The sequence below is a fragment of the Acartia tonsa genome, chromosome 13, assembly GCF_053477335.1.
Source record: "Acartia tonsa isolate MP-2025a chromosome 13, ASM5347733v1, whole genome shotgun sequence".
NCBI lineage: Eukaryota > Metazoa > Arthropoda > Copepoda > Calanoida > Acartiidae > Acartia > Acartia tonsa.
This window is the reverse complement of record NC_137272.1, coordinates 42780794-42902689: the sequence shown is the minus strand read 5'-3', so window position 1 is coordinate 42902689 and position 121896 is coordinate 42780794. Positions and strand designations below refer to the sequence as shown.

Below are 121896 nucleotides of genomic sequence, written 5' to 3'. Positions count from 1 at the left end.
ATCGGGTTCTCCTTAAAAGAGTAGCTTCTCATAGGTCCCAGGAAGGTTTATAACTATTTTGGGGGAGAGTACCACCACCCTTCCAAGAGAAATCACAATTTTTTTTTTTTGTATAGAGACTACAAAGCAACAGAGATAGGTATCGTATAATTTTTGGTTTAAAAAAGCAAACATTTAAAGTACCACTAGAGGCTTCTAGGGGCGTAGCCGCTAGTATTAAAAAAAAAGTTATTTAATTAAAACAAAAAAAAACATTAGCTTCAACTGACCTTCTCTCCTGTCCAAAACTCTCCAGAAAAGATATCCTTAGACCCTCCAAGCCTATCCCCACGGGAGTTCTTCACATGATCCACAAAGCACTTGTATGTGCTGTTGAGCAGGCCCCTCATGATGGTCATGTCCGTATCCTTGATGGGCTTGAATGGGTCCATTACTGACTTGTTCACACCTGCAACATCATAAACTATTGGGAGATAAAACGATATCTTGTTGTTACATCAATGGTAAGGTTTGTCCAGGGAAACAGTGATAGGACGATAAGAGTAAAACACTAGAGGGGGAAGGGGAGTAACTGTATCTCCCCATCGCAGTGTCCTTGAGCCGACTCTCAATTGGGACATTAAAATCAACCAATGGTGTCGGTTATAAGTAACAGAAAACAGTTTGGTATCAGACGAAAAAAGTCATTGAAAAAGGGAGGGAGGAAGTTATCTAAATATACATCTATACTATAGATCTGTTATAGGACGATCGAGAATTTTTGTAAAAGTATTCTTTATATTAACTGCTTTGACAGTCACATGTTATGTTAAAGTCAAGGTGTTTTTATTTCAGTAAAAAAATTTCACCTACTAACAAGGATGACAACATCCATAAGTAGCAAAGCACTGAAAATTCATGGAAAAGGACAAACAGACAAGATGAATTATAGAGAAAATGTTCAGTTGATAAATATGCAATAATTCATAGAAAAAATCTCAAAACCTTTATTAAATAATAATAACAAAAAATAGTTTTAAGTGTCCCAAATTGTTAGTTTAGGTTAGGTATTCGATAAAAAAAAGTTGTTTTAATTTATTTTAATAAACAACCTACCTGCCGTTATAACACGTCTTTCAATGCCATACTTCATGATAATCTCATGAAAGCCAAAGCCGCTGCTGATGACTCCAATAGTGCTGACCATACTGGAGGGAGTGGCAAATATCTTGGATCCCGTGCAGGCTAGCCAGTAACCTCCAGAAGCGGCAACATCCTAAGAGGGGGGGGGGGGGGAGTTTTGACACATTTGTGTATACCTGGTATATATCATATGCCTTATCTTTGGACTGAGAGGAAGATTTTTTGGATAAGCCTCCAGGTTCCGGAGCTCCAGGCCTCCAGGTTGCCTCTGTAGAGGTAAAAATAAAAAATAATTTTTTTTTGAAGTTCAACAAAATATGCATCTTTTTGAATGTTATTCAAATATTTGAGGAAAAAACATGCATAGGTATTTTGTTTCACAAGCTGACCTCTAACTCTTAAAGAAAAACCCTTTTTTTTCATTTTTACCTGTCCAGAGACCACCTGGAAGCCTGGAGCTCCGGAACCTGGAGGCATATCCAAAAAAAACATAAATCTGGGGGAAATTCATCATATAAGAATGATTTTATCATTAATAACCTATCCTCTCAGTCCAAAGATAAAGCATGTACACCAGATTTACGCAAATGTGTCAACCCCCCCCCCCCCCCTTAATACAATTCAAGCCAAAATCTTAGAAATTATCTTAAATTAGAAAAATAATACTTTTTCTAAAATCTGTAATTCAATTACATTTTTGAATGAAAAAAGTTCTAGCCCGTTAAAACATAAGTAAAAACCATTACAGTCACAAATAGTTATGTAAAACTCCGGAAGGGAGGGGATATTGAACTGTAAATTATTATTTGGATACTGGTACCCAAAGTTTTGTCTCCTTCGTTAGCTTAAAACTTTGGGTATCTTCAATGTATCTTGATTGGTTGGTTTATTAACTAGCAGTGTCCAAACTTTTCAACCATTATTCTATAGAATGGAAAACTTTGACATCATCATTAGGGCTGTACAAATATTATCGTCCATTCAAGGACGTCCAACAGGGGGGGGGGGGTAAAGTGGTGATTACCCCCCCCCCCCAAGCAAATTTTACCCCCGGGGTAAAAATTTTGAAGGGGGGGGGGGAATTTGCGTCGCCCTTCACGCGCCATTTTACCCCCCCCCCCCCAATTAAAAAGCTTGGACGCCCCTGCGTCCATTGCCCTTAGTACCCATTCAAAACTTATATCAGAATAAATAAATTGGATAAAACTACCTCAACAAATGCAATGACTTCAACCTGCTTCTTTTCTGCTGCTCGCTTTATGTATCTACAACAAAGCAATAAGGGGGGGGGAAGTTTGTACAGTTATAGGAAATGAAATTCAGTACCAAATTTTGCTCTGGCCGTTTGGGCTTGTTTTTATAGTTATCAACCTAATTCTTTTTGTAAGCGCTCTTATATGATTGGATCTACCTGTAAAACTTTAAAACTTGAATTTTGGGACTTTCAATTAAAGGGGCTAGTGGAGCAAAAGACCCCCTAACACTAAAATTTTAAGTTCTGAGCCTATTTTTAGAGATATTGTGACGATTTTTTTTAATGAAAACACTTTTTAACAAAACCGAACTAAGTAGCCAATACAAATTTCATTTTGGGACTTTCCTTCTAGGGGCTAGTGGAGCAAAAGGCCCCCCAAACAATAAAATTTTAAGTTCTGAGCCTATTTTCAGAGATATTGAGATGATTTTTTTATGAAAACTTTTTTCACAAAACCAAACTAAGTAGCCATTACAAATTTCATTTTGTGACTTTCCCTTAAAGGGGCTAGTGGAGCAAAAGACCCCCAAACACTAAAATTTTAAATTCTGAGCCTATTTTCAGAGATATTGAGACGATTTTTTTAATGAAAACACTTTTTAACAAAACCGAACTAAGTAGCCAATACAAATTTCATTTTGGGACTTTCCTTCTAGGGGCTAGTGGAGCAAAACACTAAAATTTTAAGTTCTGAGCCTATTTTTAGAGATATTGAGATGATTTTTTAAAATGAAAATATTTTTAACCAAACCGAACTAAGTAGCCAATACAAATTTCATTTTGGGACTTTCCTTCTAGGGGCTAGTGGAGCAAAAGACCCCCAAACACTAAAATTTTAAGTTCTGAGCCTATTTTTTGAGATATGAGATGATTTCTTTAATGAAAACATTTTTAACAAAACCGAATTAAGGAACCATTACAGATTTTATTTTGGGACTTTCCTTCTAGGGACTAGTGGAGCAAAAGGCCCCCCAAACACTGAAATTTTAAGTTCTGAGCCTATTTTTTGAGATATGAGATGATTTTTTTAATGAAAACATTTTTAACAGAACCGAATTAAGGAACCATTACAGATTTTATTTTGGGACTTTCCTTCTAGGGACTAGTGGAGCAAAAGGCCCCCCAAACACTGAAATTTTAAGGTGTGAGCCTATTTTTAGAGATATTGAGACGATTTTTTTTAATAAAAATATCTTTAAAGAAGCCAAACTAAGTAGCCATTACAAATTTCATTTTGGGACTTTCCTTCTAGGGACTAGTGGAGCAAAAGGCCCCCAAACACTAAAATTTTAAGTTCTGAGCCTATTTTTAGAGATATTGAGATTATTTTTTTAAATAAAAATATTTTTAACAAAACCGAACTAAGTAGCCATTGCAAATTTTATTTTGGGACTTTCCTTCTAGGGACTAGTGGAGCAAAAGACCCCCAAACACTAAAATTTTAAGTTCTGAGCTTATTTTTAAAGATATTATGGCTGATTTTTTTAATGAAATTTTTTTTCAAATAACTGAAATACATAATCAGAAGATAAAATTTTAGTGTTTGGGGGTCTTTTGCTCCACTAGCCCCTGGAAGGAAAGTTCCAAAATGAAATTTGTATTGGCTACTTAGTTCGGTTTTGTTAAAAATGTTTTCATTAAAAGAATCATCTCAATATCTCTGAAAGTAGGCTAAGAACTTAAAATTTTAGTGTTTAGGGGTCTTTTGCTCCCCTATTCCCTAGAAGGAAAGTCCCAAAATGAAATTTGTAATGGCGACTTAGTTCGGTTTTGTTAAAAATGCTTTTATTAATTAAAATCGTCTCAATATCTCTAAAAATAGGCTCAGAACTTAAAATTTTAGTGTTTGGGGGGCCTTTTGCTCCACTAGCCCCTAGAAGGAAAGTCCCAAAATGAAATTTGTATTGGCTACTTAGTTCGGTTTTGTTAAAAAGTGTTTTCATTAAAAAAATCGTCTCAATATCTCTGAAAATAGGCTCAGAATTTAAAATTTTAGTGTTTGGGGGTCTTTTGCTCCACTAGCCCCTTTAAGGGAAAGTCACAAAATAAAATTTGTAATGGCTACTTAGTTTGGTTTTGTGAAAAAAGTTTTCATAAAAAAATCATCTCAATATCTCTGAAAATAGGCTCAGAACTTAAAATTTTATTGTTTGGGGGGCCTTTTGCTCCACTAGCCCCTAGAAGGAAAGTCCCAAAATGAAATTTGTATTGGCTACTTAGTTCGGTTTTGTTAAAAAGTGTTTTCATTTTAAAAAATCGTCACAATATCTCTAAAAATAGGCTCAGAACTTAAAATTTTAGTGTTTGGGGGGCCTTTTGCTCCGCTAGCCCCTAGAAGGAAAGTCCCAAAATGAAATTTGTATTGGCTACTTAGTTCGGTTTTGTTAAAAAGTGTTTTCATTAAAAAAATCGTCTCAATATCTCTGAAAATAGGCTCAGAACTTAAAATTTTAGTGTTAGGGGGTCTTTTGCTCCACTAGCCCCTTTAAGGGAAAGTCCCAAAATGAAATTTGTAATGGCTACTTAGTTCGGTTTTGTGAAAAAAGTTTTCATAAAAAAAATCATCTCAATATCTCTGAAAATAGGCTCAGAACTTAAAATTTTAGTGTTTGGGGGGCCTTTTGCTCCACTAGCCCCTAGAAGGAAAGTCCCAAAATGAAATTTGTATTGGCTATTTAGTTCGGTTTTGTTAAAAAGTGTTTTCATTAAAAAAATCGTCTCAATATCTCAGAAAATAGACTCAGAACTTAAAATTTTAGAGTTTGGGGGTCTTTTGCTCCACTAGCCCCTTTAGGGGAAAGTCCCAAAATTCAATTTTTAAAGTTTTACAGGTAGATCCAATCATATGAGAGCGCTTACAAAAAGAATTAGGTTGATAACTATAAAAACAAGCCCAAACGGCCAGGGCAAAATTTGGTACTGAATTTCATTTCCTATAACTGTACAAACTTCCCCCCCCCTTACTTACTTACCTACGACTTTAACCCTTTTCTAGTGAGGAGAGGGCTGGAATGGGGGGGGGGGGAAACGGCAACATGTGTTCCCCTTAATGTGAATTGCGTAAAAGGTTCAGTTCCAAATTTCCTGGTCTTCAATGGCACAAATTAAATTAAAGCTGGCCAATTGATGTAAATTAAACTTATGATAAGCTTCTGTGGTATCTCTGTCCTTATAATTCCTGTTCCATGTTCCTGTCTACCCCCAGTGAAGTGCCAGCTTTCTCTCTATGAGTGCCAGTCCTATCTTCATGGCAGAAGCCAGTTATTGATTGGGCTTTGTGTTGACAAGTTAATCTTGTAACGAGGCCTTTTCTAAGCTGTGGATCCAGTATCCTGCGCGGCTTCTTCAATCCTTTATTGTATAGTTATACGTCGCCATCCGGCAGGACGTCCAGCTGTCCATCATCCTCCACGTTTCATTTCTATATTATCTAAATCCTATTATTAATATATGCTTGTCCTAATAAAGTAATTGTTTAACTATCTGTGTAATTATTAAAAAGAAGCAGCGGCCGCTCTATAATAATAAACAGTCCGTCTGTAAGTCTGACTATACGTCACTTTATTGTAATTGTAATTATATAATGGAAAAAAAGGCTATGTAAAGTTTATTATTTTTTGTCTTAAAGCCATGCCGTTTTGTGAAGTCTAAAGGAAATTACTTTATACTAAGTAAAATTTTTCGTTATTTCAACACATAGATTCCTGTTACTATAATCTTTGTTCCAGAATGCGTTTGCAGATTAAAAAAATATTAAGTACTTGCAATTTCGCCCCTAGTCTCTAGGGGCTTCGCCCCAAGAGGTAATTTTAAAAAAAAATTAAGTATTTTCATTTTTTTGAGGGGGTTGGGTTGAGGGTGTCCCACCCCCAAGAAAATAGCTTAAAACCACCACAGGACCAATTGAATAGGTATATACCCTGAAGAGTAGAATCCGATCGGTTCAGTGGTTACAGAGATCTTAAGGGACGGAAAGACAGACAGACAGACAGATCACTTTGTATTATAGATTACTAACGACTTCGCCCCTAGCCTCTAGGGTGTATGCCCCAAAAGGTTTGATCAAACAAATTTTTCGCAGTTTAGAGTTAAAAAAAAATTATCCAAAAAAATTTTTTTGGGAGGGGGGAGGGGAATTTTGTTTAAATTTTAGTCTTAAAAGGGAAAAAAATCTTTTTTCTGGGGGGTATTTTTCATTTTTTGGAGAGGTTGTAGGTACCCTTATCCCCACGAAAATACTTATAATCTTTCCAGGACCTATGAGAAGCTACCCTGTAAAGGAGAACCCGATCGGTTCAGCGGTTAGCAAGATCCTTTGCCACAAACAAACAGACAGACATCGTACTACTTTGTATTATATATTAATTTAAACTTATATTTGGAATTATTGACTTAAAATTATAAGCCCAACAAATTTGATAATTTACACCAAATGTTTGTGATATGCAGAGTGGATACAAAATGAGAAATATTCGAATATGAACAAGGTTTTCACTCAATTTATTTCCTTCGCTTTTATCATTTTATGGATATAGTCAACCTTGCTTTTTAAAATCAAACCTTTTTATGATAGACCGTTGGGCAATCTAAATTTTCATTTCATTAAAATAACAAAAAAATACAATTTTTTACCTGTACACGAGATCCGACTGTACAGGACTGCCTCCAGGAGAATTAATAACCAGACAGACCAGCTTCAAATTCTGCTGGCTGAACGCACTGTCCACTACCCCCCTGATCCCATCCAAATTAATGTTGCTCCCACCACCACCCGCCGCGATAACACCTTCCAGCTTGATAATGGATACGACAGGAACTTTGTCAGGCACCGAGTTAACCAACTCCCGGAGCCATTGAGAATCCAGAGCCATCGAGAAGCCGGCCAACATTACCATCACTGGTGTCCTGTTTCCTATCCAGGACAACAATGCCATATTCATAGATTTCAAGTTTCTAAATTAAAAATTTTATAATTACTACCTAAATTCAAACATTTTTTACATTTTAATTCAAAGTTTTTTTAAAAATATTTTTTATGTAAAATTCGAGGATTTTTTTATTCCAAATAGATTAGATATTTATTTTATGACACACATACCAAATAATAATAATAATAACAGTATTAAAATACAGGTATTAAATATTCATTTAAAAACAATAAAATTGAATATGAATAAAAATTAAGAACATATCAATCAGATAATAATTATGTACAGTGTCAAAGGACTAAACAATCTCGTGAGAGGTAATATATATTATAAATATTGATTATTAAATAAAAAGACTTTATACTAGTTAAAATTTATTTTGACTCTTCGAGAAATTACGATTCATATAATTAATTAAAATTTGTTAATGTAAGGATATTATTTCAAGAAGCGAAGCTTTTCTCTATTTAGGGTTTATACGTGCGTTAAAGATATGATCGATTTAAATCCATCATCAATTACGTAGAAATAAACTTTTTAAACCATATTTTTGGTTTAATTCATGTTAAATGATAGCAATAACCCTTTTTAAAACTTCTTGTACCAACAGCTACAGTCTAAAACCGTTTGATAGCGTTTTGGAGTGAAAAAGAGTATTATGTGGAGAGGTTTCGTGACTAATTTGCAGTATAGATATCTAAAAAATGGCTGACCCGCCAGCCATAATTTTTCCAACTTTTTGTTCGATTTAGGGGAAATAGACCTACCAAGGATTACTAATGCAAAAGTTCAGATCGAAATTCGAATTCTAAAATCCATTTGCTCACTGATTACAAGATGGTTGCATTAACCCCCCCCCCCCCCCCCCTCCTTATCAAATTATTTAGATTTTTTGAGCTACGCTTTTATGTATTTTGTCATCCTTGTTGATACTTTAATATTTTTAGAATAAAATATCGATAACACAAAATCAATCACATTATAGGTTATCAAAAAAAAATAGGTATTTTTGGAATGTTAATATATAATTTTTAAGCAAATCATAAAAAAAAAATTTTCATAACAAAAGCTAAATCGTCATCTATAACTTCAGACGGAAAAACATTAAAAGGTGTAATAATAGTTATTTCTCGCATCGTATTATAAACAGCTTTCCACGGTTATAGAATCTTTAATCTTATGATTGTACATTTTATATTCGTAGAAAGCTGAATATAATACGATGCTAGACATAGTTTTTTTTTCCGTATGGATGAGAACCGGTTCCTATCCACCGGATTTGAATGAATACGAGAAATACCTTTATTTGACAGCAAAGCGTTAGATTGATATTTATGTGAATTTGAATTTTCAGTAATACGTGATTTTTACAATAATGACCCCTCCCTTAATGACAACAAACTAAGATAACTGAAACAATAATATTTTTAAAAGGGGACTATCCATGAACGAGAGCAAGTGATTCTAAGCACTTTCCAGCATTGATCCATAGTATTTTTCAGTGAATATAATAGGTTTATGTTTAATACTTGGTTTATCGACTAAAAAGTTAGGTTTACCATTAATTTATATGAAATAAACTTTGAAATGTAGAGCATTTTTTTTGATGCAATATTATCAAACGCTTTGTTGAGTTCAAAGGACAAAATTAATTTACATTGTTAATCAAAATAATAAACTTTTTCATTAAGCTTTTAAACAACACTTTGAACTCATCAAAACATTTGATGATATTGCACTTAAAAATGCTTAACATTTCAAAGTTTTTTTTCATATAAAACCATGATGAAACCTAACTTTTTAGTCGATAAACTAAATATTAAACATAAATCTAGTATATTCACTAAAAAAATACTATCAATGCTGGAAGGTGCTAAGAATCACTTGCTCTCGTTCGTGGATAGTTCCCTTTAATAGAGAGAAATAATAAAAACGGGAATATTGCTATTATGATAATCACTATAATAAAATAATAATGTTTAATTAAAATTTCTTATTTATCTACTTTATATTTATTTAATTCCTATATAATCTTTTTATCTTTAATTTTATTATTAACACAAATTATTTTAAATAAATAAGTAAACAGTAAAAAGTCTTTAGCTAACAAAAGAAGAAGATTAATAGTTATTTCTCGCATTGTATTATAAACAGCTTTCCGCGGATATAGAATGTACAATTATAAGATTAAAACCAGTTTTTTTAACCCCGTGTTAAAAAAAACTTGTTTTATTCTTATGATTGTACATTTTTATATTCGTAGAAAGCAGAATATAATACGATGCTAGACATAGTTTTTTTCGTATGGATGAGAACCGTTTCCTATCCAACGGATTTAAATGAATAGGAGAAAAATCTTTTATAATTATTTATAAAAATTTCAACCATGTATTTTGGGAAATGATAAATCAACATAATCTTTTAAAAACATATCTTTAAATATTTATATATCACTAGTCCATGTAACTTAACTTATTAAATTATCATTATGATACTATTTTCTTTGTTTATTAGAGGGATGGGACAATGGGATGATTCTTCCCATCAAACTGTATAAATGGTTGTTTGCCTTTGATTAATATTGTTGAAATTGGAAGAGGGCATCAAAACACCAAATAAAATTCTTGTTGATCAAACTTTGAGGGGAAGTTTTATCTATCATCCATTGTCGCATCCCTGATCACAGATAGTTGTTGTCCGCATATTTCGTCACGGGTCCAGTCCCTTCCTTCAGCCATGAGTAGTTGGTGTGCAGCTTAGACAACTTGGGACATTCGTTCCCTGTCGTTTTCTAAACATAATACAAAAGTACAGTTTCTTTTAAAATAAAAAAGGGGGAGGGGATTTTAATGCAACCATCTCGAAATCAATGAGAAAATGACACTCGCAATTCAAATTTCCATCTGAAATTTTGCATAAGTAATCCTTTGTAGGTCTATTTTCCCTAAATTGAACAAAAAGTTGTAAAAGTAACGGCTAACTGCAGGCGGCTCAGCCGTTTTGCTATTTTTTGGCTATATATAGGGCACATTAGTCACAAAACCTATCTCCACATAATACTCTTTACCGCTCCAAAACGTTATCAAACGGTTCTAGCCGGTAGTTGCTGGTACTAGAAATCTAAAAAATGGTTATTGCTTTTATTTAACATGAATTTAATCAAAAATATGTTTTAAAAAGTTGATTCCTACGTAATTTATGATGAATTTGCCCGGAAAATAGGCAAAAATAACCGGCTAAACTGCTGAGCTGCCAGCTGTTACTTTTCCAATTTTTTGTTCGATTTAGGGAAAATAGACCTACCAAGGATTATTCATGCAAAATTTCAGATTAAATTTCGAATTCTAAGTGCCATTTACTCATTGAGTACGAGATGATTGCATTAACCCCCCCCCCCCCCCCCCCTTAACAAGGATTACACATTCCATTAGTAGCGAAGTACAAACAAACTTGGATGAAAAAACGTTTTAAAAATCGGATGTTAAGTGGTCATAAACCAAAAATAATAAATCTACTAGACTTTTACATTTCACATTTTATGTTTTAATATTTATATTTTTACATCATGACTGATAGACCGACGAACCAAGTAAAATATATAGGTACCGGATGTGATCAGTGATACAGAGTATCTTAAAAAATAGCCGTCTATCTTAAATCAAATGGCAGCCGAAAAATCTAATTTTTCTTATAGCGTTTCGGACTGATGAGACATAAAGAGAATAGTTATTTCTCACATCGTATTATAAACGGCTTTCCGCAGATATAGAAAGTACAATTATGAGAATAAAACTAGTTATTTAGCCCCGAGGTGCCGTAGGCACCGGCTAAAAAAACTGGTTTTAATCTTATGATAGTACATTTCTATATTCGTAGAAAGCTGGATATAATACGATGCTAGACATAGTTTTTTCGTATGGATGAGAACCGGTTCCTATCCACCGGATTCGAATAAATACGAGAAAAATAATTATAGAGTAGTTTTACTAATAAATCAAATGGTAAGATAATTGGTCAAAATTTAGTACAAATAAGGGAAAAACTTACAGACCAATGATTTATTATTTGATCGATTAAAAGTTTAGGTATTAGAACTAGTTTATTTTTGACAGAAACTTAATTATTCGTATATTGTATGAAATAAAATAAAGAACAATTTTTGGGTCATGTGGAGGAAACAAAGTTGCGGGTTTCGTCATATTTTCACAGTAGCATTTCTCCTATTTCTAGCCCCTGCGGGGCAATCCCCTGACCTAACTTAACCTAAAATAACTTTTCAAATACTACTGTGAAAATACGAAGAAACCCGCAACTTTGTTTCCTTCACAGGACCCAAATTTTTTTCTTGATATTAACGAAATGTAAAAAGGTATCGTTTCTGTAAAAAATATGTATAAATATTTAAATAGAGTAAACACGCTGTAATTTACTTTGTCTGTTTGTCAAGGCTGATCTTGAGCATATCCAGGGGTAGCTATTCTAACAATCAATTCTACAAAAAATCACGAAACCTTTTAAAGTATGGTGGAAGTGTTTTTTTTTTATGTAATTGAAGAGGAGTGGGTAAGAAGGGGAGGAAAAGGGGAAGGGGGCTGAGGGGAAATTTTCCTTTAGAATTGTTTATCAGAATATCATTCCCTTTTCCTTGGATTCTACCTGGTAGCGATGTTCCACAAGAGTAAGAATTGTATCCAGAAGAAAAACAGAATTCTAAAAAAAAAAATATTATTTTTCCACATTCTATAGAAAGGGGTTACTTAAGGGGTTTATGTTTAATATTTGTTTTATCGACTAAAAAGTTAGGTTTCACCATGGTTTTATATAAAAAACTTTGAAATGTTAAGCATTGTTTGGTGCAATATCATCGAATGTTTTGATGAGTTCAAACTGTTGTTTAAAAGCTTTGACACAAAATAGATTATTGTGATTAAAAATGTATATTTAGAAAACAGGTTGGTAACTTGTAAACAATTTAATTAATGTACTTTTGCAATTTACAACATTTGATGCTTTTCTGTTGTGTTATTATATTTTGTCCTTTGAACTCAACAAAGCATTTGATGATATTGCTTTAAAAATTGCTTTACATTTCACAGTTTTTTTCATATAAAACCATGGTGAAACTTAACTTTTTAGTCGATAAATAAAATATTAAACATAAACCTAGTATATTAACTAAAAAAATACTATGGGTCAATGCTGGAATATGCTTAGAATCACTTGTTCTTGTTCGTGGATAGTCCTCTTTCATCAATCTAGGGCAGTCAATCTATCAAAAACCATTGTTTTCGAGATATTTAAGGCCACTTTAAGATAAAATTTGATTGTTCCATGGAGATCATTGTTTTAGAGGCCTCAATGACCATAAAAATAAAGAAAGCCTCTAAAAAGTTTTTTTTTCTTCAAAAGGTATAAAAATAAATGCAAACCTTTGTGATAAAATTGACATCTTCTATTTTATCTGATCTGACAGCTTGATCTAAGTGTCTTAGCTGCGCGTGTAATACGCTTACAAGACTCTCATTTACTAGATGCCTAGAAAATAGATATACAATAGATAGATACCTAGAAAATATGGATAGAAAATAGCTAGATATATATAAGATATCCAAAATATTGAAGCTATGCCTGTAATACACATACATGACTCTCATTTACTAGATGCCTAGAAAATAGATATACAATAGATAGATACCGAGAAAATATGGATAGAAAATAGCTAGATATATAAATATTGCAGCTATGCAAGACTCTCATTTACTAGATGCCTAGGAAATATAGATAGATAATAGCTAGATATATAATAGATATCAAAATATTGTAGCTACAAACTTACAAACTTAAAGGGGGGCGTCGGATCTGACACTTTTGCGTAAACAGGGTGCATAGGCTTTGTGTTATGAGTTAGAGGATAGGTTATTTGGGAAAAAAGTTTACATTTTGGGTATATTTTTCTTATATTTAAAAAAAATTTTGATAGGTATCCAGGTTCAGGTGCTGCAGGCTGGAAGGTCGTTTCTGGACAGGTATAAATGAAAAAGAAAATTTGTTTGAAGAGTTAGAGATCAACTTATTAATCCAAATATGCATCTTTAGGGATGTTATGAGCATATATGAAGAGAAAATAAAAATCAGCCTCCAGGTTCAGGTACTGCAGGCCTCCAGGTGAATTCTGGACAGGTAAAAACTGAAAATTCTTACTTTTGAAGTTAGAACAAACCTTATTTAACAAAGGTTGCTACTTTATGGATGGTATGAACTAATTCAAAGAAAAATTTGAAATCGGGCTCCAGGTTCAGGTACTGCAGGCATCCAGGTAGATCCTGGACAGGTAAAAACTAAAAATTTTCACTTTTAAAGTTAGAGCCAAACTTATTTAACAAAAGTTGCTACTTTATGGATAGTATTAACTTATTTGAAGAAAAATTTGAAATCTGGCTCCAGGTTCAGGTACTGCAGGCCTCCAAGTGGATTCTGGACAGGTAAAAACTAAAAAATTTCACTTTTAAAGTTAGAGCAAAACTTATTTAACAAAAGTTGCTACTTTATGGATAGTATTAACTCAATTGAAGAAAAATTTGAAATCGGGCTCCAGGTTCAGGTACTGCAGGCATCCAGGTAGATCCTGGACAGGTAAAACTAAAAATTTTCACTTTTAAAGTTAGAGCAAAACTTATTTAACAAAAGTTGCTACTTTATGGATAGTATTAACTTATTTGAAGAAAAATTTGAAATCAGGCTCCAGGTTCAGGTACTGCAGGCATCCAGGTAGATCCTGGACAGGTAAAAACTAAAAATTTTCACTTTTAAAGTTAGAGCATAACTTATTTAACAAAAGTTGCTACTTTATGGATAGTATTACCTTAATTGAAGAAAAATTTGAAATCGGGCTCCAGGTTCAGGTACTGCAGGACTCCAGGTGGATCCTGGACAGGTAAAAACTAAAAATTTTCACTTTTAAAGTTAGAGCATAACTTATTTAACAGAAGTTGCTACTTTATGGATAGTATTAACTCAATTGAAGAAAACTATGAAATCGGGCTCAAGGTTCAGGTACTGCAGGCCTCCAGGTGAATGATGGACAGGTAAAAACTAAAAAATTTTATTTTTGAAGTTAGAACAAAACTTATTTTACAAAGTTTGCTATTTTATGGATGGTATTAACTAATTTTAAGATAAATTTGAAATCGGGCTCCAGGTTCAGGTACTGCAGGCCTCCATTTGAATTCTGGACAGGTAAAAACTGAAAATTTTTACTTTTGAAGTTAGAACAAAACTTATTTAACAAAAGTTGCTACTTTATGGATAGTATTAACTCATTTGAAGAAAAATTTGAAATCGAGCTCAAATTTCATATACTGTATGCCTGCAGGTGGATTCTGGACATGTAAAAATTAAAATATTTAACTTAAGAGTTAAAACTATATCTATTTAACAGGTAAGAAAACAAGTTGTGGAAGGATGTTGCTGAAAAAGATTAAATAGAAATAATTAGAAATTTAATGTCCTTAAGTGAACAGAAGATTAACATATGGATTAAAGAAATATAAAGTATAATATTTACAAATAATTCAACTATTTTATTGTGATAGCAACTAAGTAATGGCCAGTTAGACACAGAAAATTAGCTACACGATTTATAAATATGATTTTTGTTTATCAGCCAAATTTTTATATACATTTAGAAATTATTACATTTCCTGACAATTTGCATTTGATGGAAAAAATTAACCCATTCTAAATTATCTGAAAGAAGAGAGATCAAAAAGTGTATTCCAAAGTAAAAACATTTATTAGATGCCATAGAAGCTTTAGAATCTTTACTATATAATTTTAAACAAGCTTGTTTGTTTTTTATTTAGTTAATACAAAACTGAAAAAGCAATTTTTAAAAATAAGTTTTGCTCTTATTATAAAGTAATTAAGTACGTTCATTATTAAACTAACCAGAATCCAATTGGAGGCCTAAGCACCTTAACCTTGAGCCCAAATTTAAATTATTTAATACTAGCCACAAAGTAGCAACTTTTGTTTTAACTTCAAAGGTATTATTTTTAGTTTTTACCTGTCTAGACTCCACCTGGGGACCCGCAGTACCAGAACCGGGAGCCTGATTTCAAATTTATCTTCAAATTGGTTAATACTATCCATAAAGTAGCAACTATTGTTAGATAAGTTAGGCTCTAAATTTAAAAGTGAAAATTTTTAGTTTTTACCTGTCCAGGATCAACCTGGAGGCCTGCAGTACCTGAACCTGGAGCCTAATTTCAAATTTATCTTCAAATAAATCAATACTATCCATAAAGTAGCAAACTTTGTAAAACAAGTTTTGTTCTAACTTCAAAAATAAAAATTTTCAGTTTTTACCTGTCCAGGATCCACCTGGAGGCCTGCAGTACCTGAGCCTGGAGCCTGATTTCAAATTTTTCTTCAATTGAGTTAATACTATCCATAAAGTAGCAACTTCTGTTAAATAAGTTATGCTCTAACTTTAAAAGTGAAAATTTTTAGTTTTTACCTGTCCAGGATTTACCTGGAGTCCTGCAGTACCCAAACCTGGAGCCCAATTTCAAATTTATCTTCAAATAAATTAATACTATCCATAAAGTAGCAAACTTTATAAAACAAGTTTTGTTCTAACTTCAAAAATAAAAATTTTCAGTTTTTACCTGTCCAGGATCCACCTGGAGGCCTGCAGTACCTGAACCTGGAGCCCGATTTCAAATTTTTCTTTAAATTAGTTCATACCATCCATAAAGTAGCAACTTTTGTTAAATAAGGTTTGTTCTAACTTCAAAAGTAAAAATTTTCAGTTTTTACCTGTCCAGAATTCACCTGGAGGCCTGCAGTACCTGAACCTGGAGGCTGATTATTATTATCTCTTGATATATGCTCATAAAATCCCTAAAGATGCATATTTGGATTAATAAGTTGATCTCTAACTCTTCAAACAAAATTTTTTTTTCATTTATACCTGTCCAGAAACGACCTTCCAGCCTGCAGCACCTGAACCTGGATACCTATCAAATTTTTTTTTAAATATAAGAAAAATATACCCCAAATGTAAACTTTTTTCCCAAATAACCTATCCTCTAACTCATAACACAAAGCCTATGCACCCTGTTTACGCAAAAGTGTCAGATCCGACGCCCCCCTTAACCACTCAAAATTCACGTAAGTCCCCATAGTTGTTAAGCCAACGAAAAAGAAAACGCTATTAGAAAACTTTGGAGACTAATGTAATCAACAGCCCATTGCCCCCTCCATCTGATCACAACTGCTTATAATTTGTGTTATTCAAAAACCGCTATTAATGCACGTTTTATTCGCCTGAAAAATATTAAGGTAACATATTTTTACCTAGTTCCTGGAGTATAGAGAAGTAGAAGATGGTTTGTCAGGGTTAGGTAAGACAGCCCAAAACTTACTGAAAATTTAAGAATCATTGAAAATAAAGTTTATTTAAGAATGTGAGAATAGTTAATTTCGCATCGTATTATAGACAGCTTTTCGTGAATATTTAAATGAAAAATTTCTGTAATTTGATGCTACACATGGTTTTACATTATGGCTTAAGACAAATTCTAATCCAGCGGATATTAATAGGTTTCGAAGCCATACTGGAATAGTTATTTCTCGTATCGTATTATAAACGGCTCTCCGCGGATATAGAAAGTACAATTATAAGATTAAAACTAGTTGTTTTAGCCCCGTGGTGCCGAAGGCACCGGCTAAAAAAACTAGTTTTAATCTTATGATTGTACATTTCTATATTCGTAGAAAACTGGATATAATACGATGCTAGACATAGTTTTTTCGTATTCATGAGAACCGGTTCCTATCCACCGGATTCAAATGAATACGAGAAAAGATTATAACATTTTTTTCCTTCAAGCAAAGAACTATACCTGAGTTACTGGTAAGATCCAGGCCTCCATCTTTGTTTAGAAAAGTGGATATTGATGCTATCCCTGCTTCGTTTAATTCCATCAGACATTTGTCAAAAGCAGCCCTAGAAATTGATAGAAATAATATTATAATTTAAAAAAATGAGTTTTTTGAATCAAAACAAGAATAACAACATTTATAAGTAGCGAGGTTCAAAAATAATCATGGATGGAAATACAGACAATGAGATGTAAAGGGCACTTGTTAAAATAACAGATCTATAGTATAGATGTATATACAGATAACTACCTCCCTTCATTTTTTAAAGACCTCTTTAGTCTGCTTCTAAATTATTTTCTGCTAATTGGCTGTGTTAATATAAGCGACACCATATTGGTTGATTTTCAATGACCCAATACGAAGGTAGCACAAGACGGTTGCGATGGGGAGATAAAATTATTTAGCAATTTCTACCTCTAGTGTTTTAATCTAATGTTAAAATCAAGAGTTACGAAACCGTTATCGCATAATTCAATATTTTTAAATATTCATTTTTCTGTAGCATGACTGATAGACCGACGGACAAAGTAAATGATGCTCATTGTATTAGGAAACTTCACAAACAAATCAAGTCCTCTACCTTGAATAGCAGCTCATAAAATTACATTTACCCCAATGCGTTACAGACTGACTGAGGGACAGACAGACATAGTTAACCCCTTACAGTCGGGCCCCTTGCCGCACCTTAATCAGTCGGGGGGGGGGGGGGAGTTCAACGCCCCCCCCCCCCCTATTATCTCAGTTCCTATTAGAGCTAGAGGGCTGAAAAGTGTAAGTTGTGCAAGTTCCCTGTGTTATGAAGAATTTCCGACCTTAAGTAAGTCAAGTTCAATTTTCGCTTCCTTCACCCTTTTATTTAACAACCTTTGTTTTTAGGTCCTTTTTTACTTATAAATTTCAAACGACTGTAATTTTTTTATTTTTGAAGCTAGAATAAAATTTTTTTTGCAGAAAATGTTTATCTTTATGTAAATTTTATATTTGAAATATCAAAATATAATTTCAGCGGCCGCAGCTGTACTTGGCAGCTGCCAGCCGCCGCAGTCGGCGGTCGGCGGGAAAACGGCGGCGGATCTTTATGAAATTTTATACATTATGTAGGCATGTAAGATAAGCTTAAGTTTGAAATTTGAAGTCTTTAAGTCAAAAATTGCGGCCACAGGAGCCTTTTAAAGATTTCTGGAGACCTGGAGGATCAGGACCTGCAGGATCATACCTGGAACCTAAAATTGACTTGAACACCTGTATTTAATATAAGGATGTACTACTAGAGGATATTTTAGTATTTTGGTAAGATAAAATGCTTTGTTTAAGTCAAAAAAAACTATTTTTGCTCTTTACCTGGATGACCCTGCCAGGTTTGATGGCATCCTGTGCCCGCCAGGATGGAGATATTCAAAAAATTTCAACTCTCAGTTATGTCTCATACCCACACTTAAAAAGTCAAGCAGTTTGGGCTCTTAATCTTTCACACACAGAAAATGAGATAGAAAAAACCGGATGGGGGGGCGTTCAACGCCCCCCCCCCCCCCGACCGTTAAGGGTTAATAATACGAGTAAATAATTCTATATAAAGATAAACTTATAAAGACAATTTTTTTTGAAAAAAAAGACAAAATAAGAATTTTTTGCTTCAACAACTTGCGGAATACCTACTCCCTTCTTATTAGATACACGATTATTTAATTCTTACTTTGATCCAGGTTCATGGGGTTTCCAAGTTTCCTCTCCCCACCTGAGTTTGACCGCCTCCACAGCTTTGTCACGTGCCTCGCATATGATACGTTCTAATGCAGTCTAAATAGAATAGATTTATTACCATAGACGTCCAAGGGGGGGGGGGGTAATGGGGCGATTACCCCCCCCCCCCTACGGCACCCCCAAAATTTTTTTCATTTTAACCCCCCCCCCCCCCATTTAAAATTTACCCCTACCCTGAGGGTGCCGTGGGCACCCCCAACCATTTAGGAGGGGGTATTTACCCCAAAAATCTCTAACATAAAATTTTTTTGCGCGCTTCCCGCGCATTTTTAAGACTAAATATTTCAGAAAATTTAAATTACCCCCCCCAATTTTGGGGGGGGGGGTAAACAAAATTTACCCCTGCCAACAGATTTTAGGGGGGGTTATTACCCCACCCAAGCAAATTTTACCCCTGGGGTAAAAATTTTTTTTGGGGGGGGGTAAAAAAAATTTGCGGTGCGCTTCGCGCGCCATTTTACCCCCCCCCCAAAAAAAAAAGCTTGGACGTCTATGTTTATTACACCTAGATTCTAGATGGTTAAACTTGCCCCATAATCCGTGAAACTTAAAAGGGAAATTCTAGCAGATAAACTTGTTTAATTTTGTTATACAGCATGACCCTCGAAAGTTTTTTTAAGCATCTGCAGCCTATATTTCTCAATAAAATATTAAAAGATTCATATGTACTTGTTCTCTATAATTTTCTACATCAAAGGATATCAAAATATTTTTTTACATCAATTAACAGCCGAGATTTTTAAAGCCAAAGTTTGGAAAAAGTGCTTGAGAAACTGGATATTGCTAAAAAAAAGAAAGAAGAGCAAGTTTAAATTGATACCTTTTTTATTGCATTAAAAAATGTTGGTTTTACATATCAAAAAAATACTTTTAAATTTCATGGAATGCATTTTTTCTAATAACCATTTACCCATAAACCTTATAATATCCCCTTTTTAACATGACCTTAAATGAACCCCTCCCCAATTTATCCTTATGACCGGAAAGGATTAGCGCAAATTTGACCTAATAAATTAACACCCACTTATACAAACTACTTAAAGACACATAAAAATCATTTAAATTGTTAAATGTTTAATAAAAGTTTGTAGCTGTAACTTTTTCGTTTTTTAACTTATTTTAATGAAATAAAAAGTGTTTGATTTCTGTTTATGTAAACTTTTATGTAAAGTGAAAAAAGTGCTTTCAGCATGAAATAAATTTCTTGGAAACATCTTTATATAAGTTTTATAAAAAGTATTGAAATTTTGAGGAAAACACGTCATTTCACTTTAAAAAAACATTTTTCTTGAAAAGTTACTTTTTCCTCAGCCACTTTTTCAAAACTTTGGCTTTAAAAATCTCGGCTGTTAATTGATGTAAAATTTTTTTTTTTATATCCTTTGATGTAGAAAATTATAGAGAACAAGTACATATGAATCTTTTAATATTCTATTGAGAAATATAGGCTGCAGATGCTTAAAAAAACTTTTTTGAGGGTCATGCTGTATATGATTTATATAGTTTCTCTACTGTTTTGCTATTTGCTAAGGAGGTTTTTTTTAATGCAATCATCTCGTATTCAATACGCAAATGGCACTTAGAATCCGAATTTTGCATGAGTAATCCTTTGTAGATCTATTTTCCCAAAATCGAACAAAAAGTTGGAAAAGTAACAGCTAACAGCTCAGCCTTTAAGACGTTTTTTGGGCTATTTTTAGGGCAAATCTATCATTAATTACCCCAAGGTTTGCTCCATTTATCTCAAGTCATTTCTTAGAAACACCATATAGTATAATCCACCCGCCCCCCCCCCCTAAATTAGGGGTTTGGGGGTGGGTGGGTGGTCAGCGATAATTATAAAATCAAATATAGGCCTACAAAAGTTTTATCCCAAGGTTTGCTCCATTTATCTCAAGTCGTTTCTTAGAAACACCCTATAGTATAATCCACCCGCCCCCCCCCTAAATTTGGGGTTTTGGGGTGGGTGGGTGGTCAGCGATAATTCTAAAATCAAATATAGGCCTACAAAAGTGTTGTCCCAAGGTTTGCTCCATTTATCTCAAGTCGTTTCTTAGAAACACCCTATAGTATAATCCACCCGCCCCCCCCCTAAATTAGGAGTTTGGGGGTGGGTGGGTGGTCAAAGATAATTCTAAAATCAAATATAGGCCTACAAAAGTGTTATCCCAAGGTTTGCTCCATTTATTTCAACTCGTTTCTTAGAAACACCATATAGTATAATCCACCCGCCCCCCCCCCCCTAAATTAGGGGTTTGGGGGTGGGTGGGTGGTCAGCGATAATTATAAAATCAAATATAGGCCTACAAAAGTGTTATCCCAAGGTTTGCTCCATTTATCTCAAGTAGTTTCTTAGAAACACCCTATAGTATAATCCACCCGCCCCCCCCCCCAAAAAAAAAAAAATTTTTTTGGGGGGGTGGGGGGTCGACGATAATTTTAAAAGTAACTTTGGCCCTATAGAAGCTTAAATCCAAAATTAGCTCCCTCTAGCTCTAAGGGTTCTCGAGTAAACACCCCCCCCCCCTGCCCAAATGGGACTTATGCACATCCTCCTTTATGAACATCCCCAATGTTAATACACAAAATGACCCCTTCTGTAGATTACATTTAGTGGTTGAAAAATTAGGACACTCAAATTAATAAAGTCCCCAAAAATGCTAAACCAACGAATATACCTAATATAAAACCCTGGAGACTAGTGTAATAAACAGCCTAATGTCCCCTCCCTCTCTCTCTCTCTGGTTACCTGGAGTCTATTATCCAATAAGAAGACGACATCCAACCCCAGCGCCAACAATTTCTTTGCCTGGGTTCTTAGCCTAAATAAGGATTTATTAATCATTATTGATTGAAAAGTATATAGGACATATCTAATCTATAGTATAGATGTATATGCAGATAACTACCTCCCCACCTTTTCCGATGACCTTTTTCGTCTGCTAGCAAACTGTTTTCTGCTACTTATCTGTGTTAATATTCCTGACACCATTGGTTGATTTTTAAAGACCCCATTAAGAGTCGGCACAATGCCATTAGGATAGTTGAATGCAGTTATTTAATTTCTTCCCCCTCTAGTGTTTTACTCTATTGTATAAAGAACAATATTATACACAAGAAGAAATCATAAGACAATAGACGATAAATAGATGTACCTCCCCAATGATGATAAAACAATAGTTCCCCTTAGTAAATTAAAGTTGTTGGTCGAAATGTTTGGACACGTCTAGTTTAAAAGGAAACAATCAAAATTCCTACCTTCCTGCTTAAATATCTTTACTTATGAAGAACTATTTTTAAATTTAAGCTTTATAATTGTATTGGTTATAGATTCGAAAGTTTGTAAGACTTATAAACAATTTTGGAGAAGAATAAGTAAATCCAAAAAACTAGGTACCTATTGACTGATTCAGCAACTGTAGGCAATGGAGAATGATTACTGAACATCTAAAAGTAGATTAACCGTTTTTAGTACAGTTGTTAAGCGCTAATTACTTAGTAAAATTGTCAATTATTTTGTTGGTACACAAATATTAAAGTGTTTTCTTTTCTTCCTAATTTAAAACTTACAAACAAGAGGAAGGATGTCTTTGTGTCTTATTGTATCAAAATATCTAGCAGACAGTTTTCCAAAGCTATAATACTTTGACTGTTAAATAAATAAATATTTGTATTATATACAATAGTGACTAAGCCCCTAAAATAGGGGCTCTGTATGCTAGAAAAAAAGGCTAAAACCTTAAATCTGTGAATTAAAAAGCCTAAAACCATCACAGGTCCGTTATCAAGCTTACCTACAATAAAGAACCCGATCGGTTCTGTACTTATTGAGATCTTAAACTCTAGACAAAGCTAAACATAAAAACCATTACTTTTATATGCACTTAAGGTGGGTGTGAAAGTTAACATCCCCACTCCATATTTACAATTTAAGTTTTAAAAAGGGAAATAATATTTTCGGGTGGAATAATTTTGTTCTAGGGGTGATTTTCCTTGGGGGGATTAACATACTCTCCCTTAAAATAGTTCTAAATATTTCTTGAACCTATAAGAAGCTCGCTGCAAAGGACAACCATATCGGTTCAGCGGTTAGCGAAATCCTTCGCTACAAATAAAAAAAAAGCTTACTGATTTATATAATAGAATAGGTTACCTGTTTATCTAGTATTTCAGTGAACCACTGGACCTCACCGTCTAACCAAACAAGCAGAGATGTACCACTCATATTCTCACCCCCAGAAAAACATTTATCGAATTCCCTGAAAAGAACAACAAGAATAAATAAGTTTCCATAGTAGGGAAGATAATTCAAAAAGCAAGATTATGATACAACAAAGAAAACTACACAAGCCTTTTATGAGGACAATGAATTTTAAGGGTCCAAAAAGCTTGAAAATGTCATTCTCTCTTTGGGAAGGTTAAAAATAGGGTTGGGCCGGATATCCGGCTGGATACCTGATATTGAAAGCATTCTGATCTGGGAAATTCGGCTTATTTCTAATGCCGGATATCCTTTTTATACGATATGGGTACTTTTTATACATTATAGTTTCTTAACTTTACTACAAATAGTTCTACCCACTTAAAGGGTAATTTTGGGATGTACAATAGTTTATCGCCCATTGTCTTATCTCTTACGATCCCTGCTCATGCTCATGACCAAATCATTTTGGAGTAAATTTATATTACAAATCTAAAGTCAAGTAGGTATGGTATTATTTTAATATTAACCAACAAAAATAAAATCATCCAGTGAAAAGAACAGAACTATCAAGAAATGTATTCAGTGTTAGAGCAGCTAAATTCTGGAGTGATCTTCCTGTTCACGTGAAAAAGGGCCGTGATTTTAACTACATACCTAAAGAAAAAACTTATATTCATATTCAGACTTTAGCCTAGTTATTCAGACCCCTTACTATGACCCTACTTGGGTTCTTAAGAGTATACAAAGAATAAACAATAAATAAAATCCTTTATTACTTAAAGCTTGAAATTCTTATTTAAAAGTAACAGGATCTGTGTTTGTCTGTACCCAAGGATCTCGCTAACCGCTGATAAGGTTCTCCTTTACAATAGCATCTCATAGGTACTAGGAAGCTTTATAGCTATTCTGGGAGAGTGTACCCTCCCAAGAAATCACCCCTAAAAATAATTCCCCTTCCAATTTTCTTTTTGATCCCTCCCACCCCCTCAGTCTCACCCTGCCTACTCAAATGCTGCTTGAGGGCTCTAGGGGGCAAATCCGCAAAGGAATCTAATCTAAGATGAAATGAATTTTGAATAAAAAGTTTCAAACCTTGCTGTTTCTGCAATTTGTTGGAAGAATGTGTTGCCAATCCGTTTGATATACTGGTTTGTGTTCCCTTCCACGCGACAACTTTTTACATTATGCCTTAATAAATGTAAATAAGTAAAAAATTAGAAACTTTTTTAGGCAGTACAGCTACTCTATAAGTACTAAAGTACGGTATGTCCTCGCTAACTAGCATAAAATGACTGTACCTAACTTTTTAAAAGCTAAGAATTGCTATAATTAGGGTCTATACGTCCGTCCATACATGACGGATAAATCTTATCCTTATTTTTGCATGTTAGAATTGTCCTTTCAATTTCAAATTTTGCATGATGATCCCTATAACGATGGGTACGATTAAGAAAATGTAGCAAAATCTATGATCGTAAAGGGCCGTACACGTCCATTTAAAAAACACTAATTTTTAACTAAAAAAATCTTTTTAATGATACCTATTTTTGGAATAATGATTTCTTTGGCAACAACGTAAAATATTTTTAAATTTTTATAATCAAGTCCTAAAAATGGAAGTATGCCACTAAACACTACAGTATCCTAGAAATACGCAATTGTTTTTACAATATGCTACATTCTAAGATCTGACAATATACAAGTGAAAATGTTCGTTTGTCCAACAGGCTGATTTAAGAGCTTCGCTTTTATGGATGTTGACATCCTTATTTAAATTAGCTTTGGTTGATTCAAAACATAATTAAGTAACTAAACAAAAATAAAATAATGTCATTACAAAGGGTGAAGAAATCTAAGCCACGTGCCCAGCCGATAAAAAAGAAAAAAGCTTTACTAATATAGTCACACGTCTGATCTAACATCTTATGTTACAATTTTAATGTCTAGGTTACAATGCCGTTTGGGCCGAGAATAGATCCATTACACTTCTTGACAACTGGCATACCTTAGAATAGCAGTTCTATGAGACAGAAATAAGTCTGTGGCTTCACCTCCTCGACCCAAACCTAAATATTTAGAGGATTCTCTACAAAAATTAACATGATGTTTGTCTGACTCATGTCTGAGTGTTTTTATACAAGGGCCTTGCTAACCGCTAGACAGATATGGTTCTCCTTTTCAGTAAAGCTTATCATAGGTTCTTGGAAAATTTTTCTTTGTAACTTTTTCTTTTTGAAACTAAAATTTAAAAGAGAGGCGCTGATGTATTTTTGTTTAGGTAAAAAAAGATACAACATTAGCCATCAATCAAAGTACAAACAAAGCTACAATAATAAATCTACAGAACAGTTACATAAATAGTGAAGATTAATCAGAATGGCCAGAATGTCGTCAAAGTATAATTTTTAAGAAATCATCAAATGCACCTGTTTCAGAACAAGCTTATTATAATGCGAGGTGAGTGAGTTTATGATTTTTTTTATGAGGGTAGACTCCCCCATCCCCCTGAAGATAGTTTACCTGTGAGAATGGCCACTGCCCGCCTCGCTGTCCTAGGACCGCCCTGCATTGATTTGTCAGGCGTCAATGTTAATTCTCCTCGCAGGACCTTAATAATTTAAATAAATATCAGTTCTTTTGACTGTCATCAATTAGTTCACCAATAAATCTGAAACTTTTCTTAGATACATTTCAGCTCTTCTCCATAGAGTGCTTTATCTACATCTTTCTTGGGTTAGTTTTGAGCTGTTTTGCAAACATTATAAAGGTCAATAAAAAAAGGGAAAATTACCCTAAAATTGTATGTCTAATGTGATTTAATTCATAGATATAAACTTTTAAGGGGAACAAGGATTCTTCTAAGAATTTATAAATAGGTATACAATAAAATATCAGTGGGTGTATTCGAAGGGGACAGAAAAATAGACTTAAGCCGTCCATAAATTAAAATTTAAAAAATTCATCCTGGTGTACCTGTGTGAAGTCTCCCTAAGATTAAAGGGCGTTTCGTCGTATTTTCATATTATAGCCACTGCGGGGCAATCATTTACCTAACCTTAACTAAAAGCCACCGTAAAAATCCGACGTAAGGCCCATTAAGAGGAGATGTCAAGAAACCAACAATACCCAAAATTAGTTTTCTTATTATTTTTAAGAAAACAAAAATTATTACGTTTGAATTGCATCAACATAAAAAAAATTAGAATACACACCTGAATCAAGGCCTCTTTTCTGGCTTGATTGGCCTCCTTCACCTCTTTAACATTCTGACAATCACCTCTCCTTTCCAATTCCACCTCAGCATCCTATAAATGTTAATAATACATCATTCTCAACCATCTATATATTAGCGTGAATAACATCGTTCATGTAACAGATCTATATTATATATAGATGTATAAAAAGACAACTACCTCTCTTACTTTTTCAAAGACCTTTTTCGTCTGCTTCTAAATTATTTTCTGCTACTTGGCTGTGTTAATATGAGCGACACCATTGGTTGATTTTCAATGATCCAATAGAAAGGTTGCACAAGGCGGTTGCGATGGGGAGATACAGTTATTTAACCCTTTCTCCCTCTAGTGTTTTACTCTAATGATCCTGTCAGGTTCGAGTCTCAATCCAGGAATAAGGTATAGCCAACAAGCGAAATAAATCTAAATTAATGCTTGGAGGACAGATAAATAGGTCATAAGTTTTTATCAATGTGTTGCCGCCCACCAACGACATCTGAATATCACGTAGGTATAGGTTTCATGATTTTCCCCCGAATAAAGGGGAGGGGGGGTTAATGCAACCATCTCGTAATCAGTGAGCAAATGGCACTTAGAATTCAAATTTTGATCTGGACTTTTGCATGAGTAATCCTTGGTAGGTCTATTTTCCCTAAATCGAACAAAAAGTAACGGCTGGCGGCTCAACCATTTAGCCGTTTTTTGCCTATTTTCAGGGTAAATCCATCATCAATTGCGTAGGAATCAACTTTTTAAAACTTATTTTTGGATTAATTCATGTTAAATGATTGCAATAACCATTTTTAAAACTTCTAGTACCAACAGCTACCGTCTAGAACAATTTGATAGCGTTTTGGAGTGGAAAAGAGTATTATGTGGAGATAGGTTTCGTGACTAATTTGCAATATAGTTATCCAAAAAATGGCAAAACGGCTGAGCCGCCAGCCGTTAGCCGCTACTTTTCCAACTTTTTGTTAGATCTAGGGAAAATAGACCTACCAAGGATTACTCATGCAAAATTTCAGATGGAAATTCGAATTCTAAGTGCCATTTGCTCACTGATTACGAGATGGTTGCATTAACCCCCCCCCCCCCCTTTCGTTGTTGGTATAAGCTGGACTCGATCACTCCATGTTATATTACAGACGTTCAAATGCTGCTATGTCATTCGCGTGATACTAATGACACAACTTAATACAGTGCAAAGTTAGGACTTCCACATAAAGTGTCCTGCAATCAATTGGTTGGTCGTCTATTGAATGTTATGTTAAGTTTAAATTAAAAAGAGGATTGTCTTTCCTTTTTTTAAAGCGAAGCAGGCTTTTCTATAATTAAGGTCGGTCTGAACGTCCGTCCGTCCGCTACACACGGATAGCTTTTTTCGTTAATTTAGGCATATTAGAAATGTCCTTTTGATTTCAAACTTTGCATGGTGATTCCTTTAGTAGTTAGGTACGATTTAGAAAGCGTAGCAACTTTATAATCATTACAAGAATGTCCGTACGTCCATTTTAAACATGTTGATTTTAAAATGATTTGATCATCCAATTGATCTGATTCTTGATATGTTGATTCCTGGGACAACAAAGTATAATGTTATAAGCAAAGAAGCTCTAAAATCAAGTCCTAAAAATGTAAGTATGTCCATAAAAAAATATCCTGTATCAAGCAGTTTTTCAACAAATTTACTCACAATTTTGCTTCGACTCTTAAACATTTTAGATTTATATTCTGATTATTCAGTTCTGACACTATATAAGTGTTAATGTACGTTTGTCCTACCGTTTCAGTGCTTCGTTTTTATGGATGTTGTCATCCTTGTTTTTTATAAACTTTGTTTCTGTACATTTTGAAAAAAAAAGAATTTGCTTAATTTAAAACTTTTTTCTCTGCTTTACAGATCAATGTGTAGTGTTACCTTAATAAGTTCCATAGCAGATTCAAATTCTCTTTGAGCAATGTGTACGTCCAGTACGTCTGGCAGTTCCTAAATCAAATATAAATTAGCCCTTGCACCCTTTCTTCAAGAATGTTCACAGTTATTGTTTCCATGATTCCACCCCCCCCCCATCCTTGAACGACTTCCAAAAATGCAAAAAAAAAACTTCAAGGCAAGTCATATTTTGATTATTCAATGTATTTCATCTTAGTCATTAAAGTTTCCATAAGAGGAAACGAATAAGAGGACGTTGTTATAAAACTTTGGATACCAGTATAATTTAAGGGCCAATGTCCCCCTCCCTTCACTGAAATGACATTCAAATTACCTCTAGCCATTCTGGAAGGTCTGGATCTTTTTTGAGGATTAGTTCATCTCTGCTAATTCTTTCTTCGGCTGTATCACTACAAATGCAATTATAAAATCCTTATAATAAAGTAATAGGATGTTTGTTTATTTGTCTTTTTGTACTTAAGGATCTCGCTAATCGCTGAACCGATATGGTTTTTCTTTACAGAGTAGCTTCTCATAGGTCCTGGGAAGGATTATAGCTATTTTGGGGGAGGGGACTACCACCCTTCCAAGAGAAAATACATAAAATATAAAAATAATATAAAAAAACGCCGACTAAAAACAATTTTACGTGTCCCTAGAGGCCTCTAGGGGCGTAGCCGCTAGTTGTGTATAAAATATTAACATGCCAGTGCTGAAATTACTATTTTCTGAAAATAGAGTCAAACAAGGAAAGGCTTTATCCATAATCTGTTTAAAATCTTTTTAAGTTTTAAATGATTTCTGATTTAATCCAATGCACAATTAGGCATTGGCGGGTCATAAGCAAGGAATAGATTTTTTCTGGAAGACTGAACTTTTGAAATTGGTTTCAAGAGTAGGAATGTTTTTGCTATTGACTTATCCCTAATTCTGTGAAAGGTACCTAATCAGATCTTGTATGCAAATAGTAAGTGCCTTAAGAGTAGTGTCATGTAAAAAAGTGCTCGCCCTGTAGGTGTCAAAGAGTCAATAGTGCTACCAAATTATGTGATTCCGAAATAGCCAAATATCCAAATATTTTTTGTCATGCTTTTTTTTGGCGCAGGCACGAATTTGGCTTGGAATACCTTTGAATTCTGTAACTTTTCAAACAGATAGCCGACACTAACCTAAAGGGATAGGGTCAAATGGACAATTTAGCTTAAACTTATAATTTCAAAATACGATGATAAAAAAAACTAGAAGTGTCTGACCGACTGTTACTCAAAATAAGTTATGAATATGATAAATCCTGTAATTTAAAGTAGTTAGGTTTATTGACTGGAGCTAAGTATCTCGAAAATTACCGGTCCGAATGGGTTGTACTTTTTAGGAAAGATTTGAAAAGAACTTGGGGAGGTTTTAGCCTATATTTCTGACCTCCCCTAGATAATAGGAGTTTCGTAACTAAGCTATATAATTGACTTAATTTAGGTAATCTAAGATCTTTAAAAAAAATTCATAGTTGAAATCTAAATTAAATTACAAGTAAATCTTTAGTCGACAATACCTGCTGAACAATAAAAAAAAATACTAATTAATCTACTTTGTAAACTTGATACTATTCATTATTAGTTACTCTTAAAAAAGGAATCTATCATTTCATTATATCGTCTCCCCTTTAAATAATATCATTGGCACACGCCCACATAACCCTTTCCTGTAGTGGCAGCTGAACCATCCTCCGATGTTATCTTTAAATAATTTTGTTTATTTTCTTATTACATTTGCTAGGTACGCGACTTATGAACATAAATGTTCTTGTACATTATTTTTAAGATTAAAAATAATTACCTTCCAAACGGATTACTTGGTTGTTTGACCTCTGATGTTTTGGCATTTCTTTGGCTGACCACTGACGGCTTTTGTGTTGGTCGTCCGCCAGTTTTCTGCCACTCTTTTGCTTCTTCATAAGCGGACAACCAGTCCTTGGAATAAAGGAAAAGGTCTAAACGGGTGAACAATAACATAGAGTTTTTCAAATTCATAATGAAGCATTGCACGTATAGTACAAATTAAAAATTAGATAGGTTAGGATTAGTTGGGTTATGCTAGGTTACATTGGATTTCCAAAAAACAGTATACATGTAGTAGGGTTGGGTCGGATACTTACTTTTTTGACCGGATATCCAGCACATTTTTAATGCCAGATATCTGGCTAACACTGAATATCCGGCAAATTACGGGATATCCGGCTGATTTCTAATAGTTTCAATATCCGGTATCCGGCCTGATATCCGGCCCAACCCTAATATGTAGTAGGTAAAAAAAGTTTATTTACCAAAAGTTCTACCTATGCATACATCAAGGGCTCTATAGAGGGGGGGGGAGGGTGTAGAGTTGTAGACGCTCCTTTAGTTTCCTTTATCAAACAAATTTTTTCTAGAGGCGGTCAGACTGGCCACGTACTTTTTTTCTTCAAAATAAATAGTAGAAATAGTATGCAGTAATTAAAAGCCATACTATATAGTATAATTTTTGGAATAGTATGAAAAAATAGAAGACATAGTATGTTAGTGGCCAGCCTGGGCGGTTCTAAGAATCCTTATCTACACACAGACAAACAGAGGATATCTTGTACATTTTAAATTAGGTTTTATATATGTTACTTTAGGCTGTCTATCCAAATCCATCCAGCAATTTTTCTATCAAATCTTTCTAATGACCTTTCTAAGTTAGTATGTTATATATGGTACCTTTTTAGATTGGTTATCTTTACACTGGAAGAGTCTTGGCTCCGGCGTCACAAGCAATTTCCAGGCATTGGCGATTCCCGCCAAATCTCTGACGTTAACCATAGCACACCCACTTATTGCATACTCACTTGATATTTTAAACCTAAAACAAAACCTTTTATAATAAGGTTTAGATTAGCTTTGCGGTGAAGCTTGTAAGCCCAAAGCAGATTATCATCTAGGTAGCTAACTTAAGAAAAAAACTGTTACCCAGTACAAAAATATTACGGAAAGCTTTGATAAGATTATGTAGGTACGAAATAAGATTTTAAAACAAGGAAAACAATAATCATAATAAGCTAAGCACAAACACAAGAAGCTATATCAATGAAAGACTTACAGTCGATCATTTTGTCCAAATTGATTTTTATCCTTGGATTTAACACTAATGCGCTTTCTGATGTCTTTAATTCTGTTGAAACTAAATAAATTTCATCAAGATTTGATTAAAAAATTGTGGGTATAGTTTCCATTTCGTGACAACGCCTATTAAGGGGCGTTTCGTCATATTTTCACAGTAGCTTTTGATAGGTTATTTTAGGTAACGTTAGGTTAGGTGACTGCCCCTCAAGGTTAGGCAATTGTCCCCGCAGGGGCTAGAAATAGGGGAAAAGCTTCTGTGAAATAACGACGAAACGCCCCTTAAGAGGCGTTTTCACGCTAAAGTTGCTTCTTTACAATATTCAATTCATACCGTAAACTTAAAAAAAAGGTTTGTTAGGTATTAAAGGTTTGAAAAGATTATGACAATTTCATCCATGTATTACCTGACTGGACCACGCCTCTCTCTGAGCCAGGTTGCAATGATAATACTGTCGTTCGTCAGATAGATATGAACCCTAAATATACAAGAACAATTATGTTATAACAAGCGCAATAAAAAAATCACCTATTTTTAAGTAGACAATGATCTGAGCTTTCAACAGACCCTTTAAGCAAGCTTTATTTAAAAAAAAACATTTTTACCAGAGGATTGCTTATTTAAAGACATTTATTGTCAATAAATCAATAATTTCAAATGATTGATAATTTTACCAAGTTTTCAGATTTTTTTAGATAGGCCTCCAGGTTCCGGAGCTCCAGGCCTCTATGTGGTCTCTGAACAGGTCAAAATGAAAAAAAGATTTTTTTGAAGCGTTAGAGGTTAGCTTATTGTACAAAATATGCATGTTTTTTCTTCAAATATGTGAATAATATTCAAAAAGATGCATATTATGTTTTATATGTTGATCTCTAACTCTAATTTTTTTTTCTTCATTTTTACCTGTACAGAGACCACCTGGAGGCCTGGAGCTCCGGAACCTTGAGGCCTATCCAAAAATTCTTAAAACTTGGGTAAATTCATCATATAAGAATGATTTTATCTTTTATAACCTATCATATCCTCTCAGTCCAAAGATAAAGCCTATATATCAGGTTTACGCAAATGTGCCAGAACTTCCCCCCCCCCCCCCACTCCCCTTAGTGTCTTATTTAACGCTAAGCAATTTGCGTTATTGAATTTCCAAGATAAACTCATTAAAGGTTTGATACATTAGTGTTTCTGATCTAACTCTGGCAGAAGAGTATAGCTTATTCTTAGAATAACACCAAAACATTAGAAATTTGGAATCATGGAAAGAATACGAAATAGCGGGTTTCATCGTATTTTCACAGTAGCCTTTATCCTATTTCTAGCCACTGCAGAGGCTCTAACTAACCCTGCGGGGCAATCATTAACATTTACTTAACTTAAAATAGCCTATCAAAAGCTACTGTGAAAATACGACGAAACCCACTAGGTACTTTGTTTTCTTTCCATGATCTTAAATTTGGTTGAAATGTTCTTTTAAAATACATACCTATGTAAAGCAGAATGATCATTTATGTCCATTTCAATCAGATCTCCATGATACAACAGAAATCTATAAAAAGAAAGGGGATAATTTTTGTCGAGTTCTCGGAATCAAGGTTAAAAGAACACTAGTGCCCAAAGTTTTTAGAATTATACTCTTTCATTCGATGGCGTAAAAAGTTTGGGTACTTATTTAAATTTTAAATCTATATTTCTTAACATTTAAACCATAAAATTATACCTAATCTACAAATTGAGAATTTTAGTTTATCGTGATATGAATAGAATGTACATCAATTTATCGGCCAATGTCTTATCCCTTCAGATCCCTGATAAAAATTCAACAATACTATTAGAAGGATAGTTCTATAAATTACCTATTTGGGATATCCAGGATATCTCTACCCCCTTCAACATTCTCCATGAGGTCTATAAGCATTCGTCTCCCCTCATCTTTCCTGGCGCTTGGCTTCTGTTCACACACTTTCGGTGCTTCCTCTGTTACCTGTTTGAAGATAAATATATATTAATTTTAGTAAATAAGCTTCTCTACTAGTAGCTAATGCATTGCTGTTTAGTTAAATTAGGCTGGAATAAAATATGACAACTGCCATACACAAAAGTAAGTGTTAGGTAATAATATAAGTAGGGATGGGAATCCGTCGAATTTTTGGGCCGGATTCGGATTCCGGATTCTGAAGGAATCCGTCAAAAAAAAGTGACGGATTCTTGCGGATTCCGGATTCTAGCAGTATTTTAAAAGGCCGTCCGTCACAGAGGGATAGCTTTTTTCGTTAATTTATCACTATGTTACTTGGTTGAAGCCTTGATTTGTTTAAAGTGTTGACTTCCAGCATAACTAAAACATTTACATCACATTAGTAAATATAAAAATTTAAGTGCTACGTATGTCCTAAAAATGTGCTTGGTATTTTCTAACCTATTTAAATTAAATTTAGCCTACCAATTTAGAATCCGGAATCCGCTATAAAAAACGGATTCCGGATCCGGATTCCAAAATTGGCCGGAAATTGGGCGGATTCCGGATTCGGATTCCGGATCCGGATTTCCATCACTAAATATAAGTAAGCTACATTAGGAATTTAAGAGCATGTGAATCATTAATCCAATAATATGATTTGAAGCTTATGCAAAAAAAAGCTTTTAGTAGCATTTGGAGTCATACCTATACGTAAGAAAACTATACTCTAAAAAGCAACATTAAAATATGAATCTGTTTGTGATTATTGGAAGTATACAACTTTACCTGTTGTAAAGTATGAGATAAAGGGACCGAATCCCCTAAAATACTCGTCTCTAGCAACCCTGTCAGAAATTTTCTTTGTTCAGTTATCATGGAGGATAATCTAAAAAAGGCAATAATAGCCATAATTAGCACACCTAGTAAAAACAAGTTAAAAAGTTTTAGAAAAAAAATGCATTGATCTATAATAATTTCTTTTTATTTGGTTAAATATTTAGGTATGTTTGGTGAAAATTATTATTCTGTTATACTATCATACTAAAACATTAAAATATTTCAACCACTAATTCTAATCAGCAAAAGGGGTAATTTTGTGTCTTATCATTGGAGATGCACATCAATTTAACGGCCATTATCTTATCCCTTTCGATCCCTGCAGAAAACTTACCTGTACATGTCATTTTCAAGATGGGAGATTTCTTTGGCTGTTTCAATGAACTGAGAATAATTTTGATAAACATTTTGTTTCAAGAGGGCGCTTGTGTTGTCAGATAAATCTTGGATTAACTTTCTGTGGGCCACTACTTCTTCCCCACCTAAAATAAAGCATCAAAATTGTAAAAGAAGGGAACATTTGTACGTACATTATATACAGTTGTATAAACACGTTCTCTAGTTTTAATTGATTGGCTTTTTTGGGAACATTTCACCAATCGTGATTGGGAGAAAAAATCTTGTCCTCAAAACTATTATAACGAAATTAATCTATAGTGTTGTACATTTTTCATCATATTTATGTGGTGTATTAGTTTATCTTCCATTGTCTTATCCCTTGAGTTTCCTAGGAGATCTATATATAATACAAAGTAGATTAACGATGTCTGTCTGCCTGTTTGTAATTAAGGAACTCGCTAACCGCTGTACCGATCGGGTTCTCCTTAACAGGGTAGCTTTTCATGGGTTCCGGGAAGGTTTCTAAACTATTTTGGGGGAGAGTATATACCAATTCCCTCCCAAGATAAATACCTAACAAAAAAAAGGTATTTTTTTACGTAATGACTTGAACACAACATAGATATGTTACGTATTATTTAAAAAAAAAAACTTTTAAAGTGCCACTAAAGGCCTCTTAGAGCGTAGCCACTAGTATTACATACCTATTTATATCTAAAAACATTCAAAAACATAAAAATTTTTTGACTCACCTACACAGCGCTGTGAGATCTCAGCAACATATTTGACAGGCGAATAATCTGAGGCCCCTAATTTTCGAGTCAAAACCGCCTTGTCCACGGAACTCGACATTTTGAACGTCTAAAAACGCCTCTAAAGGGTCTGAAAAAATCATATTTTTGTATAGAGCATAGAAACATGTATATTATACTAAAAAAAGGCTTAAGAATAAATTTTGGGTATAAAAGAGAAAATTTTAATTGAAAAATTAATTAAATAAACTCAATTTTGGTTCAATATAACGAGAAATTATTGCAAATTATTTGTTTACCCTTGAAGCGCATTGACAGGAAGGAATGCCGCTGAATTATATTATCATGTGAATGTCGTCATATGAGGATAAGATTTTCAGATGAATAATAAGATTCATACAATATTTTTTAAAGCGAAGTTACTCTAAAGTTTTAAATGTCCGGCTATCTGAGACAGAATGGGAAAAACGTGATTTTCTCAGCTCCTTTAAAAGATAGAAGACTGAAATTTCTTGTCAACATTCACATTAATATGTAGCATAATTAAGTATAAAACATCCGTAGCAGTCGGACTGCCTTTAAGCAGCATATATTTTTCACAACTGATTTTCTCGGCTCCTATAATACGTAGCATAATGAAGTATAAAACGTCTGTAGCGGTAGGACTGCTTTTAAGCTGCTTATATTTTTCAAAACTGATTTTCTCGGCTCCTGTAAATGATGGAAGGCTGAAACTTAATTTCAACATTTTCATCAATATGGAGCATAATTAAGTATCAAGCATCCGTAGCAGCTTTTAGGCAGCTTTTATTCTTCACAACTGATTTTCTCGACTTCTGTAAAAGATAGAAGGCTAACACTCCTTGTCAACATTCCAATCAATATAAAGCATAATTAGATAAATGACATTCATAGCGACCTGACTGCTTTTAAGCAGCTATTTAGCCGCTTTTTCTTTTTACAACAGATTTCCTCTGCTCCTACAAAAGTTACAAAACTGAAACTACTTGCCAATATTCCCTACATTATGCAAAACAATTAGATATAAAAAAATCCATGGTAGTCTGACTAATTTTAAGCCGCTTTTTAGCTGCTTTTCTTTTTACAACTTTCAAAGACATGAACCTTTTTTTTGTGATTATTAGTGTTTGCATATTATCTCTCTTTATTTTCTTTGTGCTGATAACAGATAATCTGTTGTGTCTTTTTCATAATAGATTTTGCGCTTAGCTACTAATGGAATTTGTCATTCTTGTTATTTAAATAAATGCAGGAAGCTTTCTTTAATACCATGCGATAAATAACTATTCTATCTTTCAAAACTAAAATTTCGCTTATTAGCCTATTTTTTTGTCTTCTATATCTAGTCTTCCCATTGTGTGTGTGCGTGTGTGTGTGATAGTTTTGGCTTGCATGGTATTTCCCCTTCTTGCTAGCTTAAATGTGTATTTTTGCATAGGCGGTTTGTCTAGTTCAGTAAGGTAGTTGGAAACTTAAAGTACTCGACAATAAACATCTCCAAGTTATCAATTTTCTTTTGAAAGTGATCTTTGAATTTAGGTGATTTTCTTTTAATGTTAAGATTATTAAAAAATCTATTCAGTATCAACATATGTCTAAATTTAAAGTTATCATACAACGCTGATATTTTAATCCTTACTATAGGCTACGCCTCTAGAAGCTTCTAGGGGCACTTTAGGTGGTGGTGGATTGGATTTGATCCCCTCCTAATTAGTGTCAAAGAAAGTAAGATCCCCCTATTTTTTTTTTGGGGGGGGGGGAGGTTTACACCCCTCCAAATAGTTATAAACCTTCCCGGGACCTATGAGAAGCTACCCGTTTAAGGAGAACCCGATCGGTTCAGCGGTTAGCGAGATCTTACGGTACAAACATAAAAACTCACATACAAACACCCCGTTATTTTTATTATATTGATTTTCTACATGGTTTATTATTATTGCCAACTCTGCAAACATAATTTTGGGGCCCTCAGCAAAAATAATATACTTACATATGTCGCGCAATACAGGAATTTCGCCATGTTTTTCTTCTAGTGAAGCTACTCTATGAATTATAAAAGCAGTCCGGAATGCAATGGGTAAATTATGAATTAATTATGAATTAAATAATGAATTATGAGATTTTATTTTAAAGACTGATATTTTAAAAGCGAAGCTATTCTATAATTAGGGTGGGTCTGTCCGTCCGTTTTCGTAAATTTAGTCATGTTAGAATTGTCCAATCGATTTCAAACTTTGCATGGTTATTCCTGTAGTAGTTAGGTACGATTTAGAAAGCGTAGCAACTCTATAAGCATTACCAGAATGTCCATACGTCCATTTTAAACATGACGTCTTTTAACTTTTTTTTGTTAACGACAAGTTTTATATGATATAATTATCCGAATGATCTGATTTTTGGAGTACTGATTCCTAGGACAACAAAGTACGGTGTTGTAAGCGAAGCATCTCTATAAAAAAGGCTTAAAAATGTAGGTATGTCACTAAACATTATCCTGTATTGATTCAGTTTTTCAACAAATTAACTTACACCTTTTAAAAGACTTTTATCAGACACTCTACAAGTGTTAATGTTGGTTTGTCCTACCGTTTCAGAGCTTCGCTTTTTTGGATGTTGTCATACTTGTTTTGTTTGAAGATTTCTTAAGCTAAAGAGTAGTTATTAATAGAGTTACTAAACAAACATACAAGAGATCTCATTGGTTGAAATCGTGTACACAAATGTGTATATAGTAAATATATAGTATATTTTATATCCGCTGAAAGCTGTTTATAATACGATGTGAGAAATAACGATATGCTTCGTTTTTTATAGATATTGTCATCCTTGTTTGTATCAAATCAAATTGAATATGCCTAGGAAGGAGATGGCGACCTGGAAACTAATTTTAATCAGCTGTGTTCTGGCTGTTTATGTTGCTCAGGTAAAGATTTATTATTGAAGCTCTAAGGTACACAGACAAACCTCCTAAAGGGACATCTCTAGAGTATCACGTAGAAATTTTAAGAAAAAAAATCTTCCAAAATATTAAGACAAAATCAACTCTTTCCTTTAGTAAGGTTGTTACTTTAGGAGGTTGTCGATGTATCAAGCTCTAATACCAATTAAAGTCATGATAAACCGCTTGGCTTTCTTCTTTTTAGGAAAGCTTTCATGTGGTAAAGTACTACTTATTTTCAAAAAGGTCGTAAAAATTTACTTCAATTTTAGCGGCGGTATTCCTCAAAGTGCTTATTAAGCACAGAACCCTTCCCCTTATCTTGAATGAATTTAAAACGGAGGGGTGGGGTTAGTTTTTGTTTTTTGTTTATTACTTTAGGTCAGGTTAGGTTATTCTGCAAGTACTGGGAGCCCATGCAGGGATAATTTACCGTACATATTGGCCCCGCAGGGGTTATACATTGTAAGGTAACCAGCTGCCTTTTTTCTTAATTTTTTTTAGAAATACGTTGAGGGGAGGTGGGGGTAATTAATTATGGGGGTAAGGTATCCATACCTTGTGTAATCCTTGTTTTTAAAAGCTTTTCTATAATTAGGGTCGGTCCGTACGTCCGTCCAAGTTAGATAGCTTTCATTCGTTAATTTAGAATTGTCCTATAGATTTCAAACTTTGCATGATGTAGTAGTTAGGTACGATTTAGAAAGCGTAGCAACTCTATAATCATTACCAGAATGTCCGTACGTCCATTTTAAACATGTTGATTTTTCTACTTTTTAAACAACAAATTTTTATGTGATCTAATCATCCGTTTGATCTGATTTTTGGTATATTGATTCCCGAGACAACAAAGAACAATATTATAAGCAAAGCGACTCTATAATCAAGTCCTAAAAATGTAAGTATGTCCATAAACATTATCCTGTATCAAGCAGTTTTTCAACAAATTTACTTACAATTTTGCTTCGACTCTTCGACTCTTCTACTTTTATATTCTGATTATTCAGTTCAGACACTCTTCAAGTGTTAATGTTGTTTGTCCTTCCATTTCAGGGCTTCGCTTTTATGGATGTTGTCATCCTTTTTCCTACTAGATATAATTGAGATGCACAAGTGTAAATCTCTAAGAGGTGTCAAACTATACCTAAAACTAGGATCAGTAATATTTGACATAAAATCATTTCACAAAAAATTCACTTCACATAAAGTATCATTTGACATAAACTCATTTAACATAAAGGTACACTTCACATAAAAACGTTTCACATAAACTTATTTGGCATAAAGATACACTTCACATAAAGGTACATTTGACATTTGAAATGTATCTTTATGTGAAACTTTTTTATGTCAAATGTACCTTTATGGTAGATGTACGTTTATGGTAAATGCACCTTTATATCATATGTACCTTTATGTCAAATTTAACTTTATGTGAAACGTTTTTATGTGAAGTGTACCTTTATGGCAAATGTACTTTTATATCAAGTGTTTTTATGTCAAATGTAACTTTGTATGAGTGATTTTATGTCAAATGTTTTATGTGAAATGAATTTATGTCAAATGATATTATGTCAAATATTACTGATCCCCAAATCTAAGACCTAAGATATTGTTTTTTCTCTCTAGAATTCTGCTACGAAAACGTTATATGAACAAGCAAATGAACCACTGATAAAAGAGGCGTATCTTAAAGCAAAGTAAGTTATAAACTTGTAACTTAATATTAAAGGGTGTGTAAAAAAGCAGACCTTTTTAGAATTGAAATTGCGCGGCTTGTGTTAATAGTAAAATTAACAGTATGCGTAACTCTTTTTTATTATTAACACAAGCCGCGCAATATCAATTTAAAAAAGGTCCGCATTTTTTTGCACACCATTTATAGGTGTAACTGTGTGTCCATCAAGACCCTGCAAACTGCTTAGCAATAAGTTAACACTTTACACATAACTTAATATTGAACTTGATTAGGCGTTAAGTCATTTGATTGAACAACTTAGGATATGGCTAATGAACTCGACTATGATGTTAGGGTTGTACGGGGAAAAAGTCGCTCAAAAATCATCTATATGACGTCATAAAAATGAGGGAGATAAGAGGAGAAGGGGGAAAGAAATATTTTTGACACAATTTTGTCACAATTTGATTAGGTAATATATTGAACAACTTAGGAAGATAGTAAAAGTGACTGACTCAGATTATGACGTCAAAAAAATAACCAATGAGAGACCACTATAAAATTTACTATTGACCAATTACAGTGTATACTGGCCTCTCATTGGTTAATTTTTTTGACGTCATAATCTGAGTCAGCCACTTTTACTAGCTTCACAAATTAGGAATATGGCTAATGAACTCGACTATGATGTTAGGGTTTAGTTGCTTTTAAGTGCCCTCGATCAAAATACACTCTATACGTTTAACAACATTTTTAGTTGCGAAGCTACTCTTTAATTTTAAATGTCCGTCTGTATGTCTGTCTGTTAACATTTTGGGGAAACGGGATTTTCGCAGCTCCTACAAAAAATAGAAGACTGAAACTTTTTGTCAACATTCCCATCAAAATGGAGCATAATTAAGTATAAAACATTTTTAGCGGTCGGACTGCTTTTGGGCAGCATTCTGCCGCTTTTATTTTTCACAACTGATTTTCTCGGCTTCTGTAAAATATAGAAGGCTGAAAATGCTTTTCACTATTCCCATCAATATGGAACCATATCAAGCTAAACTGCTGCTTTTAAGCAGCTGTTTAGCCGCTTTAGCTTTACAACACATTATTTTCGGCTCCAACAAAAGATACACGGCTGAAACTTCTTGCCAACATTCCCCCTTCATTATGCACCATAATAAGGTATAAAAAATCTATGGTAGTCTGAATGCTTTTAAGCAGCTCTTTTAGCTGCTTTTCTTTTTACACCTTTTAAATAAAACAACCTTTTTAAGGTTTCGCGATTTTAAGTTTTTGCATATTCTCTCTCTTTCTTTTCTTTGTTACGATAACAGATAATCTGGTCTTTTACTCACTTTGGTTGTTTGTCTATGTTCAAAATATTTGCTTCGCTACTTATGGTTGTTGTCATCCTTGTTGTTTGAATGAGACAGTACGGCGGTCAGTCAGTAGGGGAAGAATTTACTTTAAGAGAAAGTAGTATAGTCCCTTTTGTGGTAACGCCTCTTAAGGGGCATTTCGTCGTATTTTCACATTGGCTTTTGTTAGGTTATTTTGGGTTAGGTTAGGTTATATTAGGTTAAGTGATTGCCACGCAGGGTTAAAGCTACCGGCAGTGGCTAGAAATAGGAGAAAATCTACTATAAAAATACGAAGAAACGCCCCTTAAGAGGCGTTGCCATGAAAGGGACTATACCCCAAGAATCTTTTATAAATATAACATTTTGTCTTTTTAGAAATATGTCTAAAGAAGAGGCAGGCTATTACACAGCTTTGTTGGATCAATATCTTCCATTAGACAACAACAAAACAGAAACGTAAGTATAATTTACTTTTAATTACATTGTTAGTGTCAGATGCACGACATTAATAGTTAGAGTATGGAGAATGCCTTAGCTCAAAACAGGCGTAACTCATTATCATGCACAGTTAGCATTTCTAGACAAAGGTCGTGCAATCAAAGAGTTGGTTGTCTATTGGTTGTTACCTTACTTATAATCATAGGCAATTGATCTTGTTACACTGCAATTCCCACACAGAATGTGTGGAGACTGAGTAAAGCAAGCGTAAAGTGGCACCCAAAAATTACGTCATACGATAAAATAACCAATGAGAGGCCAGTATAAATTTTACCATTGGTCAGTTACAATGTATACTTTCCTCTCATTGGTCAACTTTATTGTATGACGTCATTTTTTTGGTGCCACTTTACGGTGTCTCAATATGTTGAAGGTGGTGTACCCAAAGTGTTACTGAGCCCTAAAAGGAGAGTGTCGCTCAAAACAATTATGACGTCATAAAAATGAGGAATGAGGAGAGGAGGAGTGTAAAAGAAAACCTCCTATAAAAGAGATGGATAATCATCATTTTTATGACGTCACATGCTGATTTTTTGAGTGGCCTACTCCTTTCACTTTATCATGTTCTAATTTAGTTCTGGGAAGATTGAAAGCAATGATGATGGTATGATGGATGAAAATACTGACTATACAAGCTATGGAAATGAATATACCCATGAAAGCTATAGTAACAATTACAGGGACAAGTCTCTTATTTGTACTTGCGGCCTCTGGGGGCACTTGTGTTAGAGGTGGGGAGGGGGGGTTGGCTACCTGCAAGAAAATTCACTGTAAAGAAGAACCATGGAGATAACTTTTTTGGGGTTTATTTATTTTGTAAGGATTATTCAAATTTTATTTAGGTTATAATATTAAGACATATTTAAAATCTAAATGAAGTTTTCTAGAAAAGTTAATAATAGCATAATTTCAATATTATGTGAGTCATTAACAAGGATGACAACATTTATAAAAGCAAAGCTATGCAACGGTAACAACTTAACACTTGTAGATTGTCAAAACTGAATAAGCAGAATATAAATGTTTAAATTTAAACAAAACTGTAAGAAAAATTGTTTAAAACTGCTTAAATAGGAATCATCATTACAAAAATCACATTGAAAGGATATTATATCACATAAAAAATCTTGTTAAAAAGATTTAAAAATCAACATGTTTTCAATAGACTTACAGACATCTTAGTAACAATTGTAGAGATGATGCGCTTTCTAAATGGTTCATACTACAGGAATCACCATGCCAAGTTTTAAATCGATAGGACAATTTTAAATGGCTTCCCTTTTAAGAATAAGAAACTTTGAACAGATATACCTACACCCCCCACTATTCTCACTTTGGATATGGAGTTATTGTTATTATACCAGGTACAATCTATCCTACCAGTAAGCTTTTTTTCGTTTGTAGCAAAGGATCTCGCTAACTGCTAACCGATAAGGTTACCCTTTACAGTGTGTAGCTTCTTATAGGTCTAGGAAAGGTTTAACTATTATTGAATAGAATATTTCCACTATCACAATAAAAAATTAAACCCAACCCCCTCAAAAAAAGGCTTTTTGGGGGTCGTAGCCGCTCATAAGACAATAAAATGCATAGCTGCTCTACAATTAAAGGAAGTAATTCTAATTAATTAAGATACAAACCATTTTCTCATTTATTACTTAATTTTCTCCGTAAATTTAATATTAGGTGACTGAAAAAATTGTATATGTCTCAGAGCCCTTTGCAAAAAAAGATTCGAAATAGATGAATCTTTTTTTTTTAAATGATAGGATATAAGGCTGTTTTTGTGTATCTCGCTAACCGCTGAGCCAATATGGTTCGCCTTTACTTTGTAGTTTTTCTTAGGTCCTGAAAATGTTTAGCCGTAGTGTGGCCGCCAGTGCCAAAACAAAGCGTGGAACCATGAATAATAAGAATGACAACATCCACAAAAGCGAAGCAATGAAGGACAAAATAACATTAATATTAAACATTAACAAACATTTAATGAACGTACGGACTATCTGGTAACAATTATGGGGTTGCTACACTTTCTAAGTCGTACTGAACTATTATAGGAATCATCATTCAATGTTTGATATCGATAGGACAATTCTAACCTGTTTAGATTAACGAAAAGAGCTAACCGTTACGGACAGACCGACCCTAATTATAGAAAAGTTTCGCTTTTAAAAATCTTTTAGCTGCAATTAGATTTATTTGTTTTGCTGTTAACCCATTAAGCGATCCACATTGGGTAGTTAATTAGACTAGCCCCCATAGTTTTATAATATCGTTGGCTCAACAACTTTTATTAAATTTTTATTGGTTGGTTTATTAGGTTGAGTGTCCAAACGTTACAACAACTAATAATTATTACAAAAAGGATAAATTCGTGTCTCATAATTATAGATGTACTTCAATTTATCAGCTATTGTCTTATCCCTTAAAATTCCTGGATTAACCAAACTTTTTTATTTTTTAGTTGGAGGATTCACCTATTGTTGTCGCCGTAAGAGACAGAAAAAGGAGGTTAAACAGGCAGGCATTAGTGGATAAGAATAGTTATTTATCCCATTGTATTACAACTTTCCGCGGATATTAAAATGAAAAACTAGTTTTGGTAGCCTCGAGTGGCCAAAGGCACAGGCAAATATTTTGATATTCGTGGAAAATTGTCTGCAATATAATGCTACACATGATTTTTCAGTATGGCTGAGAACCGGTTCTAATCCATTGGATATTAATCAGTTTCGGAGCCATACGAGAAAAAAAATACTTATTTTAAAACTTGAATTATTTTTATAAAATACTACTTGTTGCTATGTGTTTTGTCTCTAGGGGATGGGCGGGAGAGGTTCTAAAAATAGTCTAAAACCACCCCAAGACAATAATAAAGCTTCACTGAAAATTACAACCAATTCAAACCAGTGTTTAATAAGATATTTAGCTTCAGACAAAAAACACATTAGAACATTACAAAAGGAAAACTTCCTTGCCCTCCCCTTCCCCACCACCAATCAACTGGAAATTTTCCTGGAAAGTTTGAGAAGCTTAAAATTAATGTTTTAAGGCTTTAAAAATGTTATTGTATATTTATAAGTATGGTTATCGTCCCAGGGATGTAAAGGAATAACACAATGGCAGATAAATTGATGTATATTCCCAATGATGATATACAAAATTGCACCTTCTGTAGAATGCTATTAGTTGAAATGGTTGGAATTAAGTTGAGCGTTCAAACGTTTCAACAACAAATTGTTATTTAAAGAAGGGGTAATTTTGTGTATCATCATTGGAATGTACATTAATTTATCGGCCATTGTCTTATCCCTTTATATCCCCTGCTAATTTCCCCTACTTCTCTGTTATTGTCCACATACTTATTAGGGTTGGGCCGGATATCCGGCCTGATAACCGGATATTAAAGTTGCAAAAAAATTCATCTAACTTCAAAAATAAGCAATTACAGCCATTTAAAATATAAAAAGTAAGATTTTTTTAGTATAATATTAAAGATGACATTTGGATAGTTTCAATATCCGGTATCCGGCCGGATATTAAAAATTGCCGGATATCCGGCCCACTCCTAATACTTATCCCTTAACCGTGGTGCTACAGGCGCTGGTACCTGCAGAGCAACCACCAGCACAACAAGATCCAGAAAGTCAGGACCCTCCTTCCTACGAAGCTGCGTAAGTTTATTAAAATTGTATATTAGGTTTCCTTGCACCAATAAAAGCACTATGTTATCCAATGGAGAAAATCAAGTATTTCATTCAATGAATTTTCTCTTTTTTAAGCGAAGGTTTATAATTAAGGTCTGTCCGTCCGTCAGTTAATTTTGTTAATTTAAGAATGTTAGAATTGTCCCATCGATTTCAAACTTTACATGGTGATTCCTGTAGTAGTTAGATATTATTTAAAAAGTGTAGCAACTCTATAAACGTTACCAGAATGTCCGTACCTCCATTTTAAACATGTTGATTTTTAACTTTTTTAACAGCAAATTCTATTTGATATAATTCTCTGATTGATTCACTTTTATGGATGTTGTCATCCTTGTTATATCTTAATTTAGAACTCAACTGGAAACTAAGCTAGAAGAAACAGATGTGAGACTACCAAAGTCAGCCCCAGCCCAAAATCAACCAACCAACCCTTCGGGGCTGGTTTAAGACATGTTTGCTGATCATACAAGAACCCCTGAAGGGTGATGCCTTAACCTAAGCCCTTTTAAGGTTTTCCTTAAAATAAGGTTTTTTTGGTAAGGTATCATAATGCAATTTTTTTGGATCAATTTTTCTTCATAAATCTACAAATTTGATCATTATCTGTAAAGAACGTGTCCTAATATTTGTGATTTTGTTTTAACCCATTCGTGACGAGCTCCCAAAGTTCAAAGTTTTGATTCACAGGGCTTCAACAAGATAGATTTTTGCAATAATTACCCAACAGAATTCAATAGGTAAGGTGTCAAATTAAAGATCTTACTATTTTTGTTCATAATGGCAATTTTCTTCTTTTTTTGTTGCGTTTTAGTACCTTAAAACCAACTTAAATTACTTTAAAAATAAGAGGTCTACAATAAAAAAAACTGATTGCATAAATAAATTCTATGGATCATTTTACATCTACTACTTACTACATCTACAAAAAAATCACAAAAGTAGGACACTTTCTTTGAAAACTCTTTAGTACTGAAACTAATCAAAATATGTTTTGCTTCTATTAATATTCACTTCATTTACTTATATATTTATTTCCGCTTTATTAGACAAAAATACTTTTATATAATCAAAAATGACCAAGCATATTGTTTGATTTACTTCTACAAGAGACAAAATTAATTGAAAATAATTGCTAGAATTAAAATATTTCTTCATGTCTTAGAAAAGTGTATTTTTTAAAAATAGGTTGAAAAACATACTAACTTTTAAATATACATATAATCTCATTGTTAATTTAGCTTTGAGAAATTTGTTTTGTAAATAAATATTTTCAAAATTACTATTATTAGTAGTAAAGCTACTCTATAATTCGAAATGTCCGTCCGTCCGTCAGAGACTGAAAGGGGGAACGTGATTTTTTCGGCTCCTATAAAAGATAGAAGGCTGTATTTTTCAGGGATTAAATATTTGTTAACATTTACCATATTTTCACCAAGTTTCATTTTGATATGTCAATTAATTGGGGTGCTAGATCGATTCCTACATTTAAGTTCTCATGATTTTCTCATCTCCTATTCAAGATAAACGGCTGGAATTTCCAGGGATTAAATACTTTCATATTCTGCATACCTTTATCATACTTTTATCGAGATTTGATTATTGGTTAGGGTGCTAGTTAGATTACTTTAATTCGTATAAGAAATTCGTATCTACAGTATCCTGTTAATGAGTCATCACAAAACAACATTGTCAACCTCCATAAAAACGAAGCTCTGAAACGGTAGGACAATTGAACATTACACTTGTAGAGTGTCATAACTAAATAATCAAATATAATGTGAAGAAGTCCAAACTAAATTTTATTTAAATTGTTTAAAAATTGTCCTAGGAATCATTGTTTCAAAAATCAGATCAATCGGATAATAATAACACATAAAAATTTGATTTAAAAAAAGTTTAAAATCAATATGTTTAATGACGCACGGACGTTCTGGTAACGATTATAGAGTTGCTTCTAAATCGTACTTAACTACTACAGAAGTTTAAAATCGATAGGACAATTCTAACCTGCCTAAAAAAGCTCTTTGTTCCAGACGGACGTGCGGACCGACCATAATTATAGAAAAGCTTCGCTTTTAAAAAGGAATAGTTTGCAGGGAGAAGTCGTTCAAATAGCTAATCTTTACCTTTGACAAATTTTTGTTATAGATGTAAATCTATTTTCAGTAAGGCTTCGAAACCAATTAATATCCACTGGATAAGAACCGGTTTTGATCATACTGAAAAATCATCTCGTCGTATTACACACAATTTTCCACGAATTTTAAAATATGAATCATAAAACTAATACCAGTTTAATTACTGGTTTTTATCTTATAATTTTTCATTTACATATTTGTGAAAAATTGTGTTTAATACGATGCTATGATTTTATTGTTTCCACATGCAAATATTCTAAGAACATTGTTTTTACTAGCGGCTGCGCCCCTAGCATCTAGGGGCAGAAAAATAGCCTAAAACCATACCTAGACATTTTAGCTACAGACAAAAAATGCTTAATACTTTGTATAATAAGATTGTCAAATGATTTGATCAAAGTAGTTATAACTGACATAATATCGACATTATTCTGTGCTTGATCTTTAAATGTGTAGCCGCTGCCAGAGGTACAGCCACTAACCTAATAGCGATCTTTAAATCAAATTGGCTACGCATAAAATTTGGCATAATAATTTTATTTCTTTGATATAAATAATTCATTTTTTGGGTGGTCCATTGAAGATTTTTGAGATCCATATTTCTAGGATTGCAAAATCCATGTTTTATTGGCAGCACTGGCAGTGGCTACGGCTACGACTACGGCAACGGCTACACATTTAAAGATCCACCTCTGCTGACTATAAGCTCTATTTTCGTAGGGTTAGGGTGGTTACTGAGATCTGACGGAAAAAAAATACTACTTAAACAAAAGGATTTTATAAATAGGATGGAATTTTAATATGTCTGTCCCTTACGATCTAACTAACCAAAGGGGTTATTACATCTTTTTAGATAAAACATCAAAAGCTTACTAAGAACCAATAAAGAGCTTCTCTGAATTTCTTGAAAATTACATTAAAACGCACATTGATTTACTGCATGTAGTAGTTTTTATATTGGAGGATTTTTTTTATAATTTATGTATTTATTTAAAAAATCACGAAACTTCTACAATTTCCTTTTTTTTTAAATATCGACTTCTAAGTTCTTCCCTTGTATTCGAGGGGTATAAGGGATTGAAGAGACATAAGGATAAAATAGCTTAAAACAATACCATGATTCACATATACAACCCAAAATATTTATCAAAATCAAAAGCTTTAGACTAAAATACCGTACTACTTTATAAAATCCGACCAGATGTTTTTTTATTTTTCTTGGAAAAGTTGATATCTTAATCTTCCCATTTTCAAAATATCTAAAACAATCACAAGACATGTAAGTAGCTTCCCTGAAAAGGAAAACACAATTTAGGAAAAGTTGTTTGACCTTACGTTCAAGCTTTTTATTTTTTCTCTAGCCTTGCGGAACTACTCTGCACCCTATTATAACCTAACCTCACTTCACCTAAATTAATATACAACAAAAAACGAGAGTAAAAAAGTAAAAAATTGTTAGATAAAAAATAGTGTCATCACCCCCCACCTCCACCCTAAATGCTAGGAACGATCCCGATAAACTCAGTATAACCTAACCTCAGCTAAAGTAATATACAACAAACAAAGGAGGAAAACTCCCAACCCCTCCCCGTTTTAAATTTTTGTTAAAGGCTAGGGAAGGGGTTATTTGTGCAACAAGTCACATTGAGGGAAACGTCCCTATACTCTTGATTATGAATTTGATAACCACTGAACTGACTAAGCCCTTTATGGTCCTGTGATTGTTTATACTGTTTTTTTTCTTAATTTAGGCCTTTGAATGGATTAGAGCTATTTTTTGTCCCCTACCTCCGCTTAAAACAAAAACAAAAACAAGAGCCTTGAGAAGCTAGGTGCGCAGTAACTGTTATAATATTTAAACTAGCGGCTGCTCGACTCCCTCATTTTTATGACGTCACGTGGATGATTTTTGAGTGTCTTTCTCCCCCTACTTCAACAGTTAGCGAGATCTTTTGGTACAAAACATCCTGTTACTTGTATAAAAGGACAAACTCATGAATTATTTAAAGAATTTATTAAAAATAATAATAATAATATTACTAGTAACTACAAAACAATTAATATTTATTAATCACAGCCTATACAAACATTTGAAAATTAATACATTCAATTTTTCTCAACATTTATCCATCTCACATTTATCCAATTTTATGTTATTAAAAAAAACCAATAAATATTAGGAATTAGTTAATTTCTTCTTCTAAATATGACCCAAAATTAAAAATTGTTTGTAAAAAAAGAATTAAGATTTTTGCCTATTAAATGCTATATTGAAGTCAAAAAGACGCAAATTTAAAGTGAATTTGGGCCAGTATTAAAAAGGTACCTTCAATCATAGGACAATTAATAATAATTTATAATTTTATATAACAGTTAAAGTTACTTAGGTGACAAAGTGCCTTTTCAAGTATTATTTTTTTAAAAATAAAATAAAATCTAATCTTAATAATTTTGGCTTTTAAAAAAAACTTTTTTTGAATACTTGTCTAAAAGCACTTTTGCCTCTCTAAACATTGTACAAAGCAGTATAGTGCTCTGGGTGGATCAAATATTAAAGTCCTCTCCACCCCCCAGCGGGAATCCACTAGGAGAAAAGTCAGCACAATATGAAATGACAAATGTAAAGTCATTGTACTGTACACCCACTGGGAGAGAGTGACAAATTTAATTTGAAACATTTTTTTTTCTTTTTCAGAAATTAAAATTAAAACAGAATTTTTATATGACAATAGTATAGATTAGGAGAATATGAAAAGTTTTTCTGCTGTGATATTTAAAAAAACCGGGCTTTTACAAAAAAAAAATAAGAATATTTCTGACTAGCTAAGAAATTAAAAAGACTCAAAATTGATTAAGCTAAAAAGGATTAATTTTATATTACATTCATACATCATAAAAGTGTATAAATAATTAAGGAAAAGGTACAAAAAAATCCATGATTATAATGAAAGACACATGGGTTTTAAAAATACATTTTTTCATGTTTTTTGAGAGGATGGGAAAGAGCTTGGTGTAGTTTTTTTTTGGAAAAAAAAATTAGGGTTGGGCCGGATACTTTTTTTGCCGGATATTCGGCTGATTTCTAATGCCGGATATCGGGTTCCGGTCGGATATCTGGCCATTTTTGATATCCGGCAAATTACATTACATCCGGCCGGATATCCGGTATCCAGATAGTTTTAATATCCGGTATCCGGCCAGATATTGATATCCAGCCCAACCCTAAAAAAAGTAGTGAAAGACATAAACTGTGTATGTGTGCAATATAATTCAAATAAATAACATTCAGGTTTAAAGTAAGGTCGGGCCGGATATCCGGCACAACCCTAGTTTTAAGCTAGAGAGACAGGGATATAATACTAGAAGAAAAATTATTTGTAAAAATTGAAAAAAAAATGGTTGTTCTAATTTAACTTTAGATACTTTTTTTTTTGGGGGGGGGGGGGTTAAAGTTACAGGCAAAATAATATTTCTTCATGTTCCATATCCTTATCCCAGTGTTTAACCGACTGGCAAAGCAGCAGTTTGTACAATTTTTAAATACTCATTCATACACATACACACAAGTATAATAATAACAACAATTTTTAACATCCTCAAAAATGTTGAATTTTTACTTAAATTCATGAAAGACATCGTAGTGAGGTTTTATTTAATTGTTTTGGTACATCAATAATTTTATATATAATAGTTTTTTTTAAATACTTTATCATTGGACTAATAACATTTCTTACTACAGAAAGACATTTATATATATAATTGAACACATTTATAAGAAAGACTATAAAAATGAGTGATTTTTAAGGAATATTAATTTAAATTTTTTTCAATTTAAAAAAGTTTAGATTTGCTTTTATTTGGATATCTTTACAGATAAACAAACAAATATTACTTTTTTATATTATAAAAAATCTAAATTAAAATTTCTTTTAACTAAAAATATAAAAATGTAAGCTTTTAAAAAATAAAAATAGGAAAAAATGAGGTATCTTCATTAAATTTGAAAAAAAAATCATTTGGCATTTTGAAATATTATATGAGAATTTTATAAGCATTTTTGATGTATAGAATAAAAGCAAAGTGCAGTTTTAAATTACCTATAAGCATTAAATATTAATAAAAAAAACATGTTACTGAAAGAACTCTAAATTCTGGTAGTGAAATGGCTCGCTGACAAAGGATCTTCAATTAAAGAGTCTTGAAACAGACATTTTACATTAAAAAACCATTGCAGCAAGCTCTGAAAGACACTGGCAGAAAAAAAATAATCATACATTTGGACAGAAAGGCCAAAAAAGCATTTGAAAATGCTTTAAAACCCATTTACCCATACAAAAAAATATCAAAAAGTTATGACTACAATTTAAATTGACTCCTTTAAGTATCACTAAAAAATTTGACAAATTTCAATATCAGCAATATCAGTAATTAGCAAAAAGCTAAAAACACAAACAAAAAAAATATAAAAATTAATGTTACAAAAAGAATAAAAATGGTTACAAAATAAACTTTTTTTTCTCTTTAAAAGATTGAGAAAAAATCTCGAAACCTTTCAAAGAAAAAAAAACACGAAACTTATACACAAAGAAAAAAAATATTGTGCCTAAAAAAGTTTCTAAGCAAATGGATATATTAAAAGCAAGCTTCAACTGTCCAAATCTAAGAATATGAAAGACTTAGGGCACACATGCTTCCCTGATAAATAAAAAAGCAAAATGATTCGCTTTTTCATTTAACAGGTCGCAACGAAAGACATGGTACTAAAATAGCTTGATACATATTAAACAATTCAAGGGATAAAAAAAGCTAGGTATACCAATCTACTGCGATAGGTTAACCTATATGTTGTAGATATTTATACCTTCTTTTTTGACTGTATGATTCTTCAAATTTTAGATGTTTAATTTCATACATTTTTTATTCACATTATAGTGATGGTTCTGTGAATTTTTTTGATATTGTTTTTTTTTCGCATCTAAGCTATAGATGAAAGACTACAGGGCTCATGAAAGGCATGTAGGGTAGGTACGATCCAATACAAATATTTAGATCGTTTTTCCGTCATTTTTGATGATATTCTGACGATATAAAAAAAAAACTAGAAAGACGTGAAGGGTAGGTCAATGAAAGACAATGGGCTTCATGTTTTTTTTTTGTTGGTGAAAGACAAGTTTGGGTAGGTCCGTGGGATAGTTGGGTTGTCCACTACAGGTCTTAGTTGTCCTTTTAAAGGACATTTTCTGGCCATTTCTTGTATAAACAGGTTGACTACTGTCCAAGGCAAGTCTTCTTTTTGGGAATATCTGATTGAAATTTTCTTTACCCATAGAAAATCCCCTTGTTTGACTTTTGAAGGTCTTTTAGAAGATATTTTTGTTTATTGACAGTTATGTTTTAATTGATGTAATCCATGGTACAGGTACATTCTCTTTAGCAGACAGCCGGATGTTTATCCATAGAAAGGCCTCTTAGTTGGTGACAGCTTCATGAGTGATATTTAGTGATTAGCTGACACTTGTGCTGTCCCACGGGATGGTGATGGTGATGAAAGACGTCTCTGGGTAGGAGTCGGGTGTGTGACAGCCGAGCTTCGACAGGGTCTGAAATAAAAAAAAAACATAATTAATAGTTATAAGGGATATTATGTTTTATAGAACACATTATGAATATGAAAATTTATATTTTGATAATTCAAAATTAGTCTGAACTTTAAATTTTCTCTTACTTAAAAAAAATCAATAAATTTTCTCTCTTTTAGTAAATAAATAAATAATAAATTTAGTTGAATTAAAACGCTGACACGTCGAGTCTAAATATTTTTACAGAGCACAATTTAGAATTTAACAAAGAAAGGTGATGTAGATGGTCAGACAGGTAGCTTAATATCAAATAGAATAGAACTCGTGACATATAATAAAGATATATGCTAACTGTTGGTAATGGTGATACGAAAAGTGTCATGTATGACGTCATAAAAAATGTATAAATCCATATCTTTTTTAGGGTATTCATTTCTTACTTCTCCTCTCATCCTTCCTTTCTAGACGTATTTTTATGACGTCACCCAAGACACTTTCCGTATTTCCGTTTTTAAGAAGACAGTTATGACCAATTTTAACATAATTTAAACTACTAGACAGTCATAGTCTAATATGGTTTAGAACAGGTTTATGACAATTGCCGATAAATTGAAATACATCCCCAATGATAATTCACAAAATTACCCCTTCTTTATATTGAAATTAGTGGTAGAAACGTTTAAACACTCAACTTAATAAACCAATTAATCTAAATTCCCTAAAGTTGTTAACCCAACGAAGAAGAAATGTTATTATAAAACTTTGGGGACTTTGTCCCCTCTCCCAAAGTTCAGAACCAGTGGCGTGCCCAGGGTTCTTAATTATTCCCTGAAGCTTAACCACAGGTCAACAAAATTTTATCTGGTTAAACTTTAACAATACATTTTAAATTTGGAATTTTCAAAAATTCAGGAATATAAGTTAAAGGGGGAAAAATAGCATAAATCATACAAAAATAGAATTAATATTTTAGTATTAGACTTTAAGTCAATACCATTTCATAAAGTAGCATTCTTTTTTGTCCGTAGATTTCGATAACTACTGAAACAATTGAACATTCTGGAATAGTCCCTTTGGTGGCAATGCTCCTTTAGGTTAGGTTAGGTTATATTGGATTAGGTGATTGCCCCACAGGGTTAGAGCCCCCCGTAGAAATAGTAGAAAAGCTACTGTGAAAAATACAAAGAATCGCCCCTAAAGGTTCGTTGCCACGAAAGGGACTATACCCAAACATTCAATTCTATAGAAACTTCAAACAGGTCGGGGATGGTTTTATGCTATTTTTCTGCTTCCCTAACCTTAAAATACAAAGCTCTTACATGCAAGGATCGCAGCCGTTATTTATCTAAAAAAACTGCATTGTTTTTAAAAATATAGAAATCCCTCATAGCATGAAAATTTAGCTCCCCCTCAATAAATCCTTTATAGAAAAAAATTCTTTTATCGAATTTCAACAATAAATACAAATTTTTATAAATTCCCTTCAGTTTAACACTTGTGCCAAACTTTTTGTCATATTTTATTGACAATTTCAAATGGCATTTCATTTTTAAAAAGCGAAGTTTATTCTTATAATTAGGGTCGGTTCGTCCGTCCGTCCGTCCGTTACGGACGGATAGCTTTTTTCGTTAATTTAGGCGTGTTAGAATTGTCCTATCGATTTTAAACTCCGCATGGTGATTCCTGTAGTTAGAAAGCGTAGCAACTATATAATCACTACCAGAATGTCCGTACGTCCATTCTAAAAATGTTGATTTTTAACTTTTTTAACAACAAATTTTGATCTGATTTTTTAAATACTGATTCGTAGGATAACTAAGTACAATGTTAAAAGCGAAGCATCTGTATAATCAAGTAATAAACATGTGAGTATATCCGTAAACAATATCCTGTATTTTAGCGGTTTTTCAACAAATTTACTTACAATTTTGCTTTGAATCTTATACATTTATATTATGGTTATTCAGTTCTGACACTATACAAGTGTTAATGTCTGTTTATCCTACAGTTTCAGAGCTTCACTTTTATGGATGTTGTCATCCTTTTTTTATATAAATTGTTAGGATTAAGTCGGAAAGGCGAAAGAACGTATTTTGTGGCTGTTTATCGGCTAAACGGCTGACAGCATAGCCTAAGTTTGCTCATTAGAAACGGCAAAAGGTTTGGTTTTAAGCTGTATCCTTTAAAATTACCGAAATATATCTTTTTCTTACGAATATTCGACATTACCCTAATGTTGTTTATTTTAATCAAAATGTCAAATATAGGATTTCAAAAGTTAATTCTATTATAACGAGTCTAATCTTCTTAGACTTCATCAAAAATAATTTTTATTTATTATAAATATGTCAAGTTATATTATATGTCGATATTTTAAATTCGACGTAAATCGTTCTAACAAAAAATATTTCAATTTTTGCAAACTGCAAAAAAAAACTAAAAATCCGCCAAGAAAAGTAAGAGAAATTTGGCAAAAACTTTGAAAAGTGTGGCCCTTTTCCTTTCAATATGGTTTTGTATTGAGAAATTGTAGTACAGGATACAGGTATAGATATTTTGGAAATTTAATTGTAGTGGAACGTGGCAGACAAAAAGATGTTAAAAAACAGGAATATTATACCCAACTTTTGCAAGATAAAGGAGAAAGCCTAAAGTGTCATATGTGACGTCATAAAAATCAGTCTCTTTTTGGGGGTTTTACTTTTCCACTTCTCCTCTCATCCTTCCTTTTTAGACGTATTTTTTTACGTCACACATGACACTTTAGGCTTTCTCAGATAAAGATCTTTTAATAAACAAAATATACTAATTTTCTTCATTTCGTATTGATCTTATTAGTCCATAAAAACGTTATATGTTTATGATCAACTTTTATTTGATTACCGAAAAAGTCAACTAAACGACATTAAAATAATATCATAATGTCCTCAAAAATGTTTTTTATTATAATAATTGTCCCTCTCCGAGGAAGTATATAGTAAAGTATATCTTAATCCTGTGGGCAAAAGAAAAGATTTAATTTTCTAACTTTTCTATGAGATTCAGGATGTGCTTTCGCTGCCGCAAATCACTAGAACTGCATATTATTACAAAAGCACATAACGCCAATCTTTGTTACTTTTTCCTACTAGCGGCCGAGTCCCTTTTCTGTAATCAATGGGTGGTAGAAGAGGCAGAAAAATAGCCTAAAACCGTCCCATGAATTAAATATAAAACAAATAGCCTAAAACCCTCCCAAAACAAAAGTGAACCTTCCCTAAAAAGAAGAGATCAATCAGTTTAGTAGACATTGAGATCTTAAGCTTTAGACAAAAAAAACCTTACTTCTTTACATAATAGGATAATCAAGCTAATCCCTATTTGAATATATAGCTATTGTATTTTTTTTTTACAAAAATGAAACATTATGCGAAAATGGATGGACACTAGAGTTGTATTGGTAAAGAAAAAAAAGGATTATTTTGACACAAAAGAGTCAATATATTGACAAAAATAACAAGAAAAACCTTGTTTTATCAGAGCGAGATATAACTAGAGATAATTCAAAACAGACCACTGTCATTTAAAAGTAGTTGTGCTACCACTAAAAAAAGTAATAATTTTGAAATCTGTCATTTATAACCATATAAGAAAAAGAGAGGATAATGCTTTAAAATGATTTAGCAAAAAGTATTTTTAAAAGAAGTCCTACAATTTTTTTTCTGAAAATAAAATTATATGAACAACTTATGCAAAAAAAGCCAATAAATAGTTAAAAAGCCATTTTGAAGTTAACTTCAAATTTATAGATTAATTGTGCTACTACAAAAAAAGTATTATTTATATTTTTTGTCTCTAAGTTTCTTTAAAGGAATTTTTTACCACAATGAAACTCACACACACACACGCTTATTATCACACACACTTATAAACACACACACACACACAAGCAAGCATGCTTCTTTTTGATCTTTGACCAAACAAAAGCAATTAATATATCATTTTCTAGGCCCGGACTTTTTGATAACATTTATCATGACTTTAAATTCTCGAGGTTTTTGAGATTTTTAAAAATACGAAGATTAATTTATAACGCCGACTGAAATTTGTTCATTATCCTCACTCTGTCTCTCTCACTCTCTCACTCTGTCTCTCTGTCTCTCTCTCTCTCTCTCTCTCTCTCTCTCTCTCTCTCTCTCTCTCTCTCTCTCTCTCTCTCTCTCTCTCTCTCTCTCTCTCTCTCTCTCTCTCTTTCTGTGTTTAAATTAATATAATCAATCTAGAAATAATCCTCATTCTTTTATAAATAATTTTAAATTAATGAAAAAGTTGCTGCGATGGGAAGATATAGTTTTTGCTAAGTTTAAAACTATTATAAGAAAGTTTCCATGGAAGAAAAAGAGGTAAGAGAGGTATTGTCTTAAAAGGTATTCTCACATTTTCCCTAATTTTAACAAAAAGCATATTTCATTTGATTTGTTGAACAATAGATGTTTATTATAGATGTATATACAGACAACTACCTCCCTTCCTTTAACAACGACCTTCTTTGTCTGCTTCTAAATCATTTTCTGCTACTTGGCTGTGTTAAATTAGGCGACATCATTGGTTGATTTTCAATGACCCAATAGAAAGGCTGCAGTTGCGATGGGGAGATACAGTTATTTAACCCTTTCTCCTTCTAGTGTTTTACTCTAATTGTTGAACAGTAACGACAATGATTTAAATCAAGTAAAATTTATTAGAATTGTTTTTTGATGTAAATGATTTACACTTTGCTGCAGTCGTTTTTTTAACAATTGATTAGCAAAAAATTGAGGACAAATTTTAACTGTTTTGCGGGTGCACCGCCTAAGAAGAATTTTCCGGTATCATTTATCACTCTTGTGTTGTTTGTTTCAACAAAAATTAAGACATTTATATTTGTACATCTTTAAACTATCTTTAAACAAGACACTTTTTGCTGAACTCAACAACAATTAGCAGTTTTTTGCAGGTCATGTGAAGGAAACGAAGTTGCGGGTTTCGTCGTATTTTCACAGTAGCTTTTGAAAGATTATTTTAGGTTCGGTTAGGTAAGGTTATTGCCCCGCAGGGTTAGAGAGAGCCCCCTGCAGGGGCTAGAAATAGGAGAAACACGCAACTTCATTTCCTTCACATGACCCGTTTTTTCTTACTCTACCCCTGCCAAGCTTAAGTACTGTTATTATATCAACAAAACACTCTAAATATGAATGGAAACTTACATTATTTATCCTAAGTAATATTTTTTTACTTAAATTAAAAATGAGTAAATGGGAAATTTTGTAAATTATATCGACATGAGATGTAATAAAAATTAGCTCTTATTTGAATGCCAATAATGTGTCAGTAATGAACCACTTTACACAATACTATATATTCCCAATTGAGTCTAGGGGCGAATAATTTTGTATTTTCTTATATTACTTTCTTGTTTACCTTCTTTTGGGGGGCAGTATAAAGAGATGGGCGAAAAAAAGCAATCAAATCAATGTAATGTTTATTATTTATAAACAAAAGTAGTCTAGTTTTCAAAAAAAAGCTAAAAAAGCTAATATGTAATATTTTTCTTTCTTTGATTTGAATATAATAGTAAAAAATGTTTCTTTAAAAAGACAATTAAGTTTTTTTTTCCTTACTGCTTTTAACAGGACAACTTTTTGGATTTTAGTTAAAAAAAATTTCCCAAAAAATCAAAATGTTGTTTTTTCAATAATTTTTAAAATAGATTTTTAAAATATTTTTATGTTATAATTTCTAAAAATAAAGTACTTTGATATAAAAACTTTTGTCTGTAGGTTTGTTTGGCTAAGATAAGGGCTTTGAGTAAATGGCAGAGCGGTGGATAGGGAATAAACACTGATTATTGTTTTATCTACTATATGTATATTCTCAGATATATATATACAGGGTGAACCAAAAAGATTTAATATATGTACTTAGATATATACAGGGTGAACCAAAAATAACAATTATATTTACAATTACATTCCAAGGAAGATTGATTACACAATTAATGGATTTTTCAACCCCAGAAAAATTATTTTGCTTTCTAACTTTTCTTTTAATCAAAACTTAAAGACGGTTTAGATTAATACTTTGTTGATAACAATTACAGATTTTATACTGTAAACAAACTGTGAACCAAACTATTTTGTCTTCATAATGATTTTTCTTGTAAAAGCAAATCTTGTTATGAAAATTTCCTTCAGAAAAAATTAAATTTTGTGCAAGGTTTTTTAATGATCACCCTATAAATGGATTAATATATATTATATACATTTATTTATATAAAGTATTTGGTACACCAAAGTCAATATAACTATATAAAGCCTATATATATATAAAGTAATTAATTAACAAAAACCTATAATGATAATAAAAGAACTTATTTTTGTTCCAATCTAATTAAGTCCATGGGCCTTATCTTTATCATAATAAAAGACTGATAAAAATAATAGAAATATTTTTAGAGAAAATAATAAAAATATTAATATTATTATAAGGTGTTACTTATTGATAGAATTGTCCTTGTTATTTGAAACAAAGAACATTATTTCATTATCTTAACAATGATCCATGGAGTGCGGGGATATGGCAACAGCAAAAAAAGTATTTCAGTTATTTTCTTATTAGTATTCATAAGTTATTGTGGTTGGAAACTTATAAATCAATGATTATCTGTAAGGAAAGTAATATTTCAATTTATAGTAAACAACTAAAGGGGAAGGGGTTAAATAACTGTATGTGACCATCTCAAGGACCTTGCGCCGACTCTCAATTGGGTCTTTGAAAGTCAAGTAGCAGAAAACAATTTGTTAGCAGACGAAAAAGGTCTTTGCAAAAGGGGGGTTATCTGTGTTTACATCTATACTATAGACCTTTAAAAAAAAAAAAAAAAAACTAAGAGAATCCATAGCTCTAAATACCCTGAAATTTGCAAAAAGCGTATTTATCTGCATAATTTATCTTTCAAGCTTTAAAACTTGATTGTCATTCTGTCTTTAAAAAAAATGCTACTTTTTTGCATAAAAATTTGAGATTGCGCCATAAAAGCGTTTTGTTAGGCATGCGAAAAGATACCTAAACTCAATAGAGGCCTGCTTTAATCATTTTTTTAGTAGAGATGCTACTATTCTAAATGGCGTACTGTCTATCCGTCCGTCTGTATTTCTTAGTTAAATACGTTGTTTATGTCAAAAACATCATATATACAAACATTTTTTGTTCTGTTTTTTTTTGTATTAACCTAATTTTTAAGACAAAAGTCTTTGTTATGAATAAGATAAAATAATATAAAAACAATACTCTTTATAATTAATATATTAATTAAAATATGATTATATAAGAGATATCTGAAATACGTCAAAATTGATATTAGATATTTTTATATTTTTGATTTGATAAGATTTTTGATTAATATATCAAATTACTCGAACTATTTTTAGAAAAATATATTACTTTTTAATATGAATTTGTAATAATAGTTTTTCTAGTGATTGGTCGAGCCATTTACAAGATCTTATTGTACATACAACCAGTTACTTTTTACATAGATACAGGTTAATCTGCAATACTAACTTTTTTGCCTTTTTGCTTACAAAAAAACCATTTTTTTTCCTGCGTCCTTTTTACATATTCCATTAAAAATATGATGTATGATGTTGATATTTACCTAGTATACACTTAATCATCATGACGTATTTATACATTACAAACAATATTTTTAGTAGCTACGCAGTTGGTCAGTAAAAAATCACAAATGACTGACCCAAAAGTCGGGGGCAAACTAATTTTCAAAAAAATAATTTTGCGCATTTTCGAAAAAATTAATTATCTTCTTTTTTGAATAAATACTGTTATAAATAAACTACATAAAATAAATACATTTTTTTTATTATTATTTCTTATATTAGGGTATCCTTCATAATAAATAATGCTTAATGGTGCTTTAGATTTATTAATTTTCCCATCACCTACTTTCCCCCATTTTTTTTTTTTTTGTAAAAATGTATTTTTTTTGATACGTACTTTTGAATGTACTTATTTTCAAATTTCTATCTTTGATTGACAATAAATTTAGAGGCAAACAAGTTTATTTTGAGATTCAATATTCTGTAACTGGACAAAGTGTCACAACAATCAGTTATGTGAGGGATTATCCATCTCTTGTTTTAGGGGGTTTCTTTCTCACTTCTCCTTTCATTTCCCTTATTTTTATGACGTCACATGGCTGAATTTACAATATTCTTTAAGATTTTCTACAATGTATTTATGATGTTTTCATAAATAATGTAATATACAAATGATCTTCTAGTGTATATCATTTAGATATACCTATGATACACAATGTACTATTGGCTAAAATGTTTAAAATTTAACAGACATTCTTACAAACAAATTGTTAATTTATTATATCAATTATAAATAAAGGTGGTTCTACTTTTGGCTTACTAAATATATTGATATAAAAATTAGACAAATTTTGAAAGAAAAAATAAGCAGGGGTCTGACTTGTAAAATTTTGGCCCCAAACTTGCCAATGTGCACCCCCCTCCCCCCACAAACATTATTTGAATATAAATCCAATAAATCAGCATAGAAAAACAATTTAAGTTTTGGCAAAAATGGCAGATTTTCGTGTTTATTGTGTTTGCTGTAATGCTTTTCATTATTTATATATTTTTATGGGTGTGCCTTCATTTCTGCATATCAACAGTGTTTTATCTATAATACAAAGTAGAACGATGTCTGTCTGTCTGACTGTTTGTTTGTACCAAAGGATCTCGCTAACCGCTGAACTGATCGGGTTCTCCTTAACAGGGTAGCTCCTCATAGGTACATGGAAGGTTTATAACTATTTGGGGGAGGGTATCACCACCCTCCCAAGAGAAATCGCCCCTAGTGTTCGCATGAAGACACAATGGCAAGGCGATTAAAGCAGTAGAAGTAGCAGTTTGTGCTGTTGTAATAATTTACAGTTTTGCTGATTCTGCGGAAGTGAATACACACTTTACTACATGTTATTTATCAACCTATCATTATACAGGGATAAAGCAACTGAAGATAACTATTTTGCCACAGTTCAATATACTTATTATTAATTTGACTGCTGGAAATGTTGAATAAAATTCTTCCATTGTCAAATCCCTGTATCGAGCTTTGAATGAATAGCATTAAATAGAACTTTCATTCATAACACTTCAAATAACATTTTATTTAGGACATTTAAAAATTTTCGGATTTTTCATAATAAATAAACCTTAAAATTCTCTGTTGACACAAAATTTCAATGGTATTAGTCGACTTTATGATGGTAAAAACTGACATATTATAAATAATATGTCATAAAATAATTTCTTTCAAAACTTACCTACAAAAAAATACAAAAATTATTATTATTTTTCAATGCATGTTTTTTTTATATGCTTTCAAGGAGCATAGCTGTTCTATATCTAGGATCGGTCCGTCCGTAAACTAATTATCATAGTATATTCTTTTATATAAAGTAGTAAGGTTTTTTGTCTGCAACTTAAGATTCGGATAACAAGATAACGTATCGAGTTTTCGATTTTAGGTAATCTTGGATAGTTTTAGGCTAATTTAATTTTTTAGTCTGAAGTCTTTGGAAGGTTTTAGGCTATTTTTCTGCCCTTCCCTGATCCATTTGTATTTCCATTGCTTTGCTACTTAAAATTGAAGATAATTGTCCTTGTTTTTTTATGCTTTTTTCTATGACACTAAGTACTACTTGAGAAGTGCTTATAAATAATGGTAGGTAAATAATAAAAAAAAATGGTTTGTTTACATTAAAAATATGTTATATTTTTGTATATAATTTGTCAAAAAAATTATATTCGTTAACCACGGATTCATAGGGATAAAACAACTGAAGTAAAATAATTTTTTCACTATTAAAAATGTTAAATCTTTTTTAATTTTTTTTGTACCATTGAAAACAATATAATATTAAAGTTTATTGGTACTTTTAACTGGTACAAAAGTTGTAGGCAAAATAGTTTTTTTTTAAATACACTTTTCCTGTACTTTTTATGTTAACATTATCGATTTTTTTATTCACTTTTTAATGAACCTTCACGTTATAGGCTTCTTTTCATAAGATTCTAATAATTTTTGTAGATTTAATATTTATTTAATGGATAAAATTATTTCCATAAACAGCGAAGCAATAACAATTTTTTTTATCAAAATTGGCCAATAAATAAGGAAGTTAAAAGACAAGAAGTTGAAAGACAAAAATATTCATTATTAAGACGAAATGTATTATTTTTCAATAAACTTAAAAAAAATTAGAAAATTTAAATTTTAAGTATTTCAATATTTCTCTGATATTTTGATAAAAATAGATAAATCAGATTATTTTAGAGAGATGGAGAGAAAGAGACAGAAAGAGAGAGAGAGAAAGAGAGAGAGAGAGAGAGAGAGAGAGAGAGAGAGAGAGAGAGAGAGAGGAAAGGAGGAGAGGGATAGATGACGGGAAGAGAATTGATTAAAAATGTAATAAAATGATATTAAACTTGGGAAGCTTTCCATAATCTAATCTTTTCATAAAATTCTCCCTCACTACACATTTTCAAAATATCCACAAAATAATGTTATTTATCATCAAAAACAAGGATGACAGCATAATTTAGCAGCGTAGCTCAATAGTGGTTTAAATATGGTATCGTATGAAAGGAAAAAAACCCAAGACCAATATAAGGTAGTGGGACAAAGCGTCTTAAAATTCAGCCATGGGACGTCATAAAAATGAGGGAGATGAGAGGAGAAGTGGAAAGAAAAAAGCCCTAAAAAAGAGATGGATAATCCCTAATTTTTTATGACATTAAATGGCTGATTTATTAAGACACTTTGTCCCACTACTATTTTTAGGTTCCATGACATTTTAACAGATTTTTTTGCAATAAAAACAATGCATTGAAGTTATTTATGAAGCCTGACCTTTCACAAGACACTTAAAACTACCAGTAGGTATCCAGTCTTTAATTACATTTCAATAGTCAATAAATTGTGGAAAAAGTAACAGAAAGTTCGTTTATTTCGCCGCACCGCTGCCATTAATTTGAAAGCTGTAAAAATGGAAAATTTGCAGAATTTGCGAATATTTGCAATTTTCAATACCTTTGCTAAAATCAACCCCTCACCCCCACCGCCTCTCACACCGTTTCCAATTGTAATTCCCCCCCCCCCTTTTGACATTTGATTTTGCACCCCTTTTCTCCGATTCAAGCCTCTTAATAGTAGCGAGTCTACTCTATAACTATTTTTTTTCTGTTAAGAAATGGGGAGGTAGGTTGAGCTAAAATTCCGTAAAGTTGTGAGTTTTAAGGCTTAAAAACAGTAATAGAACGATAAAATTTATGTTAACTTAAAACTTTTGTCTATAGTTCTTTTTAATAAGGAATACACATATTTAGTGAATATTATTGTTCTACTACTGTTTCTAAGCCTTAAAACTCACACTCTTACGGAATTTTAGCAGAACCTACCCCCCCCCCCTTTGATTACTAATTTTATCCTGCCACAACATAGTATAAAAGTCTACTCTAAAATATTTAAATATGAATATTTCTTTGAAATGATTGTCACTCTGCTACTGAATTTGATTGTCCTTGTTTGCGAAATGTCTCTAGCCGAGCGAATAAAAGAGACCTCTCACTGTTAAAATTGGTTTTGCAATTTTTACTACTTTTAAAGCTTTTATAAAAGAGGAAAAGAGAGTTGAAGTAGGGTTTAAGTAACATTTGAATTTACTAGATTTTTGTACCAAATTTTTGGAAAATTTTATTTTAAACATATATTTTATTAAATCAATTGGTACCAAAAAGTTTTAAAATTGAAAGGACAATTCTTTCTTAATTTTTGCAACTGAGGCGTGGAGAAAAAAAGAAATAAGAGAGGGTAAAAGAGAAATACTGGAAAAGGGGATAAATTGGCAAATGGGGTTAAATACTCCGGGACTTTGCAAATTTACCCTTCAGGGACGAATCATATATATTTAGATTATTTATAATCTTAAATTTTTAAATCTTAATATTAAAAGGTAGGATGTTTTTATGTCTGTCAGTCCATCGGGTTGCTGCTTATGATCCTAGAAACGCCAATCTTTTTCATTTTTGAGATGATACGCTTCTCCACCCATCCCCCCCAAAAAAAAGACCAGACATTCTTCGTTTCCAAAGGGATAAGGTCATCAATTTTACACTCCTTCACCCCTGACCACCCCCCCCCCCCCCCACCCCACCCTATGGAATCCAATTAAATTTGCAAAAATCAACCTAAATAGATGGACACAGATAGATAGATAGATAGATAGATAGATAGACATCCTGGCGTGATCGTTTGTTCAGTCCTGTAGTGTGTAGTTAGTGGAAATAGATTAAAAATACAATTTTAGTAAAAGGTTTTCAAATTCCTGAAATGTTTAAATTATTGTCAGCAGGGTTGCCGTAATATTTTTTCCAATTTTTTTATACAATTTCTACAACAAAAACTAAAATATTCAAAATTGTATGTAATATACAATAAAAGGTAAAAAGCTTTAAGATTATTTAATTTTTAAGTTACTAAAATGTAACATAATTAAATTCAATTTCAATTAGATTAATTAAAGTTGGGAAGCCTGTTGGATCAGATTAAAATTAGTTGACATTTCAGTTTAACTTTTTCCAGAATTTTATCAATTTCAATTTGCAAAATAAACCATTAATAACAGAATTTTCATATTTTCAATAAAATTCACGATATCCTACATATTAGAAATTAAAATAATGTAAAAAAATCCATAAAAGTTCTTTACAATAGCAGTAAAAAGTATGTTGAACCAAAAGAAAAACTTTATCTCCATCTTTAAAATAGTGCATTTTTTTCTCATTAATTTCTTAATTATGAATTATAGCTAAAATATTATATCTTATAATCCTTATACTAAAGTAACAGAATGTTTGTCTGTTTGTGTGTTTGTCTGTGTGTCTGTACCGAAGGATCTCGCTAACCGCTGAACCGATCGGGTTCTCCTTAACAGGGTAGCTTCTCATAGGCCTCGGGAAGGTTTATAACTATTTTGGGGGAGGTTACCACCATTCTTCCAAAAGAAATCGCCCCTAGAAAATTTTTTTTTTACGTTCTCGATTTTAGAAAGAGAGTTCAACGCAAACATAAACGTCAAACGCAATATAGAATATTTTAAATATAAAAATAAACATTTAAAGTGCCACTAGAGGCCTCTAGGGGCATAGCCGCTAGTAAATATTAAAAAAATAGAGGCTAGATACTAAGATATTTTTTCTTTAATTGCCATACCCAGAGGGAGAAAGGACAATGGACTCTTTATTACACAAGTCCCCAAAGTTTTATAATAACATTTTCTTATTCGTTGGCTTAACACCTTTGGGGACTTTTAATGAATTTTGATTGGCTTGTTTATTAAATTGAGTGTCCATACGTTTAAACCACTTATTGTGATCTACAGAAGGGGTAATTTTGTGTAATAACATTGGGTAAAATTGTCTTATCCCTTTAGATCCCTTCCCCTCTGCAAAAATATATATGTGCTATAAGTCTTATGATGTCAAAATAGTAGTAAAAATAAATCCATACACGCATGAATGGTTTGTAAAAGGGGGATCGTCTGTCTGTCTGTCTGGCATTTAGGGCCGTTTTACGGCTGACCCGGGCAAACATTAAATATGTGGATAGACATATAAATAGACAGATAGAAAGGATAGATAGATAGATAGCAAGTGGTGTAAAAATGACATCACATTCTGAGATAAATTTTTGGTAGGGGGGGGGGGGAGGTCGTTAGTAAAATTTTATTTTATGAGGGATGTGTAATTCTAACAGATTTTTAGCCAATTGCAAGGATATAATGTATATTACTTTTCTTACCACAAAAATAGTCATTATTGTGTCAAAAAGTATTATTTACTATGAAAATAATAAAGCCTCATTTTTTTTGTCCAGACAAATCCTTAAACCCTGCGGGGTTGTTAAGAAGGGATCACATACCTACATACATACAAGCCTTGCAAAATTTCTATTCAATTTTTGCACACATCTAAATACTTATATTTGCAATATTTATGTCTTTTTATCTATCTACATTTTACAATAAATTTTGTGAAATCTATCTTCCTATCTATTTTTATGACATCTATCTATCTATGCACTATTTCAATATCTATCTATCTTTTTTTTGCCATATCTTCTTGCAAATCTTAAGATTTTGGTGTGCCTTTAATTTCGCAAATTGTCATATCTGCAAAGTGTTCTTTTTTGCAAAAAGACACAATAGCATACAAATGAAAAGGGATGTTTAATGATAAATTGTTGCTGTAGTAATAATTTTCGGTTCTAGTATGCATCTTGAGGAAGTGATAATACACCATCAAATCGTATCTTTATGCATTAGATGACTTAAAAGATAGGAAAAAAGAAAATAAATTTATCTTCCCCCCAGAATAACTAATTTTGAATCTTAATTCTATAATTTCAATCTACAGAAGAAGGGCTTTTGTCTATTATAATTGGGTATGTTTGTACATCAATTCCTTAAGATCTCCTAAACTTCAATTGCTTACCGTGTAGTTGGTTGATGTAGAATTACGTGAAATCCAATTTGAAGATTTTGACTCGCGTTCCAACTTTCTGAAAATAAAAAAATAATAAAAATATTGTTAGATTTATATAATGATTATGTTAAAAATCCTTTGATAATTACCATAAGCTTATAAACATAGATAATCTTACTTAAACATGTGTATTACTACAAGCAAAGTTACTCTACAGCTAGGGTAGTATGTCCGTACGTCTGTCCGGTGGTTAGATCTAGGTGCTACATTTAAAGTAAAAGAATAGATGGGACATGAGCTATCTGTAACTCTGCCCACAGGGCGGGGACCCTGTCACGATTTTGTATTTTGTCTTCTAAATCAGCTAATCGTGTCGGAAATATAAACACAGCCGAGTCTCTACAAAAGAACAGAAAGCAATTTGTTAGCAGACGAAAAAGGTCCACACCACTTAGGGGAGGTAGTTGTCTGGATTATACCTCTATATTTATACATTTATTTTGCTACTTGTGGACAAAATTATCCTTGTGGCTTAAAAAGTAATTAAATTTTTCAAAGTCAAATAGGGTATTCCAAAATAAAATCTTAATGATTTTTTTAACATCCCTAATAGAAGGTACTTTTTCGTGACGAGCGTTGTGGATCATAAGATCTTAAAATTACCCTTAAATACACATAACGCACAAACAACGCGCACGCCACGCAAGCTACGCACGTAGCAGACAATTATGTCCATAAAGAGCGCAGCATTAACGAGTTTATACAATTCTTGGTGAAAAAAAACTTATTTACAAAAAATCTAATAATTAATCATGATTTTTAAATTACTTAAATAATAATACATGTTTGGACATATAGATGGACAAATAAACACTGCTCATATAGTAGCTTCGCTACTAAAAATTGTATATCCCATATAAGGCTTAATTGTTTAAAATAGCTCGATAGGAAAATTGACCAAATTTAAATAACAATCAGTCTACACAACAAAGATTAATTTTTAAATTTAATAGATTTTTTTTCTCAACATTCTTTAATAGATTTCTTTTGGAGAGAAGATATTCTGATATTTTTTTAGTAAAAAAATATTAAAACAATCCTTTTAGATAAATCATTTTGATACATATAATTATGTTTTATGCCAATTAAATAACTGTCTTTTGTCCTTGCCAATATAAACAAACTTATGTAAAATTAAAATTAAGTATTTAATCAAAAAAAATTGTTTGTTTGTTTGTTTACTGTATTAAAGTTCTTTTTATGCAACCATACCACCTAAACCATTTCGTTTTCATATTTGCAGAATAGCATAAAACCATCCGAAGACTTGAATCTGAAAATAAATAGTCTAAAACCCTTCCGGGATCTATTTGAAGCTTAGCTTAAATGTAGAACTGGTTTAATAGTTATAACAGTCTTTAGCTACAGACAAAAAAAACCTTACTAACTAATATCTAAGGACAAAAAAACGTACAAATTTAGTTTTTCTTAATTTGCTACATCACTGGCTAAAAGTCATGCTAAGGGTATCCAGTGCAGAAAAAGTAAAATTATCCCGCACAGAAACCAAGCCATGGTGTTTTCCAAACCGCAAAGCAAAAAGGTTTCAAGTTGATAAAAAGTGATTTCAGTATATATACATGTAAAATATATATAATATGAAGCTAAATGTATTTTTAATGATCTCTTTTTAAGTAAATACTTTTGGTATTATGAACATAGAACAGTTGTTTCTACGATTTTTTGTCGTTCAAATGATAATAGATTAAAATATATATATTGTTGTAAAAAGCATTTTTACAACAAACAATAAAAACTTTTAATGATTATTTAACAAAAACATATAGTTTATATGTACACAGTTTTAAATTATTTTAATATTTGGAAAATTAAGTTTTTTTTCGGTTGAATTTTTCCAATTTTAATGATCGTAGCGCAAGGCTCAATTAAAAACTCATTAAGGTCTTGTAGTAATTTCTAACATGGTTGGGACACTAGACAAATAACTGATAGAATAGTCTTATGCATTTAAAACCTAGAAAATTTAAATTTGTATCTTTAATATGTAGGTACAATTATAAAATTTATGTTTTTCAAATAAGAATTTTTACAGCCAAAATTTAAAATTTTATTTTCAAATTAAACTCTCTTTTTGGAATATAGATGAATGATAATATACTTTTAATCGTTTTTCATTCCCCTTTTTTCCATTACCATTTTAGCCCTCTCTCCTTTATTAGCCTATTCATTTTTAAATCATTTTTCTCCCTCCAAAAATTAATTTTAAAATAGGGAGAATTAAAAAGTTTAGGAAATTGAAAGTCATTTTGGAATATTACCTTTTTTTTATTGGGAAGTTTATTAATATTCATTTTTTTCGGGGGTAGGTTGGTTTAATGCTTTAATGGTAAACATTTTTCAAAGAAAATTAAAGATAGGTGTATGTCACCTGAATAAAAGTTTTTACTCTAATTCTTTTACAAGCCATTATGTATAGTAATTAATTATAGATAGTTTTCTACGTATGGTAAAATGAAAAATCATAAGATTTATTAAATTTTTGTTAGCCAAGAGATTAAATAGCATAATTTTATTTAATTTGTCGTGGAAAACTGTTTATAATGTGATAAGATACATGATTTTTCAGTATTACTTAGAACCGGTTTGATTCCAACGGATTCGGAGCCAATCCTTGTTGAAAAAATAAGAATTCTCTTATCTTTTAAAATGAATAATCATGCAGTAAAAAACTCTAAAACAGTTTAAAATTGATTTATTGCCTTTGCAAACATAGTTAACAACATTAATATCATAAAGACAAAGGTTAGGGGAGGGTAATCTCCCCCCCCCCCACCCCACATCAAATGGGGCCACGGGGTTGATAACATAAAAGAAGGCACCTCACGAAAAAGCCTTAAGGTCATGAGTTTATTGGCCAAAAAAAATGGAGAAGGGTTGGATAGCATTTCATATCAGGGATATAGGCTTGGTTAATGATTTAGTAGATTTTTAAAAATATTTTTTCCCGCATCTTTAAAAAAAAAAGATTTAAAATAATGGCATTCAACTTTGTGTTTAATTACTTTATATAGAACTGATTTTCCATAGCAAGAGATTTTTAGTCATTTAAATTCTTTCATTAACCTTTCCCCTTTTCCATGATTTTTCTTAACCATCGTCGTTAAGAAATATCTTTTTGTAACACTGCAAAGCAAAGACTTTCGGATAATTTAACTTTTTGGCCTGTCAGAATAATATTACAAAATTAATGTAATTTTTTACATATTTGAAGCATATAAAACTCATCCTTATAATAAAGTAACAGGATGTCTGTTTGTCTTTCTGTGTGTTTGTATGTTTGCACCGAAGGATCTCGCTAACCGCTGAACCGATCGGGTTCTCCCTAACAGGGTAGCTTCTCATAGGTCCTCGGAAGGTTTATAACTATTTGTGGGGAGGATACCACCACCCTCCCAAAAGAAATCATTAAAAAATCGAAGAAAAAAAACGCAACATACAAATCATTTCCTAAGTTATATATTTGAAATAAAAAAAAACATTTAAGTGCCACTAGAGGCCTCTAGGGGCGTATTATAGACAGTATTAGAATAATTTTACTTTGTAGATATAGGGTAGATAGTAGTAGTTTAATATCAATATTAATAGATAAATGTCAGTCAAAACTAGGACATAAATATCCGAAAGTCTTTACAGTTTTTGTTTAAGGTATGTGTAATTAATATAATTAAATATTCTGGGGTAATTAATATTAAAAATCATGTTAGGTTTATATACTATTACACGAACAATTATCATTATTTAGACAAAATTCAATATTTTTTTTCAGCATTATTTTGCTTATATTGCTAGCAATATAAAAAAAGATTTTTGACTGATTTATTTAACATAATAATTTGAGGTAAATTTTTTTGGCGCAATTTTATCAAATGCCTTCAATTTTGTCCTCTAAACCAGATTGTAAACCACTGTGGATGTTTTAAAGATAGGTTCATAAAATGTTGTTAAGAAATACTTAAGGACCTGTGTTTTAAAATCAGTGTGTACTAAATTCCGCATATCTTCAACCCGTATTTTATATATTTGCAAAAATGCATGATAGCTAATGATTTAGGGACTATAATTATTATATAAAAGTAACAGGATCTGAATTTGTATGTTTGTCTGTCTGTACCGAAGGATAAAACAGACTGCTGAACCGATATGGTTCTCCTTTACAATATAGCTTCTTATTGGTCCTGGAAAGGTAAGACCACCCTCACAAGATAAATCCCCATAGAAAAAATACCCCTCAACTTTTTTTACTTTTTTCTTCATAAAACTAATAATGCAATATCGACTTTCCCGCCCTCTCATGTGCCTCTAGGGGTCTCTAGGCACGTAGCAGTATTAATGTACTACATTTGTGGAAGTAAATGTACACCGTCATCATGTTTAAACTGGGTAAAAATTTATGGACTATTTTGAGTATAACTCATATGAAAAAGAATACAGTGTGTGGATGTCCTCTGAAAACCTCCCAAAATTAATCAAAATATTAGGACATTTGAGTTAAAAATGTAGAAAAAAGTAAGACATTGAAATATGGCCTTAAAGAAAAACTACTTTATATAATTATAATTTTTACACAAGTTTTATATTAAATATGAAAATTATTGTCTTGATAACAATTAAAGCATGCAAAAGTAATGTCAAATTGGAAGAAAGAAACGCACATTGTGTCTAAGAAATTTTGATGATTTTTTATTGGTGGGAAAGTAAAAACATCTGGAACACGAGTTCGCGAGTTCTTTTGGCTTTGCGAAACATTCTAAACGACTTTTAAATGATTTATAATCTACTCGTTTTTTTTTGTAATGTACGCCGGGTTAATACACGTTTAATTTACTAAAACCATTAATAAAATACAATATGGACTGTTATGTACTATCTGCACTAAGAAATCGCATGCTGTAATTGTTTTAAATAAAAAAAAGAAATCACTATCATTTATTTTTTTAGGCAAAATAGTATTTTTAATTTTTAATAACTCTATTTTAAATATAATTTAAGGTACACCTTTCAGTAAAGCTACTGTATAGCCATTGTTTTTTTTAATGTATGCCTTTATATTACAAGTACATAACTCATAAATTGTTATTTTAATTTTAGAACATTTTTTGGAATAAACCTTAAAAATCACGAAACCTCTCCATGAAATTTTACTTGGAGATATATATAATTTGAGGATATATTTTAACGAAAAAAAGGGGCAACTGTATAATTTGTTAGTGTCTGTCCATAAGTACGACAGAGTAAGTTACATAAAAACTCCCTTGCTTATTGGCAGAATTTGAAAAAAAAATTATTTTTGATATAATTTATGAATTAATAATTACTTTAAACTATATTTGTGATAAATAATTCATAGTATTTTTCAAAATATATATAAAAATGAATTGATGTTGATTTAAAAAAATATGTTGATATTTTAAATATTTTTGAATGTCAAAGTTTTGGATAATTAAATTTTTAACTAAAAACAAGAACGATTTGTCTAGCAATATTCAAAGAAACGAAACTTAATTCACCTCTTGGCCCATGTGAAGAATCCTATCCACCTTTTCAGCTCATGTGAAGATTGCTATACAGTGCTTTTTATTACGAGTGTTCACTAAGCGAGTATGTTACGTACTGTGTCTACCTTCCTAGGTTTAATATTTTATGTAATTTAGAAATTTTCGGCTGTAAAGGGATAAATTTTATTAAAAATATTTAAAAATTGAGTATTTTATATATCAATAAAATGTTAATGTCTTTTTCAATATAGTGTAGAAGGGTAGATATTGGTTTCTATTAGTAATATGCTTAAGAATGTACATAAATTTAATGTAAATTACAGTAAAAAACGCTTTTATGTAGCATTGGTCCTTCTTTAAATGCCTGTTAGTAAAAGACCATTGAAATTGCAGTTTTCAGCATACATATCCATGTTAGACTAGCAGGCCAGGGTTTGCATGATTTGGAGTAATTAAAAGTGGCGTAGCATATGAAAAAGTTCTAGGTGTCATTTTTGTCACTCGTTCGCGTAATTACGAAATTTCTACTTTTTTTTCGCGTAGCAAAAATTGTAACATGCAATAATCATTTTTATTTTAACCCTTTTTGCAACATACAATCATTTTTTTTATCCAAAACAAGAAAGAATTGAATATAGAAATAGGGCACTTCTATATTCCTTCAACTTTTATGCCAGTCAATTGTTGACTCTTATTTGAAAGGCTTTTTATGTATTCATTAAAAATGCCTATAATTAGTGCAGATTTTAATCATTAGAATCATATTATGTAAAAAAGTCAATATAGATGCATGGATTGTTAATTTTTGAAAGAGGAAAATATCACTGTTTCGGTAGCAGAGGGTTAAAAATAAAAATTTGCATGAACATGCTTAATTATAAGGCCCACCCTCCAAACCTCCCCCACACTGTGTTCCAGAAATCCCGAAAAATGACAAAAAATCATAGAGAGTGTATATTTGAACATTTTAATGAAATTTTATTTAAAAAGCAATAAGTATACATATATCTTTTAAAATAATTGTGAAAAATACTTATAATAGGGGTTTTACACAAAGGGCGTCAAGGGGGGTGTAAAGATAGTCTAATAAGCACATTTCAGAAGCTGTAACTTCCTTTGTTTTTGAGCTACATTGACGGGAATTATATCAAAAGATATTGCACAACCCAATAATCAATGTTAGGTAACCCTTAACAGTCGGGGGGGGGGGGGTGCGCCCCCCCCCCCCTTTACAGGTATTTTCTATCTCATTTTCTGTGTGTGAAAGATATAGAGCTTTAACTGAGTGACTTGTTTAAAATGGGCACGACACATACCTGAAAGTTGAATATCTCCATCCTGGCGGGCACAGGATGCCAGGATACCTGGCAGGATCATACAGGTAAAGAGCAAAAATATTTTTTCATGACTTAAACTTAGCATTTCATCTTACCAAATACTAAAATATCCTATAATACTACATCCCAATATGAAATCTAGTTGTTCAAGTAAATTTCCGGTTCCAGGTATTATCCTGGAGGTCCTGCAGGTCTCAAGAAATCTTTAATTAGCTCCTGTTACCTCAATTTTTGACTTAGAGACTTCAAATTTTAAACTTAAGCTAATCTAACAACATTACACGACCAACTAAAATTTAATGAAAATCTGCAGCTGTTTTACCGCAGACTGCTGCCCCTGAAATTTATATTTTGAGATTTCTAATACAAAGTTTACATACAGATAAGTCAATTTCTTACTCATTTTCTGTGTGTGTTTTTTTAGCAGGGAGGGATGTAACAATGGGCTGTTTATTTTTCTAGTCCACAATGTTTTAAAATAGTGTTTTCTCATTTATAGGCATAACAACTTTTAGACTTTATTAATTTGATTGGTTGGTTTATTAGTTGAGTGTCCAAACATTTCAACAACTAATTGTAATTTATAGAAGGGGCAATTTCGTGTATTAGCATTGGGGATATACATTAATTTATCGGCAATTGTCTTATCCCTTTAGATCATAGATATGTAAGACTTTAATTTTTATTTTCATTTTACTTTAAAGGAAACAGTTTCTATCTTAATCAACATAAATTCTACTCTTCTTTGTTAATAAGTATGAAAGAACCTTTTGTGAAAGGTTGCTCAATAAAAGGGTAAAGGGAGTATATAATGTTAAAAATATAAAATCAGAATATTTTTTCTTGATCAAGCAAAACACATACAAAATTTTTAGACTTCTAGCTTTAATGGGATCCAAGATTAATATATATCGAGCAACCCCCCCCCCCTCCCCCCCTAATAAAAAGGTATAGTTCAGATAAGAGCTTAAACATTATTGGATAATCATTTATTTGATTTTAAAACTTTTCTTTACTTTAAGTTTAATTGAATAGGTGTTTTAAGTAATAAGAAATATATATTACTTTTATGACTTAAAAATTGTTATTTTTTGGTTAACCCTAGTTACTTAAGAGCTTAAAAAAGCAAACTTCGCTAGATTTCGGGAGATTAGGCTAAGGTTCTATGATATTATACATAGTTCTAATTTACTCATACGAGAGGATTTTATTGCCATCCTTTGCCATTTTTAGTTCTGGACCCAAACGTAAAATTTTCATTTCAAGAAAATTGTTTATCTTACAAGAAACGGGTATGTCTAGAAAATTACCTACAATTACAACAAAAAATGGAGATTTGACTTCTTTTAAAGGCTAAACGTATAAATTATTATATACTGATTCCAAAAATATATAATACTCAAAAATAGCTTTAAAAATAAAGGGTTTACACTGATTTGAAATGTAGTTTAGTTGACCGAAAAAATAGTTGTTTACTTTGATGAAAAGGAACTTAATTCCAAACCTCTGGTGTAATTACACATTAAATTCTTATTTTTCATAGTAAAGAGCTAATTCTTTCGGCTTTATTTCCAAAAACTTGTGTATATTACTAAACAATTGTTTAAAAGTGTATTTTCCAAAATGTAAAAATCGATTTTTTGTCACTGTCAGGAACATAGTGCCCCACACTGTATTTAAAAGTGCTAATATAAAATCTTTAAAAATATAAAAATTCAATTATTAAAAAATCTATTTAAAAAAATCTTCCAAAATTTTCAAAGAAAGGAGATTTTTTGACAACATTTTTATGAGATGTCAAAAATAAAAAAATAAGATTCGTTGTTTTTTAAGAGCTCCATATTTAAATATTTGTCCCAATTAGATAATGAGACACTACAGTTACACACAAACACAAGGACAGACAGACAGACAGACAGACGGACAGACAGACAGACGGACAAGTGAAAGTGGTAAAAAAATGTGTGTCATTTCTAGGTTAGGGGAAATAAGGGTACTGAAAGATTTTTTTGCAATGTTTATTGAAATTGTTTAAAACATCAAAAAACTTTTGGTTATTAACAAAAGATCAAATACAAACTTGCCTGTGAAGACAAAAAACCAAACTAATTCTTTATTATATTGAACCTAATATAAAGGTAAAGAAATCAAAGTGCCTTATTAATTTCTAGGAAAATCATGCGAATTTACAACCAAAAGATGATTATTATTTAGAGAGATATGTCAATAAAAGATATCTTATTAACAAGTAAGTAATATCCTATCACATAAAGTAGTAAGTTTTTTTCTGTCAAAAGCTTAAGATCTCGATAACTACTGAAATGGTTATCTATTTTCACATGGGTCCCAATGGGGGGGGGGGGGGGGGGTAGAATAGTTAAATTTTAAGATTTATGTCTTGGGAAAGTTTTAGGCTATTTTTGCAATATTATCTAGGGGCAAAGGTATTAGTATAATAAAAAATGGATATTGCTGAATTATTATTCCTCCCATTTTTACAATCAGTCAATTTATGACAAAAAAATCATTAGTTTTTGGTTATTATTGAACAAAGAAAAGACAATTAATTACTTTTACTGGCAGAAACATTGCAGGCAAAATGGTTTTATATAGGTGCCATAATTATGATTGGCAAAAAAGTAAGGATCACTTTTTCTCAGCAAAAACAAATTGTCAGCTTATGACATTTTCACATAATTTGACGGAAATTTTAATTTCTACTTGTACAAAAAATGGCAATTATGTGATTTAGTAATTTGTTTTAGAAGATAGCAGAAAATTGTCTTGGTGCTGTGAAAATAATCTAGTCCTAATGTCATTCTAGCTAGACTAGACTTCTTTTAGTCGTCGAAAAATATTATATTTTGACAAAATTACAATAAATGATATGTAGACTTTTTTTGATATCTAAATTTAGGTTTTTAAGGATAATTAAACTTATATTTCTCAAAGTTTTTTTTAGTTGAATGAGATGGAAAAGAATTGAAAAACTTACCTTTAATAAATATAATTTTTATATAATATAATGTTTGTTTTGTATTATTATTATTTTAGTAGAATTTTCACTCTACGCGGTTTATTTATCCTTCACACTCCCTCAATTTTCTCCCCCTTCCAATGGAAAGGGTTAATAATAAAGGGGACGGGGGTTCGTCCCATCCCCCCTCCGGGAGATGTCCGACTCTGTCGGTGGTTGTCAACACACTACCGGTGTTTAAACAAAATCCACCAATATTTATAAATTCGCCCACACACACCTTCCCCACGCCCCCCCGGCGCCACCCCTCACGAGATTTTGCCGCTGCACACACACATTTACCGCCCTTGTGTAGTGTGAAATTTCTCCGCTCCGCGGCGCCACCGGCTCGGTGGTTAGAAGACGTGTTAAAAGGTGGTTTCTCGCACTTTTAACTTTTCCCGCATTTTTCACATGAATTGTTAAGCGGGAAATTGCGGGGAGAGTCGCGGAGTGGCCCCGTGTCGTCTTGATTTTTACCCGGAATTTAATAATTTGTGACGAGTTGCGAGAAATTTTAACTTTTGAGAGACAACTTTCAGAGCAAATTTAAGAGAAAGAGAAATTAAAAATAGTGAAAGAAGAGTGCGAGAGAGAGTGAGAGAGAGAGAGAGAGAGAGAGAGAGAGAGAGAGAGAGAGAGAGAGAGAGAGAGAGAGAGAGAGAGAGAGAGAGAGAGAGAGAGAGAGAGAGAGACAGAGAGAGACAAAGAGAGAGAGAGAGAGAGAGAGAGAGAGAGAGAGAGAGAGAGAGAGAGAGATTATTAAATGTTTATCCTAAAAACGAATTATGGTATTATAATTCTTTATAGGTATAAGTACAAAATAAGTTTGTTTTGTAATTTTAAATATCATTCTTTTTTCTTTCTCTCGTTTCCCCCTTCTACTTTTACTTTCTTTCTTTCTTATTTTTTATCTCTTTCTTTTTCCTTGTTCTCTCTCTCTATTTCTCATCATAAATGAAATTATTGATTTCTGATTAATTAAATTTGAAATTTGTGTAAGGATATCTAAAGTGTATTTACTTACTGGAGGTTTAATCAAATATTGCCAGGAATTATCAGGATCATGGACGTTCAAGCTTTTTATTTTGTCGGTATGGAGGGGTAAAATGAGAATTTTTAATGGCTTAAGGGGGATATCTAGTGTATTTTTTAAAAATGGGGGCGGGGGGGGTCCTTGATCAGGTAGACAACCAACACTTTGATTACATGACTTTTGTAAGAATGTCCCAGATTAATAATGAATATGGTTAAGATTTATATTTATGAGAAGTGGAAAAATAGTTTTTCTATGGGTTCCTTATCCCTCTAACCGATTATGACTGCTGTCAACTTTGGGTAACTAGCAGGGAGGGAGGGGACATGGAATTTAAATTATATTGGTCTTCAAAGTTTTTTTTAAGCAAGTTCTATCATTTGTTGGCTTAAAAACGTTGGGGACTTTTATAAGAACTTAACGGGATTGTACAATAATTTTGATCTACATAATAGATAATTTTATCATAATTGGGGGTGTACATATGTATTATAGTTCATTGTCATATCCCCTAAGATCTCTAGAGTAATTAGATAGATTCATAGATAGATAGATAGATAGACAGATTGATAAATACTTAATAGACATATGAAAACATTACTTCTTAGTTATAAATAACAAATTAAATGATTGATAGACAGATTGATAAATAAAGCTATAGATAGATAGATAGATTGATAGACAGATGGATAAATATAGATAGACAGATAGATAAATATAGATAGACAGATAGATAAATATAGATAGACAGATGGATATATATAGATAGACAGATAGATAAATATAGATAGACAGATGGATAAATATAGATAGACAGATAGATAAATATAGATAGACAGATAGATAAATACGTAAATAGATAGATAGATGAATATAGATAGACAGATAGATAAATATAGATAGACAGATAGATAAATATAGATAGACAGATAGATAAATAAAAAATAGACATGTTAGTTACTTATAATGAATTATCCTATTATAAAGTAATAAGGGCTTTTGCTCGAAGCTTAAGATCTCAATACCTACTGCAGCGATTATTTTCTCTTTGAAGGATAGCTTTACATATGTAGATTCTGTGATGGTTTTGGGCACTTTTCCATTTGATAAATTTTTACGGGTTCTTGTTTGACCGAGATCTTGCTAACCACTGAAACGAGTTCTCCATTTAGGGGATGCTTTACATAAGTGTCAGGATGGTTTTAGGCTATCTTTCTGCTATTTCTCCCTGTTTCATTTCAGAGCTAGGGCCGCACCTGCAAGTTTTATGTAAAAAATGTAAAAATATAAACAAAATAATATTAGATAATGTCTATTTTGATATTGGTATAAAATGTATTGCAATAATATAGAGGTACTTTTATTATACCTGTATCTTTCACAAGCAGCGCAGTTACTCTTTAATTAGGTACAGTTTGTACGTTTGTCCGATCGATTCATTTATGCCAGCTTAGAAAAAAGGATGACAAGATCCATAAGTACCGATTCATGAATGGAAATACTGACAAAGTGAATTAAAGCAAAAGCTCAATAGTCATAAATCTAATAAATTATATGCACAAAATATTAGCCATCTATCTTAAATAGTAACCGAGAAAATAATAGCTTTAGAGACTAACGGACGGGCAGACAGACAAAGGGAATTATATAGTAGCTTCGGAACTAAATATTCAGTGCATTGTTTTTACCTTCAAGCAGTTCATAATCCTTTTTTTATCAACAAATTTGGCAGTTTAATTTAGCTTCGCGACATACGGCTAAAAATATTCTTGTGTTTGAGTATATTATATTTTTAATAAGTTTTAATTATAGGTTGCTTACATATGAACATGTGTATGTTATTCTCAGGAATGGAGGGAGGGGACATTGGACTATCAAATTATATTTATTAGTACACAAAGTTTAGTTAATTAAAAACTTTGGGTACTTTTATTAAATCTGGATTGGGTTTAAATCTTTTAACTATAAATTTGATCTACAGAAAGGGTAATTTGGATTATTTTCATTGGGGATCTACATCAATTTATTGTCCATTGTCTTATCCCTTATGATCCCTGTTTATACGTGGTATGTACTGTGTAGTAATTTTTACACATCCTCATATTCGCATAGTATTTTATAAAATTTGTAAGGGCTCTAGCCCTATGGGGCCATTCATTATCCAATACAACCTATCCCTAACCTGAACTAATGTAAAAAACCAAAACAAACAAACAAAAACCTACCCCAACCATCTAATTTCAATTTATTTAAAAAATAGTAAGGGAGGAGGTATCAATGCTCCACAAGGTACTTTGTGTAAAACTTCCTATTGTTATAATAATGTGATATATACAATGTACGGAAGTGAACGCACCCCATGTTTTACTTACGTCACTTTACAAAGTGTCTCAATAAATCAGCCGGGTGACGTCATAAAAATACGTCTAAATCCCTTTTATTAGGGGTTTCCTTTCCCACTTTGCATCTCATTCCTCATTTTTATGACGTCACACGGCTGGTCGTTTGACACACTTTGTATATCTTCTTACTTATACGTTGTAAAGAAATCTGGGAGGGAGAAGACTTTGACTGTTAATTAAACTGGTACCCAAAGTTTATGTTTGTATAAAACTTTGGGTACTAATATGAAATTTATATGAAATTTTGATTAGCTGGTGTACAACGTTGAACTAATATTTTTTTGTCTGTTTGAAGTAGATGAAAGTCTTTATCCCGTGGAAAATAGCTTAAAACCACTCGAAAGGCAATAAAACGATATGCTTTAATCACAAAAAGTTCACTCTTTATATTGTATCATAATTAGAGTTTTATAAAAAGAAGTACATTATTTAACTTTCATAAATTAATTACAGCAAAAAAAGGTTTAATTTAAACTTTTACTTTACATCAATTTCTTTGTTTTTTTTTATTGTCAGAATTACTAGTACAATCTATAATACAAAGTAGTACGATGTCCGTCTGTCTGAAGCTTAAGATATTGCAAACCACTGGGCCGATAAGGTTCTCTATTACAGTGAAGCTAATTATAGGTCAATCAAAGGTATATAGATCTCGTAAATGGCTTTACTGATTAATACTGATCCTTTTTACAGGATATTATTGGGCAAGGGCAGGTTTTAGGCTATTTAGTTTTAAGTGGGTAGACAAACAGCACTAAAGTTTAGGAACTGCCTATTATTACATCATTGAATTGACTTATCCCTTAATATTTCAGGGAGGTAAGATGACCAACACACAACAAATCAAAGAGCAGCTTTGCTACTAAAAAGAATGGACCAAAAAAAGTAAAATTTCATCATTTAATATATTGATTATTTTTGCTACAAGAAAATTAACTGGACATAAAAAGATTCATTTCTTGGAACGAAGCTATTCCATAGTTTATATAAATCTGTCCGTATGGTACGTTTAAGATTTTTTTTTCTTAGGGGGGGAGGGGGCTCATTTCTAAATAGTGGAGGAGGGTAATTTACATTTATTTTGAAAGGGCATAGGTAATTTATTTTCGCCCCCCCCCCAAAAAAAAAAAAGAATAATTCTTTACTCTGGGGGTAACACTTACATGAATTGGGATAATATTCATGGGTTGAAGGTTAAAAACCTAGATTTTAAGTATAAATTGAAAAAATTATATTAGCATCTACATTATCATTTATCTAGTATGACGTAACATGGTGCAAACTCGAACCCGACACCTCCTACTAGACAATAATCAAGTTATGCTAAAGCCATGGATAACAGTTGGTAGGTTTATATGGACACTCAAGTAAAAAGAGCAAAAAAATGTCTTTGTTGTTTTTTGCCTAGGCCTTAGAGGCACAGGACAAGGAAATGGCTTCTGAACAAAAATATAACTTTTCCTTTTCAACTGTAGTTAAATATCCACATTAATACATGTATTTCTGAATATCCAAAATTGGAATCAGGTATATTAAAGTATCTAAAAAGGTATATCAAGATAAATAAAAAAAATTACAGTTTCTTCAAAATATTGTGTAATTTTCTTGATTAATACAAATTACAGCATGCTTTTGAAAGAAATAAACACAGCTTTAAGCCTGGATAGTAAGGGAGAGATGGTACAATGCTAGTTTAACTTATTTTCAACCCTCTTTCAAATTAAAAAAAAACTTCCAGGTACGTACCAAAGGCAATTTTTATGATTTTGGGGTAATATCATTTATCGTCCATTATCTGCTCCCAAACTCCCTAATTTTACATGATGGCGAAAAATTATCGGAAAAAATTTGAGAATAAAAATCCTAAGACACGAGAAACTTTAGTTGGAAAATTGGTTAAGGCGCAAGTTTTTATATTAATCTACGATAAATAAACATTGTTCACTGTTAATAGCGAAGCTACTCGTTTACTCGAAATGTCCTCCAGAAACTACTTAAAATAATTATTAAGGACATACTTTCATTTTGAAGACTTGATTAAAGAGATACGTCGTTTTTTCCAAGATATTACCATTTAAAAAGTCAAGATTATATAATTTTTTTTTTGACAAAGACCAAATTGTGTCAAAAATGATCCATGTGACGTCATAAAAATGAGGGATCTATTTTGAGGGGTTTCCTTTCCCACTTCTCCTCTCATCTCCCTCATTTTTATGACGTCACATGGATCATTTTTGCCACAATTTGGTCTTTGTCTTTTTTTTTAGAGCGGAATAACATTTCATTTTAATTTCACAAAGATAGATTTAAGATCCAAAAGTTTATGATTGTTTCGCTCATATGGTTATTTTTAATCTTTTTATGCTGTAAGAAAAACAAGAAATTGATGAAAAACAGGTATTGTTGTTGACTCTAATTAATTCTTTAATAAAGATCTTTGTTAAGAAAACATAGTATAGATGTACATATATACAAATTACTACCTCCCTAACTTTTTTAATGACCTCTTTCGTCTGCTACTTAAATATTTTCTGCAACTTGGCTGTGTTAATATAAGCGACACCACTGGTTAATTTTCAATGACCCAATAGAAAGGTTGCACAAGGTGATTGCGATGGGGAGATACGGTTATTTAACCCTTTCTCCCTCTAGTGTTTTACTCTAATGTTGAGAGGAAAATTAATTCGGTCTCGGTGCTATCGCAAGTGCACCTTATTTTTTAAAATAAATTCAAAATAAGGGGTAGTTTTTCCCTAATAATGAAGTGAGATGAGTTTTTTTATAGGAGAGAGGGAGAACTGAAAAGAGAGCAGCATTAAAGACGAAGGGACGTTCAGACACAACCAATTATAGAGTAGCTTCGCTACTAAAAATAAGAAACCTACAAAATGAAAATTTAAGATAAAATTTTGATAAAAATAAGACTATTAACATCACATAAATCCTATAATTTGTCTTCACAAATTTTACGTAAACAAATCATATTTTTGCTGTAATAGTCAAAAATTTGTAGTTTCCAAAATTCAGTTTTCAACCCCCTGCTAATGAAAAGTAAAAAATATGAATTTTGTCAAATAGTGCTATGTATAAAAAAAAACTTCTCTGGTAATTAAAGAACCCTCGTTATTTAGATCATCATTTATATCATACAGTGTGTTTTTTTATGTGAACTTTTTTGAAAGCAATTTTACCCTACTTATAGTAATCAGAATTTAATGATTAATGGCTTATTTTCTTTGTTTTTTTTATAACCATTTATAGAACATCAAAAAAATATTTCAGTTTTTATAAAAAAAGTACAGTAAAATCATAAATCCAAAACCTAGGTGTTAACATCTAAAAATGGTTTTAGCGCATTTTTCTCATGCTCTAATCTTCTACCCTTTGCAAGAATGGCTGCAAAATGCTTCAAAGTTGAGATACAAAGTTAAAAATTGATACAGATACTTTTGGGGACATGTACTAGAACATATAAAAGTTTGAAGGCCATATCTCAACCAGGGAGGGAGTACTGGCCCCCTAAAGTGGACTACTGAAAATCCAATTTGTAGAAGATTTGAGCTTAAGAAAAATGCGCTAAAACCTTTTTTAGATGTTGACACCTAAGTTTTGAATTTTTGATTTTACCGTACTTTTTAATAAAAACTGAAATATTTTTTTGATGTTCAATAAATGGTTATAAAAAACGAAGAAAATAAGCCGTTAATTATTAAATTCTGATAACTATAAGTAGGGTAAAATTGCTTTCAAAAAAGTTCTCATAAAAAACACACACTGTACAAACAGACAGACTTCCAATTTCTTGAATATTACAGCTCTTGAAAATAAAAAGGGGGTCAAATTAAACAGAAAATTTTTCTCTTTTTTTCACTTCACTTAACATCAAAACAACCTTTTTAAAAATAAGAAACATTATTAACATTGAGTTTTAGAGAGAGAGAGAGAGAGAGAGAGAGATAAAGAGATATATATATGGAGAGAGAGAGAGAGGGAGAGAGAGAGAGAGAGAGAGAGAGAGAGAAAGAAAGAGAGAGAGAGAAAGAGAAAAAAGTTTTCCTTTGTATTCATACCTAATTGCCAATATAAAATATTAACACAATTAACCTAATTATAAATTTTTATAAAAATAGTCTCTTCAGAAGTTTCCCAAGGGACATAGATAGGGTAGGGGGGGGGATGGTAGATTTTTCCAACCAACAATTTAGATTAGAATGGAAATGAAAATTATTTTGGGGCAAATTTAACTTTTAACCAAAACGAATGCAAAAACAAAGCTTCCCTAAAAATTTTAGAATAAAACTGACACACAAGTAACCTCCCAAAAAATAGCAATCTCGAAAATGAGCTATAAACATAATTTTTCAGTTTTTGTTGGACACCCTCTTGTGTTATGTTTTTGACATTAATTGGAAATATCTTTGAGATGTTGTAACAACTTTTTTGTTACATTATTAGTAGTGCAGCTACTCTATAGCTAGGAAAAGCAAGAACCAGTCTGTACGTTTGTTTTATGTTTGCCCCTACGTCCGTCTTCTGCAAGGGGTACCTCTTATCATTTGGGCATGTTAGAATTGTCCCACAGATTTCAAACTTGGCATAATGATTCCTATAACAGTTTGGCACAATCTAGAAAGTGAAGCAACTCAATGATCATTAGCATAAAGTAAGTACGTCTATTTAGAACATGATTAGTTTTGGGGGCTTTTCTTATTAAATTTCGTAGTGGGACAAAGTGACTCAAAAATCAGCCATGTGACGTCATAAAAAAGAGGGATTTTCTATCTCTTTTTTAAGGATTCTCTTTCCCACTTCTCCTGTCATCTCCCTCATTTTTATGACGTCACATGGCTAATTTTTTGAGTCACTTTGTCCCACTACTAAATTTCATTATGTAATATGATTATTCCATTCACTTTTTCTTTTTTTATGGGGGGGGGGGGGGGGTGAGGGTTATAATTGGGGCAAATTACCCTCCCTTAAAACCTTTTCGGATCCAAAAAGAACAAAAGACATCTATTAACAGTTCAGAGTTTTTCTTGTTTTTTGCTGCGCAACATATTAACTTACTTTTCCTTGTTCCTATAAATATATATTTTCTATTATTTCTTAGTTTTCTAACAAAAATATGTTTAATTATTTTGGGATTAATATTTTATTTGATAAATATTATATTTATATAAAAAGTTGTTGGTTGTACATATAAGCTGGACGAAAACGCATTTTAAATGCTTACTTTAGATTAGGATTTTTAGTAAAGGTTTAAATAAATAGTCCAAGTGGAGTAAAACCCAGTAGGAATAGGGCCCTGCAGGGTTAGAGCACCTAATAATATGTCAAAAAAACAGGTTTATGCAATAAGTTAATATAAGGCAAGTTTTTTTTAGAATCCATACATATACAATATCGCTTTGAAACCAAATAATATCCAGTGGATTAGAACCAGTTCTTAGCATTCTGAAAAATAGTGTATATCAACGTATAATATTTAGTTTTCTACGAATATAAAAATGTACAATCATAAGATTAAAAGCAGTTTTTTTAGCCCGTTCCTACGGAAAACTGTTTACAATACGATGCGATAAATAACTATTCTAGGCATGCATGCTAAAAAAAATTTGAATTTTTAACATTTTATTTTTTAGATATTTAAAAAAAGATTTATTTTAGCTTTTTTTTTTGAAAAATCAATACTTAATTTAGCATTAGGTATTTATTTTCCTTAATCCTATAACATAAAAATAATAAAATAAAAACGAATAAAATTTAATGATATGAAGCAGGTGTTTTTTTAGAAGCCATGCTTTTCTACATTCACATCAGTCCGTAACGGATAGCTTTTATTGTTGAATTAGGAATATAAGAATTGCACTATCGATTTCTGTAATAATTGGGTACAAATTAGAAAGCGTAGCAACCATAAATTTATTAACACAAAACATATTTTTAACATGATGCTGAATTAAGGAAATTTGTCATCCTTGTTTTTAAGTAGCGAAGCTACTTCATACTTTTAAGGAAGCTTTTTAAAGGTCTCAGGATAGTTTTCAGTCAAATTAAAGATTTAATCACCACCTTTGTGCTAGGGGCGCGACAACTAGTATATTATGAAATTATATCTTTCTTGTTAAATGATGAATTTTAAACTTATATATTTTATGATACATTGTTAATACTTTGAAAGGGCAATTTTTTTCAACTTTTTTTAGTGCTACTATCAACTATGATTAAAGTAAAACACTAGAGGGAGAAAGGGTTAAATAACTATATCTCCATATCGCACAGTCCTTGTGCCGTCTCTTAATTGGGTCATTGAAAATCAACCAATAATGTGTTGTGTATTAACATAGCCAAGTAGCAGAAAACATTTTGGTAGCAGACAAATAAGGTGATTGAAAAATGAATGGAGGTAGTTATCTATATACATCTATACTACATCTACTATAAAGGCAATTGTCTTGAAAAATCTTGGAAAATTGTAAAAATACTAAAAATCCACGAAACCTCTCAAATTTAAAATCACTCAGATTTCCATAATAAGGAATATAAGTTGGTGACTTAAAAGTTCTAGGTTCAATAAAAGGAAACAATATATGATTTTAAGATTTGCTGTTAATATATTTTTTTTAGTTTTTGTTTTTGTACATAGAAAAGTGCTTATAAAAACTAAAATTTTTTTTAACAATTTCTTAAATCAAAGACGACATAAATGTCGTCCTTGATTATGATAACTAAACCAACCAATAAGAAAATTGTTTACAACCAATCAGAATGCGCAAATGTGAGAAACCCAACTGTAGCAGACATTAATATGTAAACAAAATTATTATAAGGAAATATGAATACTAGCGCAGATACTCTACAATCAGAGTCTGTCTGTACGTCTATCTGTTGTCTAAAAAGATAACAGTTACTCTACAACTAGGGAATGTTTGTGTGTCTGTCTGTCTATATATTCAAAATTAGAGCCAATTAGGGTCTATTTGTACACATTTATACGTGCGTCTATAATATGTAATTGTAGCTTAGCAGTGCAGCAATACGTAAGTAGTAGCGCAGCTGCTCTGCAATTAGGGTCTGGCTGTCTATCTGAATATCCAAAATTGACAGCTACTCTACAACTAAGAAATGTTAAGGGATAATACAATGGTCGATAAATTGAAGTATATCCCCAAGGATATTACACCAAATTACCCCTTCCATAGATTACAATTAGTGGTTGAAACATTTGGACACATAACTTAATGAACCAACCAATCAAAATACATTGAAGTCCCCAAAGATGGTAAGCCAACGAATAAGAAAACATTATTACAAAACTGTTGGGACTGATATAATAAAGAGCCCAATGTCCCCTCCTTCCCTTGTGTGTATTTTATATCCAAAAGTTCAACTAATTATATAAGTAGCGTAGCTTCCCTACAATTAGTGTATGTCTGCACGTCTATATATCTATAAATGCAGCCTAGGTATCATGGTTCCATAAATAGTAGCACATATACTCTACAATTAGGATATGTCTGTACGTCCGTGTATCTGTAATTGCAGCCTTTCTGTTTAGTAATACAGTATTAGCAGCGTCTTAAGTGTCTTTCTGCATCTGCGCTGTTTATGGACAGTTCGTCTTGTTTTATATAAGCTTTAAGACAGGATTTTTTTTGGGGGGGGAGGGGTGAAATGGATTGAATTATCATAAATAGTTCAATGTAATTGTCGACAGAATATTTTTTTTGCTAAGAGTAAAAAAAAAGTAAAAGGATCACTGTCTGTGTATCTGTGTACCAAATGATCTCGCTAACCAATAAACTGATATGGTTATCCTTTACAATATAGCTTTGAATAGGTCCTAAAAAGGTTTATAAGTATGTTTGGGGGAAGGTACCACAACCTTCTTAAGAGAAAACAACCCTAGAAAAAAATTACTCCCTTCCTCCCCTCAAAAAATAATTTTAAAACTTTTTCCTTCTTAAAACAACAATTGGGGGGAGGGGTCGACCCCCCCTCCTATCCCCCAATCCAAGGGCTCTTAGAGGCCTCCGGGGGCGCAGCCACTAAGAAAGTATCCTATAATATAAAAGTTTTTTTTGTCTGAAGCTAAAGATTAAGGAAATTGATGGTCTAAATTGGTTTTACTTCTCAGATAAACTTTATAAATATCTTTAGATGGTTTTAAGCTATTTTTCTGACTTTCATCACACGCCTATAATGGTTAGGGGCGAAGCAACTAGAAGAGTATACAGGGGGAGCCGTCAGTATTAAGGGGTTAAAGCAACTCTGATGCAAAATTCCATTGGTATATTGTATCACATTTTTGAGCTAGTTTCTTTGTATTTTAGGTTTAGTTAAAAAAAGTTTCTCAATCGCCCTCTACCCCCCCCCCCCCCAATTTAAAAAAAAATCTTCTGGTTGGGTAGAACGGTAGGGGTTAGGGAGGTAGTAGCTTGGAAGAGTGTAAAAATTGGATTAGGATGAGTTAGGAATTAGGACAGGAGGAAATATATTATTTTTGCATATATTTTTTTCGAAAATTTTCTTGTTTGAGCTTTAAAACAAAGATGATTTATATTCTTAAAATTTTTTGACACTCTTAGAAATTCAATTATTGTTATAATGAATTTAATTAAATTGTAAAATAGGACTTATCACTTGACTATTTACTGATAATGATATGTAAAAATGATTAAATCTAGTCTTAGTTAAATAAAGAAATATTATGTAAAAAAACGAAAATTTGTTGATTTTTGGGTATTTTAAAGCATATTTGCGTATTTTTAGAGTGATTTCCGCCAGCCCCGAATTTTTTTTTATGGTTAAAAAAGCTTTAGCAGGTGTTGTTAATACATATTAATCATGTTTCCACAACCTAGAACTTTAAAAAATTATTATATAAAAAATCTTATATCCCTTATTCCATAAGTAGCATTGGCTACTGGCTCCTCCCTCACCCTTCCCCTTTTTAAAATTTTATACTCTTCCCCCTATTTTTATTTAAGGGTGGGCTAGGCCCCCATACCCTTTTGGGATTATCCCCCTTTTCTTTTATTTTCTTATTTACATTATTGCGCTTTTCCCTTTTCTTGAATTATTTTTCTTTCCCTTTTTACTTCCTATTTCTTGATGTGCTTTTACAGCGTTTGCGCCTGTCCCCCTTTTACCCCCCCCCCCCTCCCCTAAATTATACGTACTGGACAGGACGAGCGGTGTGTTCGCAAAACTCAAAAAAAAACGTAATATCATTTCTCGTATTTATTCGAAAAGAATTAATATCCGGTGGATTAGAACCAGTTCTCATCCATACGAAAAAGTTATGTTTAGCATCGTATTATATCCAGTTTTTTTTTGCAATTATAAAAATGTACAATCATAAATTTAAAACCAGTTTTTTTAGCCCGTGACTTCAGCTTCTAAGAAATTGATTATCATTATTTTACTTGTATTTTTTGCTCCCCCATTTTTGGACACAATCTATAAAAAGTGAGTAATATAATGCTTAATCATCCAAAGAATCCATATGAAAACACTTTAGTATGAATTTGCTAAAAATGAAAATATTGGCAGTGTGAAAGAAACACTCATATGTAGTGGAAGCGCGAACGCGCGACATTTCTATGACACGAAGAATATACGGACGCTATATAAATTCAAGGGGTATGAACTTAGGAAGAGGACAAAGGCGTTTAGATTATCTTTCTTCCTCCCTTCCCTTCTGAATATTTACAGTTTAGCAAAGACATGATTTTATTTTAAAGAAGGATGACAAAATCCATAAAAGGGAAGCTCTGAAACGGTAGGACAAACGAGCTTTAACACTTGTAGAGTGTCAGAACTAATTAATCAGTATATAAAAGTAAAAATGTGAGAGAAAAAATTTGTAAGTAAATTTGTTAAAACGGCTGAAATACAGGATACTGTTTAAGGACATACTTACATTTTTAGGACATGACATTGTACTTTGTTGCCCTAGGAATCAGTATTCCAAAATTCAAATCAATCAGACAATAATATCACATACAAATTTGTTGTTAAAAATCGACATGTTCGAAATGGACGTACGGACATAGGCGTCCAAGGGGGGGGGGGGGTAATGGGGCGATTACCCCCCCCAAACGAATTTAATTTTTGCGCGCTTCACGCGCATTTTTAATACTAAATTTTTGATAAAATTTAAATTACCCCCCCAAAAAATTTTACCCCGGGGGTAAATTTTTGGGGGGGTAAACAAATTTTACCCCTGCCAACAGATTTCAGGGGGAGTAATTACCCCCCCCAAGCAAATTTTACCCCCGGGGTAAAAATTTTGGGGGGGTAAAAAAAATTTGCGGCGCGCTTCGCGCGCCATTTTAACCCCCCAAAACCGAATTACCCCCCCCCTTAAAAAAATTTTACCCCCCCCTAAATAAAAAGCTTGGACGCCCCTGCGTACGGACATGCTGGTATAGATTTAATTGTTGTAGGAATCACCATTTGAAGAAATATGGACATACAATTATAGAACAATTTTATTATTGATTAAGTACTTAATGAAATTATTATACATATACTCATTTTCATTTATTCTGTTTCACGTTTAATCTCTCTCTCTCTCTCTCTCTCTCTCTCTCTCTCTCTCTCTCTCTCTCTCTCTCTCTCTCTCTCTCTCTCTCTCTCTCTCTCCCTCTGCTTCTCTCTCTCTCTCTCTCTCTCTCTCTCTCTCTCTCTCCCTCTCTCTCTCTCGCTCTCTTTGATTTTGATTAGATTTGTTGAGAAATCTTTGATATATGATACTATTATATATCAGGGAGATACGTGGATAAGATCTTTTAATAATCAGTAAGCCAAATTTTCTTGTATATATAATCTAATATTGTACCTTTTAGGGACGTCTAATGAGGGGGGGAGGGGTTGTAGTAAAGTAGTGAGTAACTGGACAAAGTTCAAAGTGTCTCAAAAATCAGCCATGTGACGTCATAAAAATAAGTGATTATCCATCTCTTTTTGAGGGGTTTTCTTACCCACTTCTCCTCTCATCTCCTTCATTTTAAAGACGTCAAATGGCTGATTTTTGAGACACTTTTTTTAGGGTATTACACCACCACCCCTCGCCTCCCCTACCCATTAAAACTTTCCTTTTACCCCAAAAAGGGGGAATTTTTATTCCTGTTGTAAATTGAAAAATTTCCGCGCGCTTCACGCGCTTTTTTTTTACCATCCCAAGCTAGAATTATCGCATAGTCACCACAAAAAGCTGTGATCGTTAATTCAAGACTGTTAAAATTATCCTTCAGAATTAAAACATTGTACCAGAAATTCTAAATAATGATAATCTGGAAAGCATAGCATCTCTATAATTACGTCTAAATTCTGTCTTATATTAACAAGCTTCATTTAATGGATGCTGTCATCCTTGTTTAATTCTTATCCCTGATCCCCTAAATTCCTGTGTTTAATATATACTTTTGAAAATAGAACTCAGAATCAAATTTCGATCGTGTCTACGCTTTCATCAAAACTTAATCAAATATGTGTTTACATAGATATATAGATAGATAAATAGATAGATAAATAGATAGTTAGTTAGATAGATAGATAGGTAGATAGATATATATGTAGATAGATAGATAGACAGACAGATAGATGGATTGATATATATATATATATATATATATATATATATATATATATATATATATATATATATATATATATATATATATATATATATAGATAGATAGATAGATAGATAGATAGATAGATAGATAGATAGATAGATAGATAGATAGATAGATAGATAGATAGATATATAGATAGATAGACAGACATACAGATAGATATATAGATAGATAGATAGACAGACAGACAGACAGATAAATCAAACTGTTTGCATTGGTGAAACTCTGCATGGTTTTTATGCTCATTACCTAATGGGCGTAAAAAGATGATAGATAGATAGATGAATAAAGGTTTTGGGTTTATGATCAATAGCATACACAAATATTGTGTTGTACTCAAAAAAGGCACTTCTATTTTCATACAAATTTTCTTTAATTAATGGTTAGGTTTTAGACCATTTTATTATTAGGTTTATTTAATTCGCACCCTCGCCCCAATCCTTCAAATGTTACCTTAAAAATTCACCAATAAAATATGTTTGGAGGTCCTTTTTGTGACATAAGTGTTAAGATGTCTTTTTGTGTGACTCTTAGAGCCTGAAAATCATGATTCAGTGAATTATTTCTTCTTTCCACCCCCATTCACCCCCCTAAAACAGCCAAGGGGGGTGTCTAGTTAAAAAAGGCCCACCTTCCTGGCAAAACCTGAGCCACATTTTAGGGTAATAATAGGTAGTTTTCAAACTAAAGCTCTTGGGTATTGGCGACGAATAACTTTTTTGTAGCTTTTTCGGTGGGTCGCTAAAAATAAGTTTGCACAAGATCGCAAAAAGTTGTTGTGCATGGGTGCGAGGCTCAGATCAGCAAATATTTTCTTTCTCATCATTATTAGAATAGCAGCTACTCTATTACTCATGCATGCGAGTAATAATGTTCATTACTATCTTGATTGAAGCTTTTAAGAAATTATCGGTTACACCCCTAGGTGCACTTGGGGAGGGGAGAGTTGACCAACCATTTTTTAGTTGTTAAGTAGTATTTTTTAAGCAGAACCATCTCGGTACAGACAAACAGACGGACATCATGTTACTTTTATATAGAGAGTCAGAACTGAATAATCAGAATATAAATGTATAAGAGTCGAAGCAAAATTGTAAGTAAATTTGTTGAAAACTGCTTGATACAGGATAATGTTTATGGACATACTTACATTTCTTGACTTAATTATAGAGTTGCTTCGCTTATAATATTGTACTTTCTTGTCCCAGAAATAATTATACCAAAAATAGGATCAATCGGATAATTAGATCACAATTAAATTTGTTGTTAAAAAAGTAAAAATCAACACGTTTAAAATGGTCGTACGGACATTCTGGTAATGATTATATAGTTGCTACGCTTTCTAAATCATACCCAACTACTACAGGAATCACCCTGTAAAGTTTAAAATCGATAGGATAATTCTAACATGCCTAAATTAACGAAAAAAGCTATCCGTTACAGACGGACGGACCGACCCTAATTATAGAAAAGCTTCGCTTTTAATAAGAATTTTAGTTTTTAATATAATGAATATATAATGTAGTGATATCAAAATACTTACTACAAATGTAGAACATAATTAAAATAGACAAAATAATCCTAGAAAATCATATAATAGTTATTTCTCGCACCGTATTGTAAACAGCTTTCTGCGGATATAAAATGCACAATTATAAGATGAAACCAGTCATTTAGCCCCGAGATGCCGAAGGCAAGGGCTAAAAAAACTTAATTTTAATCTTATGAGGATGCAATACATTTTTATATTCATAGAAAACTGGTAATAGTACGATGCTAGACATAGTTTTTTCTTATGGACGAGAACCGGTTAGGAAAAATAATTCTATGTTATCTCGTAGATTACCAATAGTATTCCAATTAAAGCTTTGTTATAATTTGGGTCCGTCCGTCTACATGTCTTCATACCCAATTTTTTTCCGTCAGTGGAGAGGAAGGCTAGGGTTGTAGATTAGAATAAAACACTAGAGGGGGAAAGGGTTAAATAACTGTATCTCCCAATCCCACTGACCTTGTGCCGACTCTCAATTAGGTCATTGAAAATCAACTGATGGTGTTGGTTAAATTAACACAGCCAAGTAACAGAAAACAATTTGCAAGCAGATGAAAAAGTCATTGGAAAAGAGGGAGAGGTAGTTATCTGTATATACTATAGATCTGTTGGTCAAACACCCGCCCATCCTATGTTGATGTATGCTCTAACTATAGGGTCATCCGGATATCCGGTCATTTTCAATATCCGGCAAGATACCGGATATTGAAACTATCCGGATATCCGATATCCGGCTGATTTTTAATGCTGGATATCCGGTTATCCGGCTGGATATACGGTAATTTACCGGATATTGAACGTTGGCCAGATATCCGGCGATATAAATCAGCCGAATATCTGGTATCCGGTCAAAAAAGTCTCAGGCCCTACTCTAGCTCTAACTAAACTCTCATGGAATGTACTTGATTACAGTATACATAAAAAGTACAATATGTTCTAGTATTTTTTTGCTTTTGCTAAAGGTATCGTATTTCAATTGTAATAATGTATGCTCGATCGATTTCTCTCAGTGGTGTACCCACTTTGGTTTGATTTTACGTTTTTTTAAAGCGAAGCTTTTCTATAATTAGGATAATTCCGTCTGTTAGTACGTAACGGATAGCTTTTATCGTTAATTTAGGCATGTTAGAATTGTACAATCGTTTTGAAATTTTGATTGAATACTATTTATTACTATTTATCTGATTTTTAAAATTATGATTCCTTGGACAACAAGGCAAATTTTATATGAAAAGCATCTCATTCTCTTTAAACAAGTTCTAAAAATGAAAGTATGTATAAAATTTGCAACAAATTCATGTACAATTTTGATTTATAAATTATTATAATTACAATGATGATGTTTGTCCTACCGTTTTATTTCTGAGCTTCGTTTTTATGAATGTTGTCATCCTTGTTTCATCAAATATTTACAAGTAGGAGCGTGTACATTATTAAGATGGGGGAGGGGGTGTGGGGGGTGGCAATTGGTAAAATATTTCCCAGTATTGTTTCGACACCGATTAATATCCGCTGAAAAATCCTGTATATCATCGTATTACAGACAATTTTCCACGATAATTGAAATAAAAGTCATAAAATTAATACTGGTTTTGTTCGACCGGGCCTAAGTTTTTTATTTTTTATTTCAATATCTACGGAAAGCTGTCTATAATACTATGCGATGAATACTATGAACGGTAAAAGATACCCAGTAATATCTTTTTACCTTTCCCAAATTTCCTCCCCATTTATAAATGTAATACATCCCCAATGTAATTAGATAAAATTATTGGTTGAAAATTTTAGACTCTGTAGTTTGAGCCAAGTAATCTAAACATAAAAAGAGAACCAAAGTTCTTGAGTCAACATTAGAGTAAAACACTTGAGGAAGAAAGAGTCAAATAACTGTATCTCACCATCGCAACCACCTTTTGCAACCTTTCTATTGGTTCATTGAAAATCAACCAATGGTGTCGCTTATATTAACACAGCCAAATAGCAGAAAATAATTTAGAAGCAGACGAAAGAGGTCTTTGAAAAAGGAAGGGAGGTAGTTGTCTGTATATAATCTGTACTATAGATCTGTTGAGTCAACAAATTAATAATAGGGATATTCTAAAACGTTGGGTACCAGTACAATTTGTAGCCCAATTTCCCCTCCCTCCCTGAAAAATATTTGAATTGGGGGGGGGGGGGTGAAATTGATATGTTTGTAATTGTACATCACTAGTGCGTGTGCACGAACCCGGGGAGGGAGGGGACAATGGGCTGTTTATTACAACAGTCCCCAAAGTTTTATAATAAAGTTTTCTTATTCGTGGACTTGAGATCTTTGGGGACTTTTATTAAATTATGATTGGTTGGTCCATTAAGGCGAGTGTCCAAATGTTTCAACCACTAATTGTAATCTACAGAAGGGGAATTTTGTGTATCATGATTGGTGATGTACAGGAATATATATCGGCCATTGTCTTATCCCTTAAGATCCCTGGCACGAACCTATGTATTAGGTGTGCCATCTTTTCCGCGAAACAGTTAACACTAACAGTTTATCACAAAACCAAAAAAATTATGTATTGTATGTATTTTAAAAACTATCGGACAAAGAGAAAGACAAACAGATAGTCGGACAGACGAACGGACAGACATGTTTTAAGTTGGTTAGAGGCTCAGCCAAAGTTTTGGTAAAATAATCAACCAAAGTGTCAAATTACAACCACCCCCCGTAAAAAATGTACATCAAAATTTGGTGGTAAAATAAACTTCCCCAACTTTTTCTATGGTTTATTATTTCAATTTTGACAGTTCTAAATTCATAACAATGCTTTATTGATTTTTCACTTGAATGTTTTTGCTCCTTTTTTGATATATAAATTTGACAAAGCCCAAATTGTTTTAAAATTGTGTCAAAAAGGATCCATGTGACGTAATAAAAAGAGGGAGACGAGAGGAGAAGTGGGAAAGAAAACCCCTAAAAAGAGATGGATAATACCTCATTTTTATTACGACACACGGATCATTTTTGACACAATTTAAGCTTTGTCATAAACCTAAGTGTCAAAAGTTCAACCACCCCCCGGAAAAAAAAACAAAATTTGGTGGTAAAATATACTTCCCCAACTTTTTCTATGGTTTATTTTTTCAATTTTGACAGTTCTATATTCATAACAATGCTTTATTGATTTTTCACTTGAATCTTTTTGCTCTTTTTTTGATATATAAAGTTTGACAGACACTTTAAAAAATGTGACAGGTTTACTCCGACCGACAGAGACCATTTTAGGAGCCAAACTACTCGATAAATCAATATATCCGTTTGTCCGTCCGTCTGAAGTATTTTAATAAGAAAAATATGATTTACTTGGATTCTATTAATGATTTTTGAAGAATCCAGAAATCTTTGAGCATCTACTCAGTAACCCTATTTGTCTGTTTGTCCATTCGCTTGACCTTCATCAAAATATTTTTTTTAAACGTCTTTTTATGCTTCGCTTCTTATAGAGTTAAGCATTCTTGTGTAAAAATTTTTTTTTGTCATCTTCATAATTCTTAATTTTTTCATTAAATTTTTCAAATGAAAGAAAAAGCTTAATAACATATAAACTTATATGTACATCTATAATAAAAAGTAGCCCGATGACTGTCTTTCCGTCCGTCTGTCCCTTAAGATCTCGGTAACCACTGAAAAGATTGGATTCTTCTCTTCAGGGAATATATCTACTGATCCTGTGGTGGTTTTAAGCTATTTTCTTGGGGAGTGGGACACCCCAAAACCCCCCAAAAAACAAAAAAATCCCTCCTCAATTAAATTTTTTTTTTTTTGAAACTAGTGGTCACAGCACAAGAGGTAGTAAGGTACTTATTTTTTTTAAAATTAATTCTTGGGGCAAAGCCCCTAGAGGCTAGGAGGCGAATCCGCTAGTATGTATATATAATAGATATAAAATCTCCATTAAAAAGTAATTTTACAAGATAGTAATAAATAAACAATCTAAAATAAGGCATATCAATAAATTGGGCGTTTTCTACATCATAAGGTTGGGCTACAAAAATGCAAACAATTTTTTTTTTGCAAACGATGCTTTTCTACATTATGAGTATGTCTGACTGTCTGTAAAGGATAGTTCTATTATCACATTTAGAATAGTCCTATAAATTTAAAACTTTATTTGATTTGTGATACAATGCTTCCTAGGACAATTTTGTAAGATATAATGAACATTTAGTTGTTTTTTGACGGCTATATTTCATGATGCTAAAAGATAGGAGGGGGTCTTTTTTATACCCCCTTCCCTTAAGGTCCTAGAAAAGGGCTAGAATTTTAAGTGTTCAATGGTTTGACTTACAGTGTAGTCATATAGACTAAATCCTGCCCATATCTCTTTATTGCAACTTGTCTTGCAGTCAGTGGCGTGCGAACCGAAGGGGGCGTTTGGGGCAATCGCCCCCCCCTAGCGACCAAAACGCCCCCCCCTGCCCCCCCCTAGCGACCGCCCCCCCTGCCCCCCCCTAAATGTTGAAAAATGCCCCATTTTGCCCCCCCCTGGTAAACAAAAATGCCCCTTTTTGCCCCCTACCCTACAAAAAGCAAAACTCCCAATTTCAAAAAAAAAGATCAAGAAATACTCAACAAAAAAAATTTTTGGCGCTTCGCGCCAAACAGACAGTTACTATTCATTTAACCTTAATAGTAAGTATCTTTTTTTGTATAATATAAACTTTTTACCAAAGAAATTTTGTACATCCCCAATGATGATACACAAAATTACCCCTTATATAGATTACAATTAGTGGATGAAACGTATGGAAACTCAACTTAATTAACCAACCAATCAATATTCCATTTAAGTCCCAAAAGATGTTGAGCTAACGAATATGAAATATTGTGGACTAGTGTAATAAATAGCCCAAAACACCTTCCCTCCTCCCTGCATATTTGAAGAAAAAAATTTGCGCTTCGCGCCCAATTGGTTTCTGCTTTTTATCACATTGTATAAAAACATTTGTAAAAATCAAATATTTAAGTTATTTAAATAAAAATGAAACAGCGTTGATATTTATCTAAGCCTTTTCTTTAACATTGTATGTCTGTCTAATTTAATAACTATGTATGATGTCATATGATGTTCAGGATAAGTTTATAATTTTTTTGTGTACATACCCTTACAAAAAGACATGTTTTTTTATGGCAATTTTCATTAAAGAGACTTAAAACTAACTACACTCTATATTCCTAACTTGTTAAAATACGTCACTCTTGTTGTAGTTAATTGATTTTAGTTCAAAGAGGAAATAAATATTTTTCGGTGTGCTTTGCACACTGCCCTAATAAATCCTTGAAAACACCACTTCATGAAAAATTGACATATTGTTAAATTGCCATTTGAAGAGGGTAGGATATGTTGATATAACTTTTTATCTTCTCTATAATAACTATGGCTGTCAGTTTGTAATGCTAATGGGGAAATGTAATTTTCTTAACTGCAATTAAAGATAGAAGGCTAAAACTTAATGTTAACACTCCCAACATTATGGAGTATAATTAAATATTAGAAATTTCTGGAGGTCGGACTGCTTTTTAGGACGTTTTTGGCAATTTTGTATCTTTCACAATTCCCCCATTGTTTGGTCCAATTAACAAAATTTTTGTAGCTAAGGGTATCAAAATCAAATTTCGGGTATAGTCCCTTTCGTGACATTGCCTCTTAATTTCTTCATATTTTCACAGTAGCTTTTCCCCTATTTATAGCCCCTGTGGGAAAATCACCTAACCTAACTTAACCTATAATAAACTATTAAAAGCTACTATGAAAATACGACGAAATGCCCCTTAAGAAGCGTTGCCACAAAAGAGACTATACACCAAAGTTTTCCATATTTCTAAGAGATTTTCATATCTGTAGATGAAAGGACAAGTATTTTTTTTTATTTTTTACAAAGTTCTTTATATCTTTGGATTTTATAGCACAATAAATTTTTTTGTGGATTATAATATCAAAAAATAAAATCTCTCGTTGTTCGTAGCATCTAGTATGTAATTTACTTTGACTGTCATCACACAACATACAAGAAAAAGGATTTGTGACTTTTTCTACCTAAAATATATATTTATTTAAACTAATGCTCTTTATATCTTCTTGTCTATATTCTTATTAATGATTTTTTGTGCTTTGCTCCTTATAGATGTTGTCATCCTTGTTGTCATACAATAAAGAAATATTTAAAATCAGTTCTACATATTAGGTTTATTTTTGGTAAATTATTTCCAAAATGAGTGTTTTTATCTCCCCCCAAAAAAATTTTTTTAATGGGGTTATTCATCCTTCCTGCTGAGATTTTATAACATCCCCTTCCTCCCATAAAAAATGTTTTGTGGTGGGGGGGGGGGGGGGGGGGTGGAAGGTTAAATTATCTTCTGTACTTTTTTTTCGAAGATGCTTTCTAGCTCCCTTCCCTTTGGTCATTGCAGGGTGGGGAGAAGGGATGGGGGAGAAGAAAGGGGGGGAAGAGATGGGGGATATAAATGGGAAATAGGGATGGGGAAGAAGGGATAAGGACTAGAAGGCCCATAATCAAATAATCCCACCCCTTAAAACGCCCTTATTTAAAATTAGTATATATAATCAAAATGCCCCCCCCCCCTAAAGCAAAGTGCCCCCCCGGGGCACTTTGATTTAGGGGGGGGGCAAAATTTTACAAAATCTTCAAAATGCCCCCCCCTAGACAAAGTGCTTCGCACGCCACTGCTTGCAGTTCTCGATATCTTAATATATTTGGACATATTTTATATTTATATTTGAAGCTATTTTGTATCCCAATTAGTAAATGAAGTAAAAATAGCCTAAATGTTTGGCATTATAAGATGGATGGTTGGGTATGTTCATACAGTCCTGTATTTATGTTTTTGTTGCTGTTGTAAAATATTTATATTATAAATGTAAAAGGGTGGTTTAAATTACTTTTCTGATTCTTAATTAAAAGACAATGAGGCCTAAAAGTGCCTCGTAAAAAAGGGGTCAAATTGTTTAAAATAATATTAGAATGGTAAATGCCGTCAATCGGGATACTTCATGGAAGTATTTTTAGCTATTTTCAATACCTCAAACGTTTTATTGAGAATCAAGCTCTTAGAATAAGACAACAATGCTTTAGATTTTTAAAGCAAAATAATCTATTATACAGTAATCCTTATACTAAAGTAACAGGATGTTTGTCTGTCTGTCTGTGTGTCTGTACCGAAGGATCTCGCTAACCACTGAACCGATCGGGATCTCCTTAACAGGGTAGCTTCTCATAGGTCCCGGGAAGGTTTATAACTATTTTCTTGGGGGGTGGGACACCCCCAACCCCCCCAAAAAATGAAAAATCCCCCCCCAAAAAAAACAAATTTTTTTTTTAATTATAAAACTAAAATTAAAAAGGAGGGGGAGCACCCCCCTCCAAAAAAAAAAATTTTTTTTCGCCCCCCCCAAAACTTTTTTTACTTTTTCTTTTAAAATCTAAAATAAGAAATTGAATTATTAAATTCGACTCTCTCCTCCTCAAGTGCCCCTAGACGCCTCTAGGGGCGTAGCCGCTAGTATTATAATAACATAAGAAATACACTGCATTTACCCTACATATAATTTTTTCATTGTAGTTTTAAAGAAACGCTAATTTAGATGGATGTATACTTTTAAAAACTTGGTTTACTCCCAAAAATGTAAATGATCATTTTTGCTTTCCCTCGTTTTACTGATTTATCAAATTGCGGTCTTTTTTATAAACAATTTTTAGAATCAAACTATTCTAAAAATACCAATGTTAGTTTGTCGGTCAGTCTAATTATCAATGAAGTACTTTTTGACTTTAAAACATAGCCCAATAGATTAATACAAAGATAGATAGGTGACAAAAATCGAAAAATGGATAAAAAGATAGGTAGATTGATAAAAGATAGATAAAAGGACTGAAAGATTGATAGATCCATAGAAGGATAAATAGATGGATAGTAAGAAACTAAGATTTATTGAGTGTAATCACGTGAACCTGCGAATGGAACAGTGAAAGCCCCCCCCCCCCTTCTGTTCATTATTTTTAAAATGTGTTTCTAGTCCCTACAGGGAGCTCTACAACCTTCCTGGCTATATATTATCCATACAGGAATGCCGTAACCCTTATTTGAAATGACCTAACCAGATAAAGTAAGCATGCATCTTCAATGGTCTTAACCCGAGACCGAGGCTCAACACGTAGCGCATCCGCTCGGCGTCGGTGAGGTGATAGGTTCGAATCTCGGCCCGGCTCTCTGTCATAAAAAAAACGATAAAAAAGGTTCTTAATGCTGCTATGTCAGGTGACTTAATGAGTGTTTAGACGAAAAAGGACAGATTTGGCTCCCTAGAGTTTTCCTGGGTTTTTGGACCTGACGTTAAAGTGTCATGTACAACAGATCTATAGGAAAGATGTATATATAGACAACTACCTCCCTTCCCTTTTCAATGACCTTTTTTCGTCTGCTTCTAAATTATTTTCTGCTAATAGGATGTGTTAATATAAGCGACACCATTGGTTGAATTTTAATGAAAGGTTACACAAGGTTTGGAGATGCGACCTCCAAATTTCAAAATTCTTTAAACGTACAAACACGACCTTTACAGAAATGCTTTGCATCTAGTCCACTTACCTATATTCGCTATAAATTTTACACCATATAAAACTCTGATCTAAATAAATGATTGACAAGCCATGGTAATTATCGCGCGTAACTCAGGCACAAGATACAATTACTCTAGCTAGCCCTTAGGCACTTTTTATATGTTTTTACGAATTTATTAGTCTATTCTTACCAATATAATACCTTATATGGGTAATACTAGCCTAATCATGGTAAACTGTATGTGATTGAATATTGTTATATGCTTATAAAAACATTATATCTATTGTTAACGTAACCATGTAACCATCCTGTACTAGTATGTATTCCTACAACCATAGCTTCATTTACGTCACAAGTTTAACATACAAACACTTTATTAAACAGACAAGGGCTTAGATCCTGATAAATAGTTGTTGTTATAACTTGCACTTCTTAACCCTTACAGATCGGGGGGGGCGGGGGCTCCAAGAGCCCCCCCCTCTAGTTTTTTCAATCTCATTTTTTTTGTAGGTAAGATGGAGTGCTGTGTCTTCATGACTTTTTAAGTTTAGTAATTATACGTCGGCAAGAGTTGATTTTATTAGGATACCTTCTGAGAAAAAATGTGTTATGACCGTTTGACCGCTCCCTGACCGACTTTATGACCGATTTTTGTCCGGCTTTTACTACAGACATATATCATGAATATTGTGGCTTCTATTACAGCTAGAGTCCTATAATTTTTTTTGGTAAATCCTTGAGCAACATCAAACAGATAAAAATATTAATTGGCGCCGCCAACCGCCGTTTTACGGCCGTAACCGCCGAAAATGGCGGTTTCCGTTATTTGCCGTTTTTTGGCGATGATCAGAAAAAGTAATTTTTTTGTAATGAAAAATAAAAGTTTGTCCTAAAATTTGGTCATCCTAGCTGCAAAATTGGCCGCTCTACAGCTGTTTTAAAATTTAGCGGCTGGCCGCTAAAGAGCGGCTAAGGAGCGGCCTGGCTGCTATAAATAGAAAAAGTAATTTTCTCTAAATATACACATGAACCACCAGAAAAAAATTTTACGTCTTTATCTGTAACAGGAGCCGAGATAGAGCCCCCCCCCCCCCCCCCCCCCGATCTATTAAGGTGGGAATTGGGGCCCGAGCTGTAAGGGTTAAAATATCATTAAAAGTTATTCATTGACTCTTGAACCATCAAGTTCTTCTGGCTTAAAGGTAATGACTTAGTTGTTTTGGCATGCATTGTAGTTTAAATTTAGGTCCCCCAGTACTTAGCATGAATTGTGCCTAGGTCTTATGTTAGAGATCTAACACTATGCACAATTTAATGCTTTGGACTTAGGGCATTTTCTGTCCTACACTACTTATGTTTATTATCACTTATCCTGTAAATATTTTCATACTTAACTGATTCACTTGTAATGTAAATACACTTTATAAAACTATCTTCCTTCTTAAGTGCTTAATATACTTATATGATATAGATCGAACACCATAACCAGCCATTTATTCTTAGATTAAAGCAATATAATACTTCGCGTGGGTATTTGTTGAGCTACCACGGGTTCAACCAAATTCGTATTATACTTGTGTGAGTAAAAGGAAAAGCATTCTAAACTGACGAACCAACGATGAGAATGTCTATGTGTATTGCAGTAAAAGTAGGATTTTAAGTAGTACTCATAGAAGAGCGATCTCCATACCACAATAATGGACAAGCGCCCCATTCGCACTACCAGGTTTATGCGAAGGGGAGATACAGTTATTTAACCCTTTCTCCCTCTAGTGTTTTACTCTAAATCATGGACAGCCTCGTGCGCATAAGGTAATTTCATGGTTTCGTGTTCCACTATCAGTTGAAGGTAAATCACTGAAATTTATAATGCATACATTATTAAATACCAATATACATAACTTCTTTATTTATAGCCTTACCAATTTAATAGCGTTTCTTCATTCTTACTATTTTCATTTAAAAAGCAAATTAGTTGAAGAACAATTATCAAAGAAATTTATTAACTCTAATACTCGTTTCTTGCTAATATTAGTTGCTTAGAATATTTTGTTACTTTATCGTTTCCAGAATCTTTCCATTTGCTCTGAAGTAAAAAAAAATTGGTTACTTTTTGTGAACACCAAATTCTTTTGATTTAAATATACTGCCAAATATTTAAAGCATAAATATTTAATGTTCCTTTAGCAGGCTTCACATAGTTAAATACCTTATGTTAATATCATATTTCAATTATAAGCTGTGGCATGCACAGGGTTTTTGTTAGAGAGGTGCCAATCATTAAGAGAGTTAAAGATAGATTAAAGGAAAAGGAATAAAAATCGTACTGACAGACACAAACACTTATAGAGTAGCTTCGCTACTAAAATTAAATGTGATAATTAGGATCTTTTTGGTAAGTTTAATAAAGCCCCGCAGGGTTAAAGCTTGCTGTAGATAATCCAAAGGTGCCTTATCCCCAGGGAGGGTAGGGGCATTGGATTATAATTTACTCTGGTACCCAAAGTTTTATTATGACAGTCTAATCTTATAAGTTTGCTCAAAAACTTTGGGTACTTTTAATGAATTGTGATTAATTGGTTCAAGTAGAGTCCAAACTTTCAACCCATAATTGTAATCTACAGAAGGGGTAATTTTGTTTATCATCATTTGCGGTACACATCAATTTATCATCCATTGTCTTATCCCTTTTAAAAATTCCCTCTCCTCAGAAATGGCCAGTTAAGAAAAAATAAAAGGTATTTAAATTATAATAAATGGCAGAGATGTTGAAATAAAAGTTTCTACACAGACAGGGATAGGGATATGTTATCTGAAAATGTTAATTTACCTTAAACCTACGAGGAAATAGTAGAGGTAGAGTCAATTTTTCCCATCCTTTTTCTTTATGTAAACAACTAGCGGCTACGCCGATAGAGGCCTCTAGTGGCACTTTAAATTAAAAAATCGATTTTTTTGATAGTTATAAACCTTCGCGGGACCTATGAGAAGATACCCTGTTAAGAAGAACCCGATCGGTTCAGTAGTTGTGAGATCCTTCGGTACAAACACATAGACAAACAGACATCCTGTTACTTTAGTATAAGGATTTCAGAAAAGTTTGTATTTTTTAAAGTTTTACAAAATTAAGAAAATATTAACATCATCTTGGAGACCATTAGACTCATTTAATCCTTGCTGGATCATTTAGGTAAAAATCAAAATCATTTTGAATATCTAATATATTGTAAAGTAGTTACGAAACAATTAAACTCTAAGTATTCTAAAATTCCAATTCAATTATTGTTATTTCTAAACAATGATGTTAGAAATTTTGGAGGCTAAACTGATCTGCCACTGTCCTATCCGTGCCTCTTGTATCTAATTTCTACATTTTACATTTATATATTTGTGTACCGTCCTCTCGGCCTATTTCTAAAAAGTGTTTTTATGAAAAAACATAAAATGTACTTTTATAATACAAAGTAGCTTGATGTCCGTCCGTCCCTTAAAGTCTCGGTAACCACTGAACCGATTGGATTCTGCTCTTCAGGGAATGTACCTACTGGTACTGTGGTGGTTTTAGGCTAGTTTCTTTGGGGATGGGACACCCACAACCCCCCTCCACATTTTTTTACCTCTTGACCACCCTATTTTAATCTTAGTCTTATAAAGTAAAAGCTGAAATATTTTTTTTATGAGGGGTTAATTAGTTATAAACCTTCCTAGGACCTAATAAGAAACTTAACTGTAAAGGAGAACCATATCAGTCAACAGTAATGAAGATCCTTCAGTCAGACAGACAAACTCATAGACATCCTGTTACTTTTATAATAGGATCGTCCTTGTTTTCATCTTATTTTACTTTTTTGTGGCAATTCTTTTTTCTTCTCTGTTTCTATCTCTTGTTATTTCTCGTGTGCAGTTGAAATAAAGATCCGGGGTCTTGATTCTTAAAGTTTATTATTCTTTTATATGTAGGTAAGATTCTTCGGCATCTCGGGGCTAAAAAACCTGGTTTTAATCTTATAATTGTACATTTTATATCTGCGGAAAGCTGTTTATAATACGATGCGAGAAATAACTATTTTCCTTTTGAAAAGTGCATTACTTGTTACTTATGAAGACAAATGTACCTTTTATTTAAATAAAAGTACCTTATATTAAAAATATCCCCTGAAAAATTAAGAACACAGCCCCTTTTAATTGTGTTAGACCTGTTGTTTTAAATTATAAAGTGTGCAACCTGAATTTAGAAAATTATTATAACGATTTACTATATTCTTCTTGTCAACTAATATAAATATAGTATTTAAATAGTCTTTTTTTTATGTTTAAAATACCCACCTAAAAAAAACTACAAGAATACAGCCCCTGGGTTTGAGTTAGGCCTGTTTTTTTTTCGTGTAGAGAAACAATTACCGTAATGTCTTCTAAGTTTAAACAGACGTTTTAATGGCCTTCTTAGTTTTACTTTTCTCAACTTGATTTTCTTTTAAAACAGCAATAATTTATTTTTTTTCAGAAAGGGTCTTAATAGGATTGAATTAACACTTGAGCTATACTGAAAAAATAGATAATTATCCGCTAAAAATACTAGAAATCAGAATCCTATATGATTTCCTGTTTTGTTAGCCTGGGTCTTCAACAAATAGATAATTCTATGCTTTTTGAAATAGGAATAAGGTTTTAATGGGGTATTATAGTCCCTTTCGTGGCAACGCCCCTTAAGGGATTATTCGTCGTATTTTTGTAATGGCTTTTTGTAGGTTATTTTAGATAAGGTAAGGTTATATTGGGTTAGGCGATTGCCCCGCAGGGTTAGAGCCCCCCGCAGTGGCTAGTAATAGGAGAACAGTTACTGTGAAAATACGAAGAATCGCTCCTTAAGGAGCGTTGCCACGAAAGGGACTATACCCTTTTAATGAAATGAACTGCTTGTTTTAAAAAATGGCTACCCCCTTTTCACTCTCTCAAGGCATTACATCCCGCTGATGAATCGTATGCACATTACTCATTGGCTGTTTTTCAAATTGTGTTATTCTTTATAATGGAAAAACACTCATGATTAAAGCTATCTTTCTGTAAGGTCAGGTGAATCCTAGTTTCCGATTCACTCTCATCCTATCTCAATATTTACTACTGGCTAAAAAAGCTTCAAACTTCCAAAAAAATCAAAATTTGATAAATGAAATTTTTAATGTATGATGTATAAATCGTTTTTTTCACAAATTAACTTACTTAAATGTAAGCTGAAAATAGCTTTTACAATAGTTGGATTAAATGTCGTACAACTTCGGAAATTAGGGAAGAAATAGGCAATCAATTTTCAGTTGATTTTCTGTAATGTTCTCAGTAGGGTTCACTTACATCTACTTGCTACTTTAAACTTAAATTATATTTTTTTAAATACTAAATTTTTGTCGCTTTCACATAAAGTACAGGTTGAACACTCCCCCCCCCCTCCCCCCAATAAAAAAGTTGAAAAATAAAGGGTAAACTTGGTAACCTAACCATGCAGGGCTGCCTAGTTCCCACCCAGTAGTACCTAACCTAACCTAAAGTAATAAACAATTTGTTTCAAAATAAAGGGGGGGGGGGATGGTTTCCTTGTTCTACTAAGAACTCTACGGAAATCGCCATTTAGTTGGGGAATAGTCCCTTTCGTGGCAACGTCCCTTAAGGGGCGATTCATCGTATTTTTAAAATGGCTTTTCATAGGTTATTTTAGGTTAGGTTAGGCTATATTGGGTTAGGTTATTGCCCCAAAGGGTTAGGCAATTGGCCCACAGGGGCTAGAAATAGGAGAAAAGCTACTGTGAAAAATACGAAGAATCGCCCCTTAAGGTGCGTTGCTACGAAAGGGACTATACCCAAATATCATACTGACCAAATATCAGGGAGGAAGGGAGGGGACATTGGACTATAAATCATACTGGTAACCAAAGTTTTATAAACATACTTTCTCATTAGTTGGCTATTAAACTTTGGGTACTTTTGGTAAATCTTCATTGGTTGTTTCAAACCAACACTTTATAACTTTCCAACCAATAAGGGATTATTTTGTTTTGATAATTAGGGATGTACATTAGTTTATCAACTATTGTCTTATCCCTTAAGATCGCTGCCGACTATTGTAATTGTATAATAACATGAAACATAATATTTATTTTATTGAACTTCATATGTATCTAGCTTCAAAAGTCTTCGCCCCTTCCTTTTTGTGCAATAACCCTATAATAGTATAATATATACATCAAATGAATGACAAAAATATTTAAAGTTAGACGAAGACCAAACTGCATAACTTTTGTGACACCTTTGATTCCTGTGACGTCATAAAATGAGGAAGATGAGAGGAGAAGTGGGAAAGAAAACCCCTAAAAAAGAGATGGACAATATGGCGTCAAAAGTGGTGCAAAAGTTATGCAGTTTGGTCTTCGTCTTAAAGTTATATTTAATCTTGGAAATGTGAAATGGGGGAAAAAATAAATTTTTCACAATTTTCTTTAATATCATTCTTATGTACTTTTTATTTTTAAGAAACTTATCTTTTACTAAAGGTTACGCCCCTAACATCTAGAGGTACTTTGTTCGAAGGTAGAAAATGGGGGGAAAAATATCCTAAACCTATCCAAAGACTTAGATCTAAAATAAATATAGCCTAAATCCTACCTCTCACGTAATTATATTTTTTTTCCTTCCCTAGCCCTTGGAATTCATAGCCCCTAAAGCTAAGAGTAAAACCGCTGTGTAAGTAGAATTTAATTTGATATTAAACTTGTTAGCTAACTCTTGAATATTATGTTTGTTTTTGTTCTAGTTTTTTTTTATTAATTATAATAACTATGTTGTTAAGTAAAATGAGGGAGAGGCATAGATTGTTTCAAAATTATTTTGCATGTAGGGAGGGTGAACCATAAAACTCCCCCTTCTTTTTGGTAACTTTTTTGAAAAAAGTTGTTGAAATGGAGTTTTTTTTAAAGGTATATTGATTGAACAACAAACTATGCTGGTAGCTAAAGTTTTATAAAAATGCTCCCTCATTCGGTAGCTTAAACTGTTGTCAAATCTTGATTGGTCGGTTTAAACTAGTCTTTGAAAACCTTTATTTCCACCTTTGAAACCCTTTATTTTACCCATCTATTAAAAGCTTGAACGTCCTTCCTTCCAAATTTCTTTCTGAATTCAATTTTTTTTTCATGTGGGGGGGGGAAGATGATAGTCGGATGAGGCCTAATAGGACATTGTCAATTATTTATTACAATACATTTCCATGTTCTTATTAAGAGTGAAAAACAACAAACAAGATTTTGTTAATTGATAATATTTTTAATTTGGGGGGGAATATTTTCTTTATAGCATTGTTAACAAGGACTTAATTAGTAGTTTTCACAGCAAAGCTTTTATACAACAACTATTAGTAGTTACTTTTGATTTCAACCTTTTGATTTATAATATTGATATCTGCAAATACCTTTCTTAAATTTATCCATTTTCAGGATAGCTATGGCAATTCGGTTTTAGGCTATTTACTCCAAATCTTGTGTTTATTAATTTTTTTCTTTAAAAACTATAATTACCTATGATAAAGGATTTCAACTTTTCTTTCCTTACCTAGCCTTCATTACAAATGCATAATAAATTCTATCATATACATGGTTTTTTTGTGTTGGTTGGTTCACTGAACCTATTGAGTTCTCTTTATACATATTTTACATGGTTTCAGGCTATTTAGTTTTTAGATGAAAGTCTTTGGATATGTGTACCTCCCTTTCCTTGTAATACAGAGCCCCTTAAAGCTATGGGCGAAGCTACTAGTAACTTATAATTAATTGGAGAAATCACACTGACTTAATATAAAGTCATTTAAAAGGTAAATATTTTAGAGTTGCTATGCTTCTGACAATGTACCTGTTATCAGAGAGGAAGGGGACAATAGGATGTTTATTACACTAGTCCCCAATAACATTTTTTAATAACGTTTTCTTATTCGTTGCCCTAACAACTCCAGAAACTTTTAATGTATTTTGATTGGTTGATTCATTAAGCTGAATGTATAAACGTTTCAACAATTAATTGTAATCTACAAAAGAGAAAATTTTGTGAATTATCATTGAGGATGTACATCGATTTATTGACTATATTATCTTATCCATTTAAATCCCTGACATGTTTAAGCTTGTGAACAAAGAATAAAAAGATGTCTTTTAAACCAACAAAAAATCTCTAGTTTATTTTATCCTGTATTTTGTATGTTCCAGAATTTCCAAAACATCGACTGATGAGTTGAAGGACATGTTCCTCTAACACGTCCCCTCCCATTCAACCCCAGATTGTTTTTTTTATCCAAGGTTAGGTAGGGTAAATTTGAGTACAGGTCTAGGGCCCCCACAGTTAAATCTCAAAAATAGGAGTTTAAATCTTTAGGTTTTTTCTTTTCTATTTAAAATATGGTTTGACTTGTTGTAATGTACTAACACTATTACAAACAATAGACTATATGCAAAATAATAAATAGGAAGAACAGTTGGGTCTGTGAAACATTTGCAATATTCTCTTTTTTTTGGTAAACAGCAAAGATAGAAAATACAAAGTACTAACTAATTTCGTTAGACAAAACTGTAGTTTCATACACCCAACTAAGAAACCCTTATCTACTGTAGAATATGTAGTTTCACTCACCAAACTAAGAAACCCTAAAAATCTAAAGTAGAAACTGTAGTTTTACAGACCAAACTAAGAAACCCTTTTCTACTGTAGTAACTGTATTTTCATGCACCCAACTGAGAAAACCTAATCTACAATACAAACTGTGGTTTCTTGCTCCTAACTAATTAACTATTAACTTGTTAATTATCTTGTTAACTAAGAAACCTTTATCTACAGTAGAATCTGCAGTGTCATAGACCAAACTAAGAAACCCTTATCTACAATACAAACTATAGTTTCATGTACCCAACTAAGAAACCCTTTTCTACACTAGTAACTGTAGTTTCATGCACCCAACTAAGAAACTCTTATCTCCAATAGACACTGTAGTTTCATGTACACGACTAAGAAACCCTTTTCTGCAGTAGAAACTGTAGTTTCACTTACTTATCTAAGAAACTTTAGTTTCATACACCAAACTTTGAAACCCTTATCTACAATAGAAACTGTAGTTTCATGCACTCAACTAAGAAACCCTTATCTTCAGTAGTAACTGTATTTTCATGCACCCAACTGAGAAACTCTTTCTACTAATTAATTATCTTGTTAGACTAAATTTTATCTACAGAACTAACATTATCCATAAAAGTATGAATACAGCACTTTTATCCCCCTCTTGTAGAAAAAAAGGTTTTATTTCTTAAGATTTAACATAGAAAGAACAACAAAAGGTTATAAGTAATACCCTGTGTTTTGTAATTAATCAGTTATAATAAAATTTTGATAAATGTAGTACATCTAAACCTTTTAAATAAATTAGTAAGTTTTTTTTGTCTGTAGCGAAGGATAATGCAAACCTTCGAACAAATATGGTTCTCCTTTACAGTGGATCTTTTTAATGGTCCAGGGAAGGCTTAAAACTATTTTGGGGGATGATATCTTCACTCTCCAAGATGAGTCGCCCCTAGAAAAAATACTCCCTCCAAATTTCTTAAAATTACAATGAAGATTTGGGGAGGGGGGCTTTTCCTCTTCCCCACACTAACATATATAAGAAGTTAAGCGCTGAATTAACAAATAATTTAACCTTAAGTACCAAAAAAAGCTGAAAAAAAAGAATTTTCCAAATTTGGAAGGGGTTCAAAATAAGTGCCTTAGATTTTTAGACACCCTTCCTCTTTTTTTCCTTTCCAAAAAAGGAAATGATTAAAAATATCTCGACTAAAAATCTTTTTCATAGGGACTTGATAATAAGTACTAAAATATTACAGCTTGTTTTTTTTTCAAAAAGGTTTTTGTTTGAATATGAAACTTTTACTTTTACTTACTATAGTGGCTTTGCCCAAGCCTCTATTTTTCCCCTTTTAATATGTTAACAATAACATATGTGTGTAGTCAAAAAATATCATTAGACCAACCTATTATACAAAGTAGAACAATGTATGTCTGTCTGTCTGTTTAAAGCTTAAAATCACAGTAATCACTGGTCCCGTGATTGTTTTAAACTATTTTCTTGGAGGATGGGACACCCTCATCCCAAAAAAAGAAAAAAATTTCCTCCACCGAATTCCTTTTTTTATTTTTTGGAAGCAAAAAGTAATTGTTGAATCGATTTGGGCTTTACTAATAGGACATTTTAACATACGATAAGAACTGTCCGACTCTAAATGTAGAAAAACTTTGCTTTTAAAAGAAGTCTTTCACTGATAAGACTTATTATTGCCTTTCCGGCCCAAAAATCTGTTAATCTAAACGGATGTTGATAAGTTTTTTTCTAGTAGCGTAGGTAATCTATAACCTGGTCTAGGGTGTGTCTGTCAGTCATTACAAATGTCCAACCGTCCATCCGTCCTTAATTATCGCAGTGCATATCATCAGTGATCTTAAAGGATAAGACAACAGATGATATCTATAATACAAAGTAGCCTGATGTCTCGGTAACCACAGAAACGATTGGATTCTACTCTTTAGGGAATATACCTACTGGTCCTGTGGTGGTTTTAGGCTTTTTTCTTGAGGGGTGGACATCCACAACCTCCCCAAAAACAAAAAAAATCCCCCCATTTTTTAAGCTGTTAATTTAAAATGTGGTGGTCGCAGCACCAGAAGTAATAAATGTTTTTTTTTTAATTACCTCTTGGGGCAAAGCCCCTAGAGGCTAGGGGTGAAGCCACTTGTTATTGATATAGTGATATACACCCTCCCTAATAATTACAAACAAAACTATCATTCTGTTGAAAACAATATTGGTTGAAAAGTTTGGACACTTCTTGTTTCTATCCAACCAATCAAAAATTCAAGAAAGTTTATGAGCAAACAAATAAGATAACGTGGTTATAAAATTTTGGGTATCAGTGTAATCTATAATACAAAGTAGAAAGATATATGTCTGTCTGTTTCTTTGTACCAAAGGATCTCGCTAACCGCTGAACCGATCTTGTTCTTATTATCAGGGTAGCTTCTCATAGGTCCCGGAAAGGTTTATAACTATTTTATGGGAGGGTACCACCACCCTCCCAAGAAAAATTGCCCCATGAAAAAAATAACTTCCCCTAAAGTTTTTTAAAAATCTTCTTTTATTTTTTTTTAATTTAAAAATTGGTTTTGGGATTCAACCCTCTCCTCCTCAAGTGCCCCTAGAGACCTCTAGGGGGAGAAGCCGCTAGTTATAAATATTGCATTGATTTAAATTGGTAATAACTTAAATGCTAACGCCATGCCTTTTAAGATTACTTAGTGTATTGACAAGGTAGTATTCAAGTATATAAACATAATTGTCCTTGTTAAAAGCGAAGCTTTTCTATAATTTGGGTAGGTCCGTACGTCCGTTTGATCTAATTTTTGGAATACTGATTCCTAAAACAACAAAGTACACTGTCATAAGAGAAGCATCTCTATAATCAAGTTCTAAAAATGTAATCATGTCCATAAACAATATCCTGTATTTTTCAACAAATTTACTTACAATTTTGTTTCAACTTTTTAACATTGATATTCTGGTCATTTACTTCTGGCTCTCTATAAGTGTTAATATTCATTTGTCCTTTTTTCTGATTTTAGAGCTTTTATTTTATGGATTTTGTCATCCTTGTTTAAAACAAATGTTTTGTACTAAAAAAAAATTAAATAACTTTTAAAGTTTCTAGGCTATTGCAAGAAAAAAGATAGTTCTGTTTACAGGGAAGGAGAAGACGTTGGGCTGTAAATTAAACTGGTAACCAAAGTTTTATTAAAAAAATCTTGTTTACTATTGTTTAATTCGTTTACTTAAAAACGTTGGGTACTTCTATTAAGTCTTAATCGATTGGTTTATTAACTAGTAGTGTCCGAACATTTCAACCAATAATTTTAATCCACAGAAGGTTCACTTGTCCATTGTCCTATCCCTTAGATCCCTGTTCTGTTCTAATCTTTGTTGGTTATCATGTTCATTTCCGTATAGATAAGCTTTTTTTTTCACCAGAGAGAGAGAGAGAGGACACTGAGCTGTTTAATACTAGCTAGTCCCCAAAGTTTTATAGTAACGTTTTCTTATTCGTTGGCCTAACAACTTTGGGGACTTTTGATTGTTGATTGGTTGATTCATTAAGTTGATTCATTAAGTTGATTGTTCAAAAGTTTCCAAGCTAATTTTATTGTACAAAAGGGGTAATTTTGTGTATCACCATTTGGGATGTACATCAATTTATCGGCCACTGTCTTATCCCTTTAGATCCCTGATTTTTCACCCACCTTCATCCCATATTCATTTTGGGTAGTGCAGATACTTTTTGTCTGTAAAAATAACATTTTTTTATCAGACCAGCGTTATCCAAAAATCATCCTATAATATAAAGTACATAGAGTGATCAACACAGTTTAATTAAACATGTTATTTTTATTTGATAAGTCCAATACACAGTGTTTCATGTCAAGAACAATCTTCAGTTGGATAAATAAAAATACATGATGCTTTAATGAGCATAAATTCTATACTGTTTATTAAAAACAAAAGATGATTTTTTTTCTTGCAGTGCAGTGGAGGTGAGGAATGAGTGGGGGGGGGGGGGGGGTAATTTTGCATAATAAAAAGGGAAAGGTGGTGAGATATTTAAATTTTAGCATTTAAACTATGACTAATGTTTCTTATTTAACACATGAAAAGGCAATATGTACTTTGTAGTAATGAATATTATGCATACACTGTTAAAAATAATTTTTTTATTTAGTATCAATTGATACTCTGGAGAGTATTGGAACCGTAAGTACGCTACAACTATATAATTAATATATAACACTATGTAATACTATATAACACAATAATTATTACTATACAGAACCCATACATTTTTTTAGTATCGATTGATACGCTCTAGAATACTGGAAAATACGGTACAGAAATGTTTATTAAAATAGTACTATTTGATAGACTCTAGTGTACTGGAAAATACGCTGTAGAAATGTTTTTTAATTTAGTACTATTTCATACGCTGTAGCGTATCAGACAATACGCAAGAGAATGGTTTATTAAAATAGTAACTATTCATACGTTCTAGGGTACGAATCCGTACTGTAAAGAATAATTGAAACAGACACCATTGGTGCATACCTCTCATGGAAGTGTTTCTGCTTGGTCATTTTAGACAAAGATGAAATGTTACTATTTATGCTGAGATTTATAGTTTTGATTTTTGTAATTATGACTGACCATAGTTTTTATTTTTAAGGATCATGTTTAGTCCTAAACATCTTTAAAGTCATTTTTTTTACTAAATTTACATTTAAATTAACGTTTTATTGCTCTGCTTGGTATGTTTGTTGATATAACAAAATGTATATGTACATATAATAATCATATATTATAAACTGATCTTTCATCCAAAGGAAAACAGTTTCATACTCTACAGAGTATCAAAAATTATGATAGAGGATATCAAAAATTGCAAAGGAGAGTATTAAAAACTTACTTCTACCGTATTGAATATTATTCCAAAGAGTGTATTGGATAATACTATACAGACAAATACATTATTTAGTACTACATGTTACTCCATAGAACACTAAGTATTGCTCAATACAGTATTGGAATCTTCCTTGTATTGTAATAAGGTTTTTTTCCTATAACATACGGATTGATACTATACATTAATGTGAAGAATATATAGTATTATCTGATGCTAAAAAAAAATTATTTTTAACAGTGTATTTGTCTTTAGAAAAGGATCTTGCTAACCACTAAACCGATATGGTTCTCCTTTTCAGAAAATCTTTTTATAGGTTCAAGGAAAGTTTTTAACTTTTTTTGGGTAGGGTATCTTCACAATCTCAAGAGAACTCCCCGTCTAAAGTTTTTCCTTTTCAAAAATAGAATTTACCTTAAGTTACCTTAAAGACCTCTAGGGGCGCACCCACTAATAAGTCATAAGACAAGGCATTATAAATTGATATACAACACCAATAATGATAAGCAAAATTATCCCTTCTGTAGATTAAAACTTTAGGTTGAAAAGTTTGGACATTTATTGGTTGGGACCAACTAATCAAAATGCAATAAAAGTGCCCAAAGCTTTTGAGCCAACGAATAAGATAACGTGGCAATAAAACTTTAGGTACCAGTATAATTTACGGTACAGGCATTATACATACTTCTGTAGACAAATTTTAACATACTTTGCTATTATAGTTAATGGTTGCTTAACCTATCTTAAAAGAAAATGGCAAAAAAAAACTTTTTTGAGGTCCGTACGAAATAGGAGGGAAACCGCCAAACCAAGTCAATACAAGTGTAACTTATAGAGCAGCTACTCTACAGAAAAGGTAGCAAAAAGACCGTCAACCCGTTTCTTGCCGCGACGTAGAATAATTCACAATAATAAAGCCCTGCAACTAAAAGAATAAATTAAGGTTTTATATCAAAAGATGTGCGTTTAAAAATGCATTTTTTTATATTTGAAATATAGCAATGACTTTTTATTTCAACAAATCAAGAAAAGTTATTTCTCTCATCGTATTATAAACAGCTTTCCACGGATATAAAATGTACAATTATAATACTAAAACCAGTTTTTTAGCCCCAAGATGCCGAAGGCACGGGCTACAAAAATGGTTTTAATCTTGAGAGTGTACATTTTTATAATTGTAGAAAACTGGATATAATACGATGCTAGACATAGTTTTTCGTAGAATCGGTTTCGAATGATTTCGAGAAACAACTTTCTGTAAACACCGAAATATACTAAGGGGAAATAATGTCATACAGGACATTACAGCCTAACAGACAATTAGATCAAGATTTATTTGGCTGTTTTTGAGATTTTGTTGTACAAATAAAAGTTTTGATCACGAGTATATCTAGCTACTTTTTTACACCCCTAGGCCTAGAATTAAAATTTAAATTCAAAGAGTAATCAATATTTAAGAATGGTCAAAAAATACAAAATGAGGTCTTAATAATAAAAGCTGATATTTTACATGTTAATTTAGGAAAGTTTTGTCCTTTTTTAAAATTAAGTTTCTAAGCAAGATAATTTTCTTAAATTTCACAAGCAGAAAAAATAAAATTTCCCGAAAGTAATCATATCTCTTCAGAAGCATCTTTCCAACTAATTTCAGACATCTATTCGAATTAGCACCTGAGAAAAATAATATGGAATAATCTTGTAAATTTAAATCTTATTACCTCAAAATTTTAAGATATTGATATTGAAATAAAAATTAGTCTGTGGTAAAACTAACCCATTCTTTTTCTCTCCTCCTTAAGCAGTAGGGAATAGAATAATTAAGGTTTTTCCTATCATTATCTCTGTATACAATAACTGAAACGTTCATGCCATGAAGACAATCTTTTAATAAAGCATTAGGTAGCAATATCAAGTGATCATTTAGAGAATCCAGAGCATCATCCATGTGTAATGGGATGCGATACTCTAACACCCAAGGATATTAGGTTAAGTAACATCCATCAGACAACCAACCCTTTGTTTGCACAACATTTGTCTGAGAAGTCCTATCTGTGCATGGTAGTGCCTGTTCATGGGCCAAGACATTCCCCCTACTCTTACAATAGCACCAGACATAGCAGCAGAAGGAACCATTTTAAACATCTTTAGTTATGACGCGGTGTCGGTCTTAGATTCGAACCTATCACCTCCCTGGCGACAAGCGGAAGCGCTACGTGTTTAGGCACGATCGCGGGTTACATCTGCTGTGTTAGTTGCATGAATAAAACAATAGTGCCTATGAAAATGACGTAATACTGGCCTACCATTGGTCAATAAAAATGTATGCTGGTCTGCAATAGGTAATTTACTAAATTTACTAAACTCGGATAAAATATTTGCTGTTGAAAATAAACACGAACATTTAGTTTGATAGATGGGTGTCTATGTATGCATTTAGAGAGATTATTAAATCTATCTATCTATCTCTATCTATCCATCTATCTATCTATCTATCTATCTATCTATCTATCTATCTATCTATCTATCTATCTATCTATCTATCTATCTATCTATCTATCTATCTATCTATTGGATGATTTTCAATGACCCAATAGAAAGATTGCACAAGGCGGATGCGATTTTACTTCCTCTCCCTCTAATGTTCTACTCTAATGTTCCTAAGATATAAACAATTTGTGTACTATGTGGACAGGAACCAGAGGCCAGCACCCCCAGATCAACCCCAGTTGTCCGTCCCTCCCCCTCCCCCTCTCCTCCCAGCCCCACCCAACAAATTCGACAATCCACCAGAGAAAGACCACCGTTTTTTAGACCCAGGTAAGACCTAAAGGGATAAGACAATGGACGATTAAATTATGTAAATCACCAATGATACACAAAATCATCCCTTCTGTATATTACAATTCAATAAAAGTCCCCAAAGATGTTCAGCCAACACACAAAGTGCTTGTTAACCACTGATATGTTTCAATATCTATATTTTACTAGCATAACGGACAGATAGACGGACAAAAAATGTATATACTGGATACCTATATGATTGCTATATGAAATCTTTACACACACTTTCATCCGTCTTTTTAGCACTTGAAAAAAATCACATTTCCTCCACAGACAGACACACAGACAAAATAGTTATAGCGTAGCTTCGCTACTAAAAAAATACCATTGTTTTAGACGTCCTGCCCCCCTCCCCACCCAGCCCCCGCGTGCATCCAGTGCTGAAACAACCGAGACTGCCCCCGTCAAAGAAGCCTCTGCTGAAAAATTCAACTTTAGGTGACTTTTTATAAATCTACATAATATTTTCTCGTAATTATTCGAATCCTGTGGATAGGAACCGGTTCTCATCCATACGAAAAAACTATGTCTAGCATCGTATTATAAACCGCTGTCTACGAATATAAAAGTGTACAATCATAAGATTAAAATCAGTTTTTTAGCCCGTGCCTTCGGCACCTCGGGGCTAAGAAGCTGGTTTTAATCTTATAGTTGTATACTTTTATATCCGCGGAAAGCGGTTTATAATACGATGAATGAAATAACTATTACTAGTCACATATCCTTTCTGATATTGTTTTTGAGATCAAAAAACAATTTAAATAATCAACTGTTTTTGCAAAATTCAAGAACCTAGTAATAGTGTTTGACTGATTATGGCGTAAAAAAAATTATAGTGGCCTCTCATTAACTAATTATTTTTTTTACGTCATAATTAGTCCGACACTGTTACTAGGTTCAAATTCAAGCCAAAATGTCAAACCTAACTTTATTATAATTTCAACATAAGTAAGTAGTTAAACACAGAATACCATTTTATAAAATATGAAAAAAAATCAAGTGGGTTCATAAAGCTAGTTATCCACTTACTTATGCTTGTTAATCAAGGAATTGTATGTACCTCACTAATCAAAGGAATCTTTCTAAAACTTTCAGAAAAATGGATATAGGTTAGACGTGGATATATTGACAGGGGGAAATTTGTCGTCAATTTTGCTAGTTTTGTCAGTTCGTTCAACCAGAAGGGGGGGGGGAGAGGATGGAGTAATAGGGTGGATGGTGGTGTTGTTGTTTAAGCCAGCTGCGATCATTACTATATCAGAGTACATGAAAATCTGGTGTAATATCCAAGTAATAATATATCAATTTTCAGCAGTGTCAAAAAGTATGCTGCCCTCATTGTTGTGAAAAAGTATGACACACAATCATATGAACTGACAAACATACTGAGAGACAAAGTGAACTATGCAGTAGCTTTGCTACTTAAATAAGTATTAGGATCTAAATGAGATCAAAACATATATATTAATCTTAATATCAAAACTCCTTACAAATTGTAACAAATAATTGAAGTTTTTTCTCAGAATAATTTTAATATTTGAAATTATTAACAATGGTAAAATTGAAAAATTTAACAATCGAAGCAAATATAAAGTTATTCAACTATATCTACTTCATAATTGAGAAGTTTTGAAATAATTTTAAAAAAGGTATAGGCAACTGACAAAATTGTTGTTTTTCTAACATTTGTTTTTCAAGAATGTCTTCAAAATGAGATAGAAATGAGATAGTTAATGATTACTAAGTACAATAGTACAATATCTAAAATATACATCCTGATATACAAGGTACAAAGATTTCTCTCTCTCTGTCAATTTAAGACTAATCAAGCCAATCAAGTGATTCCTATGATTAATGTTGTAAAACTGGAAAGTTGGATAGTTCTATTACAAAGGCTTTAGCCTACTTCCTCATCTTTTTTACAATAAATCTATTGTAAACCCAGACAACTACCTGGATCCTGTGTTAGGGACCTTTATTATAATTGTTTATATACATATAGACTTATTACTGACAATTTTATATTCGAGTCTTTTTCAACCCTCCATCTATCTATCTATCTATCTATCTATCTATATATCTATTTATCTATCTATCTATCTATCTATCTATCTATCTATCTACCTATCTATCTATCTATCTATCTATCTATTCATCTATTCATCTATCTATCTATCTACCTATCTATCTATCTATCTATCTATCTATCTATCTATCCATCTATCTACCTATCTATCTATCTATCTATCTATCTATCTATCTATCTATCTATCTATCTATCTATCTATCTATCTATCTATCTATCTATCTATCTATCTATCTATCTATCTATCTATCTATCTATCTATCTATCTATCTATCTATCTATCTATCTATCTATCTATCTATCTA

The 121896-nt window shown here is 32.3% G+C and overlaps 3 protein-coding genes and 1 long non-coding RNA gene across 5 annotated transcripts; 1 reads left to right on the top strand and 3 right to left on the bottom strand.

The window, feature by feature from the left end:
• Positions 1 to 260: 260 nt before the first annotated feature.
• On the bottom strand, positions 261 to 7326 carry LOC145303891 (Na(+)/H(+) antiporter NhaA-like). The gene is made up of 4 exons (XM_080145551.1): positions 7010 to 7326; positions 2333 to 2387; positions 1096 to 1255; positions 261 to 448 (listed from the first exon to the last, which is right to left on the bottom strand). Exons 1-4 carry the CDS (start codon positions 7315 to 7317, stop codon positions 261 to 263), a joined length of 711 nt encoding a protein of 236 aa, XP_080001677.1. The 5' UTR covers positions 7318 to 7326.
• A 2273-nt stretch (positions 7327 to 9599) lies between these two features.
• On the bottom strand, positions 9600 to 35528 carry Exo84 (exocyst complex component Exo84). Its single transcript, XM_080181112.1, has 23 exons — positions 35402 to 35528; positions 34645 to 34792; positions 34260 to 34359; positions 33370 to 33497; positions 33000 to 33062; positions 31926 to 31997; positions 31120 to 31261; positions 30218 to 30351; positions 28719 to 28794; positions 28370 to 28438; positions 26431 to 26523; positions 25739 to 25826; positions 25224 to 25284; positions 24311 to 24406; positions 23168 to 23273; positions 22412 to 22461; positions 21764 to 21836; positions 18947 to 19050; positions 17214 to 17317; positions 16666 to 16732; positions 12735 to 12840; positions 11962 to 12015; positions 9600 to 10096 (listed from the first exon to the last, which is right to left on the bottom strand). The coding sequence occupies exons 1-23, from the start codon at positions 35499 to 35501 to the stop codon at positions 9986 to 9988; spliced, it is 2145 nt and encodes a 714-aa protein (XP_080037238.1). The 5' UTR covers positions 35502 to 35528; the 3' UTR covers positions 9600 to 9985.
• Positions 35529 to 36858: 1330 nt separating this feature from the next.
• On the top strand, positions 36859 to 46879 carry LOC145303892 (uncharacterized). Of its 2 annotated transcripts, none has more exons than XM_080145552.1 (9): positions 36859 to 36961; positions 38237 to 38345; positions 39990 to 40060; positions 41766 to 41846; positions 42464 to 42568; positions 43194 to 43252; positions 44353 to 44408; positions 45489 to 45562; positions 45949 to 46879. In XM_080145552.1, the coding sequence occupies exons 2-9, from the start codon at positions 38274 to 38276 to the stop codon at positions 46043 to 46045; spliced, it is 615 nt and encodes a 204-aa protein (XP_080001678.1). In that variant the 5' UTR covers positions 36859 to 36961; positions 38237 to 38273; the 3' UTR covers positions 46046 to 46879. The 2 variants fall into 2 exon arrangements, with proteins under 2 accessions (XP_080001678.1, XP_080001679.1); XM_080145553.1 differs by having other exon boundaries at positions 36864 to 36961; positions 38282 to 38345.
• A 2856-nt stretch (positions 46880 to 49735) lies between these two features.
• Positions 49736 to 78038, bottom strand: LOC145303889 (uncharacterized). The gene is made up of 3 exons (XR_013873854.1): positions 77818 to 78038; positions 67919 to 67985; positions 49736 to 53336 (listed from the first exon to the last, which is right to left on the bottom strand). It is a non-coding gene; the product is annotated as an uncharacterized LOC145303889 (long non-coding RNA).
• Between the last annotated feature and the right edge of the window lie 43858 nt (positions 78039 to 121896).

Excerpts from the sequence above, each read along its gene's own strand:
- Exo84 (XM_080181112.1), bottom strand. The coding sequence starts at position 35,501 with ATGTCGAGTTCCGTGGACAAGGCGGTTTTGACTCGAAAATTAGGGGCC. Across the intron at positions 28,795-30,217 it reads CCAAGTAATCCGTTTGGAAG|TGATACAGCCGAAGAAAGAA; the intron begins GTAATTATTTTT and ends TTGCATTTGTAG. Across the intron at positions 26,524-28,369 it reads CTGCTATGGAACTTATTAAG|GATGCTGAGGTGGAATTGGA; the intron begins GTAACACTACAC and ends TAACATTTATAG.
- LOC145303891 (XM_080145551.1), bottom strand. The coding sequence starts at position 7,317 with ATGAATATGGCATTGTTGTCCTGGATAGGAAACAGGACACCAGTGATG. Across the intron at positions 1,256-2,332 it reads AAGTCATTGCATTTGTTGAG|GATGTTGCCGCTTCTGGAGG; the intron begins GTAGTTTTATCC and ends CCCCCCTCTTAG. Across the intron at positions 449-1,095 it reads AAGACGTGTTATAACGGCAG|GTGTGAACAAGTCAGTAATG; the intron begins GTAGGTTGTTTA and ends ATGATGTTGCAG.
- LOC145303892 (XM_080145552.1), top strand. The coding sequence starts at position 38,274 with ATGCCTAGGAAGGAGATGGCGACCTGGAAACTAATTTTAATCAGCTGT. Across the intron at positions 38,346-39,989 it reads TGGCTGTTTATGTTGCTCAG|AATTCTGCTACGAAAACGTT; the intron begins GTAAAGATTTAT and ends TTTTCTCTCTAG. Across the intron at positions 43,253-44,352 it reads AGTTATTGTTATTATACCAG|TTGGAGGATTCACCTATTGT; the intron begins GTACAATCTATC and ends TTTATTTTTTAG.